Genomic DNA, 144,179 nt, shown 5'->3' on the forward strand with positions numbered 1-144,179 from the left:
GGGGAGGGCTGGGAGGGGGAGCAGGGCAGGAGGGAGACTGGACAGGTGCAGCTCCACTCCACCACAGCCAGAACCTCTGTGTCGGGCTGCAGGCCTGACAGGAAGGCTCTTGATTCTACGGCAGCCAAAGGATTGCCACAGAATCAAGTAACCCTATTGTGGGGCTACTTGTCTGACCCGGGAGAAGGGGATGAAAGTCCCCTTTTCCTGAGCAGCAGCCCTGTTGCACATAGGATGCCACGGCAGCCATTTCGGCACTGCAGCAGTCCCGATGCAACGGGCAGCTCAGGACTGGGCCGTCAATCTCTCTCACAGTGGCCATCTATTTTTAACAAAGGTGCCCCTATGTGGCTAACTCAAAATGTGAGCTAATGCCACTCAGCAGATAGATCCCCACAGGGCTTGGGTTGGTTTCCCAGTTAATCTATTGAGCTCAGAGCGTCACTGCATTGGAGAATCAGATCAAAAATAGGCCCAGCTGCATGGTATCAGGTCTCTCCTATTCCCCCTCACAAAATCCTGCCATATTTGCTACGTGCAACACTAATGTTGCAAGTTGACGACCCATGCTTTTTCCTCCTAGAATTATTAAAACCTTTTAAAAGGAGCTTGTAGAAAGAGGTTTTGATGTTATATTTGGAATGGCCCACAGCACACACAAATAATGCTTTAAAGGCTCAGAGGTTGATTATTACCTTTCTGAGTGTCACATGACTTCACATGGCATACTGTCTGCGTGCCGGACAGTTAAACCCAAACCGTATGCCCATTGACTGTAGAGTTAGGAATGCACAAAATCCAAAATTCTGATCTTCCTCAATTCTGCTACCTACTCTTCAGTCCTGAAGAACAAAAGCCCTTTACTCAAGCACTATAATGAGCTACCATCAGCACTGCCTGTTTTGCCTTTGAGCTGGTGCCTTCGGTTGGTTCTGGATTCTGTAGATTACCAGTTGCTTCCTGGTCTTCTGAGGAGGACTGTCCTGCAGAAGCAGCAGCAAGTGTGATGTTGTTGCCCTGAGTTCTTTGGACAGTGTGACACATTCGAGTAGATCTTGAGGAACCCTTGTTGCTGAAGCTGCCTGACGTCCGGTCACATTTCAGAAGAGCACAAAAACACCTGTAAAACTGACACACAAATATAGAGGTTAAATACAAATGTGTCATGTGACTAGTAGTTTATTTCCCCCTTGCTTTGAGTCATGGTCCTCTGAGATATTCAGGCAGAGTAGAATAAGGGAAGGCAGGGATGGCAATGCAGCCCCGAGGTAAGGTAACAAATGTGCCCTTACCTTGAAGAGACTGCCTCACCACTGCAGGATGCAGTGCACGCTGCATTGGCAGAGCTATGACAGTGCTGGAAAGTTGGTTAGGATTGCACCCTTAGTTTTTACACCCCTCTGGAAGCCATATAAGGAGAGGGCTGTTGTCAGATGTTTCAGTAGCTAGTTCCACGCAAGTGGTGCCACAACCAAAAAGGCCCTTCACCTTGCCACCATCCCCCTGGCTTCAGATTGCAGTGGTATCCTAAGCAGGACACTATCTGATGATCATAGGGGGAGTGCAGAATTATATGGAGGAAGGCAGCCCTTGAAGTACCCTGATCCTATGCCTTTTATGGTGCAATCCTGACTCTTACTTGGGCCGACATAAGTCCCTTGTGCCAGCCTGGGAGTGTTGCAAAAGTAGCGTCAAGCACTTTTGCGCCACTCTGAGGGGAGATAGGCTCGTGCACAGATATGCACCAGCCTCCCCGCGCAGATGCGTGTCCTGGGGAGAAGGTGAATTGCGCTGGCCAAGCTTGGTCAATGCGGGGGTCAGGAGGTATGGGGAGAGCAGGGAGGAGACAGGAGGTGATTCGGGGTAGGGGAGGGTGGGCTGCGAGCGGGACTGTGGGCAGGCGGGCAGAGAGCAGGAGGCAGAGCCAGGATCCAGCAGTTATGCCGGATCCTGACCCTGTACCTGGGTGGCCCAGGGCAGTCCCAGGCTGCTCAGATTTGCGCCACCTCATCAGGTGGTGTGACACAAGGTAAGGAGAAAGATTTCCCCTTGCCTTGGGCTGCACTGCTTTTCCCCTTGCCCGCAGGAGGGCCACATCATCTCTCTGGCACTGTGTTGGGGGCCAGGGAAAAAAAGAATTCATTTACATTTCAAATTTGAATAATTTTACATAAATGAATATATTAAGGATGGAACTTATATGAATGCATGAAGGTCTTGCAATAGCTCAAGGCCTATAAAAAGCCTTGCACAAAGCAAGGCCAGCCTTTCCTTTGCTGCTGCTGCTGCAACACAGACATGAAACAGCAAGCAGTGGAAGGAGCGGTCATCCCACAGCTCACGCGAGAGGTCAAACAGTCGCCCTCACGGTGAGAGCAGTTGTGTCAAGCCAGCATGGACTCCAGCAAATCTCTGGAGGGCCAGAGGCTCATTGGAGACTAGGGGACCCCCAGTCCAGCCCGTGTCCAGCCCAGTCCAGCCCGTGGACTGGAGACTAGGGGACTCCCAGTCCAGCCGTGTCCAGCCCAGCCCAGCCCGTGTCAAGCCAGCATGGACTCCAGCATGGACTCCAGCAAATCTCTGGAGGGCCAGAGGCTCATTGGAGACTAGGGGACCCCCAGTCCAGCCCGTGGGGAGCCCCTAGTCTCCAATGAGCCTCTGGCCCTCCAGAGATTTGCTGGAGTCCATGCTGGCTTGACGCAACTGCTCTCACTGTGAGGGTGACTGTTTGACCTCTCGTGTGAGCTGTGGGATGACAGCTCCTTCCACTGCTTGCTGTTTCATGTCTGTGTTGCAGCAGCAGCAGCGAAGGAAAGACCAGCCTTGCTTTGTGCAAGGCTTTTTATAGGCCTTGAGCTATTGCAAGACCTTCATGCATTCGTATAAGTTCCATCTTTAATATATTCATTTATGTAAAATTATTCAAATTTGAAATGTAAATGAATTCTTTTTTTCCCTGGCCCCCAACACAGTGCCAGAGAGATGATGTGGCCCTCCTGCGGGCAAGGGGAAAAGCAGTGCAGCCCAAGGCAAGGGGAAATCTTTCTCCTTACCTTGTGTCACACCACCTGACGAGGTGGCGCAAATCTGAGCAGCCTGGGACTGCCCTGGGCCACCCAGGTACAGGGTCAGGATCCGGCATAACTGCTGGATCCTGGCTCTGCCTCCTGCTCTCTGCCCGCCTGCCAAGGGCTGCAACTGGCCCCCGGGCCAAGGTTTGGGCACCCCTGCACTAGAGCATGAACCAACATAACCAGTGGACTCAGATACAGTCTCAGCTGATGCACCAGCAAAAGCTGGGCAAAGGCGCCACTGGTCACAAATACTGTCTGACCATCCATGGACAGCTGTGGATCCAGAAGGACTCTCAGGTTGTGAACCTTCTCTTTCATAGGGACTGCCCCCATTCTAGAGCAAGTTGTAGATCTCGATCCCATTCTGTGATCTTCCAGATCAAAAGGACAACCGATACTACATACAACATTACTACAAAGAAAAGGTAAGCTGAAAACCATTCTTCTTTTTTATTTTTTAAATGTCTTGGGGCACAATCCTAACCAAGTCTACTCAGAAATAAGTCCTATTTTGTTCAATGGGGCTTACTCTCAGGAAAGTGTGGTTAGGATTGCAGCCTGAATGTGGTTCCTAAATACCTTCAAAAGGCAGAACCAATGTTCTGTAAGTCTGTAGCCATCACAGAAAAGGCCCCACTACTGACAGCAGCATATGGTATTTCTCTGAGTATTCAAAGAAGGTTCTCCCCAATGTGTATAGAGCAAAGATAATTCTACATAAATGAAGTGTACAGGTGGTGGAAAAACCCAGAAAAGGTGCATTACAGTCAGTACTACTCATATTGGAGAATCAGAGCTAGCATCCTTTCCTGACTGTATGGAGTGCTATTTGATAGAAAACTTCTGGGGAAATGGCTCCAGAAGTTCTGATCTATGCTTTAACATCTCTCTGTCATCTTTTTGTGCTTTGTTCTTGCTTAAAAAAATATCTTAACCTGATCAAACAGTTAACCTGAGTGCCTTCCCACAGAGATCTTCAAATTTGACTAGCCAAAATGGTACGCACTATCTTATCTCATAATTAGGACAAATACATGCAAGACAAGGGGATGTCATCTCACGGGGCACATTAACACCATTCTGAAGGCATTAAATAACCATGGAGTGGATTTCACTACTAGAGCAAGGTCACCATATTTTACAGGCAGTTCAGCTGTGTGTAGTGCGAGTTGAAAGAACTGGTGGCTTTGTTCTCTCTCTTTTAAGAAAAGCAGATTTAACCTTGGCCTAGGGAGCTTAGGTGCATACTAATGATTCCTAATTATTGTTATTAATGACTTTTGTTTCTCCTCAACCTGCCACCACAAAATACTGCAAGGTCAGACTGAAGTTGCTCTGCCTGCCTGCCTCGCTGGTTTGGCTCACTAGAGAGGCAGTGGTGGCAATCAGCCAGTTGGCAACAGCACTAGCATAGCTAGAGTGGGGGCAAAACAATAAGTACTGCGGGTGCCACAGCGTGCCATGCGAGTGACCCCCTCCCCCTTGCTATTGGAACCATTCTGGGCAGCATAGCCCTATGCAAGAGACGCTGCTTGATTTGGTCAGTACTTGCGCATTGCCGTCACTGCCTAGAATGTACCAGTACCAGTGGCCGTCGTAGCACAGATCAGCTGAAACACTTTCACCACTGCTGTACCCAGGCCCCCCCCACCTGCCAATTGAGGCACCCTCCAAAGGCACTTGCATCACTAGGAGGTCACTAGGGATGCTCCCCAGGACCAGTGGGGAAGGAGAAGGTGCCACCGCCACCAAAGGTTCTTACCTTTTGCTGTTGGGAAATGTGGGAGGAGCCATCCCTTTTCTCATCCCCTCTGCCTGCCCCTGCTGTCACTAAGCATGGAATATTGTGGGGGCCTGTCACCTAGGCCCAGCCCAGGAGGCCAGGAATCAACCCGGAGCAGGGGCCTCCTCAGGGGTAAGGGCCTCCTCGGGAGTAGAACCTGAGCACTGTCAGGACTGGGGTCCCAGGCAAGACACTTCCCTGGGAGTAAGCCCTAGTGCCTCCTGGGAGCAGTCAGCAGCCTCGTGGGCAGAAGGGGTGGGGCTGGACCAGAACAAGGCCAGCCTCATAAGGAGGCTGGACAGCCTAGGGAGAGGTCGCTCCTCTCCAGTTGGGAGGGGGATCGCAGAGGAGGCCAGAGGGGGTAGCCACCCCGGCCTTATTCAGCCAACAGAGGCTTCAAGGGGAACTTTGCTCGCCTCAGCCCTGGAGAGAAGGGCCAGGGGCTGGGAACCACCCGATCCTAGACCCACCTGGGGCCTGGGAGTGAAACCCGGAGAGGTGAGGCTGCTGCCCCAAGGACCCCATCTCATCTACCCCCATTGGAGGCCAGCTTATCAAGGGGCAAGACCGGAGGTACAGGGGGCCCTCCTGAGGACAGCTAAGCTAACCCCCGACAACGCTACGGCAGCCATTGGGAACCCCTATCCCTTTCCGACTGGCACCAGCCGGGGAGCCCTGCCGGAACCCACAAGGGGTTGGGAAGGAGGAGGGAACGCGCATATTGTTCGCCGACGCCGCGTGTCTGTGTAAAGCAAAGGGGCCTGAGACGTAACAGGCCCCATGAATGTCAAGAGTTTAACCAGAGTAAACCGGCTGTGCAAATCTGCTATATCTGCCTCACGTCCTTCTTTCTGCCGACGACCAGCACGCATCGTCCAGGTAAGCCCCCCGTGCTTGGGCACACCCAAAGGGGCGGGGTCTCTGCCCGCCATGGATATCACAGGGCCCAATGTACTCTTGGCTTGGCCCCAGGATCCATAATAGCCTAGTGCCAGCTCTGTGCATCAGAAAGTTTCTGAAAAAGCACTCGTTCAGCAACAAGAGCCAATGTAGGAAAAATTGCTTCGCCTCTGAGTGTTGATGACTTATATGATAAAATGATTAAAAATGGTTATAAAACAACCACAGATATAGATCAGGTCTCTGAAGAGGAAAAGAAGCTGTCTCTGAGCCTTGCTTCACACCTGCCTTGCTTCTGATTTTTTTTCTTAAGCAGACTGATAGAAACATGTGCTTGTTAGCAGCATGTTTTCTTGTTGATATGCTAAAGTAGGTACTCCTGGAGCACCACACACTACACTGGATAAAGTTAAGGACATATTTATATTCAAAGCAAGACAATGAATAAGATTAGAAAAAAAGACATTTGTGACCACAATTCAAACAGCTCACTGTGTGTCTCGAAAGTGATCTGTTTGTGTGCCCGTGCAGGAATTTCAATGAATCTGTATGGACATGGTTCACAGAACTATAAAACTCATGCTTGAACAGTAAAAGATTGTATGGAGGAGTGGACCTCGTTCTACAGAACATTGCATGTGGAAGTCTGGTTTTCTTGCCTGTTTTATCACCCGTATGCCACTGACATCAATGCCAAACCTCTCGACGATTTGAATGGTGACAGGATGGCTCCTCTTATTTTTCAATACAGCCTTCAGTAAACAAACTATGTTCAGATACTGACATCCAAGGACTGGTTTCAGTGCAAGTGAGATCTCAGGAGCACTTTGCAAATAGGAACAACAATAATGGTTATTGAGTAGAGCCGGGAGAGCAAGATAGGGCAAGATGACAAGGCGTTATATACCCAAATCCTCCACTGACACTCTGTCTTTCCAGCCCTGAGGATGAGCAAGGGTGTAGATGTGTGTGTGTGGAAAAGTGCTTGACTGGAAGGGAAGCTGTTGGTCTATCTGTCACATATTATCTGGTTGCATGAGCTAAATACCATGCTGTATCTAGCAACAAAATTCTTTAATCAAACAAATATTTAAGATAGGAGATACTTCAGGCTGTGTGAACACCACTTCATAAGCCATAATGTGACACACTGGCACTGCAGGTATATCCCGCTGGTTCAAAAAACCTTTGGCATAATGCTTGTCATGTTAAATTAATCTCTACTTCTATTCATAAGACATAAAAGATGCATCCACACTTTGCTCCTACCACAAGATGACCCCTGCATTCTTCAGTTGACAGCAATCACAACACACCACTGCTGCACCATCAAATAATGTATTATAAATTTTAAACACACTCTCTTTCTATTCTGTGATAGCCAGGGGAATTCCAAACCCTCACAGCCCCATGCAGTGAGCCAGGCTGAAAGCAGGGGAACACACCCAATTCCAACTCAAATACAACCCTGGAACTGACTTGGAAAAGGTTCTGGTCACAGCATCTCAAAACAGACATAGTGGAAATGGAAAAGGTGCAAAAGAGAGCAACTAAGATGATTACTGGGCTGGGGCACCTTCCTTATGAGGAAAGGCTATGGCCTTTGGGCCTCTTCAGCCTAGAAAAGAGGCGCCTCAGGGGGGACATGATTGAGACATACAAAATTATGCAGGGGATGGACATAGTGGATAGAGAGATGCTCTTTACACTCTCCCATAACAGCAGAACCAGGGGACATCCACTAAAATTGAGTGTTAGGAGAGTTAGAACAGACAAAAGAAAATATTTCTTTACTCAGCATGTGATTGGTCTGTGGAACTCCTTGCCACAGGATGTGGTGATGGCGTCTACCCTGGACACCTTTAAAAGTGGATTGGACAAGTTTCTGGAGGAAAAATCCAATACCGGTTACAAGCCATGATGTGCATGTACAACCTTCTGATTTTAGAAATGGGCTAAGTCAGAATGCCAGATGCAAGGGAGGGCACCAGGATGAGGTCTCTTGTTATCTGGTGTGCTTCCTGGGGCATTTGGTGGGCTGCTGTGAGATACAGGAAGCTGGACTAGATGGGCCTATGGCCTGATCCAGTGGGGCTGTTCTTATGTTCTTACATACATCTTATTTTGGACTGACGATTAGCCTGAAGAAAACACAGGTCATGGTTCAGGATGTGGACTCACCTCCCTGCATTACAATCTCTGCACATGAACTGGAAGTTGTCCATGATTTTGTGTACCTTGGCTCAACGATCTCCGACACTCTTTCTCTCAATACCGAGCTAAACAAATGCATCGGTAAAGCAGCTACCACGTTTTCCAGACTCACAAAGAGAGTCTGGTCCAACAAGAAGCTGACGGAACATACCAAGATCCAGGTCTACAGAGCTTGCGTCCTGAGTACACTTCTGTACTGCAGCGAGTCATGGACTCTTCGCTCACAACAGGAGAGGAAACTGAACGCTTTCCACATGCGCTGCCTCCGACGCATTCTCGGCATCACCTGGCAGGACAAAGTTCCAAACAACACAGTCCTGGAACGTGCTGGAATCCCTAGCATGTATGCACTGCTGAAACAGAGACGCCTGCGTTGGCTCGGTCATGTCGTGAGAATGGATGATGGCCGGATCCCAAAGGATCTCCTCTATGGAGAACTCGTGCAAGGAAAGCGCCCTACAGGTAGACCACAGCTGCGATACAAGGACATCTGCAAGAGGGATCTGAAGGCCTTAGGAGTGGACCTCAACAAGTGGGAAACCCTGGCCTCTGAGCAGCCCGCTTGGAGGCAGGCTGTGCAGCATGGCCTTTCCCAGTTTGAAGAGATACTTGGCCAGCAGTCTGAGGCTAAGAGGCAAAGAAAGAAGGCCCATAGCCAGGGAGACAGACCAGGGACAGACTGCACTTGCTCCCAGTGTGGAAGGGATTGTCACTCCTGAATTGGCCTTTTCAGCCACACTAGAACCACCTTTCATGCTGTTCCAGAACCACCTTTCAGAGCGCGATACCATAGTCTTTCGAGACTGAAGGTTGCCAACAACAACATGTTCTTACAAAGTCACGTCAAATGGACCTGCAAAGCCATGAGGGAAGAACACCACAGACTAGAGAGACACTATCAAGAGGGAAGGAAAATCAGTACTTTCAAACACAAACATCAGAGCCAACAGTCTGGTTTCCGTGAATGAGCAACTCAAGGAATGCTCTGTAAATTACCCCAGATATTTACTCAGCTGCCTTTGCCTGAGATGCCAGGGGATCCACAAGGAAGTAACAAGGGCTGAAGGAATCCAACTGCCCAGTCCACTGTACGTCTCCATGCAGTGATGTAGAGACACCAGCATGGCACCTAGTGCATCCCACTGGGATGTTTTGACCTCTGGAAGCCTTCTTGGTACAAGGAAACATTTGTTCCAAGAACACTTGTTCTGACAGTGCTAGGCACCTTCAGGATTGAGGCCTGAAGCTCCAAGTGAAAGCACACTTTGAACAAGGATCCTCAACAAGGAAAAATGGAGCTGGCTCAAACATCAGAACCTGCTCCAACATTTAAAGGTGCCCATTTGACTCAAGCTTTTACTGGTGTAAGTTGTTAACTTTGGAGCTGACAGCTTAGCAAGTCTGGCTGTTCCACCCACCCACCTTCTACATGCTTGGTCCTACAACTCTCTATCCACTGCCTATCCTGACCAGCTTCCTGCACCCACCTGCTGTCATACTACCTGCTACCATCTTACTGTACCATATGGATTTAGCCTACACTCCCAGCAGACACCATCTTATCCCATACCATCCCATTCATTCTCTGTGGCCATGAGAGGACACCTAACAATGAGGTCAGAGTTTTTATGGATCATTGCAGGGCATGCAGAGAATAAACAAAGACATCCATACATAACAGCAGTTCGCACTGGGATGATCCCACCAACTATCCTATAAAAGGTGTGGATAGTTTTTAAAGGCAGCAAGATAACTAAAAGGATAGCAAGTTTGGTGTCAGTAAAAAGAGATGTGAATTGTTCTCCAGCTACACACACCAAATTCTATCCACCTTTCCGCACCCTGAACTTCCCCCTGAGTCTCCTTGGACTCACACCAGCTAAATAGCTGGTGTAGGTCCAAGGAGACCCATTGAAGGCCAGTTGGCCTACAGGAAGGAATGTAACAAAGATTTTTATTTATCTCTCCTGGGTCATCTGGTTGCCTCCCCCTATAGTAGGGCTGCCCAAACCCCGGCCTTGGGGCCACTTGCGGCCTTCGAGGACTCCCAGTCCGGCCCTCAAGGAGCCCCCAGTCTCCAATGAGCCTCTGGCTCACTGGAGACTTGCTGGAGCCCGTGCTGATCTGATGCAACCACTCTCAGCGTGACGGCCAATTGTTCGACCTCGTGTGTGCTGTGGGACAAGGGCTCCCTCCACTACTTGCTGTTTCACAGCTGATTCAGCAGCAGCAGCAAAGAAAAAGCTGACCTTGCTTTGTGCAAGGCCTTTTATAGGCCTTGAGCTATTCCAAGACCTTCATTCATATAAGTTCCCTCTCTAATATATTCATTTGTGTAAATTTATTCAAATTTGAAATGTAAATTCTTTTTTTTTAGGCCCCCGACACAATGTCAGAGAGATGATGTGGCCCTGCTGCCAAAAGGTTTGGACACCCCTGTCCTACAGCATGCAGTATGTGCTCAAACAGTGCTTCTGTGGGATACAGGACTGAGCCCTTGGTATCCTAATACAGAGGGAATGAAAGAAACAATCAATAGGGCTTGTGTGAGTTAAAATCAGTGCAAGCTGACTAAAAATCATACAGTATTACTGTCAAGCAAAGCAACAAAAAAATAGCCATGTGAATGAGCCCTCCAATCCTAATTTAAACAGTGACTTGATGTTGGTTCTAAAAATATGCATTTGTTAGCTAGAGATAGTTCTGTTTTCAAATGATATGGCATTAGCAAAATGCTTACCTTCCACCTTTATTCATTAATTCATCAGCTCTTGTCTAGTTCCAAGAGCTGACAATATTTCACCCCCATCTTAGAAGCATTTTGGTGTAGAGCCAGCTATGTCCAGCCATACGTAGCCAATATTTAGTAGCATCCCTTTTGAATGGAGCTGCAATTGCCACACAATTCTTCCTTCAAGAGAGGGGCATGCAGAAAAGATGGTACCCTAGAAAGACACTTATAGGTGTCCTTAGGTGAAATGGTTGGCAACCTTCAGTCTCGAAAGACTATGGTAGAAGCCTACAGCACCCGGTATTTCTAGGTGGTCTCCCATCCAAGTACTAACCAGCCCTGAGCCTGCTTAGCTTCTGAGATCAGGCATGTGCAGGGTAACAGTTGCTGCTAGAATCACAATTGCATGAAAATACAGTTCTTATGCTTAAAAGTTTCTCTGCAGACAAAAGAAATGGTGAAAGGGTGATTTTTGCATTTAAAATTATGCATTGTAGTGAGGAATTGCATAGCCAATGAACCATATCCCCTGTGTATCATGTACTTCTTTCCTAGCACATCCGCTCATTTAAATTTCAATATTTGCTTTACACCTTTGCTTTGTTCTTCCCAAAATATCTATCTATAGCCTGTTCAGCCCCCTCCCCTTCTTTTGTTAAAGAATTCTGTGTCAAGGACACCAGAGACCAGTCTTTTTAGCATAAGGCTATAAGCAGTGGTTCTCAAACTTTTTAGCACCAGGACCCACTTTTTAGAATGACAATCTGTCAGGACCCACCAGGCATTATGTCATTAACCTGGAAGTTATGTCATGGCCAGAAGTGACAATATCAAGCAGGAAAATGTTTTAACGCCCCCATATAACAAAATCAAATCAAATTAAGGGTACAATCCTAACCCCTTATGTCAGTGCTTTCCAGCACTGGCATAGCGATGCCAATGGGACATGTGCTGCATCTTGCAGTTGGGTGTCACTCACAGAGGCCTCCTCAAAGTAAGGGAATGTTTGTTCCCTTACCTCAGAGCTGCATTGCCCTTATGTCAGTCCTGGAATGCACTGACATAAAGGGTTAGGATTGCACCCTAAGTAAGTCAAAAGGATAAGGGTGCAATCCTATCCTGTGCTGGAACAGGCAAACCAAGAGGCTTGTGCTGTATCCAGTGCAGGATAGGGGCCAGAATTGGCTCAGCCAGAGGCAAGGGGAAACTTTTTCCCCTTACCCCTGGGTAAGGCGCCCTGGCCCCTATGGGTCTCCTCAAATTTGCACCACCTCCTAAAGTGGCACAAGTCCAGGGAGAGCAGAGCGACTTCAAGCCACTCTGAACTCCCTGGGAACGGGGGTTGGGATCCAGCATAACTACTGGATCCCAGCCCTGCCTCCTGCTCCCCACCCACACCCCCAGGGCCACCCATTGCTGGCCTTCCCCCTGCCCTGGAATGCCTCCCTCCCTCCCTCCTCCTCCCTGCCTTCTCCCTGCCAGAGCCTTGTGTCAGCCCAGGTGGTGTGGAGGCTTGTGTTACAGGCTTGCGCTGTAAGTTAAGTTAAAAGTAAAAGTTAATAAGTTTAAAAATTTATTAAAATAAAGATGAATGCTCCTAACCCTCCCACGCAGTTGCTCTGTTTTTTAAATCTGTTTTTTAAAAAACAGATCTGTTTTTTAAAAAATTCCCCAAACATCCCAAAGGCTGCAATCCTATCCACACTTACCCAGGAGCAAGCCCTATTGACTGTATAAGCTTATATACAAAGTAGTCTGTTAAAAGTACAGATCTGTCACATTTCCCTAAATGTACTCACATACCATGGTTGCATCAAGTCTAAAACATTAAAATAAAATGCACATTGAAATGAATGGGGACCCACCTGAAACTGGCTTGTGACCCACCTAGTGGGCCCAGATCCACAGTTTGAGAAACTCTGCTATAAGGAGACAGACAAGGCAATGTCTCAGCTGTCTGGAATGTTGAATCCAATCGACTTCCACCCTTCCGAGCCTGAAAGCCACAGGGTTTGAGAATGGCAACCTGAGAGGTGCATTCAAAGCTCTAAGGGGGGCAGAGCAGGAATAAAGGACACTTGAACTGAATCTGAGAGTTGGTGTTGGTGAATGAGAATGTTGGTCATTGAAACTCTCTCTAACCAGTTCAGAAATTTACATTTTGAATGGTTAGCTTTCTCTGACTCCCAACAGGCCAGTTGTAACCTCTTAAGCGAGGGGTGGGCAAACTTTCAACTTTAGTGATCCTGTACCTTTAACAATTGCATAGAAAACGGAATTTCAGCAGGTGCAGTGTCATCTCACAGATGACAAGCTGTACCTGCTGAAATTATCTCTCCTACACAATTGTTAAAGGTCCAGGATCCCTAAAGTTGAAAGTTTGCCCACCCCTGTCTTAAGCCAAAGTTAAGCCTAAGCCACAGAAAAGTTAAGCAATGAGAAGCAGCAAAGAATAAAGGGAGACATTTTATCTATAATCTCTGCAGAGGCACTGAATGGTCTGCAAACTGGATCACAGGTGACACCTGGCCAAACCTAATCCCTATGAAATGTTGTCTGGACCCCATTCTGTACCAACCAGTCTTAATCACTGGTTTTCATATCTGAGACTCTTTGTTTTTAACAGCTGCATGACAGATAGGAAATTGAATTTGTGCAGGTTATTCTGGCAGTGTGATGACTTATTGCATTCATATCTTGCCATCTTTCTTCCATAGTATTCATGGCAGCACACAGAGGCTTTCTTGGATGCAACACCAACCAGATCTAGACCTGCTTAGCTGGAGCAAACTGGCTACATAATACACCTTCAAAACACTTCCTAGGGCCATGGTGTTCTGTGAACAGTGACACACCTGTTTAGTTTGACAGCTTGAATGTACTGCTAAAGATGCACTGTTTGAAAATATGATGGTCAGTGTGTGGTCTCTTCCTCTGTAGTTTCTCAAATGACTTCAAATAGTTCCCCATCAGCCTTGGGAAGAGAAGACTAAGAGGGAACAGTAAAGCACTATTCAAATATTGGAAGGGCTATCATATGGGACAAGGCAAAAATTTAGGATGCAATCCTATTCATGAAGAACGCTGATGCAGCAACTGCTGCGCTAGCCTAGGTTGTCTCATGTCGTAAAGCAACACCATTGAGTAAGCGGTGGGAAAACCTGCACTGTTCTGCTGCCGCTGCATCTACAAGGAGTGCCCGACGGAGCAGGTAAAGCCCTGCTAGGTGGCGCAGGGGTAGGGGACGTTGGGCAGTGAGGCACACACCAAATCCTAGACTTGGAAGCTAGACAAGTCTCAAATTCTCCCTCCTAGACTTGGAAGCTAGACAAAGGGGCTGCCTGAACTTGCACCAGTGATTTTGCTGACACAGATCCAAATAGCTCCATTATACAAGCTGGGGCTTTAGCAGGAGCATGGGGATGAATGTCCAGTTATCTCGAGGAGACTTCCAACCTGCTCCTTCCTAGTGCTGAATACAATGTGGGACAAATGGCCCTGCTGTGCCAGCCCTGGTAAACACTGGGCTATTTTTCTATGTTGCTGTAGAGCAGCGGTTCTCACACATTTAGCCCCGAGACCCACTTTCTGGAATGAGAATCTGTCAGGGCCCAAAGGAAATGATGTCATGACCGGAAGTGACATCATCAAGCAGGAAAAATTTTCGCAATCCTAGGCTGCAATCCTACCCACGCCCAGGAGGAAGTCCCATTGACTATCATTGTTAAAAGAATATACATAGTAGCTTGTTAAAAGTGCAGGTCTGTCGCATTTCCCCAAATGCAGTCACATACCAGGGTAGCATCAAGTCTATTATATTAAAAATAAAATATTGAAATGAATGGGGACCCACCTGAAATGGGCTCGCGACCCACCTAGTGGGTCCCGACCCACAGTTTGAGAAACACTGCTCTAGAGAACAGGACGAGATCTGCTGGGCTTAAGTTACAGGAGCAGAGATTTCAGTTTAACATTAGGAGAAATGCATTTATTTATTTAAAAGATTTCTACACTTCTTTTTAGTGCCACTAAAAGGGTTGCCAAAGTGACTTACCACCGTTTAAAACACAATTCAGTAAACCATATTAAAACAATATTCCAAATCAATTTGGAATTTTACAACAACCTGTCAAAACACGACAGGCAGCCAGCCAAAAAAAAACTCAAGAAAATGCCAAACCAAACAGAAATTTTCCTGTTCAGTAAGGAGCAGGGAACCCTGGGGCCAGTCAGGCCTACTAGGGGACAGATTTTCATAGAATGTAATAACAGAGGTTCAACAGTGGAACCAGTTCCTGGGGCAGGGGTTCTCCCTCACCGAAGGTCTTCAAGCAATGGTTAGAGATGCTCCAACTCTGAACTTCCTGCCTCATGCAGGAAGCTGAAATAGAGGGCCTACAACACCTCCTCAAAGCAATAGTGGCATGAGTCTATAAAAGGGAAATAGGAGGATGTATGCAGGAGAAGAGTCTCTCCTTTCTTTAGGAAAGTTCTTTAGGAGAGCCTGTTCTTTACCTTCCTTGGATGATCTTATGCTGTCTTCTAGCTTGTGGATATGAGAATGGAGGAATACATACCCACCTGTCAGGACCCACCAGGGTCTCTTTTATGTGTAGTGTTACTTGCTCCCTCTTCCTCATTTGAAATTATCATAGCATGAACAGACAGTAGAAGCAACAGTTGGGTGGCCAATAGGCCACGAGTCTGGAGTAGGAAAGGGTTTTGTTCTTCCACTCAACCTGTGACTGTTGGCCCACTATTAGACTAACTCTCGGTCAAAAGTTCAGGGCATCCATGGTGTGTAAGAAACAGTACTGAGATATTTTATCCAGAAAAAGCTTCTGTTACTTACTTCTGTTAAGTAAGATCTCACTTTAAAGACACATTCTAATAGCTTTTTCTTTTTACTGCATAGAGGGACTAACAGAAGCAAGTGTCTATCACTGTGTCTATCACTGCTTTGTGACTGAAGATGATGATTAAAGTTCAGGCAGGTTTGAGCGAAAACACTTTTGATGAAAAGCGTCACGCTGTTGGGTGTCCGTTCTGCAGTTGTTAAAACTTAAAAAAATAGAAAACTGCTTCCTTGAGCCAGCGTGCTGCCTTCAAACACTTGACAGGCAAGGGTGGTCAGCTTCAAAGTCTTTTGTCTCAAAGTTTCTTTATCAAGGAAGTGACTCACTAGCAATAAAGCAAGCTAAAAAAAATGATGATCTCAATATCTGTCTCAATAACACAAGCTAAGGTATAGCTATGCTAGGGGAATCACTCTTCTGAAATTGAACCTCATCTGTGCTCCAATGGGAAATACAACATGAAGTTTATGGGAGACATCTCCAGCATTCTGAATCTGGCTTTAAATACTTGAAAATTGACTTTGCCAGTAGCAGATAGTGTTCACTGAGGCTACTGGAAAAGAATTTAGTAGGGAATTTGGGGAAGTGGCTTGTCAGTCAGCAGATGCTTAGCTCAATATTGCATGAACTGGAAGAAAGACACTAAAGAAATTCTTTCTTGTGAGTTAGTGAATGTACCCACAATTAAGAACAAGCAAAAGTTAATGAGAGAGAAAATCCAAAGAGCTGAACAAAAGGGCATTTTGGCTAGTTCATGGTGAAGACCATGAATTCATAAGTTTTGTCTCCAAAGAAACAGTTTCTACAGTATTGGTACAAAGTTTAGATCAATAGAATTGTTTTTTTTAAATTGCTGACCATTAATATTTTGTGCTCTGCAATATCAAAGAGGTTGTAGAAATGAATTGAACAATTTGTTGAAATTCGACAGGAGGCAGAAAGCCGATTTTTGTCTGTTGCAACCTGATCTGAAACATTGACTTATAAGTAAGTTCTACACAGTCATTAAGGGCCCAATCCTGAGTTGGGCCAGCACAGACACTGACCTTCAGTGCTGGTGCTGGGTGTCACAAACGTGCCGTAAGGAACGCCCACGACATCCTATGTCGAGTCAACTCCAGTGCTGGCCCAGGGCCAGTTGGTGCTGAGCTGAGCACTGACTGGATGCTGCCCAGAGCTAGGTAAGAGCTTCTGGTGGTACCGAGGGCTTTGGGGGTGGGAACAGGTGTTCTGTGAGGGGGGGGAGGACAGACAGTGGGAGGAACCGGGGTGGGAGGGGGCAGGACTGGTGGAGCTGTGCTCCACCGGATCCAGAACTCTGTGCTGGGCCTTTCAGCCCAACACAGAGTCTCTCAGCTCTGCACCAGCAAAATAACTGGCACAGACTTGAGAAGCCCCATTGCGGGGCTTGGGGCTTGCACCGAGGAGACCTTTGGTAGCTGCTGCTCTGTTGCAGGATGTAGAGATAGCCACTTTGGTGCCACTCACCTGGTGGCAGTGCCACATTTAGGACTGGGCTGCAAGTTCCACTATCTTCAGTGTTTTACTTGATTCTTCCAGCAGTACGTATTACACATGAAACCAGCCATCCCATAAACAGTATAAAATCAAAGGTAATATTCATTCTAGATTAGCAAAAGATTTTTATAAATCCTTGCCACTGGAGGCATCACAGCACAAAGCATTTGTGTTTTCTGTAAACATTTATGAATGGTAAAAAAATAAGTTTTGAAGAAATTCACTGTTGAACAGTCTTTTCCATACCTGTTGTTTTCTCCGCAAGGTGTTCGGTACGGTGCTGCTGGCTTCCTCCAGAGTAGGCAAATCTTCAGTAGTGGCCATGTGACCTTGAATCTGTACAGCATTTTTAGTCTTCAACTCGCCTCAACTCACATTTTCCAGTTAATGGGCTGGGAGGAATTGAAGACTGAAAATGACATACAGGGCAATCAAATTCCACTTTTCCTGTGATGAAATAGTCCTGAGATTGGTGTCTGCTGTGTGTGATTACCTGAAATTTTCATGGGAAGAAAACTACAATAAAGGAGTGAGATTGGTTTACGGTGAAGAAAATGTTTCAGGTTGCTGTACAAAGACCAACAACGTGACAGTGATTGGAAGTTGCGGTATATGTCTGGTTTTACATTCTAGTTTTTTAAAGAATAATTTAATGCCTAAAGAAAGCTTAGCATCATCAGTGCCCACTAATGACATTTCACACAAACAAGACTTGATGCATGGCCCATATTGGCATTGCACCAGTTATTCCCAGTTGTTAACCTTCATGCCACAAAATTACTCTTTGACCTGCATTTTTAATGTTTAAAGGAAACAATATGAGCAATAAGCGTAAAACTTCTCACCAATGATAAAATGGAGGGGGATGGAAAAATTGAATGGTATATTCAGACTCAGCCCCCCATATGAGGCTAGGTGATGGGGGCTGCATCAGTGGCAGATTGCAAGGAGCTGAGAGGACATGGGTTCAGTATACCCTTCATTAGCTTTATTTTGTTTCTGGGCCCAGTGAAGAGTCTGGGGTCATGGCATTTGTTGAATTTAAGTGGCAGTGGCCAAAGATAATTTGGCTAAATTATTAGCCCTGTGTAAGACTGAAACGTAAGTACAATAAAAAATTAAAAAACCTAATTTTATCTGCAAACTTTTCTTTGACTTTGTCTTTTTTTTGAGACAAAGGGGTCCAAAACTTTTGTTCAGATATCAATTAAGGATGTCCTTGGTCTCCTTTTTAGAAAAGGGTGGTGTTAATTATCGCTTTAGTTCATGTCCCTTTTTGAGTTTCATTTCTGTTCCTGTCAGCAGTTAACAGCACCAAGAGCAAAGAAGAACTGCTGACAGCTTTGCTGATTGTGGAGGATGAGAGGATGCTCAGAGCCACAGAGTGAATTTGGAAGCACTCAAATAAATCACATTCTCTGGTGCTTTATTTTCTAAAATCACCCTAGAAAAATAAGTCACCAATATTACTACAGCCTCCCTTGCAGGGCCTAGTGGTATGTATGACCCTTTAATACATCTGGCCTTTGGATTCCTTTGGTCTCCTTGATGCAAAATGAAGGCATACCATGTCAACACTGTGAACTGATTGCGTATAATTCAGATCTAGCTGCTATGTATTATTAGGCTGAAGGAGGCTATTAAAATCAGACTTCCAAAACTTGATTTCAGTAGGGAAATATAAATTAAATTACATCATGAGAATGAGAGATCACTCGGTAATGGAAACAGAGTGTTATAAGGTTTGTCTCCGTTTATCAATGGTTCCCAGACATTGTATTTAGGGCAATGGTTCTCACACATTTAGCACTGGGACCCACTTTTTACAATGAGAATCTTGTCAGGACCCACCGGAAGTGATGTCATGACCGGAAGTGACATCATCAAGCAGGAAAATTTTCAACAATCTTAGGCTGCAATCCTACCCACACTTACCCAGGAGTAAGTCCCATTTACTATCATTGCTAAAAGAATACATAGTAGCTTGTTAAAAGTACAGGTCTGTAAGATTTCCAAATGCAGTCATATACCATGGTAGCATCAAGTCTAACATATCAAAAATAAAATATTAAAATGAATGGGGACCCACCTGAAATTGGCTTGTGACCCACCTAATGGGTCCCAAGCCACAGCTTGAGAACACACTGATTTAGGGAATGTTGATAGGTTTCACCCATAAGTTCTATTCCGTAAACTGGTGCAACACTGATGTCAAAAGCCATCACTATGTCATCTTCTATGGACAGTGCTTGTAACATGGTTAGGGAAAGGGGGTTTTCAGAGAGGAATCAGTTAGCTCTCAGTAGGAGAGGTCATGGGCATGAGATTGTTCATATAGGCTGAAACTAGGACCCAGGACTAAGAACAGCAGGCAAAGAAACTGGACACTTTGGGCCCAATCCTATCCAATTTTCCAGTGCCAGTGCAGCCGTGCCAATGGGGTGTGTGCTGCATCCTGTGGTGGTGGGGCAGTCACAGAGGCCTCCTAAAGGTATAGAAACATTTGTTCCCTTACCTCAAGGTTGCATTGAGGCTGCACAGGTGCTGGAAAGTTAGATAGGATTGGGTCCTGTGTCCTTTCTCTGTCCCAATCACGGAACCACCCCAATTACAAAGATTCAAATCTTGCTTCTCACACACAGCTCTAGTTTTCCATGCCTATTTCTGCAGGTTTGGTTGAGAAGGCAGAGACTATTCATCTTTAGTACTGAACAGAAGTAATTTTTCACTTTGATGGCAAGAAAAATGGTCTTGCCCATAAAGAAGAAAGTTGCATTGTCCATGCAGCAAGAAAGTGTTGAGATATTCTCTGATGTGAATGTTTCCATGGCATCTGTCTAAAGGAAAAGGGTTTGCAATTAAATTGTGCTTGTCAGTCACAAAATTCTTCAGCATATGTGTCAGATAGATGGGGAATGGAGTTAGCAACAGATGCCAGAGCAGATGCTTATATTGAACAGTACCTTTTAATCAGCTGGGAAAACACATATGTTGCACTTTGCAGGAGGAGGACAGAGCTTGCTGTTCTATAAAGCAGAGGTTCTCTAACGTGTCATGATGAATGTCACGGTTCTTACATTAAGGGAAAAACAAACCAGCTGCTCAAGCTTCACCAGGGCAATTGGAACAAGACAAGAAGTCACACTGCTTATAATACAAAGAGGACTGAAAAATCAGAACCCCAGGTAAGCACTGGCCTAAATCCAAAAAGGATTAGTCCCAATGAAATGATAATTTCATCACATCTAATACCTCCAGTTGACTTTAGTGGGACTTAAGCACTGCTTTCTCAGAAACTAAGGAGATGGAGCATTAACAAAAGGATGTTCATGGTTGTCATGTAGCCCCCAAGAGTACCTTTCTTCAGGCTCTTGCTGTTTTAGGTTGCCAGACTATTGAGGCCTCAGAAAGAATTTGGGGTTGATATTAAAGACTGAAATACTAAAATGGATGGACTCTCTAAAGTGTAGGAATGCAGGAAGCAGCCTTACACTGAGTCAAATCATTGGCCTGTTCGGTTCATTATCCAGAACGGAAGGGCCTTCTCCAGTGTTTCAGACACTTCTCCAAAGGTCCATTACGCCACTTAGAGCACTGCTTTGTCCCACTTAAACTGGGGAAACGAGTACTCTTTGTAATATTAACAGGACAGCTTCCATTTAAAACAAGATAATTTTTTTTTAATAACAGGAACAATTGTAGTTTGTTTTTTTTTTAAAAAATATGTGGCAGCTGGTTCTCCTCCCCCACTTAAATGCACAGCTGTGCTCTGCATGCCATCCACTGGGCCTATTCCACAGCTCTGCTCCCTGGAGATTTCCTCCAGCTGTGGCTGAATTTTTCATGACCATAATCAACCTGATGATGCTTCATTAGGTGATCCTGAAAAAAGCACCCTTTCTTGGCTGTTGTGATAGTGATTAAAACCTCTACCCTAAGTTATCCATTTGAGAAACCTCTACCCTAAGCCAGTTCAAGTCCCCTCCCACCCCACCAGTTGTGCTGTACCTTCTCATTTGCACTGCCATCTTTTCATATTGAGGAGGCTAATGGAATCCCAGGTCCAGTGTATTAAAATGTCATCCATACTGTTTCATCGAGAAATGTTTTACATTTGTACAAGTAAATTCTTCTGCAGCTTCAAATGCAAACTAAATACACCCATGATACAAGCCTATGCATGTCTACTCAGAAGAATATACCACTGAGTTCAATGGGAGTGAGTTATTACTCCCAATAGCATTGAGAGTAAGAAAATGCATATAGGATTGCATTCTCACTGCCCAATCCTATTCCTAGCATTGACGCTGATGCAGCTGCATTGGTGGACCACACTCTGCAACCAATGGCAGGGAGAAGTAATCAGGAGATCTGTCAGAGGTGAGTACGCATATTACTACTTACCACTGGGTAACCTCCCACCCATGGGTCTCCTTTGACCCATGCCAGCTATATAGCTTGTGTAAATTGGAAAGAAAGGGTGTGGGTGAACTTGGCAAAAATGGGGAATAAGCTTTGCCTTGGTCATTGGCCGTTGAGTTCCTCCTCTTCTGGCCCACTCCCCACTTTCCCCTGCCTCAGAAACCATTGAATTTTGCTCTTTCCACCCCTGCCACCAACATACCAGCACCTGCAAAGCCTCCCAGATATGCTGCTGAACGCACTACACCTCTTGCCATTTATGGCAGCAGCCCAGCAGCACACAACAGCAGCTCGGCTCTCATGCTGCCATAAAAAAAGATCTTGCTATGCTGGAACACTAGTTTCAGCAGCACAAGTCCCCACTAGGACCGGCACCTCAGTTTACTTATTTGTTTTCATATGAGGAGGTTGTCATGCATTCAAGTGCAACTGATCTTGATGCATCCCACATAGGTGAAAATGATAGAAACAAAAACATAAGGCTTCAGATATAACATCATGCTAGAAATAAATAAATCTGACTCTAGGCATTCAACTATACTTCATAGAACATTTTACAATACTGCAGAGGAAAGCGGAAAGAGCAGTAGAGACTAGAGCAGGGGTGCTCAAACCCTGGCCCGGGGGCCACTTGTGGCCCTCGGGGGCTCCCAATCTGGCCCTCGGGGAGCTCCCAGTTTCCAATGAGCCTCTGGAGTCAGGCCCTCTGGAGACTTGCTGGAGCCCATGCTGGCCTTTCTCAGCATGATGATGACTGTTCAACCTCTCACCTGAGCTGTGGGACAAGGGCTCCCTCCACTGCTTGCTGTTTTACACCTGTGATGCAGCAGCGGCAGTGAAGGAAAGGCCAACCTTGCTTTGTGCAAGGCTTTTTATAGGCCTTGAGGTACTGCAAGACCTTCATTCATTCATATAAATTTCATCGTTAATAAATTCATTTATGTTAACTTTTATGTTAACTATGTCAAATTTTAAATGTAAATTAATTCTTTTTTTCCTTGTCCCCGACTTAGTGTCAGAGAGATGATGCGGCCCTCCTGCCAAAATGTTTGGACGCCCCTGGACTAGATTGATGGGCCAGAGCATCCACCCAGTGTAGCCTGCTCTTCCCATTTCCTTCTTCCATCCTCAGACCAGCCCACTGAAATTTCAAAAGAGAGGGAGACAGGATGGAGCAGGAGCATTTAGTTCAGTCATGGAACCCCAGAAGCTCCCTGTGGAATCCTGGGGTTCTGCACAAGCTTGGTTGAAAAATACTGGTCTGACACCTGAGCTAACCTTTATTCAGTATCATTGCATGATTTCCTTAAACTCTGACAGACACAAGAGAAGAAAACAGATCCAATACATCAATTATCTATTTATACTATTCATCTGCATGACTCATGGTATTATCTAATATAGCTGCATATCTCATGCTTGGACCCTGGACTGACAAACCTTTGCTGACAGCTGACCTAGATTTCCTCAAAATACTGTAGGATAAAAACTAGATCTGTGTGACCCTGGCCTAAAGCACAGAGTGGTTCAGGAATGCCCAGCTGAACAGGATATTGATCCTCGGTGTGTATTAAGTGCAGTACTCAATATTACATAAGAAGCTTCAGGAAGAAAAAAAAGAAACCCCTACACAGACCCTTTGCTTTACACTCATAACCACTTGCGCATGTCTGTGGGATTCTGAATAGTCAGTCATTGATTGTGATCTGTCAGTCAACACAGAGGCTTCTTTCTAACACACAAAATCCTGAAACAATTTCATTATTGTTCAAGGCTCTCTGCTAATACTCCTCACAGCAGCAGCAACTATTAGCAAATCAGCAGTATTAGGAATATTTTTTAAATATTCACCGTTGACAGGCAATTTAAAACACATGCATGCAGTGCACATCAAGAATTTGTCACAGAAGGTGTTAATACTGATTTTGTAATGCATGCTTATTAATCAGAAATTTTAGTTAAAAACAACTTTGGAATATTTCTTTATTCGTGGATTTATTTGAGAATTGGAAAAGAAAAATCTGTTCTGCAATGCTAGTTTCCTGGGGAGGGAGGTTAAAAATACACGGCATTAAAGTGTGTGCACCCACAGAATTGAAAGGAAATACTAGATAAGATCAAGACAATGATATTTCATGGTTTCTTCAGTCTCAGTGTATGATTCAGTGTATCATTTCTGTCCAGATGCTGTCTATGATTTCTGTCCAAACTTGTGAGTTCATAAGCCTCGAAAATGTTGAGACAGATTTATGGCCCAATCCTAAATAGGCCAGGCATAATCAGAATGCCTCTTCTGCTGGTGCTGACCAAAGGTACTCCAGTAGTGTGTTTAGTGAGCTGCCAGAATGCTAGCAGGCAGGCGGATGTTTTCCTGCTTGCGCTAGCAGATTTGCAGCTGCCTGCCAAGGAAGGTAAGGTGGTGGGGGAGGTGGGAGGGGAAAGGCAGAACAGGGATGGGGGAAGGTGAAATGAAGTGGGCAGGGGATGGATGGATTGGGTCTGGAAGGGGAGAAGGTTTGGTGGAAGTGGTGGCTGAATGGGTCCATGCAGACCTGCACCACCTATTTAGCTAGCACAGGTCTGAGTAGACACCCCATGCCACAGAGGCTTACCCCTGGGTAAGGGAATGATTGTTTTGGCACCACTGCATCAGAGAGTGTGTGGAAGGGGGAAATAGGACTGGGCTGTTACTATCTTTATAAACTTTGGATTGCAGCCAGGTGAGCTAGGCTCAAAATGGTCTCTTTTCACCAACGGAATGGAGGTCAGCTCCTCAGTATGTCTCCTATCTTAGACGAGGCACCTGTGGCAGGATTGATTTCAAAACATAACGAAAATCAAGCATGTTCCCGATCACTCACCACCAAGTGGCTGCAAAGAGTTAGTTTTTGATTAATGGCGTAGTATTCTGCAAATGGGAGTGTGTTCCAGGGAAGGTGGTTGAGCATTCACAGCTACATGCAAGGGTGACATTCATGCTTAAAAACTCCTCAAGTATAAAACTGGATATATGTGCATTATAAATTCTCTTCCCTCTTAAAGAGTTTCTGTGTGTCATAGTTCTGCTGCTCAGAAGTGTTGCCTTAAAACCTTTCCATCTGAAAAGCTTTTTTAAAAAAAATTTTAAGTGGTATTTTAAACGTTAACTGTTCTAAAACGTGAGCCTGTAAGATTTTTCTCAGACAGAAAGCTGTTTCTGGATTATTGTGCCATTTCATTTAGCTCAACTGAATGAAAACCTAAGAATAAATGAACAACAATGATTAAAAGTCACTGACTAGGTCTCTCTCTCTCCCCCCCCCCCCCCCCGTCTGTAAGGCTTCCCTGGATAAGCTATTAACATGCCTAGTCCTCTCAACTGACCCTTCCAATTTCACACTGAGGCCACTTTTTGCATCCACATGCAATTTAATAATATAGTATTTAAAATGAGTTTGAGAGGCAGTACAGATGCCCCATTTCCCCCCATGAGTATGCACAGTGGAATCAGATCAGGGATTTGGAATCGTCAGGCAGGCAGTATCAACTGAATTGTCCCATGACCCTGCAACATAAGCACCAAGTATTGTTGAAATAGCCTCTTATGACATGCCGTCACTTCCCATGGAGAGCAAATGACAAGAAGAAAAATGGATTCTCAGAGAGTTGTGGCAAAAGAATAAAACCAGCCAACCAGCAGACTAGCCATTATGTATTATATAAATTACTAATTTGTTATACCCAGTTGAAGAGAGATACACACTCAAAAAAGTGGGAGATTACAAGCAATCAGTGCTGCATAAAGGACTAACAGTCCAATCCTAACAGGACTGACCAGCAGTAGAACACAATTTCCAAAGCCTTCCCAGAACCTTCCCAAGGCTAGAGTCTTCCTGCATGTGTTGTTGGTTCTCCCGCCACCTGCTGAAGCAGGTAAGTCAGCAGGAGAGGAAGGAGGGGTGGTAGGAGGGCGGAATGCAGGAAAGGAGCTCAGCTGGGTGGAGAGGGGGCGTAATGGGAAGCAGGGAGGCTGCTGGAGGGGGTGGATCAAGTCATGATGGCATGTGCCAGATCCTATCCCTCTTTCCTGCCCCCTGCCCCCTCTTGGAATTGCACCAGTGACATCTCTAACACAGGTTCGAAGAGACCCCATTGCAGAGCAGGTGGTTTGCAGAGATGTAAGGGGATTTAAATCTCCTTTCACCTCTGAAGCCTCCCAATCTGGCCCCCACGCTGGATACAGTGCACCTGTTTTTGGCACAGCTGCATCAGCAGGGGGATGGTGGATAGGACTGGGTTGTAACTATAACTCTTAACAAATTTTTGTTGCCAATTATAATTGACTGGGGGAAGAAAAACTCTTGCCAGCCAGCAGCTGCTTTCTTCGCAGTATTCAGAATTATTGAATTTCTTCAACTGTTGCTGCTCATGTTCAGAAAACTGTGTGCCCCTACATTTTAAAATGTAGTCTTGGCATCCTCTTGGCATCCTTTTCATTTTGCTAGAAGCGTCTGTACTTCCTTGACTACGTATTCCTCTTTTTACCTGTCAGGTTTTCATACTGAGCTGGAAGAGTAAGCAGGTTAGATAAGCATCAGGACGACGTGATATATTCTTGAATTTTCAGCTCGGTTTTCTGGGATAAATCCAGCAGCTTGTATAAGTGAGTGCATCTAATTTACAGCACTCCCCATTTGTTGTTGTTGTTGTAAATGGTTCTTTATTCAGTGGGCTCCATTGCAATTAATTCTATGAATCCCTTCCTGCCTTATGCCATAGCAAGTTTTATTTACCTGTTTGTTCAAAAAGATGTAGATGATCGGATTGTAGACTGTGCTGCTCTTTGCGAGGATGGATGGAATGATACTGGCAGCTGGGGTAATCAGGCCAGGTCTCCCAAAAGTTGCTATCAGGGCCACGGTACCGTAAGGCAGCCAGCAGAGCAGAAAGCAGATGACCATCACAATCACCATGATCAGCACCCGCTGCTCCCTTGTTTGTGCCACCCCTTTCGTGACTCCAGTCACCTGAAACACAAGGGCCACAGTTGTAAAAGGAAAATTCAACCAAAGGTGAGGAACAGCAGAAGTGTTCATTTAAACCCTCTTCCAATGAAAATCGTGCAAGCAGTGAAGACATATAAGGGATATCAGCCTGGTAGTTGCAGGCTACACACATAACCTCTATGGGATTGTTGAGACATTCAGCCAGATCCAGACAAAGGGAATCAGGAGTCTTTTTGCTCCTGCTAACTGGGAAAAGAGGCACCTTTTAAAGTGGTGTCATCCTCTTATACTTAACAGGAGGAGGGCAACTGTCCTCTTTATCCTTGCACGTTGTCTTTTCCAGTGCCTGTTGCTAGTGTCAGTGTTTTTTTTTTAATTGTGAGCTCTCTGGGAACAGGGAACCATTTATTGATTTATTTTACTATTTAAATCACATTATGAAATTGTTGAAAAGTGGTATATTATTGAATTACTGTATATTGACAAGCCAGGTCCCTCCTGTCTAGTTGACCAGGATGGCTCCCCCATCTCCATCCATGTTCAGTACTCTTCTGCAATGCTTCTCCCATTATGTTCCAGAAACCTGACTGGCTGGATTCTAGGAGAATGTGGGGAGAACGTCCCTCTAGGGCAGGGGTCTCCAAACCCCAGCCCGGGGCCAGATGTGGCCCAAGGAGAGCCTCTATTCAGTCCGCGGCCAGCCTCTGATCCCCTGAGAGCCTCTGGCCCAGTTGACCAAACAGAACCAGAGTTGTGCTTGTGTGTGCTTTATTTCCTTGGCTGTGTTCATGCTTGGAGAAATCCTAGACATCTGAGCCCATTCATTCATTCATTCATTCATTCATTCAAGTTCCATCTCTAATGTATTTATTTAAATTTTATATTTAATTTTTTTTTCAGTCCTCGACTCTGTGCCAGATATTTGATGTGGCCCTTTGAAAAAGTTTAGAGACCCCTGCCCTAGGGGATAGCTCTTGACTTTGCATGGAAGGGCAGATCTGGAGAGATGGAAAGCAGGAATAATCCCACTTCTGCTTGCTCCAAATACTGAAATGAGAAAAGCCTTTCCATCTACAAGGCACAGAGGGAACATCTACAAGAGGGAACAGAGTTATAAGGATTTATATTGCACAGAACAGTAAATCGTTTTGGAGGTATAATAAAATTCATAAAAATGCTACTTTGCACCTGCATTTCAATGTGTTACCAGCAGGGGGAGCTTGTACAGGGAGAAGATACCAAGCAAACACTTCTTATATTTGCAATTCACCCCTTGGACAAGTACAATTAAATGTTCATATGTGGCTGAATCAATGCCCAGCAGAATGTTTGAAATTCAGGAACACTGAACTGACATGTAGACTGTAAACTGATTTTTAAAATTAAAAATTCAACCTAATTTCATGGCATGTTTTCCATCACTACTAATCCAATAGCTCAACTGACCTTTGAACCGGAAATTAGTTTAATATCCTTTCTAAGTTAAATAACTTAGTTCCCATTTAATGGCAAGGATGTCTTGCTCTAGCAGCTTTAATCTTGTGAGTAATTATTAACTCAATTAGGTTGGCCTTTCCTGTCTGGCAGGCCAGACTATATAATTTGTAGATGCCATTATTTAGAAGTGATAGTAATTTGTGCCAAGGTTCTCTGAATATATTATTCAGCACTGCCTAAAAAGAGTTACTGCTTCTTTAAGGTCACTGCATTAAACTGCATGGTCAACTGCATTAAAAAGGTCACAGATCTCTCAGCTTATCAGTTACACAAGATCTGGAACAGCTGAGATTAATCTGTTTTAGGGTTGAGTCATATGGCCACTTAAGTCATATGACATATGACTTGACATATTAAGTCAATGACATAATTAAGTCACTATGACATATGTCTATGTCATATGACATCACTATGACTATGACAATGACACTATGTCAATGACATAATTACGTCACTTGACATATTAAGTCAAATTTAGGGTTGAGTCATATGGCCACATATGGCCACTTAGGTCTAAGACCTTCTGATGCCTGATGCAGCATGCCAAATGCTGCCCTCCTTGCCCAATGATGTGCCAGCCTCTGCTCCCCCCACTCTCCAATATCTTAGCTAAGCACTCTATTCTCCTCTTCTGCTCTCTTCTCCTTTTCCAATCCATGGAGCAGAAATAGAAGGAGCAGCAGTGGAAGCAAGACAGTGACAGCAATGAGTGCCCCCACCAGCTGCCTGATGCCATTGTTTTAGTTGACCTCATGCATGGGCTGGCTCTGCAACCATTTATGTTCACTCTCTTTGTTTTAAAACAAAATCACACACAAAGTATTTGCTATGGAATTTAGATACGTAAACAAAGTAAACCAAAAATAAAGATATGAAAAAGGTAAAAGAGGAGACTGATAGTCTTCCACTAGACAAGGCAGTAGAAGATCAAATTATAGAACATACGATACCTAGATCCAATCATGTGTGATGCCTGTATGTTATTTCTTGCAGGACAAGATTACAATGTTGAGGTACAATGTAGTTAGGAAAACAGAGGTTAACTCCAGTTTCCTGCAGTGTCATATGCTCACCCTTAATCCTGCTCCCCCAGCCATGGCTGCATGATGTTCTGCCTCTTACTTCCTTCAAATGCATCCTTAAAAACCACCTTCAAGCACAATCTCAGTCCCCACACCCTCTGTAGATTATAAACTCCATGCAGCATTGACCGCTCCTCTCATCCCAAAGTGTTATGCTCATGTATGGCTTGATGATGATGACACTTTTTCCCATCATTCCCATCATGAATTTCTAGTGGCCCTGAGGAAAATATGAATGTTTAACACAGACTAGTCATATGCATCTAAATATACTGCCACATACTGGCTTCTTTTTTCTTCCCAAAGTGTATTAATTGTAAATAAATGAAATGTAAATGAAATACAATGCAGCCCCAAGGTAAGGGAATAAATGTTCCTTTACCTTGTAGAGGCCTCCATGCCTGTCTCCCCTCCACCACCACAGAATGCAACACATACCCTGTTGGCACAGCTACATTGGCACAGGAAAGTTGGTTATGTCTCTGCTGTTAACTCTTTTAACATAAGCTTAGATCTCAGTTTCCCCATGACTACAAATGCTCCAGAAGAATTATCTGAAGTGATTAATTGGAATTTGGTTGTTTAGCCAGAACCACAGATGGAAAAAAAGCCTTATTGTAAATTCTTCAGGATAAGCAATTCTTGATTACATGGAAATCACTGGGAATGTTGATTAACAGCACAATTCTATATAGGTCTACTTAGAAGAAAGTCCTATTGTGTTCATTGGGGCTTACTCGCATGAAAGTGTGTTTAGGGTTCCAGCCTAAATCCCACTGTTAACAGAGGTGTAGCGTCTTCACAGGGTTAGCTCTAAAGTTGCCAGTAGAAACCCCTGCTAGATATAATTTTTCTCCAAGGATGCTATGAATCTGAAGAGCAAAATCAACATCAGAGCCAAAAGCATTTTTACCTACCTAGCTCAAATCATTTTTCCCTGCATAATAATAATAATAATAATAATAATAATAATAATAATAATAATAATGAAAGAATCACAAAATGCAAAACCACTTTTCCTCTTCAGAAATCAAACCCATTTTGATCTTCCTGGATAAAGATGTGGAAATCCTCCAGTAAATTCATAATCTATTAATTTCTCCCAGCCATATTTTTCTTGCTGTCCCTAATCTGATATGCATTGTTAGTTGACATAAGCCAAGCATGAAACAATGGATGCAGATCTCTCAAAGCCAGCTAGACATTATAGGGTTGACCACAGCCACATCCTTTTTTCGCATAATCCTTGATGACATGCTAGGTTGGTAATAAAAGTGCCTCAGAAACACATAAGCACATGAACTGGGTCCAGAATCCCAAATGTGCACAGGTATGTGTGCATAGTGTTCCTTCATGTGATGATATCTACGGTCAGTTCTGGGGGCAAAATACTTTGTATTGTATGTAGTACGATCATGTACATTGTAACTGTCTTTTCCTGGAACAAAAAACTCCTATAGGCGGGGGAGAATTCAGTTATGCCTTACACAGCCTACGCACAGACCAGAGATAATTTGATTGTGGAACTAGGATGAGGAGGAATCATGGAATTTAACCTCTGCTCGAAAGAAGTAAACCATAGATCTGTTTACATAGTTTACACTATGCTTATCCTGCAGAGATTCTCAACAACATCTTCCATGTAATAAATATCTGCTGTTGTAAAAATGTGTATATCTGGTCTCAGTTTCCTGTTTGTTTATGGCCTGTAGGTTTGGTTGAGAGAGTCCTTTGAAAAAAAAGGCCATATACAATCTGCACTCATGGAATTCACTCAACCCATGAATTCATCTGAAAGAATTATTTGACTGCAAGGGATGCTGAACCTACTTGGATGTGGACCTGATCAATGTCTGTATGGTAAGCCCCACAGAAGCCACTTTGAACTTTTAAAGAGAAGAAAAGCATGAAATATTTATATGTGTTCAGACTTACGAACAATTATGTATATTTTCTGTATACTGTATACACTTACATAATACAATTCTATATTTACATATAGGATTATGTGTATCCAAAGGAAAATCATACAGATCACCTCAGGTTCAAAATAACTTTCTACGTAAAAATCCATGTATTTTAGATATTATCAGGGATCCCGCCCACTTCCCATTTTTTGCAGCTTCCCTGACCCCAGAACTAATGAAAAAGGCAAATAGGACACTTCCAACCCAGACTGCATTCTTTGTAATTGAGATCAAGCATAAAAAATTGGCTGAGCGATTCTGAAGGGTGAAAGGTTGGTGGCATTTAGAAATGTCTGGTCAGATATTTAGAACTGTCTGACCAGGTAATTTTCAACATAGTACAAGTTAACATGGCAGTGTGCTCAGTGGTCTGCCTCTGAACATTGCGCATATGCTATGACAGTGCGACACTGGGCTAAAGGAGGGGAAAGGCTGCTATTTCATGGTAGACTGAACACAGCCAGGGATGGAAGATAATGTTGCAGAGAGCTGTTGGGATCTCAAAACACAGCTAATGGAAATTCATATGTCTCCTATCCCCTCCTCTCCTTCTCTTTTTATCTGTCTGAGCAGGTTGTTTTCTGACGCTAATGGTCGCAGTTGAGAAATCATCAGAAAAATACAAACAAGCCAAATAATCTAGAGCAATGTTCTTCAACCTATCGGTTGTGACCCGAATGGGGCTGCAAAACCTCACGTGGGGAATTGAAGCAATCTTTCAAAGACTGTGCAGGAGAGGGCTTGGAACCCATCCAAATAAAGGTGCTGCCGTATCAAAACTGAGTTCTTGATACAGTCCTGCACAGCCTCTTCTTGCTGTCTTGCCCCGTAAGTCCTAAGGTTGGCCCTGCTCAGGCTGCTACCTTACAGGGTTATTGTGAAGACATTAGAGAGGCAGGGAAAATTGGGTGGGCAGGGGCAGGGGATGAGCAGATCAGGTCCCAGGAGGGGGGAGGGATCAGTGGTGGGTTCCCAGCCGATTGATTGATTGATTGATTGATTGATTGATTGATTGATTGATTGATTGATTGGGTTTGTGGCATGAAAAAGTCACTGATCTCGAGCCTGCTACTCACTCTGCATCTGAAAATGGATCTGGATCTCATCAAGGGTTTCAGCTTGGAGTAGTATCCTCCTAACTTCCTTTAGAAAGTCCTCTTTCCTATGTGGGAATAAAACTGAATGGGGGGGGGAAGAAGACAGGGAGCAAAGAGGCATGTTAAGGTGGCTGTAGAGGTGACAGATGGGTACAGAGTACCCTTCAGCCATCCTCCACCTGAAACAACAGCTTCACCGTGCCTTGTGGGCAGGCTGACCCTGGTTATGGCAGCAAGAGATTCAGGCTTCGGAGACCAGGATTTCCAAAGAAGGGACTGTAATTCTAAAAAATCATCCAATTATTTACCTGTAGACCTCTTTTTGTCATGTGCATGTCATGAAAAGTTATCTTAAAAGCTGGGACCAGGGACAATAAATCTACGTAAACCCCCAGCGCACGTGGCAATGTCCCACCACAGCAGTTTAATAACAGTGTTTTGTATTATCTGTTTCTAGACAAAGATTGAATTTGAAGAAATTGATATAAGAGAAACAAATGGGGGAGGGGTGGGGGAGAGATACACCTGCAAGGCTAGGGCATAGCAATGCATGCAACTGAAAAATTTAATGACGCCATACTCCACAATGAAGCATTTTCGCTGCAATTTCTCAAGATGTTTCATTGTAAACAGCTGGTCACTATTGCTGAGCAGAGTTGATGACTCCTGAGAACTCTGAAGTAAAGAAGCTCCGACAGCATCTTTGCCCAGCTAGAATATGTCTCTGTTGTATAAATGTTGCTATTAGGGCACAAAGAATCCCTGTCATCTTGGAAATGAAATGTTCAGCTTCAAGGATCAGTCCAGAAATTGAGTTTCCTGAACAAGATTTTTCAAAGCTGAAGCATAGGAAGAGTTGGATGAAGATGCATGTTGTCCAAGTACAACGCCCCCCCCCCATAAGCACATGAGATATATATTGGATTGAAATACTGTGTATACCCATCTCTATGTAGATTACAGAATGCCATCCCTGAGGTGATCCACCAAGCACCTTCTTTATGTGTGTTTAGAAATATAGCTAAGGGCGCAATCCTAACCCCTTATGTCACTGCTTTCCAGCACTGGCATAGCGGTGCCAATGGGACTTGTGCTGCATCTTGCAGTTGGGTGTCACTTACGGAGGCCTCCTCAACGTAAGGGAATGATTGTTCCTTTACCTCAGAGCTGCATTGCCCTTATGTCAGTGCTGGAAAGCACTGACATAAGAGGTTAGGATTGTGCCCTAAGGCATTTTTGTCCTAGCAGGCTTTTAATTTGCACTTTTGCTAATGGATGTATCACATTGCTTTGGATTTATGCTCTGTTTCATAGTGAGATTTTTAATAGTCTTTAATTCAAGAGGTGTGAACTGATGGTTGAGCTGGCAGTACTTCCTGCAGAGCTAAGCAGGAGATTGTGGTTAATCTAATAATCTGTGGTTATGTCTAATAATAATGTGGTTGTGTTTTTGGATGGGAGACAGAATGCCAGGTAGTACCCGTTGTGGCAGAACGGAGTTGCTGTTGAGCTGATTAGCCAAACAGTGAGAGAAGCATGGGAGTGTGCAAGAAGGCCAGCAGGCAAAGAATGGAGAACAACCTTGATTTACAATCATCAGCCAGAGGAGATTACCACATTGTGAAGGCAGCACCTGGTGACTGAGGATCCGGTGATTCACATAATATATTTGTAAAAACCATATTGAAAAATGATGGCTTAGACTAGCCCTACCATGTAAACTGCCTTGAATGCTGTCTAAACAAGGCATTATATGGGTATATGGTGGTAAATGAGAAAACCACCTTGGGTCCCTTCAGGGAGAAAGGTGATGCAGAAATGCGGTAAATAAATAATAAATGTATAAATACTGAAATAAATAATAAATAAATAAAACTCTTGGAATTTGATAGATGCTTTTTCTTTCTGTTAGCCACTTTGGAAAAAATGGGTGATATAAATATAGTATATAAACTAAATGAAATCCTGATGTTTCCAAAGACCTCAAGTGATTTTACTTTTCCTGCCTAGGAAAAAGCTGTACTATGTAATAATTAATGGTAAGTGCTGCTACTTTTATACTGAAAAAAAGCTCACAGCTTGCCAAAGATAGTGCTATCGAAAGCATTCTGACTCATCTGATGTAGCCATTAAGCCAAGACCCATGAAGTTGACACTGTACAACAGGGATTCATTTTAGAGAGGTCTTGCTGTCTAGATAAACTTAGCACACCTTGATCTGCTGCCTAGTTCTTTTTCTAAAATATGCTTTGTTCCTTGCTCCTTCTTTCCAATGGACACACAGGAAAAGCGCCTTCTTAATTAGTGCTGCAATCACAAGTTCTACAAAACTGTTTCCTGTTATCAGTTCTCTTTGTCCTGCTATTGATCTAATTCTGTATAAGAAATTTTCCTTAAAATACTTGGTAGATTTGCTGAACAAAACCCCCAACCTCACTGAGAACTAAATGTTAAAGCACCCCCATTGTGGTTTCACCCCATTTTGCAGGCCCTCCCACTTTATATTTATAAATAAATCAAGACCCTGATTGGGGCTAGTTGCTCAATTAAACACACATCTATGGCTGCAATCTTTCACATGCTTGCTTGTGAGTAAGCGTCATTGAGCACCATGAATGTGCACTGAACTGAAAGCTCAGTCCTGTCCCATACCATCTGCTGCCACATAGCTGCACTGACACAGCATGTGCTTTGATGGTATAAGTCCAAGGAGAGGCAGGGGGCATATCCAACCAGGAAAATGGGGATAGCATTCCAGTGTACACTGCCACTGCTGGGATACACCCCTCCCACCCTTGAAACCTCCCCTGTCTACCCCACTCCCCAACCTGATCCTCCCCTCCTGCCCTCAAACCGCCCCCTCTGCCAACTTACCTGCTCCAATTCAGCATCTTGGAGCCTCTGCCTCATACATGGGGCCTGCAGCCATTTGCACCAGTGGCACTGAAGTGCAAATCAGCAGTGCATCTTTCATTATGCCACTGCAGCACTCACAGCAGCAGACCAGGAGTTCTACTGTCATAGGTGCCAATAGAATTGGGCAGTAATTTACATGGCTGCAATTCTGTACCTGCTTAAGTGGGCATAAGAGCCCAATCTTATGGGCAAGTAGCAGCAGTGCTGGCGCTAGGTTTGTAAACGTGCCATAAAGCATATTTATAGCACTGGGGGAGTAGGGAGTGCTGCTGTTGGACCAGCACCAGTTGACACTGGGCCTCAGCACTGGCAGGAGGACAACATGTGGCTGCCAGGGATAAGTAACACTGTTGGGCAGCAGTGCAATTTTTCAGGGCAAGGAGAGAGGTTCCAAGGAGATGGAGGACGGGACGGGACAGGACCAGCCCAGGAGCGGGGTGGGAACGGCAGAGGCCTCCTCCACCAGATCCTATACGCGTTGGGCTCAAAAGCCCAACACCAAGCTTCTCCAGTTGCACCAACAAAACAGCCAGCGCAAACTCTAATAGCCCCATTGTGGAGCCTGCACCCTTATTCAGGTGAAAGGGATAAAAATTTCCTTCCCCCAAGGAGACTTCCAGTGGTCTTTCTGGGGCCACCGGATGCAGCATCAGCCCGTTGGATGCCACTGCACCTGGCAGATTAGAATTGGGCTGTAAGTCTTATTGAATTCAATCAGATTACTTAGAGTAAGCCCATTTAGCACTGCATAGACATGTCCAACTACCAGAGGTGCCTGTACAATAAAGAATAATATTTTTTAAAATGAGCCAAAGGGCTTCGAAAACAAAACTGGACCTCATGCTGTAAAACAAAGTAGAAAAAAGACACCATGGCATTAATCCGCTTTACTTGAAGAAGCATCATTCTGGTTCAAAACATGACAATCAGCAGGCAGGTTCCTCTCATGTATTTACAAGCACTTGGCTTTAGAGCCAAGCTGGTGGGTTTTTAGTGATTTTTAATTGTAATCTTTCAGATTTAATAATAAGTAATTCTTACACACTGGAAACTACTGCTTCTGCTTCTTCTACTGTTCTCTGTTCCTTTGGTCACTTATTTTTAAACATTTGCTTTCTGCTTATGTCCCCCAACTTAAATAGATACCTTTTCATTCTCTGCAATATGGTGTGCATCAAACGTTTGCATCCTGCTATTACTCACACAGGACTCAAGAAGTGTCATTTTCAAAGGAGATTATTATTAGCTTGCAGGGAGACAGTAATGCTGAACTCCCTGTAAGTGTGGATGGCTGTCTCAGGAAACAGTCGCCTAATGACTCCTGCAGTCATTTTCCACTGCTGAGACCTTCTGCATGGTTATTGAATGTCATTCTCCTGTAGATCAACCTACATGGTTAGGAACACAGAAAGCTGCCTTATACTGAATGAGATCAGTGTTTCATCTCAGGATTGTCAATGCAGCCTGGCAACAGCTCTCCAAGGAAACTGTCAGACAAGAATCTTCCATTGTACTATTTGAAGAGACAGGTATGGAATCCAGGAAGTTCTCTCTGCAAAGCATATTTTCTTCACTGAGCAATGCCGCTTTCCTGAGCAGTGCAATCCTACGCATGTCTACTCAGGACTAAGTCCAACTATGTTCAATGGGGCTTGCTCAATGGGACGCCCTCAGAGGCAGAGGAAGGGTGCCCAGGAGCACTGTGGAGAGGCAATGAAAAGCTGTCTCTCTGTTAGAGCCTCAGCGCCTGACTGGGCCAACCCCTCACCCCATCTCCTTTATAGGAGGCTAGGAGATGGGTGCCCTAGAGCATCAGCATGACAGGAGTCGCATCTCCCGTCACGCTGTCTTTCTAGGGAGTCCTCCCCCTCCTCTGGAGGATAGGAGACGGGCACCCTAGAGCGTCAGTGCGATGGGAGTCGCATCTCCTGATGCGCTGCCTCTCTAGAGCGCCCATCTCCTATCCTTCTGTAGAGGAGAAGGAGAGAGGGGGCGGCCCAGTCCTGTGCTGAGGCGCTGCCAGACAGGCAGTATCTCACAGTGCTCCTTGGTGTTCCTCCTCCAGTGGGGGGGCTCATGGAGAAGCCCCCAGAGGGTTGGCACGTGGGGCTTTTGCCCCATTTGCCTCCCTCCAGGTATGCCAGTGACTTGACCCCATGTTGAGCCCCAGAAACCACTACTTGGATCTGTGCTAGCTCAATCACTGGTAGGGCTTTCAGGCCCAGGACAGGGGATAGGATCCAGTGGCAACCATCCCCACCCTCCCTGCCCTCCTTCCACCTAGTTTCATCCCCTCCCTGCCTTCCCCTGCTGTACTCCCACCCTGAAATGCCCCATTGTGCTCAGCAGTAGACTCACCACTGACAGCTCCCAGAGTGAAAGTCCAGCACCCACCCGCTCTGGCCCCTCCTTCCTTCTGCCTACCACGCAGTGCTTTACGGCACTTTCATGATGGCTCTCTTTCTGGCAGCATGCGCAAGAGCTGTGCTGCTGCAAGGTATAATTGGGCCCTAAGTGAATAAAGTAATCTATGATAATCATTATGAAGTTACTTTGCTTGGCAATGATTTAGTGCAGCAACTTTTACCCTGCACATGCCTGATCTCACCTGATCTCAGAAGCTAAGCAGGGTCAGGCCTGGTTAATATTTGGATGGGAGACCACCTGGGAATACCAGGTGCTGTAGGCTTATACCATAGTCTTTCGAGACTGAAGGTTGCCAACCATGACACCAGAGACCATGCTCTGCTAAATCTATACAACAAAAAAAGCAACTGAAAATTTCTACATTAATTTTCTTCTCCTGTCACATATTTCTACTGTGAAATTATTACACTTTATTTAAAGATGTAGCTCATTTCATCTCAAACTCTTGGAATGGGTTGCAGTAGTTCAAAATAAATATATAAATATTGAAACATGGAATTAAATATATCCCAGTTAAATATCAAAGGTATATTGAAGCTTATTCCAAAGTAAATTCCATTGTGTTCAGAAAGACTTGTTCCCAGGTAAGTGTGTACAGCAACCATTTTCAACCACTGTACCATGAATATGTGCCACAAGTGGTCCACAGGTGTGTTTGGAGGAAGGTAATTTGGGGGAATTTGGGGGAAGGTAATTTATTAATAGGGCAAATGGGAGATGTGAGCCCCCACTGGCAGCATGGTGTGCCTTGTCAATTGTCAAAAACCTGGTGGTGTGCCTTGACCATTTTAGTGCCTTGTCAGTGTGCTGTGAGATGAAAAAGGTTGAAAATCACTGGTGTATAGGATTGTAGTCTTGTAGGATTGTAATTTGAGCTATGTACTGTCTCTAAGGCAACCCTTGGGAAAGGTGAATATTAACATGCCCCCAGGCAAATTTCTCAGTTTGCCTCATGCTTCTTGACTAAGGACTTTGAAAAATGTTTTAAAGGCAGCACCTGAGCACTCTTGTTGATGACATCACCCCTCCTGCTGTAGGAGATGCCCCAGAACTTTGCTCCTCCTCGACTGTACTCTAACCGAGGATACTTAATTGCATGTTATTATTTGTTTACTGAAATCTGGGGACACATTAAAATAGCTTAACTATCTAGTTTTCCCCACAGCATGCAGATGTACCAAAATGGAGCATGTTGCATGCTGTGGGGGGGGGGGGGGAGAAGGGAAAAATATTTCCTTTACCTCTCCATATGCCTCCATGCCTGCCATGGGTCTCCTCAGACCTGTGGCAGTTCTTTAGCTGGAGTAAGTTTAAGGAGACAAAGGGAGCATGTCAGCTCACTCCAGAAGGGATAGTATCTATCACAAGTTGCTTGTCCCAAGTGCCATTCCCTCGCACCTCCAACATGCCCCAGGCCTCTCCTTGTTCCACCCCATTCCGCCCACCCCTCTTCTCATTCTGCCCATCCCACCGACTCACCACCATTGGCAAGACTTATTTTTCCCCGCTGCTGTGCATAAGATCTCTGCAATACCTCCTGTGGTGGTCCAGAAGCGCATAACTACATGCACTTCCAAACTGCCATTTGCAAGAGCCAGAGAGTAGTCTATTCAGAAGTAAATTCTATTGTTTTCAGAATGACACTGCATTTGCAACAGCCAGAGGAACAGGTATAGGATTGGCCCATCAATATCCGATTAGCTGAACTTAACTGAAATGAGCATGTGTGGTTCCTGTTAACTTCTCAAGTGGCAACTTCAAACTTTTCCATTTTCAAAGACATCAAAGGTGACAACTGGAAGCTTTCAAAAGAAATTGATTTGAGATAACAACTTGCTCAGTTTAACCAATAGTGGGTTGGAACAAAACTGACCTAGATACATGTGAAAATCTGTTTAAAGAAACATAATCATTCTAATTTAGATTAAAACAATTTCTTCTTATAAATATGCTAGTGTCTCTCGAGCAGTATTATGTTCAACAGAAAATAAGCTTTTATTTCATGTTGTAACTTTTCCACTGGTTTCCTGTATCTGGATGTAAGCTACAGTTATTTGGCATTTGTTCAGGCTGTGGTTGCTTTAGCAGCTCATCTGAGAGAAGGAAAACTCTGATCCCAAACCTCCACTGCCTTGTGGCTACATCCAGTTATGGAAAAGGCTTCAGGAGTCAACCTCGAGGCAAAATCCGGAGCCGGAGTCCCTGAGGCAGTTCATGGCTGAACACAGTCACGTTCTGGCAACTCCTGCGACGCCGCTGGAACCAACCGTATTGGCCTCTGCCTTTCCATTGGACCATTTCAGCGACGTGGAGAGGGGGGATTTGCTGCATGGGTAACAGCCTATCCTTCATACCTACTTTACCCAGGCTTCACGCACTGGAGAGGACACTCTGTTCCAGAGCCACCATTCAGAGTGTGACACCATGGTCTTCTGAGACTGAAGGATGCCAACAACAGGTTGCTTTAAGTGGTGGGCATCCAAAGGGACTGACATGTTTTCTTGATTATTAAAATACGGAGCAATGCTGCACATAACAAAAATTACATTTATCTCCAAAACTGTCAGCCTGGCATCACATTTCATGAAAAACCTGTAGTTAGCAAGGAGCTATTTTCTAAGTTAGGATTATACCATATCACTGAATGCATTTTGACATTTTTGTGATTTATGGACCTCCAGGTTATTTCTTGCCAAAATTCATGCATTGCTTCAAAACAAATGAAAATGGTCCAGTATTGTGCGCATTGTTGCAGACCCAAGTGTCTGCTTTTTCTCATTACTCTCATTTAAAAATGCATATTTTTTTTCAAATGACTACTCATAAGTTTCAAAGCTACAGAAATTATGAGTGATCACGAATCGGGTTAAAAGCACAGGCAGAATGAATTGATATTTTGTTTGTTTTAGAGACACAATTCATTACATAAATTTTCATTAATGTTCTGTTTATAGGTCAGGGGAAATAATGAGAAAAAGCATTTGATTACTGCTTTACTTTTGTTTAACTTTTCTAAGTTTGGGTGCTCTGTAAATGTTTAATGATGATGATAATTCTGGAATGAAAAATGTTTTGCCTCCAAAACCAAAGGAAGACATGTTTTCTTCAAGATGCCAAAAGAAGACCAGGTAGTAGAATTCTGGACTAGGCTACTTCAGCCTGAAGGTGTGATATAATATACAATATTTCTGAATATTCCCCCGTGTACATTGATCTCAGGGAAGGAAGGGAGTGCAGGAAAATAGCAAGAGCAATGAGGTCCAGGAGAGCAGGCAACGTTTTCTGTGTGGTTTATGCCAGGAAATGGCAGTTGTGTTTGAGCTGAGGACTGAACAGTTACAGACATTTTAGACAGCCACCTTGGATTCCTGATGTAACTTTAATTCTGAGCATTACTGTAAATAGTCTCAACGGGCTAGAATTCCACTTAGTGACTAGTACTAATTAAAAAAACAACTTTTTTTGTTTGTCATTTCTTTCAAATGTGATTGACCCATGCACTGTTTCTTTCTTTTCTTTCAGGGGGCTGTATGCTTTGAAATGTTTCTGCCTTTGTAACACTCAGCTGAACTTAGAAACTTGTTAAAAAAGAGGAGGAGGCGGGGCCAAGCAGTGCATGAGCAGCAGATTCCAGAGCTCTTGGAATTAGTCTGTTTTTCTCCTTATTTTTTTGCAGATTCAAGGAAATCTGAGGACAAAGTCAGGAGAGGTTTTGTCATCCTGATGGTATAAAGTGTCTTGAGAAGGTTAGAGCCTGGCCAGGGGGCAGCCATTGAGGCAGATAAGAAGAAATGGGGAAATTCGCCACTAAGCTGTGAAAACCCCTGCGGTGATACTGTAATGGAAGATCAGAAGATCATCAGGTGGATGATGTGGTGTTGACAGCAATGCCATGGTTTGACAGCTGTTTGACAGCTCTGGGAAGGGCAGGGCTGGCTCCACAGCTGTAATCAATCAAGGCCAATGGAGACTCTGATGGACACCTGAGCGTCATTTGACCTTGATGGGACTTTGAATGGACATGGACTGAAGAGATGGCTCGCCTGAGCCTAATTTGGACTTAACAAGGGGCTAACAAGGTAGCTCACAGGTGAGCTGCATTTTGGATTATGAGACATCCAAGGATAAAAGGCAGCTTCAGAAGGAGACAGAGCTACCCTGACCCAGAGGGAGATGCTACCTGACCAGAGGGACCCCAGACCCAAGAGGCTACCTAAGAACATAAGAACAGCCCCACTGGATCAGGCCATAGGCCCATCTAGTCCAGCTTCCTGTATCTCACAGCGACCCACCAAATGCCCCAGGGAGCACACCAGATAACAAGAGACCTCATCCTAGTGCCCTCCCTTGCATCTGACATAGCCCATTTCTAAAATCAGGAGGTTGCACATACACATCATGGCTTGTAACCCATAATGGATTTTTCCTCCAGAAACTTGTCCAATCCCCTTTTAAAGGCATCTAGGGTAGACGCCATCACCACATCCTGTGGCAAGGAGTTCCACAGACCAACCACACGCTGAGTAAAGAAATATTTTCTTTTGTCTGTCCTAACCTGCCCAACACTCAATTTTAGTGGATGTCCCCTGGTTCTGGTATTATGTGAGAGTGTAAAGAGCATCTTCCTATCCATTCTGTCCATCCCCTGCATAATTTTGTATGTCTCAATCATGTCGCCCCTCAGGCGTCTCTTTTCTAGGCTGACCCAGACCTACGGGAGAAGGGGACTGCCAGGACTTGGCTGGAGGAGACACTCTACTGGAGAGGGCACTGCTGGAGAGGAGGGACTCTGCTTCAGAAGACTGGACTGTGCTTTGGAGATTGGATTGGACTTGGACTGGAGGCTTTGGACCTATACCCACTGAGTTAAGTGGAGTTTTGGGGAGGGAAAGCCTCTGGACAAGAGGACTTGCAGGGAGTGTGTTTGTAGCAAATGTTTGTTAATTGCTCAACTGATAAAGAACTCTGCATTTCTTTGTACACCACAGCTGTTGTTCTTGGAAAAGGAGGGTGTTAATTAGCCAAAAAGTGGGCATTAGAAGGGAGTTGGACTATTTGGACGGGACAAATTGGTGTAGTCTACGAAAGAAGGAAATTGAGAGATCAGAGTAAGTACTGACTGTATTATGCAAATCTCGGCTTCAAACGATTCTGTATGTTAGGTACTGGAAGGAGTCTAGAAGGTTGATATAGAAAGTATAAGAAGTATATATAGCATATAAGTATAATATAGGGTATGTAGAGATAATTATATATTTTCTTTTTTTTTGTTATTTAATTTTCTCCCTTATTTTTTAAGTTAATGAGGGTTAAAAGTAGAAGAATAGCAGATTAGGAATGTAGAATGATTTATTAAACAATTTGGTAGATGATGTCCTGCAACCTCTATTGTTTGTGGAGTATGTGTTTGTAGCGTATGTTTGTATGTATTAATAAAAAGTTATTTTAAAAAATTAGAAAAAAGAATAGTAACAGATGCGAGGATATCAGCAACATGTTGCCTGACCAGACTTTTCATTTATTTAATTCACTGTATGATGTGTGGCATGGGTATATACCATATACCCTCTGGTTCATGGCACCAGAGGAGAATGACCCAGGCTGATAACATGACTTTGAAGCAGTACTTATGGCACGAGGCCTCAGATCTCACAGACTTAGAAAAAGCCCATAATTTTAATTGCCAAAGCGCTCTCTCTCTCTCTCTCTCTCTCTCTTCCTAGCTGGTTGGCTGACTTGGAAAAAGCCTTGCCTGTTGTGCTTTGAAAAATTCCATGAACAACCACACCTTGTTTGCACAACACATTTCATCCAGTGAAAAAAGCCACATGCTGGGAACTTCCTGACTGAGGTAAACAGTGTTAGTGGCACAAAAATTGGGTCTCTAACCCTAGCTCTCCTTACCAATTCCATGGACAAATTCAATTGAGGAGTCCATGCTAGTGAAGCAAATGACTTCCAGAGCTTGTCACAAGTTCTCTGCTCCATCCTTTTTCCACCTTTGTAAGGTGCAAAAAACTAGGCACCTGTTTAGGACTGGGAAGGAGCAATCAAGAGACACCAAGCTACAAAAGATAGTTCCATGATGAGCTCACCCCACCAAAGATCCCATAGGATTCAATGGGAAGAAAACATATAACAGTCCAGTACACCAGACCCCTGTGTCTTTCATCCTTTGCTTGTCTGCCTGCCTTGGAGCCACTGCACTCAGCTTTCCCCAGGGCAAGGGGACAAATGTCAACTTACCCCATGGAAATGATCCACCTGCTAAATTCTCTAGTGGGATGCAGCACAAGCCATGCCACTGCATTGGCGTGGGGGAATTTGCTCTGGACTGGGCTGTTTCTACTGCACATGTAAAAATAATACTGTTGTGTGTCTGACTACCCAGTTGGTGCATGGCAGGACTGGAAACCAAATGAATCCTCACATACAAGAAAGGAATGTTCTCCAGATGAGTCCATCTGTCAATAACATATCATTATTATCTGCAGGTATTCTTCAAGCTGTGTTAACAATGTCCTCCATGGATAAAATTCAAAATGAATGTAGCAGAATTAAATACAGCTCTCCGTTGCATCAAGACACAGTGGCAGGTATGGTGGATGCTAATATGAGACTTTGTAATTGGAAATGACAACAAGGTAAGTAACTGTGTGCTATAACCGTTTTTCATGCTTATGTTGGCTTGTGATAATGGAGTGTTGATATTTTTCTAGTATTGGTTGTTTAGAGTCTTGTCAGACTGAGAGGAAGGGAGATTGCCTTCATCTGAGATCAGAGCAGATGGCATGACAGACCGTGACTCATGCGTTTGCCATAAATAGGTCTGTGCTCTACTTATTAAATTGTGGAATGGGGCAAATGGTTTCCGAATCGTTCTATGAATATGTAAACTTCACCCCATCCATTGCTGGGGTTGTCACCCCATCCAGCATTGCTAGTTGCTGGAACACAATGTATAACTTGCTTTTGGAATACAGTTTGGGGATGTTGTGGCTAACTATTATCGCCATCAAAGTGCATTATAGGCAATTATTACAAGAGAGGTGGTAGAGTTTTGAGTAACTCATTCAGACTTTGCGTATCAGTCCAATGAGGAGGTACACTGCCACACTTCCTCCAAAAGAAGCGAGTTTGTCAGTGCACTCCCATATGCTCCCTTTCTCAGAAACTTCAAGAGAACTATCCACTTATCACACACACGCACACGCACACGCACACGCACACGCACACTTTTTAAAATCACCCCAAAATTTGAATTGAATATTGCGATTCATTCTCTTCTGGGATGAACACACAACTTTTGTGACAGCCATTCCAAAAGCCTTCGTGGTTTTGACTGACAAGTAGTACTTACAGGTAAACAGTAGCTATGAGCATTATGTGCTATATGAAATCCACGTTCTTGCAATATTTCAAGTCTTGGACTAAGACTATGGACCACGAATCTCCACCTGCCTCATCCCCATGGGATACCTGTGTGAATCACTACTCCCTGAGTCTATTAGTTGTGGTGCTCCCTGAGTCCCATTAGTTATATGGGAAAGACTGAACGATGCCAAGAAGATTCCCACCCTGTCCACTTAAGCCTAATTGGGCAACCCTAGGGCAACCCATGCTGCAATAATTGTGATCACTGATGAGTGTCAAGGGGTCTGCAAATTACACCAGGGAGATGGGCGTCCAGGTTTCAATCTACAGCTTGCAGTTGATTCCCACGGTCAGCCTACTAAAGGCAAGTGTGGTTGAACAGGTACCATTCACCGCTTGTCTTCTCAACTATTGGACATGTTCAAGGCCTCCTCCCATTCCTAAGCATCCACTTTGCTGAACACACATTTGATCATTTGAACACGCAAGAAGCTTGGTGAGGAAACAGTCCTCCACCTTGCATAGGTGGGAGAGTGAAAAGGAATATGCAACCAGCATTCAGTTTGGAGTTGTGCGTCACTGAGGACCAAAGATGGAGGAAAGCATAGCTTACCCTACAATGGAAAATCTTGCAAATATGTCTGTAAGCAAGGTGAGACATCATTCCTTACACTTGCATGATATACTATAATACCTATGCCCAATGCCACAAATTTTAGTGAGAAGAGAATGAATTCTTTCTTTCTAAAATATGAATGTTTTCACCCTTCCTGGTTTCTAAATCAGCAGAGGACTTCATGGATGTATAACTGTTGAAGGAGGTGTGAGCTAGACTCAGAACTGACACTTGGTCTGAGAATGGGGGTGTTACAAGCATGTTCTTTGAATTAGTGCAGGGTATGGCATTGTGCTTGCCATTTCACATCATTCTGAGGAAGCATTTGTATTTATTGATGCATAATTGGTGCTAGCTTAATGGGGATTTTCTCCCCAAGACATGGGAAGCCAAGTTATTAGGCAGTTTTCCAAAGAATCAATCAGTGGAACATTCCTGTTGCTAATACGTTGGCTGTTCTGAAAGCATCCAATGCCAGCATCAAGGGCTGCAGATGTTGGGGCAGGGAGCTCTTTCAAGGCTAACTGAAGCTACTGGGGAGCACATAGTTCTGCCAGCCCCCTCCCAGCCCCTCCATATCCCCTTACCCAGCTCTTTCTTCCACAAGTCCTTTTGAATCAAAGCAGGAAATGTGCTGGGATTGGGCCAATCCCAGAACACACTCCATTTCCTCCTTTAAAGAGCCCATGCAGAAGACAGTATGGTTTTGCTCTTAGAGTGCCCAGTGGAGAAAGGTGTCCAGTGGAGAAAGGTGATGGAGCCAGATTGCTGCACTCCAATGATTAGAATGCAGCAATTTCACTCCTTCCTCCGTGCAGCTCTTCATACAGAGCAGGTAATGTGGGGCACACTGGGCATGAGCTCTGCCTTCTCTCCTTTGGTTAAAGAGCCACACAGAATAAAGGGTTGGTAAGGAGGTCGACTCTGTCCATGGCAACAGAGGGGGTGGTGGTGCATGTTTGCCGCCCTCAGCTCAGGCCCCAATCCACCACTCAGTGCAAATTGGGTCATTTACGTTAAGGATCGTATGGCCCTGGGCTCCTCTGAAGCAATTTTGGAATACAGGTCCAGCCTATTTATACACTGATTTTTTATACATGGATTTGACTCAACATGAATGGTCACTGCAAATGAGAAGGAACGTGCTTATCCCTGGAGAAGGGGAAAAATCCATCCCTTTAAAATTAGTTTAAAAAACTGAACAGTCCTTTAACAATAGTCTCCTTAATGAGAGAGAGAGAGAGAGGGCAGCTGGCTGACTATCCATCAATTCTTCTCTCTCCAGGCGACCCCTTCCTTCCCCCTGAGCACTGAAAGAAAGGTGAGCCCTTTGCATTGGTGAAGGGAAGGGCTGAGTGAAGCACTTGGAGGATGACTGATTGATGGATTGTCTTCTTAATGTCTGTTATCAAAAGGTCAGCAAGGCTGTTTTTAAATCACCGGAGCAAAGAAACTTGGTTTTTTAAATTGATTTGCTATAGTGCATCACATATAGTGCATCACATATTTTTTTGCCATCCACAAGAGTGCTTGGAATGGAACCCACACAAATAATTAGTCTCAACTTGTTTTGACTCTGCTCCAATGAGATTTATTTGATTGTAAATCTCAAAATTTTCTAGAACGGGGGAAAAAAATTGTGACTACCTCTAGAAGGTGGATTTCAAGCAAACCTAAACACAGCAAGTGTTCTTCAAATAATTTTGGTTTTGGACCAAATTAGGAGATTGGGGTAAAGCAGCTATGAAGTGAGATGGCTGGTGCTGAGTGAATATACAGTATATATATAAAAAAAAAATTGTGATTCTGCATTTGTTCGGAATTATGTTTCATGACATGGAAGCAGCTTTGAAAATAATTAGCAGAATAAAACAGCAAACTAAGATTCATCCGGTGTGAAAGATACAACACTTTACAGACGGTTTTTATACATGAGTACGCAACTGAAAAAGAACATATTGTCATTTGCAAAATCTTCATTACTGTTCCATACAAAACAAACTCAAGTGTTTGTTCTCTGTATTTTCAAACAAATTTTTTGTTTGATCTCATTATCATTTCCTTTGGTTTAAATTTGCACAAGTGTCAATCCAGGAGCCCCAGCAAACATATAATCGTACATCTGAAACCAACAACATGATATAGTCACAGGCATTGTGCTTCAGGATTCAATGGCAACAAACTCAACCACACCAGTGTGCAGTATCCCATGGTCATTGTTTCTAGCAAGAACTTGGTAACAGAGAATGAAAGCTTATACCAATTACAGAAACAGCAAGCGTGCTATTTGTCAATCATAGTTCTTATTGTATAGATCCCTGGAATGTCCTTGTAAGAGAAGAGTGGTTGCCTAATACATTCTTGGTGTTTCCAAATGTTAAACGGTAAAAATAACACAAATGAATACTTCCCAGTCATTCCTTTAAAGCACAGCTTGTGGTTTTTATGAACTGATTGCTTAGCTTAAGTAATGTGCCCTTTTCGATACATACTTATTGTGGGTAGAAATTTGTACTAGGAAGGAAACTGATTGCCTATTAGCATTCTGAATGTATTCACTTATGACATTTTTCCTCCACCCATTTCCCTACTTCAGGGAGCTCTGACCTGTATACCTAGTGCAGCTATTTTCAACTTTTTTCGTATCGTGGCACACTGACAAGGCATTAAAATTATCAAGGCACACCATCGGTTTTTTGACAATCGACAAGGCACACGATGCTGCTGGGGGGGGGGCTCATATCCCCATTGGCTCTACTAAGATATGACAGTCCCTCAAACTTCTGCAGCACACCTACAGACTAGTCGCAGCACACCAGTGTGCCACGGCACAATGGTTGGCTGGGTTACTGGGATTGATCCACCTTCATTGGTTCATGTAGACTTGCACCAGCAAGCTGGCAATGTGTGTTTTAATGAACAATAGAAGGGACCCATTAACCATTAATAGTGACACTGAAACTCTTAATGCACACAGACAGTTTGTCTTAGCCGAATGGTTGGCAACCTTCAGTCTCGAAAGACTATGGTATAATCCTACAGCACCCGGCATTCCCAGGCGGTCTCCCATCCAAGTACTAACCAGGCCTGACCCTGCTTAGCTTCCGAGATCAGATGAGATCAGGCATGTGCAGGGTAACAGTTGCAGCCAATTCAAAACATATTAACGTTTTAACAGTCCAATTTTATTCAAGCTGTAAGCTACTGGAATGAGCATTCCAGCAGTGTAAGGCCCTTTACAGCTGTAGCAAAACATGACATGTTGCTGCCTGTCCATGGCCACAGGTGTTGAATGGCTAGCTCCACATGCCAGCAGCAAGAGAATGCCCGCTGGTGAGTCACCGCATGGGGTGGGAAGGGGATAGAATGGGGCAGGGAGGGGGAGGAACAGGGCAGCAATGGGCAGTATTGGCAGCAGTGGTGCACACTGATATCCTAGCTGATGAATTGCTATCATCCTGTGAATGGAATGCTGCTAGTTACATACAGGAAGATATTTCACCTGTGATGTGAGAAAAGTATATTTCACAATGAAGTTCATGTTAACTGGTAACAGCTGGAAGGAATAAAATTGTTGACGCTGCTTTGCAACAATATAATCCATGCTAACACAAATCGTTTCTCCCTGCTGCCCGCAAATGCAATGAATAGCAAAATGAAACAAAATTTCACAGGTACTTGCTCTAGACAATTATTCTAAGTAATTATTCTTACCCAATTATGCATTGTAATTAGAGTTTTAATTGTTTGCAACGTGGAAGGAGATGTCTCAGGATTCTCTTCTCTTTGGTTCTGAATTGGTTAATTGTCTTAGGTTGCCCTGTGCTTGAGACATAGACACGCAGGCTGGTAAACTCTGAGATGAAACCTTCCTCTTTGTGTTTCCAGTACTCTACAAAGCACTTACGTATCCAGAAATGAAGAAATTCTATTATATGAAGTGCATTGTCGCTAAATAAAATTGTATTTTTTTTATTCATCCTTGCCGAAAGCTCATTGGAAAGTTCATTACAAGTCTAATTCTATCACTGGCAATTGTGCTCACCTGAGCCTTTGCTATATTCCTGATTCTGTAGTATCTTCTAATCCTAAAAGCAATTTTTTTACAAACATCACTCTAGTTCATGATTTATTTCTTGTACTCTTAAATGTACAGGTCATGTCTCGTAATCCACTAGGATTCTGTTCCAGAACCCCTAGTGCAGGGGTGTCCAAAGTTTTTGGCAGGAGGGTCACATCAGCTCTCTGACACTGTGTCGGGGGCCAGGGAAAAAAGGAATTAATTTACATTTCAAATTTGGATAAATTTAAATAAATGAATATTTTTGAGATGGAACTTATATGAATGAAGGAAGGTCTTGCAATAACTCAAGGCCTATAAAAGGCCTTGCACAAGGCAAGGCTGGCCTTTCCTTTGCTGCCGCTACTGCATCACAGATGTGAAACAGCAAGCAGTAGAGGTAGCCCTCATCCCACAGCTCACACGAGAGGTCAAACAGTCGTCCTCACACTGAGATCAGTTGCATCGGGCCAGAGCAGGCTCCAACAAATCTTCAGAGGGCCAGAGGCTCATTGGAGACTGGGGATTCCCTGAGGGCCACATTGAGAGGCCTCGAAGGCCGCAAGTAGCCCCAGGGCTGGCATTTGGGCAGATTAAAAAAATCTGTGGAGAAAAAAACAGTGGAAAAATAGATTTAAAGACCCACTTCCAGGTTTCTTGCCCCTCCATTGCTCCTAATAAGGTTATGTCTCAACATTCACAGGGGTTTGAATCTGGGACTCCCTGCTGATACCATAAAATGTGTTAAATAAAAGCAATTTTAAAAAAATTAAAAAGTGCATCCCTTTACAATTGTGGTTTAAAACAACTTTTCTTACTGTTATAAAGAGGCAGTCAGCAATTAGAAATGCAAAGGACCTCCCCCCACCCGCCTTTGCCTGGTTCAGCTGAAGAATGGAATGATCACTTGCATGACTGTCTCTCTACAACAGTAAGAAAAGCAGTTTTTTAAACTGTGATTTTAAAGGGATGCATTTTTCCCCTTCTCCAGGGATCAGCACATTCCTTCTCATTTGCAGTGGTCATTCGTGTTGAGTCAAATCCTTGTATAAAAAAATCCATGTATAACAAGGTTGGACCTGTACTACTTATTATAAGGCAATTCCAGGCTTGAATAACATATCAATTGCAGAGAGACAATGACTATAATTCCCAGCTAGTTTGTAAGTCATGAAAGCACTCCTGGATTTCTTACTAACTTTTTTGCAAATATTTAATGCACTTAAAGAGGAAAAATGAGGAAAAGAGTAAAGCAACCCCACTCTGAGTCTTCATATTAGAAGTGGCATTTAAAAACAAAGCTAAGCTAATTAAGCAGTCAAATAAATTGCAAAAAGGCACAACTTATGTCTCCAGTCATTCTGTCTCGCTTCTCTGTGTACACCTACTTTTAAATGATCAAGCTGTCTTTCACTGGGTTAGACCATTGGTTTATCAAGCTCAGCATTTTCAGTTCGGACAGTAGCTCCTTGGGTTGTCAGGTCAAGATTTTAGAGCAGCAGTTCCCAAAAGTTTCTGGGGCTGCAATACTCTCAGAACCAAAAGTGAGATATGGTGACACAAAATGCAATGATGTCACAGGCCACTCACTTCTGATTCAGAGGTCATTGCGAGTTTCCAAAGAGCAGTAAAGTTGGGTAGGAGGGCTTTCCACAGCAAGCACTTTGCATGTGTTTTCCACACTGCAGCTCTACCCACTGTGCTGAGACTCCTGCCACTGCTTGGAGACTTGTGCCGCAGTCTTCCTGCCGGGGACATCCTGCGTTGCCCCTGTGAGTTTGCCAGAGTACCCTCAGGCACACAGTTTGGGAACCACTGGGCTAGAAGACCGATGTGGAAATGCCATAATTAAATATCTGTGTTGTTTTAACTATGTCTGAATTATTGTCCAACAATATATTTTAGAACTCAAATGAAACTGAATTAAAATTCCTCAAAATTATTCTCTTTGAGTTTTGATCATGAATATTTTCTGACTTCTCTGTGAATTTTGATCATTAATGTTATCTGAATATGAGAATATTCTGTGATCTTCAGTAGGTATTGACTTCATCTTTGGTGATGATTTTTCAGTGGTGTCGTATACACCCGGGGTTTGGGGTGCTCAGAGTTTTGGTTCTCGAACCCTAGAGCCTTCAAGGACCCCTGTTTAGTAGTACTGCCACCACCCTGTACGTGCCAGTGTCTCGGTCCAGGGACACTGAGACCCTCTAGGCTTAATTCTAACCCTTGCAGGCACTGAGCACTTTCTTTAATTAAAGTCTCAGTCCTCAAGTTACTAGTCCTCAATGAGTATTTGGTAGCTTGCTGAACAGGATTTGCTGAATGAGTATTTGGTAGCTTGCTAGGCAGGATTCTGAACCTTTGTCCCCAACAGACAATGAAACAACTTAGTAAAAGGATTTTACTTTATTAAATACATAGGGTTACATTAAGTTACAAAGGGCAACAAATGCTAGAGGCATAAAACATCTAGGAAACATATCAGCACTAAAATAACAAAGCTAACTGGCTATCTCTATTATTCCCTAACTCTCACCTGGGTCAGCTTTCTTTTATAGATCTTTCATCTCCAGGTCACCTATGAGGCCACATGGCCCTGGTGGACCAGACTCTCCCTGCAGGATGTTGCACCCACCTTTTTCCACCAAAAAAGAGACCCGACACCCCCTTTGGGCTCTGTTCTTATACTTCTCACTCTGGAGGAGGATGGAGGTCACTCTGTACTTATTTAAACTGTCCAATCAGAAACTCTAGGGGACAGAATCTTTCCGAAGTGGGGCTGGATGCTAGCCTTCTCAGCTTTCCCCTCCCCACTAGAGGTCCACAGCTGCATTCCCTCCTTGATGGTCGCCTTTCTGTCTGCAAAGGTGTTACATTATCACCTTCCATGGAGTTGTAAACCTTAGTTTGGTTCTGGCTCTACATGCTACTAGGCCTAAACTGTACATATTCATGACATGTAGCAGTGAACATTTGACCGTATCTGACATACAGTAGTCAGGATTTAAAAATATTCAACAAAGGACATGCAGTAGCAGTAGTATTGCTATGAGTAGCAGCTGACATGAAATTGTATTTAGTACATTTTACTGATTAAAATTTCCAATTTTCATTGGAAGTTTCATTGACATTTCAGCTGTGGTACATTTCAATTATGGTATTCATATGTCAGAAGCTGGGGTCATGTTTTGACAATCAAATCCAAATCCATGTGTGTGCCACTTAACCACCTTCTGCTTAATGATGAATTGCGTGTATGATACTTATACATACATACATATGATACTTATACATGCTGTGGTCATAGCACAACAAAGAGGCTCTTAATAAGGCAGTCAGGACTCCCATAGCCTGCAGCAGAGTGTCCATTTACACAACAAAGAGGCTCTTAAAGCATAGAAGAAGCAATCAGTCTCCAGTACCCTGTGCAGCCAGCTAGTTTCTAGCAGGAAGTGTCTGTTTGCACAACAAAGGCACTAGATTGGGCAGAATGTTTGCTTAACAACCTAACTGCAGAACAATGGGGACTGGAGAATTTATCCCTGCTGATAAGTGGCACACACCTGTAGTTTAAAAAAAAAACTGAAAATGCAAACATTTCCTCTCTTTCAGCTTGGTGGTTTGTTCTGCATTTGGTGACAAATTCCCATAAGACAGCACCAGTTCATTTGATGGACCTCAGAAGGTCTTGCTCAGAGATGGTGCTGCTACACCATCACCACAATAGATGCCTATATAAACAGTTCAAGGTGACGTCCTTATAAGTTCTCAAAGTGCTGTGCTTGTCTTCATTTAGCACCCAGTTCTGTCCATTTGCACTTTCAGAATTAAACTGTCTACACTTTTGTTCCACTACAGTGGTTTTCATGACTGACTGCTCAAATACTCAACAACAAGAAGAAGGCACAAAAGTGCTTCAGGCTGGCAAAAACATCTGCAGAGGGAGAGAGGAGAAGAATCAGACTACATTCTCTGTTGTGCACAAGCCTTGGGACCAGAAACAATCTCACCAGAGGCATTGTCCTTCATGCCTGAAAACAGTGGGGCTTATCCAGATTTGTAAATAGACACCTGCTTGATTCACTGTGGTGAGCAAAAATCACATTCAGGCAACCAAGTAGGGAACCTTTTACAGAGTTTTGCTCTTTATTTCTTTTAGGCAGTAAATGACTGCCTTTTCTACAAGAACAGTAAATGACTCCTATTCTACAAGAACTCTTTACTGTGCTCCAGGACTTCCAAGCTGTAGCTGTCTGACTAGCCGAACAATTTCCATCTGCTGAAGTTTAATTCCCTTCCAACAAGTACAGGATTGCGAAGAGCTCCAGATGGATTGTAAAGGGCTCCAGAAGGATCTCTTCAAACTGAGTGAATGGGCAGTAAAATGGCCTATGCACTTCAGTGTAAGTGTATAGTGATACACAGCTCTCTGTGGTGGATCAGGAGAGAGATCTTGGGGTAATGGAGGGCAGCTTGAAGAAAGTGTTGAGCCAGTGTTGTCAGCTGAGAAGAAGGCCAATTCCATTGTCAGGGTAATTAAGCCATTTCTGCCCAATGTTGCCTATATGCAATAGGGTTCAAATGTGTACACCTGTGGGCCGGGCCGAAATGAGTTAAAAAGGGATTGAGAATAAAATGGCCAGTAATATAATGCCATTGTACAAATCAATAGTAAGGCCACATCTGGAGTATTGTGTCCAGATCTGGTCACCTCATCTCAAAAAGGATATAGTGGAACTAGAAGACTCAGAAGAGAGTGACCAAAATGGTTAGTGGGCTGGGGAACCTCCCTTATGAGGAAAGGCTACAACAGTGGGGCTCTTTATTATAGAAAGAAGGTGCCTGAGAGGGGCATGATTGAGACATAAAAATCTGAAGTTCTTTTCATGCTCACACAATACCAGAGCATCCACTAAAACTGACTGGCAGGAGAGTTGGAATAGACAAAAGGAGATATTTATTTACCCAGAGCGTAATTAATCTGTGGAGGGCAGGGGGCAAGGAATGGGTTGGAGGGAGTGAATCTCAGTGGCAAAAGTGCACGCCAGATCCTAGTCTACATTTTTCAGCCCAAACTGCCCCCTTCTTCTCCTCAGATTTACACTGAGTTGGTGTGGGTCTGAAGAGTCCAACAGGCGGCCAGGAGGTTTTGTTTTGTTTTTAAACTTTGGTTGGCCTTCTGGTTGATTCCCCCCTCCCAATTGGATGCAGGACACATTCCATCAGCATCATTGTCCATGGTGGGGTGATAGGGTTCAGCTGTAAGTTCATGAAACATAGGATTCTCAAAGGCAAAGGCACCTAAATCATATTTAAGTCTGTATCACCTTATGCAGCCTCTCAACAGTATTTTATTTACAGCCTGAACCTAGGTCCTTTTACTCAGAAATATCTCCTTCTGTGCTCTGTGGGAATTCTCTCAGGTACACAGGTATATGAGAGATGTACACTCAATAAATAGTGATTGACAAAAAAGCAAGTGCCAATTTTAGATGAAATATTTTTTCACAGTGAAGATCCTAAAAGAAAAATATTAATTCATGTCTCCTTGAATAAATTTTAAGCAAATAACAGAGACTAATCGGGGGGGGGGGGAGAAGATACTGTAATGAAATGAGCTACATTTATTCATCTAGACATTCTTCTGTGTTTGGCCGAATTATTCTTTCTAGAGCACACGAGAAATAATAGGCTTAGGTTTGTAATTTGTAATTTCATAAACTGTTTATATAGAACAATATTCAGTGTAATTCCCAGTTACCTTCCTATATCACTCCCATTTACTTTTGCAATAATTCTTAGATGATATGTTAGATCATACAGAACATAAATTGCTTATTCTAGGGGGAAAAAAGCAGTTTCCAATGGATGTTAACTCACAATGTTGACATCTACAATGAAGCAGAAGGACATGACAAAATGAGTCTCTCTAAGTGTCACACAATTCTGTGATGAATTAAATCAATCAGAAACAAGAATGGAAACTTATTAAAATAAACTATTCTCCAGGCATACCTTATTGTTTTCTAACCTTGTCAAGTCAACAGCAACATTCTCTTGAGTCACTTTCAATGCAAAATTGGTGCCAACTTAGCAGTGTGCCTTTCATCTTGTGCAAATGTGTCCCTACAAGTGTATGCCATCTTTGTGAATCAGTCACACAGAAACATCCTCAATTTCTTGGGCAGCCCAATCCAAACCTGAGCGGGCGCAGCAGGTCACATGGCCTATGCTGTGTCCAGCACAGTTTAAGAGCAGGCTGGAGGTCTCCTTGGGGTAAGGGAATATGTTTCCCCTTACTCTGAGTAATGCTTCAGCCTGCCCAATGGGGCCACTCAAATTTATACCAGCTATTTAGCCGGCACAAGTCCAAGAACCCCGTATAGGGCTTTCAGGCCCAGGGGGAAGGATATGGCAAAGGAGGCATCTGCCAATTCTGCCTCCCCACCCAGGCTGATCCTTCTCCCCAAAACACTGTTCCTGCCTTCCTTTTCACTTCCTCAGCTTTTGCACCACACAGCACTTACTTCTGCTGGCAGTCAGGGGTCGGAATACAAATCCAATGGAAGGCATTGAGACCTCCTCAAGGTAAGGGAACATTTGTTCCTTTACCTTGAGGCTGCATTGCAACTGCACCAGTGCTGGAAAGTTGGATAGGATTGGGCCCTCCCTTAATTAGGAGCAGCCAGGTAGCTTTGGGCTGTCATGAATACTGCCCAACATCCTGCAAGACTTGTCCCCCTCAAGGAAATAAATGTCCAATGACATGAACAACAAGTTCCCTCTTCACCGTGGGTGGCTGGTGAAGCAGTCCACTGGCAAGAACTGACAGTCCCAATTAGTCCTTTCGTGCTTCTACTGAGATCCGCCCTGCCTTCACTGCTTTCTCCGCACCACTTCCACATATGGCCAGACTTTTGCTTCCATTACCCTGCAATAGCGCTGGGCAGTTCATATCATCGAACCACCTTGCCAGCCAGTGCTGTCCACTCTGGTCACTCGTCTCTGTCTTCACCTATCAGAAGCAGAGGTTGGACTGAACACAAATTCCTCCTGCCCAAACCAAAGCCCACCAGTGCCTGAAGTGTAGTACAGTGCCATAGGGTGAGAAGACAAAAACTGTCCCTGAGGTGGAAGTGTAGGGGCTACCACCTGAACGACTCTGACTAACCTCCTAACCTCCTCCACTTCTCCAGTGAGGCTCGGGACACTTTTGAGGAAATCAAAAGAGAAATTTAGAAAAGAGAAATCAAAAGGAAACTTAGCCATTAGACCCTAAAGCAAACATGAAATTCCCAGCACAGTACGAACAAATGTGCCAGGGGTAGTCATTGTCCATGGCAGCAGAAGTTCCTATGAATGCCAGGAACCAGGTTCATTACCCATCAGCTTCTCTATCTCGGCTTCCTCCTGGGCTAGTTCAGTTTGACCCATGAATCATTCAGGGCATATTGTGCTGCATCTGGTCCAATCCATGCAGTTTTATCCTCTCCCCACCAGGCAGATGAGTCAATTATTTTGAAGTATAAACAGCAATGGATTTTAGGCGCCCCATCAGCTTCAACTTTTTCACGGACAGACACAATCGACTTAAGCCTGCCTTTGCTGAAATAATGTGCACTCCTGCAGAGCTCATGTAAATTAAAGCAGGATGTTTTCTGCTATGGGGAATTAAAGAGAATTGATCTTGTGGCTTTGATAAAATGGGAGGCTATTTAGCCTTTTTAAATTTAAAGCCTACCATTGCCAAAATGTGAAAAGCCAGTATGTGCCTCAAAGCGTGCAAATCATCCAATGGCAAGTTTATAAAATAGGAACTTTTATCTGATGGTATAAGCTATGTACATAAGAACATAAGAACATAAGAACAGCCCCACTGGATCAGGCCATAGGCCCATCTAGTCCAGCTTCCTGTATCTCACAGCAGCCCACAAAATGCCCCAGGGAGCACACCAGATAACAAGAGACCTCATCCTGGTCTCTTGTTTCAGAATGTATTTCAGAACATTTCAACAAAAGTGCTGCAGAGTGAATATAATCAAGGCTGGGCTTCTATCCTCAGTAAACTCCCTCCACCATTCATATATTTATTATTTCCAGGATTCATGGTGTTTGCATGGAACTTCTCAGATACTCTTTAACTAGTAGGAGTGCACTGTTTAAAAAAAAAAAAAACCCCAATTATTCAAGAAAAATCTGTCATATTGAAACCACTCACTTGAATGCCAGTGATTTAAATCAACTGCTCTACTTCTTAAGTACCAATATTATTGGTTGGTAATGTTATTTTAAGTGATTTCTCGTGCATATGCTGCAGATACCAGAAGGAGAAAAAACACAATATTGAGAAAGGTTATTGTTCATATTACAAAGGCATCACTGGGTAACAAAGGATTGGCAAGTGTATCAGAGCTAGAAAATCTCAGCGGAGCCCTACATTGGGGGGGTCCATGAACTCTTTAATTGATCTATGAATGCTCTCTGTGGAGAGCCTGGCAAGAAAGACTGTCTCGTTAATTGGCTTGCTTTGTAAAGAGTTTGAGAAAACTAAGCTTATTGCATAAAGGAGGATCAAGAAGCTTAGGAAGGGCCCTTAACTGAAGCAGGAGAATTGATACAAAGGCAAATACCCTTTTGAGCCTGTCTTGATGAGAAAGGTTGTTATAAACAGGCAGACTAGCTGTGAGTTATAAGTACTGTATTGGCTGAAGAGGCCAGTCACAAGAAGTCACAGATATTGGAACCCTGAAAAGTATATAGTATAATTGTTCAACTATATGAACATGCCCCAAAAACATAACTATCTCTACCCAGTCACACTGCATCAATGTCTCCAATTTACTTTCCTACCGAAGTGCCCCTGAACGTTTCAAGGTGATTGCCAGGCTTGAAACAGCCCTGAATGGAATTCTTTTCACTGTTAGCACTTTGTAGAAGAAAACACAGACATTTGAACAGTTCTTATAACGGTTCTTGAAGTTCAGTCTAAGCCTGTAAATTCAGCCACTCGTGGGTGGCACTCATGTTCAGTTCTATTACCAAAAGTAACAACAGCACCATTCAAGAATGCAAAACTGTCTTCGCTCAAAGCAATCAAGCCTTAAAGCTCTTGGGAAAACCAAAATTAGTTGCTTTCTCTCTCCCCTGCCTTTAAAAAATATTTATTTTATTACATAATCACATGAGAGGGCAAGGGCAAGAAGGGTGTGGCTGCCCATGGAACCAATGAGATGATTGCATCAGGCAGCACACTGATGGTGGCTGCCTATTGTTCTGCCCAGCTCTACTCCTCTTCCCACTACAACATTTGTACAGAAAGGAGGGAATGGAGCAGAACAGGAGTGTAGAGGAGAGAAGAACAGTAAGCCAGAGACACTCTAGCCCACAACTCTCTTCTGTTCCGCAGTTCCTCTTTTGCTCCATTCCCCTCTTCCTGTACAAATGCAGGGAGTGGGAAGAGGAAAAGGAGTTGTGGAGGCACTTTCTTGTGTGCTGCCAAGTATGGGGGACAGCATTTCACATAGCACTGCATTGTGCAAGGGGGTTCTGCCATATGTAGCAAACCATTTGGGGAAATCTTGGCTGACCATTTGGGGCAAAGCGGCTGTGTCTCTCTTCAGTGGATCTACCCATATGCCTTTACAAATATATGCATGCAAATTTTTGTGCCTGATCCTGGCAAAGATTAGCAATGGCTGACAATGGAACACTAAATAGCAGTGGTAGGTAAACAGCTGAAAGTCAAATAGATGCTGTTGGCTATGTAGGTAAAGGACAGCCCAATCTTGACCTGTGCTGGCACAGCTGGGTCAAGTGGTCTGCACTATAGCTTTTGCAAGTTAGGAGCAGGCTGGAGGTCTCCTCGGGGTAAGGGGTTGTGTTTCCCCTTACCCCATGTAATGCTCCAGCCTGCCCAATGGGGTTACTTGGCTCTGCACCAACTAAATCACTGGCACAAATCCAAGCAGCCCCGTGTAGGGCTTTCAGGTCCAGGACAGCGTTTGGATACATGGAGGCCTTCTCTGCCATCCCCGCCCTTCCAGGCCTGAAAAATCCCTCTCTGCCCTCCCTCACTGTAAGACACCCCTTCCCTGCCCTTGCTCCACCTTCCCACCGCTTCTCCCTGCCCCTCCACTGCTCGGTGGACTGCTCATAAGAACATAAGAACAGCCCCACTGGATCAGGCCATAGGCCCATCTAGTCCAGCTTCCTGCATCTCACAGTGGCCTCACCAAATGCCCCAGGGAGCACACCTGATAACAAGAGACCTGCATCCTGGTGCTCTCCCTTGCATCTGGCATTCTGACATAACCCATTTCTAAAATCAGGAGGTTGCACATACACATCATGGCTTGTACTCCGTAATGGATTTTTCCTCCAGAAACTTGTCCAATCCCCTTTTAAAGGCGTCCAGGCTAGACGCCATCACCACATCCTGTAGCAAGGACTTCCACAGACCAATCACATGCTCACCTCTGCTGATGGCAATCCATACAGATGCAATCGTGGTGGGCCAGTGCAGGCCTTCCTGCCAGCACTACCTGCTCTAGTCACAAACATGCTTTGCAACATTCTGGCTAGTGTAGCAGCCACTGCACCAGCAGAGGGTTAGTATAGGATTGCACTATAAGTGGATTAGTTATTTCTGTATCTGTCATTCCTTCTACTTTTCATGTTTGTTCCCTTAATAGTAACAGCTTTATAGTAACAGCTCCCCCACACTTGGAGATTAAGAAGTCACTTTGACTGCAGGATACAGGTGACTAATCTGCAATCTAATCTGTAGGACTGCAGCCTCTCTCTAAATAAAAGGTTTAGCTCAACGTAATTGCATGTGTACAGGGAAATCCAGGATTTCACAATTGGCTCTGTCAAGCTCTAAAAAGAAATGTTCTGTTAGTTGACTGTAACCTATCCCCCACAGAAAAAATGTTCTGTAAGCACTAAGAACCAATCCTGGAAAACTAAGAGCCCAAACCTGAGCATTTTAGCTCCAGTGGTATGACACAGCTGTAGGGTGTGTCTGTGGCACTTGGAGAGGAGGGGCCGCCAGCGCTGAGCCAGCGCCAGTTGGCACTGAGCCTCAGTGCTGCTTGGAGGGCTGACCAGCGCTCCAGCAGCACCAGCCAGTGGTAAGTAGTATCAGGGCGAGGGGAGGCAGGGAATGGGTGGAATGGGGTGGGGAAGGGAGGGGTGGGGAAGAACTGGTGCAGAAGGGGATGGGAATGCCGGAACTCTGCATCACCAGATCCTGAACTCTGTGCCGGGCTAGAAATAGCCAATGCAGAGTTGAGAAGCCCCATTGCAGGGTTTGGGAGCTTTCCCCAGGACTTTGTCCCCATCCCCTAAGGAGACCTTCAGTAGCTGCCACGGGACTGCAGGATGCAGCAGTAACCACTTTGGCACTACTGCACCAAGCGGCAGTGGCTACTTTAGGACTGGGCTGCCCAACGTTACTTGAAGGAACAATACATTGATCTTTTCATATGGGAATTGTCATTTTCCAGATTACTGTGATTCCTCTTGCAGTGTTTCCCAATCTGTGGGTTGGGACCCTCCAAAATGGGTGGATAAAAATAGAGACTTGAGTGTCTGTAAGGTGGTAAGGTGAAACTTTTTGTTTGTTTGTTTAGTCTTGTAAAAGCTAGGTGGGTCCTGATAGAGTGTCATTTTAAAAAGTGGGTCCCGGTTCTAGAATGTTTGGGAACTACTATTCTATAGTGCCGAAGTGAAATGATCTTCCAGTTATTCCATTCTGATCACGGAGTGTGCAGCTGGGAGGCATTTGGGTGACTTGGGGCCACACAAACAGGGCAAAGTATTCAACCCAACTACTTCTTGTGAAGCACTTTCCATGCTCAGAAAATGCAATATTAAAGTTAAGCATTATTACTGGCAACATTATATATCTGTGTGTATCATTAGATCAATCCTGGGTAAACACAGTCATGATGGAGGACACTGGAAAGTGAAAGACACTTTTTCTGCTTAATGCAGAGCTTTTAAACTTTGCCTGAAAAAATCCATCCAAGAGCAGGAAATGAAAAGAGTCCTACAAAGAGTCGACCACACCAAAGAGTTTGAGAGTCTTTCTCCAGCCTCAGCTCCCACTTGTTGTTACAAAGTGGACTCCCACTTCTCCCATCTCAGCTCCCACAAGTTCACCTTGGGCCCTGAGTTGGAGTCGACAGGCCTCAGCTGTTAAGTGTAGTGCCACTGGTTTGGGGATGTGTATAACTGGTCCATAAAAGGTCACATGAAAAAAGATGACATTTGGCAAGGCCAGAAACAACTGGATTTCCAAATTGGAGGATGATAGTGAAGCATACAATTATGAGAGAGAGAGAGAATATACAGGTTTGAAAACATCAGCTGGAGTTAAAAGTGCTTAATTAAAATAACTATCTACAAGTCAGAACCCAGCAGCAAATGCTACAGGAAATTAATAGTGAATCCATTATATGAAGTGGGATTGTGGGGGAGCTCTGCAATTCTCTTGTATGTTATGCAGTAGGCAGCGATACCTGCTGGTCTTAGTCCATCAAGTTGTAATCAGATTGTGACAAGGCTCGAGAGTGCTCTGTCAAGGCACATGGTGCTTATACAAAGTCCACCTAGAACACTGTCTTGTCCAGATGTGAGATGAATAATTGTGAAATGGTTGATACTTGTAAGAGCCCTGGAGTTGGCTGAAACGTCTGCATCACATTCCACCTGTTCTTCGCTGTTTGGATGTTATGCTTTGTTCTAACCGGCAGCCCAATCCTATCTCACATTCTGAATTCACATTCTGCCTGCAGAAAGAAGATGCAGATGGAACATCACTTCCAAGGGCAGCCCAGTACACTGACTGGTGGAACTGAATGTATCTGCCAGTGGTTGTGAGTTGGCGGGGGCGGGGGGAGAATGGGAAGGGGAGGAACAGGGGAGTTTCTGGGCAGGGAGAGAGTGGAGAGGGAGATGGAATGAGGGACGGAGTGGGTGGGTTCAGCAGCACTCATGTGTGGTCAAATCCTATCCCTCTCCTTTTCCCCCCTCCATTACACTTCTCAGTCCTGCACCAGCAAAATAGCTGGTGTAAGACCAAGGATAGCCATAGGGAAAAGCAGAGGTAAGTGAGTAAAAATTCACTTACCCTGAGGAGACTTCTCCAACTGCCCCTCCCCACCCTGGGGTGCAGCACAAGGTCCACTGGTGTGCCGGCATTGGAGGGTTAGTAGGATTGGGCTGTAATGCCATTTTCAGTTAATGGTGTCCTGACATTCTGACATTGTCAGGGGGAGGGGTCACTTTTTATCAGAATTTAATTTATCTAGCCAGTCCCTCAGCCTCAGTACTAGTCAAGGGGCAATTTTAAAATGCATACATACTTTTTATGTTGAAAAAAATGTTCATTAACTTTCTTAATAAGAATTTGCAATGTGTATGTACATATATGTACATGAGAAATGGTTGCTTACCATCTGGGAGAAGTGGCCGCTCTCCCTTCATTCTATCTTTCCACTTGGTCTTAGTATCCTTAGGATTTGGTTTCCTCCCCAACCAAGTTTTGCAGCAAACAGGCAATGTGCTTTCATACTGCATCCTTAATGATGTGCCTTCTTTCAGATCCATTTGTATCCTGACTCAGTTGCCATCCATACGGGAATGCCATTTCTCATCATGTGTGAAGCAAAGGTTCTCCCTCCACCCCACCCCAAGATAAGTATGATTCTTCCTTAGAATGGGGAAACTAGGAGCTGTCCTGGGAGCTGCAGCATTTAATCTACAAGGGAAGGCTAAAATGTTTGGCTCTTTGCTTCCTAAATACCTGTAAAGGAAGGAAGTTACAACAAAATGAAGGAATAATCCACAAATTTGTCAATTCCCCTCAACATTATGCCCATCTGATAGTACTGTGAGAATTCCATCCTTGAAGTCATATGCCTAGAATATGATATGTGCCCGTTCAGACAAATGGAAGAACATCACATTTTTCATTACCAGTCAGCCACATCTTAATATATATGAACTGCCCAGTATAGTTCCACTGCCATCCTACTGGCTAAGTGAAAACTATTGATGGCTTGCTGAAAAGAAGATGGAAAAATCCACTCACCTGCTTTATGGCACACAGCAGCTTCCCATAGCAGTAAACAATAATGAAAAAAGGAACGACAAGGCAAAAGACGAAGAGGCAAATTATATAGGATACATTGTTAGCATCCCTTGAATGCCAGTTTACTGAGCATGTCGTTCCTGGTCCTTCTGGTCCATAGCTACTCCATCCAAAAAGTGGCGGTAAGGTCCAGAATAAAGAATATATCCAGGACACAAAGATTCCCAGCCATACTTTCTTGTAGTTGGTGGCATCTGCTTCTGTTGTTCCCATCATTGTGCAGTAGCGTTCATAGGAAAGCACAGCCAGAGATATAAGTGACACCATACCTGTAAAGGAAGAGCAGATATTTTTATATTTTATTTGCATGTTTTGACAAATACATGCAGCTTATTAATAACATGTGGGATTGCTAGACTGAAAACTCTTTGATTAAAGACTCAAAGCCCAGTGCTATCCTCCCCCCTTCTGATACAGCTGGGTCAAAAAAGAGCATGCTGTATCCAGTGGGGGAGTAGATCAGGGCTTCTGAAGGGAAAGAGGAACTATTTCTTCTTACTCATCCATAAGCTTCCCACTCTGCAATGGTTCTCAGACCTGCGTCAGCTGTGTAGCAGGTGCAAGTCAAAGAAGAGGAAGCTGCTAAAAGGGGATAGGATATGGTGCACCCTTTGCTGCTGGATCCACTCTGTCCTGTGTTTCCCCAGTTTCACCCACTGCCTTATGTTTCCTGATCTGATGGGTGCAGCAGGAACCAGCAACAGATGTGGGGTGCTACCATCTTTTGTGGCAGTGCTCCCAAAATGGCTGCTGATGGAATGCACAGCATTCTGTCTCCAGCCATTTTACAACAGCAGAAGCCTCTTCCACTGTCATAAATCCCTCTCCCCATCAGCTGCCCGATAAAGCTGATACTGAGGCATTGACTGTGGCAGCTTTTCAAGGCTACTGGGGAAAATGGCAATTACATTTTTCATTATTCTTAAAAATGCATCCACAGACATTGCACGTGCCACAAGCAAGGCCTCAGTCACTGTGACAGAGCTGTAACAGAGCTCTTCATGTTGTCTTCTCTCTTCCCAGCAGAGGTGTCACTAGGGTTCTTGTCACCTAGTGCAAAAGCTCATTGTTTCACCCCCCCCCCCAACATGATGGACCTCCTCCTGTATCAGACCACACAGAATAAATTACGATATCATATGCACAATCTAAATGCAGTGACATCACTAGGGTTAGTGTCACCCCCATTAACGCTATTGTTTATTTTAATATATAACAGTACAGGCCACCCAATAAATCAACCAACAAAAAACCAGTGGCTAACTTGATGGCAATCATACAACTGAATAAGAGTTCTTAGTATTAGTTCTGATACATGGAAATGAGAGCTGATTCGTACTGACATCTTATTGGTTCCTTACTGTGTCATAATAACACCTCATTGGCTTTCAGAACAACCAGTCTCATTGGTCAGTTTTGAATTAAGAAAATCCACTTTTGTTACATAAGGCAGTTGTGTTTTCTGTTTATTTGGCCACAACATTTGTTAGAATACAGATATTTCAGTGTGGTTTGTTTCACTGCATTCTGCATGAAATTCTGCATTGAATGATATATAACATAATAGTATTAATAGAAAATACCAAGATTTCACAATTTTGGCCAGTTGTTCTGTCACATGCACAAACACACACTCTGAAGTGTGTCATCCAGTGGAGTCTGCACTTGCCCACACACCTCTTAGCAATGCCATTTCTTCCAGTAAGCTGCCAAAAGTAGGAAGGTTGCAGGGACACTATGGCAGGAACTGGGACAGTTTCAGATTGTGCCAACGTCCAAATGGATTTGGGGGAAGTGGATACTTAAAAACCTCTGCCTACTTCGCCTTCCTGCATACCCTTGTGCTCTAGCTAGTTTTGACATTTTCAATCTGGAAATGCAACTAATTGCAGAAGTATATTGGAATCTATTTACTGCCTTCTTGAATTCCGAATAAATGCTCAGGAACACAAGCTTGTCAGGCTAGTCCTTCACATTTCAGGACGCCAAGGATAAGATGACAAAGGAGAAAGAAAGTTGAATTTATGATCTCTGGATAAGAAATGTGCTCTTTAAAAAATTCTCCCCTTTGATCCCACACAGGTATAATTATAGTCTTTTGTCTTGTGTTGATCTTTTGTATTGTGGCCAGAGTAGCAATTTAAAAAGGACATTTTGAAACATCCAACTTGAGAGTTATGGAGAGAAACAAATTTGCCCCTTCGATCCCACAGTTATAATTAGTCTTTTGTCATATGTTGATCCTTTGTATCCAGCCAGAAAAAGCAGTACTTTTAAAAGGGCATTTTGAAACATCCGTGAGAGCCATGAGAACTCTCTCTCTCTCTACTCCTGGCTATTAACAAATAAAAAATCCTACCCGACTTTCCAGCACCAGTGCAGCCACAGTGCAGTCCTAAGATAAGAGATCAAACATTCCCTTACCTTGACGAGGTCTCTGCGACTGCCCTCTGCTGCAGGATGCAGTGCAGGCCCTGTTGGCCCTGTTCAGTGCTGGAAAGTTGGATAGGATTGGGCCCAGAGAGTGTTAAGACAGAGAGTTAAGGCAGCTATGATCTTCTAATTTGCTGAATATGACATGTATCATGACCGCTGTTCCAATGAGGTATCCATATAGGCTGAATTACCACAAAGACCCAGCTTGTTGGTTTTCCTAGGAGCTACCAGAGCCTTTCTTTAGAGCCTGGTTACTTTGGAATGTACACACACACTAACTGTAGAGAAATGGTTAGTGCGGTAAGATGTGACATAAGAACATAAGAACAGCCCCACTGGATCAGGCTATAGGCCCATCTAGTCCAGCTTCCTGTATCTCACAGTGGCCCACCAAATGCCCCAGGGAGCACACCAGATCACAAGAGACCTGCATCCTGGTGCCCTCCCTTGCATCTGACATAGCCCATTTCTAAAATCAGGAGGTTGCACATACACATCATGGCTTGTACCCCGTAATGGATTTTTTACCCCGTAAAGGTGACAATAACAGAAATGCAACAGATTCTGATGGAAAGAATATGATGCATAAGAACGACATAAATTTGTATTAACTGGACATTAGAGCATGAATGCTCAATGGTAGTAGCTATGGGAATGGGATCATCATAGTCATTATACAATGGACCCTCTATATCTGTAGTGGATCAGCTCCATGGGGATGTCAATTTTATAATCATATGCATAAGGACTGTAACTGGAGTTAGTATTGGCAACCTTCAGTCTCGAAAGACTATGGTATCGCGCTCTGAAAGGTGGTTCTGGCACAGCGTCTAGTGTGGCTGAAAAGGCCAATCCGGGAGTGACAATCCCTTCCACACCGGGAGCAAGTGCAGTCTGTCCCTGGTCTGTCTCCCTGGCTATGGGCCTTCCTTCTTTGCCTCTTAGCCTCAGACTGTTGGCCAAGTGTCTCTTCAAACTGGGAAAGGCCATGCTGCACAGCCTGCCTCCAAGCGGGCCGCTCAGAGGCCAGGGTTTCCCACTTGTTGAGGTCCATCCCTAAGGCCTTCAGATCCCTCTTGCAGATGTCCTTGTATCGCAGCTGTGGTCTACCTGTAGGGCGCTTTCCTTGCACGAGTTCTCCATAGAGGAGATCCTTTGGGATCCGGCCATCATCCATTCTCACGACATGACCAAGCCAACGCAGGCGTCTCTGTTTCAGCAGTGAATACATGCTAGGGATTCCAGCACGTTCCAGGACTGTGTTGTTTGGAACTTTGTCCTGCCAGGTGATGCCGAGGATGCGTCGGAGGCAGCGCATGTGGAAAGCGCTCAGTTTCCTCTCCTGTTGTGAGCGAAGAGTCCACGACTCGCTGCAGTACAGAAGTGTACTCAGGACGCAAGCTCTGTAGACCTGGATCTTGGTTTGTTCCATCAGCTTCTTGTTGGACCAGACTCTCTTTGTGAGTCTGGAAAACGTGGTAGCTGCTTTACCGATGCGCTTGTTTAGCTCGGTATCGAGAGAAAGAGTGTCGGAGATCGTTGAGCCAAGGTACACAAAGTCATGGACAACCTCCAGTTCATGCTCAGAGATTGTAATGCAGGGAGGTGAGTCCACATCCTGAACCATGACCTGTGTTTTCTTCAGGCTGATTGTCAGTCCAAAATCTTGGCAGGCCTTGCTAAAACGATCCATGAGCTGCTGGAGATCTTTGGCAGAGTGGGTAGTGACAGCTGCATCGTCGGCAAAGAGGAAGTCACGCAGACATTTCAGCTGGACTTTGGATTTTGCTCTCAGTCTGGAGAGGTTGAAGAGCTTTCCGTCTGATCTGGTCCGGAGATAGATGCCTTCTGTTGCAGTTCCAAAGGCCTGCTTCAGCAGGACAGCGAAGAAAATCCCAAACAAGGTTGGTGCAAGAACACAGCCCTGCTTCACTCCGCTTCGGATGTCAAAAGGGTCTGTTGTGGAGCCATCGAAGACAACAGTGCCCTTCATGTCCTTGTGGAAAGATCTGATGATGCTGAGGAGCCTGGGTGGACATCCAATCTTGGGGAGAATCTTGAAGAGGCCGTCTCTGCTGACCAGGTCGAAAGCCTTTGTGAGATCTATGAAGGCTATAAAGAGTGGCTGTCGTTGTTCCCTGCATTTCTCCTGCAGTTGTCTAAGGGAGAATACCATATCAGTGGTGGACCTGTTGGCTCGGAATCCACACTGCGATTCTGGATAGACGCTCTCTGCAAGTACCTGGAGCCTCTTTAGTACAGCTCGGGCAAACAGCTTTCCTACAACGCTAAGGAGAGAGATGCCGCGGTAGTTGTTGCAGTCACCCCTGTCACCTTTGTTCTTGTACAGCGTGATGATGTTTGCATCCCTCATGTCTTGAGGTACTCCACCTTCTCTCCAGCAGAGACAGAGGATTTCATGCAGCTCAGTGACGATGATCTCTTTGCAGCATTTTAGGACTTCAGCAGGGATGCTGTCTTTTCCAGGTGCCTTGCCAAAGGCAAGGGAGTCCAGGGCCACGTGAAGTTCTTCTAGGGTTGGTTCACTGTCAAGCTCTTCCAGCACAGGCAGGCACTCAATGTTGTTCAGTGCTTCTTCGGTGACTACATTTTCTCTGGAATATAGCTCAGAGTAGTGCTGCACCCAGCGTTCCATCTGCTGCGCCCGATCCTGGATGACCTCGCCTGTGGCAGACTTCAGAGGGGCAATTTTCCTCTGTGTTGGACCTAGGGCCTGCTTGATACCATCATACATCCCCTTGATGTTGCCCGTGTCAGCTGCTATCTGTATCTCGGAACAGATACAGTTCAGATACAGTACAGATACAGATACAGTTTATAACTCCATTCAACTGGAGTTATAAAGAGAATTTTGCCCAATGTAGGTAGTTATGGGGCAACCAGGACCTGTGCTAACTCAATTACTGGTGTAAGTCTACATTGCATCATGCAGGTGGATCAAGCCCAGGAAGCAACTCAGGATTCAGTGTGTGCTACCACTGTCAATCCCACACCTCCTGAATCCGATTTGCCCTCCTCCCCACCCTGTCACTGCCCTGTTCCACCCACACTCCCCCATTCCTCCTACCCTCTGCCCCCAACTCAACCCCTCCCTGCCTCCCTCCAACTCCCTGCGTAGGCTTACCTGCTCCACTGGGTGTTGATCAGCCTCCCAGCTCGTAGGAGGCCACTGTGACTTCCCGGCTAGTGGGCCCACTGTACTTGTTGGCAGAGACTGCTTTATGACTGCTGTAAAGTAGCCTGGGCCAGCGCAGTGCTAGTTAGGTTGGTGGGGGAGGGGGATAGGATTGGGACATTTGTTTTCTATATCTACGAAAAAAGGAAAGCATCAAACAGCCAAAGAATCAAGGTAATGACTCCTGGCTTCCCTTCTAGGCAGAGAGATGACAGTACTATATTTTATGAAGAACTAGCAAACTGTCTGATGATTAATGATACTGTCTCCAAGACTAATCTCTGACACTAAACTTATTATCTGCAAAGAAACAAACAGAAAAAAACCCACAAAACGTATGTTAAAACCAACCAGATGAGACTGGAGTGTCGTGTACTGCATCTAATGAGAGAATCAGTAGGAAAAGAATTAAATACTGGGAGAGATGATATGGCAGGGTACATTTAGAAAGGATTTGTTGGAGTAATTGGTTAGTACAAGTGTAACGCTATTAGATGCTGGTGGTGTAGTGGCTTAAATGACCATAATTAGCCATTTCCCTTGGCATGCAGAAATACAATGCTGTCGATCTTAGTTACACTCCAAATGCTAAGTTTGGTTGCCGATGTGCAAAAAGTGGAATATGAAAATATGCCGGACTACTGGTCCACATGCTGGAGCAGGGATTAGACAAGTGGTTCAGGCAGCAGTTGGGAGAAGGTGGTTATTCTGCCGCTCCAGTTATGATGAGGTGCTGGTGACATTTGCTGCCACCTCTGCCATGCATCTGCTCCATCCCAGGAAGAAAAAAGAAATGGAGAGAACTCCCTATTTCCTTTTTCTGGTGCTGGTTATGCAGGTTGCCTTTTGAAAAGGCAAAGCAGCAGGAGTGGCTGTGTGGAGTGGCCTACAACAGGGGTGCCCAAACCCCAGCCCAGGGGCCACTTGTGGCCCTCGGGGGCTCCCAATCCAGCCCTCGGGGAGCCCATGCTGGCCTGATGCAACTGCTCTCAGCACGAGAACAACTGTTTGACCTCTCGCCTGAGCTGTGGGACAAGGGCTCCCTCCACTACTTGCTGTTTCATGTCTGTGATGCAGCAGTGGCAGCGAAGGAAAGGCTGGCCTTGCTTTGTGCAAGACCTTTTATAGGCCTTGAGTTATTGAAAGACCTTCATTCATTCATATAAGTTCCATCTCTAATAAATTCATTTATGTAAATTTATTCAAATTTTAAATGTAAATTAATTCTTTTTTTTTTCTGGCCCCCAACACAGTGTCAGAAAGATGATGTGGCCCTCCTGCCAAAATGTTTGGACACCCCTGGCATAGAAGGATCATAAAGGCAACGATGAGCAGAAAGGCAGCGAACGGCTTTACCAGGACAGCTGGTGAATGTGGGTGGAATCTGGAACAAAGACGGCACGTGTGATGGAGAAGAGGGAGAGGAGCAGCCATTGTCACAAGAAGGAGGTCTTGTGGGCCCTGGATCCATGACACATGGCACAGAGTGAGGGATGGTGGCAGGGAAGGAAGGAAACAGCTGCTGCTGTAGCTGCTGCTACAACTGAATGCAAATCTCAAAGAAGATATTCTGCTAGGTGCTTATTGTTACTGTTGCTCACTACGCAGGCTGAACATCGAGGTTGACTTTATTCAACTGTCCTATCATTGGAAATTAATTGATTTGGTTCTCTCTATCATCGTTTTTGGGGGGAAAGGCAGCAAGTTTGTAGCAGTAAGATACTGAAAGAATTTTGTGATCATGAGAAGTCAATTAATTTTCACCATTTCTCCTGTCTGTCTGCTTGTTTAGCGAGGCCAGGAGCAGCTGCTTTCCCACAAATGTTGTTTCTTATCAGTGTGGCGCTGTGCCTAGCATAATTTATCACCGCATAGTTTAGATAAGGCAAGGCCCAGAATGCAGAGACCCAGCTACATGAGAAAGACAGTATTGGTTTTGGTGTTCGACACAACGCTATGATGGACTGGGCTGTCATGTGGAACTCATTACAACCACGGAGGTGGCTTCTGCTGCTTTAAAATGGGCGTAGATGGAGTGCGCAATGCGCCATCGCTGGCCATTTTCTGTTCACTGTTGCAAGAGGCGGCAGCACCATGAACTCTGCTGCCAGACTTTGCAGTGCCCACTGGACCAGGTAAAGCAGCAGGTGGGGGCAGGGGTTGGGTGGGGAAGGGGATGCCTGCAGTATGCTATTGAGTGGGCACAGAATCGAGGAGATCCATGTTGTGGTTTGCAGGCTGGAAGGAGGGTTATGATATGGTGGTAGAGCTTGTCGCAGTCTCCACCCTGGTCCTACCCCCTGCCTCACCTTCCACCCTGCCCTCCCCTACCTCAGAATGCCTCCCCCACTCCAACTTACTGCTCTGCTGCCTGGTGCCCGCCCAGAGCTCCAGTTAGCATGCAACTGGCCTTTGCCTGGCACTGGTTCGACACGGGCTCATGCTGAGCCAGTGCTGGCCCAGCAGTGAGTGTCACAGGTGTGCCTTACAGCATGCTTGCGACACTCAGCGCCAGTGGAGGGCTAGTACTGGCCTGATAGGATCAGGCCCCCAATTCCTATTCCATAGAAATGCTTTCTTCCACCTACTGCATTTTTGTATATAAACTTTCTCTTTATAAAAATATATCTTTTAAACAAGTGCTGCGCTGGCAGAATGTGTGTGCTTTTTCTAACATCCACTGTGGTCCAGCTGTCGTTGGCTACACTCCAAATTTGGGGAAAGTAGAGTCTGGTTGGACCAGCCTCTGAAAACTGGGGTATTGTCTCCAAAAATGGCTGGCGGTAATTGAACAATGAGCAATCCTCTCCATGTCCTGGTCTGTTCTTTTTTCTCTGGTTTCAAAAAACTGAAACTGAAATTAAATCAATTTCATTTTTAGCTCTGATTCACTTAGTAGAATGGCATATCGTCTTGCTAAAACGTGTAGAGTAGCTACAGTAGATGTGCTTGTAGGGAATAACAAAGTTTAAAATAACCCCAGCACTGTCTGTTCTAGTGGCTGTCTGCTGGTATTCCTTTGCATCTTTTTAGATTGTGAGCCCTTTTGGGACAGGGAGCCATTTAGTTATTTGATTTTTCTCTGTAAACCGCTTTGTGAACTTTTAGTTGAAAAGTGGTATATAAATACTGTTAATAATAATAATAATAATAATAATAATAATAATAATAATAATAATAATAATAACCTGCAATGTTCCGCCATATTTTTTTTTAAACTTTCTGTCCTTCACATTTATTTGTAAAGCTGTTTCATCACTATATTCTACATGTGTCTAGCTGGCTATAGCAGCTGTTCAACACCATTCTGAAGGATTTCATGGTATGTCATCAACTCAGTCGTTAGAGCAGGGCAAGCCCACTGGATCCACTTCCTGACAAGACCCCTGATTCTCTGCTGCAGCCTTGGCAGGAGATATGCTTGTGCAGCCCCCCTCCAGAAATAAACCTCCTCACCTCCTCACCACATCCCTTTAAATATTAAGCACCAAGCCAGGATAGAGCACGGGGAGGGAAGCAGATGACCTGATTCTCATTCGCTTTTGGTGAGTGGGGAGCAGATTCATGAGGCTCGTGTTCGCTGAGGGATGGAGAGCAGTGGTAGTGGCAGACTCAGGGTGAACTTTACCCTTTTGCCATCTGCTCAGGATGCTAGTTGAATCATGGCTGGGCCGCCCTGCGTCTCCTGGCAGGTCAGGAGTCAAAAGCTCTGAATGTTCAGATGAACATTGTTTTGCAGTTTTGATCTTTCTGGTCCCATCTCAGTTCTCACAAGAACTGCAGAGTGGATGTCAGTAATTCAACATCAACGAGCAAACAATGAATACAAATGACTAACACTGTTATCTGCTTGCATATAATCAGCTGCTGAAAATTAGAGGTGTATAGTAACTGTGTTCATTTTGCTTCGCCTTTCATTGTTGTAAATTAAAGCCCAATATGCTTAGTGACAGTTCCATTTATACTCATTTGCATTCTGTTCATTTTACTTGTCCTCATATATCTTTAATTTTGTTTGCTTTATTTCCTCCCCCCCCCCCCATTGTGTCTACTTTTGCTTCCACCTGGTGCAATAGTGGCATAGCTCTATCCTGGAGGCCACTTATTTTAATTTTCTCACAATGCCCCATAAGGTGGCTCCAGAGCACATGGGGAAAAAGTGTTGGCCACATCACACCACCCAGTGGTAGTCTCCATTTTTCTCCCCAGTGCCCCAGAGTAACACACCCTTTCTAGATGTTGCAAAACCATGTACAGTAACCTGTGGAAGGACCCTGGGATTGCACTATGCTAACTCCTCCCGTGCCAATTGTGCACATGTTCAGCCTTTGCTCAACAATTTGGGGCAGGGCTTTGAAAGCACATTAGCGGCAGATGCAGGCCTAGCATGAGTCCAGAGGCCTTCCCCATCTTCCTTCTGGAGTGTCTGAAGGGGGTGTTTGGGGTATTGTGGGAAAACTGAAATAGCTGCCAACCAGCAACTGTGCAGCAGAACTCTCCGGTCACTGTATGTGAGGTGTATGTGAACCCACCTCACGTACAAACAGGAACTAATGGGATTCTGAGAACAAATCCCATTCATTTGGAGATACCTGGACCAAAAGGACACAATCCTGTTAAGTGCTTCATTTGTACTGAAAATACAGCAAACTGAAAATAGGCTTTGGCAGCTTAGAAGATAGTGGCTAATGGCTCACAAGATATACGTAGTTCCAAGGTAGAGCAGGGATGAGAACATGATCTCTTGGCTTCCTTTAGCAATACGGAGGAGAAGGCAGCAAAAACTGGCAAGGCAGAAAGGCAGAGCATTGCTCTGTTGGCCCCCAGCCCCATTAATCCACCTAACAATCAGAAATAGAGCCTGTGAAACATGGATCAGGAAATGGAAAGGAAGGAGGGCATGTGTTTGGCTGTCCAGTCAGTTGGACGACCGAAGGGATTTATATATCTCTCCCACCAATTGCCCTCATATCCTTACAGAATCTGGTCACAACTGTAGGACTAACCTGCATTAACCTTATGAATCAGCCTTCCTCTGTATTGCTCCAACATGACATTTCAACTGCCCTATTTGTTTATAATATTGATTACTCACCACTTGGCTACAAAGGAGATAATTAAAATGCCAGAAATATAAACCTGATGTGATTCCTGAGCTCCCTGGGTCAAAATCTTCCTCCCCACTCTTGCCTGATTCCTAACTCTAATCTGTATCTTTACACTGGTGAACATAGGAATTTTTAAAAATACTTGTCCAACAACTCCTCAAAAATCCCTCTTCTACAAATAGCCTGCTGTGCAACATTTTCACACCAGGCGGCTGTTTGCCACTGATGAGTGGCTTTGTCAAGCATAGAGGTTAAAGAATGTCAGAGGTGGAACCAGCGTCTAGCAACTTTGAAAAAAAAGCTCTTCGCTGGAAGAAATGCAAATATTACTAAGGAGTATTCAGTTGTGGATATATAAACGAAGATTGCAGCTCCGCTCCTGGAAGAGAGTTTGTGGAGAAGATTTCAGGTCATCTGATTCCCACTCTTCACTCTCTCCCTGTGATGCTTTGGCACTACACCTTAGTTCTCTTCCCTACTTTGGGCCCAATCCTATCCAACTTTCTAGCACCAATGCAGCCACAATGCAGCCTTGAGATAAGGGAATAAACATTCCTTTACTTTGAGGGGGTCTCTGAGAGTGCCCCACCACCACAGAAGGTAGCACACGCCCTATTGGCATGGCTACATTGGCGCTGAAAAGCTGGATACAATTGGGCCCTTTAACTAACGTACCAGAATCAATCGTACATGCTTCTTCTGTTCATCCGGCCTCCATCCCCTTCTCTCCCTCTGTTGTCTCCCTTGTGTAAGTACATAGGTTGCAAGTCTTTGGGCATGGACCTTTCTCCTCATTCTGTATAAAGTGCCATGCGCACTGACAGTTTCCTCTTTCAGTAACTGCTAATGTTTAGCATCTAGCCGTGTGTGTGCATGTGTGTATGTACTTAGAATGTGTTGTGTATTGCATTATCTTTTGAATTCCTCCCCCCCCCCCATTTTTCATTTTGTTGCACCTATATCCATGTCTTTCCCCTTATTTTATGTCATTCCATTGCTTGGTTTCACAAGACCCTGCACTCCGTCCTTGTACATGAAGTCCATTTTTCCCATGTGCACAAGTTACATTGTCTTGGAGCATGCCCAGTCATGCTTCCCCTTCTACCTTCATCTCCCTTCCTTCTCTCCATTGTGTCAATTTATTATTATTATTATTATTATTATTATTATTATTATTATTATTATTATTATTATTATGAATCTTTATATATCTTTTTAAAAAAAAGCCACAAAGTGGTTTACAGAGAAAATCAAATCACTAAATGTCTCCCTGTTCCAAAATGCTCACAATCTAAAAAGATGCAGAAGAACACAAGTAAACAGCCACTAGAAAAGACACTGTACTAGGGTGAAGACTCTCCCTATGCTAAATAGAAAAGGAGCACTACTTGAAAAAGTTCCTCTTTGCCCAGGTAACAAGGATGATGATGATGATGATGATGATGATGATATTTTGCCCTTGAAATCTGCTGCCCCAGTAGCTCTGCTGCTGGGGACACCTTTTTAATCAATCAACAGATTTTCAGTCCATTAACCACTAGAAAAGACACTGTACTGGGGTGAAGACTCTCCCTATGCTAAATAGAAAAGGAGCACTACTTGAAAAAGTGCCTCTTTGCTCAGGTAACAAGGATGATGATGATGATGATGATGATGATATTTTGCCCTTGAAATCTGCTGCCCCAGCAGCTCTGCTGCTGGGGACACCTTTTTAATCAATCAACAGATTTTCAGTCCATTAACCTGATTATTCTTTTTTTAATTGCAGGCCCAAGTTATGCACCCACACAGTTCCTCACTTTTTTTCTCCCGAACAAGACTCCAAAAGCACAAAATTGTATGCCCTATGAAATAGTTCCAGGAAACCAATCCCATCATCCACTGCCTTCATCCTTTGCACAACATGATGGGTACTGCATCGCATTCTCAGTCGATTGCCATTTTGCTCGAAAGTGCTTGACCAAGAACTTGGAAGATTTTAGCACCTTCACTCTTAATCATGGAAATGTGCTAGCACAAAAGACTAAGTACACCTATGCTAGACAACAACATTTGTAAACTGCCAAGAAAGATGTCAGTGTTTGACACTTCACCTCACTACCAAACAATGAGATTAATTGAAATCAAGTGCCTGCCTAAGCTAGAAGTCAAACACACAATGCTGATTGGGGCAGTTTGATTTTGAATGCTATTTTAATTCATCCAGGTGAACAGGTACACACACTGGAGACATTTATCTGGATATTAGCAGATCAGACTGGACCAGCCCAGACCAGGGCACCTGCTCATTCAGGTGAGCAGGTACACACACCAGAGGCGTTTAGTTGGATATTAGCAGACCAGACCAGACCAAACCAGGGCACCTGTTCACCCAGGTAAACAGGTACACAAATCAGAGACAGTTATCTGGGTGGTAGCAGAGAAAACCAGACCAAAAACAAAGAACATCCCACATTCTCCACAGTTTGTTCAGGTGATTTGACAAATGGAAACAATATTATAGTTGCTCTCAAACAGACAGAACATTGATAAAATATATTGATGGAGAAGGAATGAGGTATATTTTTAGGTTTTGAACAAGATGGACAGAAAAAACAGCTATTCACAGGAAGAGCCCAGTGAATAAAATTCTATCAATGCAGATTCTGAAGAAGCTGTCTAATGCTGGCTGACAGTGGCCCTCTGAATGATCAATCAAGAATTTTTCTCTGAATTTTTTCCCACCTGGGTAAATGTGGGGCTTTCTGTGCAAATTAATTAATTAATTAACAGTATTTATATACCGCTTTTCAGCTAAAAGTTCACATGCTTTTAGTTCACAAATCAAAAGTTCACAATCAAAAGTTGATTTTACAGAGAAAAATCAAATAACTAATGGCTCCCTGTCCCAAAAGGGCTCACAATCTAAAAGATGCAAAAAGAACACCAGCAGACAGCCACTAGAAAAGACAGTGCTGGGGTGAGGCGGGCCAATTACTCTTCCCCTGCTAAAAAGAGGAGCACCCACTTGAAAAAGTGCCTCTTACCCAATTAGCAGGGGTTACCCAATTAGCAAGGTGACCAGGTGTTGTAACTGCAGAAGAAGACAAGGCAGCCCAAAATGTAGCTCATCCAAGTAAAATGTAGGGCATGACAAGATAAAAGCTAAAAACACTCGTATATTTATTTCATGTGGTTAGTTTAAACAGTATATTACTTATTATTAAATTTAAAACTATATTACGTATAATTTATTAATTACAAGAAGGCTATTTTCTGCCTACAAGGATCCACTCAGAGGGAAAGGGAAGACATTTAAGTTCTTTTCCAGGGCATGAGGCTAAAAAAGAGGACATGTCCAGGAAAAAGAGGTCATCTGGTCACCCTGCTTCTACGTGCAAAGCAAATGCTGTACCATTGAGCTGCAGCCCCTCCAGTAGCAAGAGGATATTAGCAAGGCCAAAAGTAAACCTGTTCCCAATGCTGGTAAGTCACAAATGAACTTGTAGCATTTGCCTTCCACTCAAATAAGGCTCCAGAAATCATTTTAAAAATACGAGCTGTGGGTACAGGTACAGTCAGCTCATCTGAGCTGGGGGGTGGAGCCAGGATCTGGCACTTATGCCCGACCTTACACTGTTCCACTCGGATTTGCGCCACCTTTTTAGGTGGCATAGATCCAAGTAGCTCCATAGGGGCAGCTGCTGTGTGACATGGGGTAAGGGGAATGCCTTCCCCTTATTCCAAGTTGCACTGTAACCTGGCTCTCACATTCTTATGCACATTCTAACTTGCCTTAAAATTTGATGGTTAGTGGCTGGTGGCCCTGGAGATTTTGCTTCTTTTATACATGTGATTTCATTAATTATTCTCCAGTGCCATTTATGGACAGTGTGTGTGCATAACAATGGAATTCACCGTTCCATTGGCTGAAATTCACCTTTTTCAAAATTATTATTTGTTACATTCTATCCTACCCTTCCTCCATGGAGCTCTGGTTGATGCTCAAGGTATTTTTCCCCCCTGTTGTATCCTCACAACAGCCCTTTCAGGTAGGTTAGGCTGACAAACAGTGATAGACCCAGGACCATTAAGGGCGCAATCCAGCATTGACATAAGGGCAATGCAGCTCCCTTACTTTGAGGAGGCCTCTGTGAGTGACACCCAACTGCAGGATGCAGCACATGTCCCATTGGTACCGCTATGCCAGTGCTGGAAAGCACTGACATAAGAGGTTAGGATTGCACCCTAAGGATTGCGCCCTAATTCATATCCATGAATTATTTTATTTTCAATATATTTTCTGCAAAATCCAACCATTGGTACATCTCATCTCATCTTATCTCATCTTTCAGGCTAGTTCAGAATTGTCTCCACTGGCTGGGAACAGCTCTCCAGGGTTTTGGAAGAGGGGTCTTCCCAGACCTTGCTGGAAATGATTGATTTGCATCCCAAGAATGCCAAGCAAGCAAAGCAGCCCTCTGACACTGAGCTCCAGCCCCCCTCTCCTTTTTTCAAAATACATCTCCACACCTTCAGTGTTACAGCTCCCATGGTGGCTAACAAGCAATTTAAAACAATGAAAGAACTAACACATCAATAAAAGAATAAAAGATGCAGAATGACACAAAGCCTAAAAAGTGCACAAAAACCACTTCAGCCTCCCCCAGCCCTGGAACGCCCCATTCTGTCCTCCCCCCGCCCTCCCCAGACCCCCGTACCGGTCTGACTCAGTCGGCATAAGCTCATCTGTCTGATGGTGCCATGGCACCGGATTCAGTCTCCTGCGGTGGCACAAAAGTGCCTTATGGCACTTTTGCAACACCTCTGGGCCGCTGCAAGGGACTTGCACTGGCCTGAGAGTGCATCTGGGTTGCGCTCATAGAAACATAGCCAAGATACGGAGCTCATCCAAAGCTTTTCTCCTGGAGCAAAAATAGTTTGAAATATCAAAGCCAAGAAGTTTCTTGGCTATGAAGCCTTAGATGGCTTGCAAATAGTATATTTACTGCTGTTTTATAACCATATTTCAGCAATGGATTATCATATTTGTCAAAATAGAGGAACTTGCATACTACATGGCACTCCATTTCATTATTTCATTCCAGTATTCTTTATCTGCAGTGGGCTATTTAGCCATTAGGAACAGAGAGAGATAGGTTTGTGATGGTCATGTAGACTGCATAGTGGATGCCTGGTGGATGCAAAGGTTATAGTTGTCACTCATCCAGTCTCTAATGGTGGGCTGTCTTGCAACTTTTTTTTTTTTTTTTGCTTATATACAAATGCTTATATACAGCTTGAGTTAAGTACAGCTAGAGTGCAGAGACAGAGCACTGACCTAGGAAGTTCCCAGTTCAAATATTAGCACTATACAGCCAGTTATGAACTCACCGAATGACGTTAGGCAACTTTCAATCCCCGCCTGTACTAAAGGAAGACTCATATTGGTCTACCTTACAGGGTTGTTGTAAGAATGACTGTGATATTGTAGCACTTTGAACAATCTAAAATACAATATTTACTTTATGCATAAATTCTAGTTCATGTTCATTTTAGCTTTCCTCCCAAAGTTAGTCCTATTGCAATTAATGTCTCCAGCAAGACACATTCCATTGTTTTATAGTTTTCTGCCTGAGTTTTGCTTGCTTTTCAACTTTTAGTTGTATTTATGTAACACAGGCTCCCAGCCCATACTTTGATTCACTGCCCTGTTCCCCATCAGACACATAGCTGTTCACTTTTCCCAAACAACTTTCAAACAGTGTTTGCCACGTAGTATCAAACCCCCAAATCTTCCTATCTGTTCTACCATTGTATCCTAAAACCCCCTTTAACTTTCGATAGGCAATATCATACTGTTGTCAGTCCCCAAACCCCATTAGTCTCTCATATACAACCATGGTCTTGTGAAGTTTCATAACTGTTCCCCAGTTGCTCAATCCACCTCTACACACACAGAGGGAGTTCCTGAAGTAAATTTCCCTTATAGAGATGGTTTGTAGACCCAAAGTTATTTGTTCTGTACTGTACATATGATGTTGACAACTATATTCTTTACATACCTAAATCATCAGAGCCCTTGAGCATGCACAGAGTCTAAAAGACTCTGGTACTTCTATCTGTATGCAAGAGAAGCAGGGGAAGAAAGAGGAAACAGCATCATCTTTTCTACCAAGAAAGAGCTATATAGCTATATAACACATCCCTGTTGTGCCCCTTATATTCCTCCACGCTTGCTGCTAGCACCATATCTACCCCAACCAACCCTGAACACCTCTTTTGCAAACTCTCTGCCATGACAACAAGGAATGTTGTCAGGTGTGCATTCCTATGCTTCCCAATGTAGTTTGCTGTTAGTAACTCAGAGTGGCTGTAAGGCAGTGTCTGTTAGAGCCAAGCAGCACAGGACCACCACCACCCTTGAAAGAGTGCAAGGCTTTCTGGAGCAAATGCACAAGGCTGGGAGTTTCAGATGGGACTTGGGGAAGAGACAGGCCCCAGACAGAAGCAGGCTGGAGACATGCAGGATAGCAAATTGGTGCTGCAGTACTTACCAAAGAAGCTGTTGACAAAGCCGTACCACACGCAGCCAGACGGTCCAATGAGCCAACGTCCCTGAGTGCTGGCAGCAAAGCTGAACGGGGTTCCCACAACGCACACCATCAGGTCGCTCACTGAAATGTTCATCAGCAGCAAGTTGATCGGAGAGCGCAACACTTTGTTGCGGCAGAAAAGGATCAGAACCAGGAGATTATTCAGGAAGCCCAGGGTCCCAATGATGCCAAGACTGAGAGCTGTGATCAGGTGGCCGGTGGGGCTCAGATTGTGTTCTGGTCCGTCTCGGTGATTGCTCTTGCTGCTGCCACCGCTGCTGCTGCCGTTGTTGTTGCACCAGAAGCTGCTAACAGCACCGCAACTGGGACTGATGCTTGGCACAGTCATCTTGGTAGGGCTGTTGCCAGATCTCCTCCAGTTACCTGTCTAAGCATTGAAAGATCAGCAGGGAAAGCAAATCTCCTATGCAGACCCAGAGGCGCACACACAATGCTAACAAAGGCTTCGCTGTGTTATTTCTTTTCTTTTCTCGATCTCTCTTGTAGTGTTTTCTAATTAGGTGAACGGTAACCCCAATGAGTTAAAACGTTCCAGGGATTTCTTTCAGTGATGCTCCACCATGTGGCCAAGAGGAGATAGCTCTTTGGGCTTTCTTCACTTGTGTGCACTGAAATGTACGAAGTGTCACTGGTGCAACCTGTTGGTAAAATGTAATTCAGTGGAATGTGTATGGGGTGTGTGTGTGTGATTCGAATATATGGGGAACAATGCTAGAAAATGAGGAGGTAAAAGAATGGAGGAGGGGTCTATTTTAACCCTCCAGCGGTCTGTGTCATGCATGTGACGCTTTTCGGAAAGAAGACGTAGGGGTGTGACTGCTCTCTAGATGGCTGAAGTTTTGAGCAAGTTTCGAACGAGTCTGATCCATTTTATCAGGGAACAAAAATGCTAGAAAGAGAGTCTTCATATCCTCTTTACCATTGATGTGACAGATGAGATGTTCAGAATGGTGTTGGCTTTATTTTAGAAAGATTAATATAACAGGAAAAATGTTGGGGGTTTGCTGTGTTTTTGTTTTTACTTTGGAGAACTCTTTGGTATTGGTGTTGGAGAATGCTTTGGGACTAGATGTCTGGAATTGATCAGGAAGGCTGAAAAGGCACAAGTCTGAGGGACGAAAAGGGGGAAGATAGGTGGAGAAAGAGGGGATAGGATCCTTGTGCACATTGTCACACTACCCCCTCCCTCACCCCCTCCCCACTCAAAACTTCCCCGGCCCTCCCCCTCTCTGCCTATGATGTGCCTCTGCTACCAATGTACCAGTAGATCCGTGCCTGATCCACCCCTGACCTCCCTGCACCAAATTCCCCCAGGCCTTCCTCTTCCCATCCCACCACCAACATACCAGGAACATTGGAGCCTACAGGAGCCATTGCAGCAGCAGCCTGGAAGCAAGTGGTGGCAGCCCAGCTTTTGCACAGCCTTAAAGGGCCTTGTGCTGCAGAAACTCTGGCTCTGACTAAAGGAGGGAACTTCTAGGAAACCAGCTGCACCAGTGAAGGTATGTTTCATGCATGGGTAAGCCAGAACAGGTCACATGACACTCCTGCCAAAAAGCAGGTTCCAGCAGCACAAGACTGATAGGATTGGGCCATGATTTATGAAATTCCCTGCCAGTCAGAAGTGGTGATGGTCCCTTGCTTAGATGGCTTTAAAGAGGTATTAGGTCAATTAATGGAGGACAAGTCTGTCAATGACCACTAGTCCAGATGTCTATATGCTGCCACCAAGTTCAGAGGCAGTATGCCACTGTGGGAAATAGGATACTCTATTCAATGGAACTTTGTTCTGATCCAGCAAGACTCTTCTTAGGTTCTTCAGCTTCTATGATGGTCAAGGAGTAACATGTGACCTGTTCTGGCTTACCCTTGTATGAAACTTTCCTTAACTGGTGCAGCTGGTTTCCTAGAAACCCCTAACCCCTGCTAATTGGGTAAGAGGCACTTTTTCAAGTGGGTGCTCCTCTTTTTTTAGCAGGGGGAGAGTAACTGGCCCACCTCACCCCAGCAGTGTCTGTTCTAGTGGCTGTCTGCTGGTATTCATTTGCATCTTTTTAGATTGTGAGCCCTTTTGGGACAGGGAGCCATTAATTATTTGATTTTTCTCTGTAAACCGCTTTGTGAACTTTTAGTTGAAAAGCGGTATATAAATACTGTTAATAATAATAATAGACATTCCCTCCTTTAGCCAGAGCCAGAATGTGTGTGACACAGGCTAGATCCCTGCCTGACATCTGCCAAGTCACTTGCTCAAGACCCACCACAATCCCATATCTGGGAGTGCCACGTTTTACTTCTCTGCATTGAGATGAGGACCAACCTTTCATCCCAGTAGGACACAGTAAGGCTGAGTGTGGAGGACACAGGCACAGGGTGTGACACAGGACCTCCAGAACAACCGAACACAGATGCCTTGGAACTGGTTTTTGTAAACAGGTCGATCATGAAACACTGATTAATCACAGAATATTGTCTTTAATTAGATGTGAATTTTCAACATCCATTTATGGCAAGAGAAGAATTGTGGGTTATATCTGCATAAGCAGCATATGCTGTTCACGAATGCTTCGCAGCAAAACAGATGATAATATTTTAATTTCATTAGCAAGCTGCCAAGAACAGGCTCTTCCCTGCTGCACTCAAGGAATATGTGCACTGTTGTTGTTTTAATACTGCAAAGGTAATAGTGAAACAGGGACACAGACTATTAAATATGTAAGTGCAACTTTTTGCTGTAATGTTCTCAATATCTATTGCTATAACAAACAAAACAATCCTATCCAGTGGTGGTATGTAGGATGCAGGACTACTGGTGCATTGTCCACTGCTTCCTACACACTTCCAGGGATGAAGCCAGTTGCGGGAGTAAAAGGAGAAATACCAAACTTACCTTCTCAGTTGCCATAAGGTCCAAGATGGTAGATCTATGCCAGCTCTGTTGCCAGGATAGCTTTGAGGAGCCTGCTGGGGGCATGTCCAGCCAGGGACAGGGGTTTGGGATCTGACTGCCACCAGCTCCACCACGACCCACTCCCACCCATTATCTGTCTCCATCCCACCCCAATCCCTGCCCCTTTCCATCCCTTTCATTGGCAGAACCCCATTGGCAGCAAGTCTATGCTGTGCTGGTGGTGGTGAGCGGCTCTGTGACTGCTGCTCTGGTGGCCATGCAGCAGCCTGTGGAGGGCCTGCACAACAGTGGGGCCTTCATTGTTCTGATGGTACACCTCTGCAACCAGTCCATATGATTGGGCCTTTAGTGACCACATAAGGACGCAATCCTACCCTGCTTTGGAACGGGCAAGCCAAGAGCCTTGTGCTGTATCCAGCGCAGGATAGGGGCCCAAAGCAGCTCAGCCAGAAGCAAGGGGAATCTTTTCCCCTTACTTCTGGGTAAGGCGCCCTTGCCCCTGTGGGTAAGGCTCCTGAGGTGGCACAAGTCCAAGGAGAGCTGAGTGGCTTGAAGCTGCTCTGAACTCCTTGGGAATGGTGGTTGGGATCCAGCATACGTGCTGGATCCCAGCCCCACCTCCCACTCATCACCCAGGGCCGTCCATCGCCCTCCTTCCCCCCACCCAGGAATGCCCCCTCCCACCTCCTCCCTGCCTCCTCCCTGCCCACTCCAGAGCCTTGTGTTGGCCCAGCTGGGCCAACGCAAGGCTCAAAGAGGAAGCTAGTGCAAAGGCTTGTGTCAGCCTCCGCAGGCCAGTGCACCTCCGTGCACCGGCCTGGCTTACTCCCGAGTAGGCGCAAATATGCTTTATGGCACGTCTGCGACCCTCTGGGGCTGGTACAAGGGACTTGTGCTGGCCCAAGTAGTTCTCAGGATCTTCTTGGACTCGTGCCACCTCCTGAGGTGGCACAAGTCAAAGGAGAGCAGAGCAGGTTGAAGCCGCTCTGAACTCCCCAGGAATGGGGGTTGGGATCCAGCATAAGTACTGGATCCCAGCCCTGCCTTCCGCTCCCCACCCATGCCCCCCCGGAGCCATCCCCCCATCCAGGAACACCAGCTGGGCCGATGTAAGGCTCACCAAGGAAGCCAGTGCAGAGACTTGTATCAGCCTCCGCAGGCCAGCACACCTCTGTGCACAGGCCCAGCTTACTCCCGAGTAGGCACAAATGTGCTTACAGCTTGTTTGCGATCCTCTGGGGCTGGCGCAAGAGACTTCTCAGGATTGCACCCTAAGAGTTCAATCCTAACCTTGCATAAAGGAGGATTCAGGACTCCATCACCTGTAAGCCCCTTGATGCCAATGGATCTCCTCAGACCTGCACTAACTCTTTAGCTGGCACAAGTCCAAGGAGAGAAAGGGAGTGTGCTGGCTGCTGTTGGCGGGGATAACATTTGGCACAAGGCACCTGCTCCTGGTGCCATTCCCTGCTGCCTCTGTCATGCCTTCCCCTCCCCCATTCCACCCTGTTCAGCCCTTCCCCCACACCATTCTCTGCTCCCCATTCAATGTACCTGATTCAGTGAGCACTCCATCTCCCACTGCTACATGTGGGGCTGCTCCAGTCTCACCACAGGTGAGCTGGTAGTGCATTGCCCTGCATGCTGCCAGCAGGCCATTTGCGATGGCTGTGAAATGCATTCCATCTTTGGAATGCCAGTTCCCGTGGCGGCCCAAACTATTAGGATTGGGCCATAGATCTCCTCAGAACGTAGTCTAAGTAGACCTTTGAGTGTCAGATGCAATGCACAAATACCACTCCCCTTTTCTAATGGCACACCAGTCACTACCTCCATCACTTCCACTGCTGTTCTTCCTGTCCTCTTCATTCCAAGAGGTGAACAGAGTGGAAGAAAAAGAGAATGGTGGGATAGAGCACTCCATTATCCTCTTCCTTTTCAAGTCCAGGGAGTACAGGAAAGAGGAGGGGTAGAGATGAGCAGCAGGTCCACCACCACCACCAATCCACGACCTGAAGAAGCCTCAAGACAGAGTAGACATGGTCACAATACAAGTATAAACACAATTCATATCAATCCTCAGCCATCTTTCAGATTTAACAACAGCTATAGCTTGTTCCTTTTTCCAGTACTGGTCATTTCTGCTGTAATGCTTTTATCCCATTCATCAGGAACCACCAAGCATAAATTCTAGCCGTTAGAGAAAAGCCTTGATCTACATACTACAGGCTACAAAGGAGCTGTTCATGGTGCTGGAACAAGGGCCTACGAGTGTTAGCTCTTCACATTCTGCCCCACAATTGACTGATATCTTGTTTTTCTCGATCATGGAGTGAAGAAATTGTAGTGTCGGGGCTGCTTATGATATATTTTGCTATCTGGAATAAACTCCTGCATACAAAATACAACCAAATAGCATCGGGCATGAAGGGCACCTAGATATATGTATTGCAGCTTCTACCTTCAAAAAACACACATTGGCAGGGAGGCTGTTTTTCCCCCATCAGCCACCTACAGATATTTTGAAGAGGAAAACAATGGTTTATGCATCGGGGTGCCCTTCATAGGTTCACAAATCAAGTACACAGGAATCCACTCCAAAGTACAAAATATATTCTACAAAGCAGTTTGCAGTTGTTCTGAATTCTCAACAAAGCAACAAGTCATTAGAACATAAGAAGAGCCCTGCTGGATCAGACCAAGGGCCCATCTAGTCCAGCTTCCTGTATCTCACAGTGGCCCACCAGATGCCTGCTCGTATCCGGTTGCCACTGCCTTGCTGTGATTCATTGATTCACTCCTTGATTCATTGCCTCAAATTATTTGAGAATAAAAGTGAGACACGAGAAGTCTTAACTTTGCATCCAAAGGTTGCTCTCATTTGCTTCGGAATGGAAATCATAAGATCACTACAGTGGTTTTTCATAATGCTTAGTGCAATCTGACTTTGATACAGCTGGTAGCTGGAAGGAGCCCATGTAGCACAACAAAGGGGCACATTTTAAATGGTGGCTCTTCTATATTTAGCTGACGGGTAGCGGTGGTCCTGGCAAGTTCATCTTAGTCCAGGGTCTCTCAAGTTGCTCTTTATTGATATCTCACTTGTGTCTTCATTCTTTATATATATATATATATATATATATATCCCCCAGTCCATCCCACAATATGCCCCATTATTCCCCTTCCCCACCCCTGCCCGTGGCCCACCCCCACCTCCAATTTACCAGCACCTGTGGAACCTTCTGGAGCCCCTGTCATATGCTCTGTGCATCTCACTGTTTGCACAGCAGCAGCCTAGCAGTGCTTGACAGTCGCCTGGATTTCATACTGCCGTAATGTGCCTTGCGCTGCTAGAACACTAGTTCCGGCAATCCAAAACCTCTACATATATGATCAGGGCCTTAGTTGTGTACCCTGTGTAGAACAGCAGTTGAACAATAAAGAGACGTGAGCACTTACCTATTCCTTTATGATTCACATATTTTGGTTCAACATCTTCTGGACCCCATTCTTCTGTATCCAGATGTCTTGTTCCAGTCTTTTTTCCCTATTTGTCTCTCCTATTGGTGTTTATTTAACCCAATTTTCACATTAAGAGTGGGGTTTTGATTCTTCTCCTACCAGTTTTACATAGGTGTATATGTGGCTCACAGGCAGAGTGCAGGAGTGCCACCTGCCCAGTGCTACAGAAGAAGGGGGGGGAGATGCAGGGAGGAGAGCATGACTGACAGTCTTCCAAACCGCCCTGCTGTAAAAGCAACTGTCGCACCGAGCTGAGTTAAAATTCATCATGGATTGTGCTTCATCAGTTTTATTTGGCCTTCCCATTAGCGAGCTGCCTCAAGTGGCTTGTTTTCAAATTAACTTGATGCATTAAACGTGCACCCAGGCATGAGTGCCACAAGCAATAATGAAGAAATAAATACACGATGGCACACAGAAGCTGTGAAGAACTAGATATCTCAATCCCAGCACCCTAAAGGTTAGAGATGTTTGCCACCAGGGTGTCTTCATTCTGTAAATAAATGTGAGATGATAGGTGTCAAAATGGCTCAAGCCAAAACAAAAAATGTGCAACTTTAAAAGTTAGGATTCCAGCAAAGTACTTAATTATGTACGAACTGGTTCACACACGATGGTCAAATTAAGTGTCCGGCATTGCTTCAAAAGCTGCTTGTTTACAACTTTCAACTTAAAGGTGCCACAAGGTTTACATTGTTCCCTTTGTTTGATGGAATTCTGAGGAGGAGATGGGGCTCCTGTCTGTAATGGAAGATCAGAAGATCATCAGGTGGATGATGTCGTGTTGACAGCGATTCCATGTTTTGACAGCTGTTTGACAGCTCTGGGAAGGGCAAGGCTGGCTCCATAGCTGTAATCATTCAAGGCCAATGGAGACTCTGATGGACACCTGAGCTTCATTTGACCTTGATGGGACTTTGAATGGACATGGACTGAAGAGATGTCTTACCTGAGCCTAATTTGGACTTAACAAGGGGCTAACAAGGTAGCTCACAGGTGAGCTGCATTTTGGATTATGAGACATCCAAGGATAAAAGGCAGCTTCCAAAGGCTACCCTGACCTATAGGGAACCTGACCAAGAGGCTACCTGACCCCTGACCTATAGGACAGACATATGGGAGAAGGGGACTGCCAGGATTCTGCTGGACGACACAGAGGAGAGGACTGCCAGGACCCTGCCGGAGGAGACACTCTGCTGAAGAGGAGAGACTCTGCTGCAGAAGACTGGACTATGCTTTGGAGATCAGACCATGGACTTGAACTGGAGGCTTCAGACCTTTACCCACTGAGTTAAGTGAAGTTCTGGGGAGGGGAAAGCCTCTGGACAAGAGGAATTGCTGGAAGTGTGTTTATAGCAATAAATTCTTGTTAATTGCTCAACTGATAAGGAGTTCTGTTCATTTCTTTGCACACCACAGCTGCTGTTCTTGGAAAAGGAGGGTGTTAATTAACCAAAAAGTGGGCATTAGAAGGGAGTTGGAAAATAAGATGGGATAAATTGGCGTAGTTGGCAGGATAGGGAAAATTGGGATAGGACACTGTCCAGCAGGATTGGGTCAGGCCTGATTTAGAAGTGAAGTTGGACATGCGAAACTTACCTGTTAGTAATAGGCAGCCAGCATCACACTGAAACTGCGTCACTGGTTCCTATGCATAGAACATTATCACACCAGTAGGCCATGTACCTGGGTCATAGATATGCTAATATTGTGAGAACCAGTTCCTTTGTTTCAATGTGATACTGACCAAAAGTTCCCGTCATGTATGCCCAATTAATGTTCTGGAGATAGTAGTGGGACAGGGACAATGTGCCTTGCCCAAGGATCTCAACTTGTGGAGTAGGTTCATATACTAGTATAAAATGGGATATACTCAAATACATAATGGATGATTTCCACCATCATGGTACCTAGAAAATGCCATCACCGCTACCTACTTGTGGCTGAATCTGTGTACTGTTTGGTATACACATAGACATTTTCCTACAGAGACACAGATATACATGTGACTGAGATGGTGCCCCAGTTTCTTGGCTTTCATAGAAATTGCTTGTGAGTATATTTGAGCAACAGCACTGTATGTGTGTGTTATGATCAGCATGTGGGCATTGCAATCCTTCAGGGCTGCAGCCTAAGTCTCTATACTCAAGAAGCCTTCACATAGTACAGTATATTCCACTGTACAGAAACATTAGCACTACATTTAAAGTCGGTTCACACAGCCCCATACATATGTACACTAAATACACATACACTAAACACGTGAGTGGTAACCTACTAGGTTAGATTGTTGAAATACACTATATGGGTGGGCTACCTATGAAGTCAGATCAGATGTCCAACATTTGCAGAATGCAGCAGCAACACCATTGCTTTGAGCAAGTTGCTTGGAGCATATTATTCCTGTTCTGTTTCACCTGCACTGGTTGTCAGTATGGTTCCAGGCCCAATTCAAAGTGTTTGTATTGGCCTCTAAAACCCTGAACAGCTTGGAACTGGATTACAGAAAGGACAACCTGCTCAGTCCCTGAGATTGGCCACAGTGACCCTGGTTTTTGGACCACAGCTAAAAGATGCAAAGTTGGTGGCTATCAAGAGAAAGGTGTTTTTGGTGGAGGTCCACAACTATGAAACTTCATCTCACTGTCTGATTGTGGCTACTTCAGTGTTTGCTGCCTTGGTGAATATCTGTACTGGTGTTAAGAATGAATGAATTTATTTAACTTAAGAGAAGTAGTGAGTCTCACCTAGCAGGTCTCAATGGGGTGCTTGTGGCAGAGCTGAAATATAGCAGAAAGATAGCAGTATCATAGGAAATGCTTCGCTATGGATTCATTCCATGGCACTTCTATAGTGTTAACCTGCAGCCCAGTCCTATGTATGTCTATTCAGATGTGAGTTCCATTGAGTTCAATGGGGCTTACTGCCAGGAAAGTGTGTATAGGATTGCAGCCTCAAAGGCTCACAACCATATATTGGCCATATTGGTATGGCCAATCCCACAGGTGTTCTGAACTGAATTTTACCTCAATAGGAAAAATGGTAATGGCAAACAGAATTCCACTTGATTTTAGTGGACTCAGGTTGCAATCCTAACCACACTTTCCTGAGAGTAAGACCCACTGACCAAAATAGGACTTACTTCTGAGTAGATCTTAGGATTGTGCCCTCAGTTAATTTGTTAGTGAATGTGGTTATTTTATAGGAACAGAATATCAACATTTTACAAAGTGATTTTTCATTACAGTCAGTGTTGTAAATCACTTTGGAGAGTAGTGTCAAGATTTTCATTTTCACCCCAACAGAGGTAGTATCAGAGGCCAACTAGGTTGGGCCCTAATCAACAGCCCATAGCCCATCAGAGGACCTGTCCAACCACATCAGTCACCGAACCCCAAACTGACTAAGGGCGCAATCCGAACCTGCGCTGGAGCAGGCAAGCCAAGAGGCTTGCGCTGCATCCAACGCAGGTTTGCTGGGTGCAGCGGCTCAGCCACGGCAAGGGGAAGCTCTTCCCCTCACCCCTGGGTAAGGGCTGCTTGCCCCTATGGGTCTCCTCAGACCTGCGCCACCTACGCTCCATTCTCTCCGGGGACATAACCGCCGGGTCCCAGCCCCGCCCCCAGCTCCCCACATGCCCACCTCCGGGGCCATCCATTGCCTTCCTTCCCCCACCCAGAAACACCCCCTCCCACCCCCTCACCCCTCATGCCTACCTTTGCCGCTCCACGGAAGCCACCGCGGAGGCTTTTGCCTGCCTCTGCACGTCAACGCATCTGAATGTGCCGACGCAGCTCCCACCCACGGAGGCGCAAACGTGCTTTAAGGCACGTTTGTGACCCTCCAGGGCCTCCTATGATGGCATAACTGCTGGTTAGGATTGCGCCCTAATAGGAGTATCCCCTAGAGGCTCTGCAAAGATGCAAGCTCTTCCACTCAGATTTGTTGTAGATATAGACAAACACAAGAGTGGCACAACAGGGCACAAAGTCCCATCCAAATGCAAGCATCGCCCAATGTCACTACACTCCAGCAAAGTCATGCACAGTGAATATGGTAGATGAATGCCAGTCAGCATTTTTTAAATCCCAGGCCAGAGACATTATAGCAAAGTCACCTCAAAGTTAAAAAGCAATTGTAGCTTTCAGCCATCCCCCAGGCAAGTGATAGGAAAGGAAGGAACAGACTCCGGTTGGCCATGGGACCATGAGGTGAGAGAAAAGGCATCCTCATAAGAGATTTTCAATGCTTGGCTGCACTTTGGAGACAAATATTTATATTAGATTTATAGTCCTGGAGTTCTTTAGGAGATGACCAAAAATAGTTGCAAAACTTGTTGCAAGACTGTATGCCTCACTGACTTATTTCTCCAGGGTTAAAGTATTACTGCTGAAAGACTGGGATGTGTCAGGAAGGGTGGGTGGGAGGTCATTGTGCAATGCGCCATGAAGCTGCACATAATTAATTGACTGCTACTTCATAAAGTTCAAGCAGAAAAAAAATGTCTGAAGCAACTAAACACATACCAGTGACTAAAACTTCACAATGATAAAGCGTCTAATTATTCGCTTTGATTATGTTTGGCATCAATTAAATGTATGCAGGAAGAAGCACAAAGTTGTGGAAAGGAAGATCTTCAAAGTCCAACCACTAATCATAGAAGAGCAGAAAGGCATAGCATTAAAAATATGCTTCCTTAGACCCATGTGGAACATGGAGACAGGAAGATAACTGACTCTGCCTGTTTTTATTTTAACAAGCTGCAGAACAAAATGTCATTTTCACGTTCCACAAGAAATTAAAAAATGGCAATTCAGCAAGTGTTAGCAAAAATATCCAGAAAGTGAGAAAAGGAAAAACTTTAAGGGGCTCTTAGGGGTGTGGGAGACTATTCTGATAACTCAGTGGTTCCCAAACTGTGCACTGTAGCACCTAAGGGTGCCACATCAGCTCAAACGGATGCAGCAGAATGTCTCCAGCGTCCTCTTCTCCTGAATGCTGCCATGTAGGATCACGTGAGGTCTAAGATGGCGGCATCTGGAAAAGCCAGGAAGAAGAGACTGCCATGAAAAAAGGGCATTGTGACCATGGAACTGCTGTGATCAAGTATAAGAAATATGGGTGTTGTGTTCCAAAAGTACCACTTTAAAAAAACAACACCTTATTTCTACTTTTTTTCCAGATAAAAACAGAAGAAAAATAAAGAGAACCAAGACATTGTCAAAGTGTTCTTTATCTCTGTTGTGAGTAAGTGTGAATGTTCTCAAAGTAGATTCAAAGGCAACAGATGTTGTGTAAGGTCAAATATTGTGTTGAAATCCTTTTGTACTTTGACAAACAAAAATCCAATACTTTGCTTTGTGCCTTGACAGCTGACTTGTTTTGCCTTTAACTTCTCTGACTAGAACAAAAAAATCTCAACTATCGATGCCATCTGAACTTTATCATCATCATGTTTGCTACAAGAAACCACTGCGATATGCTATGGCATTCTACAACCCACAAAATGACCCAACTGGAACAATTACTCCCCTAAAGAGTTTCAGTTTGCTTCATATTTGGTATTCAGTACTGTCTAGGTAGAGTGCACATATGGGGGGACCCGGGAAACTATAGGCCGGTCAGCCTAACATCCATACTGGGTAAGATGGTGGAATGCCTCATCAAAGATAGGATCTCAAAACACATAGACGAACAGGCCTTGCTGAGGGAGAGTCAGCATGGCTTCTGTAAGGGTAAGTCTTGCCTCACAAACCTTATAGAATTCTTTGAAAAGGTCAACAGGCATGTGGATGCGGGAGAACCCGTGGACATTATATATCTGGACTTTCAGAAGGCGTTTGACACGGTCCCTCACCAAAGGCTACTGAAAAAACTCCACAGTCAGGGAATTAGAGGACAGGTCCTCTCGTGGATTGAGAACTGGTTGGAGGCCAGGAAGCAGCGAGTGGGTATCAATGGGCAATTTTCACAATGGAGAGAGGTGAAAAGCGGTGTGCCCCAAGGATCTGTCCTGGGACCGGTGCTTTTCAACCTCTTCATAAATGACCTGGAGACAGGGTTGAGCAGTGAAGTGGCTAAGTTTGCAGACGACACCAAACTTTTCCGAGTGGTAAAGACCAGAAGTGATTGTGAGGAGCTCCAGAAGGATCTCTCCAGACTGGCAGAATGGGCAGCAAAATGGCAGATGCGCTTCAATGTCAGTAAGTGTAAAGTCATGCACATTGGGGCAAAAAATCAAAACTTTAGATATAGGCTGATGGGTTCTGAGCTGTCTGTGACAGATCAGGAGAGAGATCTTGGGGTGGTGGTGGACAGGTCGATGAAAGTGTCGACCCAATGTGCGGCGGCAGTGAAGAAGGCCAATTCTATGCTTGGGATCATTAGGAAGGGTATTGAGAACAAAACGGCTAATATTATAATGCCGTTGTACAAATCGATGGTAAGGCCACACCTGGAGTATTGTGTCCAGTTCTGGTCACCGCATCTCAAAAAAGACATAGTGGAAATGGAAAAGGTGCAAAAGAGAGCGACTAAGCTGATTACGGGGCTGGGGCACCTTCCTTATGAGGAAAGGCTACGGCGTTTGGGCCTCTTCAGCCTAGAAAAGAGACGCTTGAGGGGGGACATGATTGAGACATACAAAATTATGCAGGGGATGGACAGAGTGGATAGGGAGATGCTCTTTACACTCTCACATAATACCAGAACCAGGGGACATCCACTAAAATTGAGTGTTGGGCGGGTTAGGACAGACAAAAGAAAATATTTCTTTACTCAGCGCGTGGTCAGTCTGTGGAACTCCTTGCCACAGGATGTGGTGCTGGCGTCTAGCCTAGACGCCTTTAAAAGGGGATTGGACGAGTTTCTGGAGGAAAAATCCATTATGGGGTACAAGCCATGATGTGTATGCGCAACCTCCTGATTTTAGGAATGGGTTAAGTCAGAATGCCAGATGTAGGGGAGAGCACCAGGACGAGGTCTCTTGTTATCTGGTGTGCTCCCTGGGGCATTTGGTGGGCCGCTGTGAGATACAGGAAGCTGGACTAGATGGGCCTATGGCCTGATCCAGTGGGGCTGTTCTTATGTTCTTATGTTCCATTAGTTGTCAAGGTCATATTTGTATTTCGACAGGTGTGAGAGTCTCTTTAATATTTGGAAATAGAGGCCAGAGTTTTCCAAAGCACTACAGTATCTACATTCAGGTATGGATCAATACAACTAAAATACTATGTACAAAAGGACAAAATACATGAATTTTACATGAACCAGTTGTGTATAATGAGCAGCAAAAGTGTTTCTTCTAAATTCAATAACTCAGGGCCAGGCCTTGATATTAGAGTTTTGAAATGAGCATGCCTTGTTTTGAAATATATTGTGGTAATGTAAGTACAGGCATGAGCCACTTAACGACCATTTGCTTAACTACGGACCAGATATATGACGGTGGTCAAAGCACAATAAAGATGCTCTTAATGAGGCAATCGCATCTCCCATAGCCTGCAGCAGAGTGTCTAAACAGAGAGGCTTTCAATGCAAAGAAGAGGCAATCTATCTCAAGCAGCCTGTGCAGCCAGCTAGTGTCTGGCAGGGAGTGTTTGTTTACACAACAAAGGCAATGGACTGGACTGAATGTTCACTTAATGACCTAATCAATGGGGATCGGAAAACGTATCCCCATTGTTAAGTGGCACACACCTGTATCAATGTTCTACACATAATATGACTATTGTTTAAAATTGATTATAGTGTACAATTCAGCTTCTATGTTTTTATGGTGCCAGATACATTATGGAAGAAAATTGTACATAGACATCCAAGAATTTCATAGACATTTCAAGAGTTTCCACTGTTTGCTTCTACTATTTGTTTTGCTGTTATTTTCATTATCACAGCAGATAATGGTGCATCAAAAATAATGATTTCAAGAGACACACAGCCTTTCTCAAATCTCCCAATATTTATTTTGTGTGTGTGTGTGTGTGTGTGTGTGTGTGTGTGTGTGTGTGTGTGTGTGTTTCAATGGCAACTAAAGACCTTTGCGTATTCTCTTTCTCATGCTCCTCTAGTATAATTTTTTCCCTTCTTCCTTCACTGCATGATCCAAGTCAACCAGGGATCACATACAATGATGTGGCAGTTCATATGTACCTACTGATGTCAGTCCACACAGTCAATCAAATTTGAAACCTCCATTCAGAGAGAGGGCCATGCAAAGTCTTCATTGCCCTCTGCAAAAATGGAGGGAGGAATAGGTAACATATGGGTATATTGTCAAGTCAATGTGGCAGGAACTTTCTCTCTTCTCATGCTACACCGGAGGTTTTTGTCTGCCAACGCAATGTAAGAAGACACTGTTCCAGTTACCTGGGCAACAGGTGCCACATTCTCCACTAATGAACATTTTTTGCCCTTATGGATGCCCCTGAAAAACAGGAGAAACTGGATCATAAAGATTATGCTCACACACCACCACCCACATTTTGCCACAGCACAAGTGTCAGGTCCACCTGAAAGTATACCTTGAAGAAAGGTCTAGAACAGACACTTGCTGGTAAGGAAAGCACAAGACCTTTGGCATTAAGTAAGAAATTAGTCTTAGAAGTAAAAACATGGTTCAATTTTCATTTTTCTACCTCCAACTTTTGTTTTTATTTTGAGTACTTTTTATTTCACGGTGTTCTATTATAACTGTTCTGTTCTGCCTTTTGTTGCCTGGCTTGGTCCAATTATTTGATTGTTACTGTACATATTTGTCAAATTGCTTTAAATTGTTTGTATCAAATATTTACATTTTTTTCAAATATTGTAAGCCACCTTGGAGATCCCTTAAATGCGATAAAAAGTGGCTTATAAGCTTTTAAAAGTAAATTTAAAAAGTTCTGCCCATCCAAACATTTAAATGGTTTCTAATTTTTTCCCCCCAAAATGATTTCAACAGAACCCATGAATGACTATAAATTTTGTAAAGAGACAAAAAAAAAGAACTGTTCAATTCAGAAGAGTCTCTTGAAGGCGACTATTGATTTTTCAATTTTGTTGTTCATTGGCATAATTAAGAAAAGTAGTGATAATTCCCAACTAGAGCCAATTGAGAGAGAATTAAGCAAAGATTAAAATGCTAAATTGCAGTTCTAGTCAATAACGAAGGACTAAGTAGTGGTATGCCAAGCTGGAGAAATCAATCCAACCCAACCAGTCATGGCTTCCGAAAGGCACAGTCTTCAGGATGCAGTGAGATACAGGGAGACAAAGACGTACTGATTTTGATTTCCGATAAACGCTCAAAACCGGAAAGTTTCATTCCGACTTACTGTCTTCATGTTTGTTCACATTGTTTAGATGCAGAGAAATAACTTTGGGGAGAGTTCTCCCTACCCATGGGGGTCTATGCAAGAGGGATTTCTGATTTTCCCAGTCCTTTCAGCCCCCCTTTTTTGCAAGTACTATACCAGCTTTTGCAGGCACCACTTTTGTGAATTCCATGACTGCCACCAGAGACAACAGCTGTGGACAAAAGTGGGCAACTTGCACTCCTGTTGGAACTTTGCTTTGTATTTTCCTTTCTCAGACTGTGGCTCTTTTGAAGGGTCAAGCAGTGGTGCAGCCACATCTTGCCCTTCCTGTGCACCATCACCCTTCCCTAGCACCAGCCTTTTTATACCTTGATGGTATCTTATCCATCCAGAAATTTGAACCATCTGAAGCTTCTGGAATATGATCTCACTGGTTGATACAATCGCCAAATACTCACACTGACCCCTCTCAACTGGAGATTTGCAGCTGGCGTTTGCTATCCCAATGAGAGCAACCTTGGTGCCAGTGCTCTGATCATGTTCCAAACTCAGCCACTGCAAGGAGCTGTTCTCAGCCTGCTAAGAGGCTCTTTTCCCACAGCTGCTTCAAAATGGCTTCTGGCCTACAAGATGGAGTTAGACCCAAGCCAGTGATTTTATCTTGTTCTTCACAGGGAGCTATGTGGGGCAGTTCTTAAGTGCCTATGATGTCCTCTCCCTCTCCCCCCCCCTCTCAGGGATGGCCCAGCTATGAGGCTGACCCACAACCCAACCCAGATGTTGCCCCATTTTTGTCTTGCATGCACTCCTTAGTTCTTTATATTCTTCTTCAGACATCTTCTCTTAACAGACAGTTTGCAAAGTGTGTTTGTGACACTTTTGATCAAAGTTACCTGAGAGTTTTAGTTCAGAGATATTAATAACTGGCAAAAGGAGATGAGGTCTTCAAGTTCTGACATATCCATCCATTCATTCAAAAGGTCACAGGAATTATTTTGATTAGCAAGGACAGTATCAGAAATCAACTGAAGTCAGGCACTATCTTGGGGCCCACAACCATAAGAAAGCCCACTTGGCCAGGCCAACCCCTCTGAACTCTCCAATATAGGTCAGCTATCACAGATTCCCCTCATATGGGAGGGTGGGAAGAGCTGCTGCTTTTGCCACTAAGTAGGGGGGCAGTGCACAGCTTTGCCACCAGACCTCCAGCAAGCTGAGCCCACACTGTTGATTAAGGACATAAGAATAGCCCTGCTGGATCAGGCCAAGGGCCCATCTAGTCCGGCTTCCTGTATCTCATAATGGCCCACCAAATGCCTGAGGGAGCTCACAAGACAACAGACACAACCTGTGGCCTGGTGCCCTCCCCTGCATCTAGCAATCAGAGGCAGCCTGCCTCTAAAACCAAGAGCTTGCACATACCTACTATGACTTGTAAGCAGTAATAAACTTCTCCTCCAATTCCCTCTTAAAGACATCCAGGCAAGATGCCATAACTACTTCTTGTGGCAAAGAGTTCCACAAACTAATGTCATGCTGGGTAAAGAAATATTTTCTTCTGTCTATTCTAACTCTCCCAACACTCAACTTTCATGGATGTCCCCTGGTTCTGGTGTTTTGTGAGAGGGAAAAGAGCGTCTATCCACTCTGTCCATCCCCTGCATGATTTTGTATGTCTCAATCATGTCCCCCCTCAGGCGCCTCTTTTCTAGACTGAACAGGCCCAAACGCTGTAACCTTTCCTCATAGGGAAGGTACCCAACCCGGTAATCATTTGGATTGCTCTCTTCTGCACCTTTTCCATCTCCACTATATCCTTTTTGAGATGTGGCGACCGAAACGGGACACAATATTCCAGGTGTGGAATATTATGGAATATTATGGAATATTCCACAATATTCCAATGGCCTTACCATTGATTTGTACAGCGGCATTACAATATTAGCTGTCTTATCCTCAATGCCTTTCCTAATGATCCCAAGCATGGAATTAGCCCTCTTCACTAATTGTGCAAGAACCTGTTCTGCAAAATACTTTTCTCTGGACTTCTCAAGAAGTTCACATTAACAGCCCGCCCATGAAAGAAAAGGCAAAGCTGTACAGCCTCAACGGAAAAGTCTGCTTAAAAAGCAAGTGTTCTGTGTCTGAAAGGAGGGACTTGGCATATATAAAAGCTCATCTGGATCCATGTGTCAGCAGACACTGGATATTTGCAACTTGCATTCAGGAGAGTCAAGTGCTGCTCCCATGTTTCGTGCCACTGTTGTCTCTTGCGTGACAGGTTCTGTTCATCATAAGAGTTCTACTGTTTCATTTTTAAGTTTTTTTAAAAAACCATTTGTGCTTAGTGTGCACAAGATGCCGCTCACAGTCAGATTCTTCATGTGAAAATATGATTCCCTTCAGTTCGGTCAAGGTCAGTTTAGATCACTGGGATATGCTGAGCAAGCAAGCACAACCTTCTGCCAGTTAAGGCCATCTCTTCTTCAGACTGGAAAGTTTTTCCATGCTTGTTTTCTCCACTTTCTTCATTATACAGGTAGATTATCCCTCATTCAGGCATCCAAAATCCAGACTTTTCCAAAATCCAGACGTTTTTCAGATAAAATCCAGACAAAAAACACACACACACGCATGCAGAAAGCAGCAATGTACAGAGCCAAGCAGACTGCAGAAAGAGCACTTGTGAAGTGTGAACAGAGGGCGTGTGAACAGTGTGAATACAAAGAGCACTTGTATAGTGTTTTCTGTAGTGTGAACACTAGAAGGTCTTGTGCTCATTCCCACCTACAGTGCAAGTACAGGCTGTTTCTGTTCTCTGCTCTGTGGTGTGCAGCCCATGGACATGGTTGAAAAATATCAAAGAAGCCGGCAGACACACGTATGGGGAGCAGTGAAAAGAGCAAGAGGGAAACATTTCTCAGTAGATTTATAGCTGCCTTGAGTGTGGTAGAAGTTTGGGGAAAGTGTGATGGAAGTTTGGGGAAAGGGCACTGTTAGCCACAATTTTATACCTACGCTCTAGATTTGTATCTACCTCAGCTTGTGACAGAACACTCCCAGATTGGAGGTCAAGGACCAAGATTAAAGGTAAATGGTTACTAAGGATTAGGTCCCCAATGGCAAAATCTTTCACATGATGCTTCATTTTAGTGGAAACTAAAATGTAATCCACAACGCTGGCGCCAGGAGAGGATACAAAAGTAAATTCATCAGTATTGGGGAACTCTTTTAGCCAAATCATGTTAGAGCTAATGGAAAACTTAGCGAGGGCCATACCATTAGCATTATAGTATGCATCTTTGGACCACCTGCTTAGTGCACAAATGGGGGGGGGGGAGGGAGCTGTCATCATCCACATCCCAGGCTCTGCGGAAGCTCATTCAAACGTGTTGATAGATCATTCCAGAGCTGAGTCCTTTGTAAGCTGTTAAGCAAAGGAGGAATATAAGTGTTGGCACAGATTAAGTCAGTGTCTGCAAAAGACACCCTCAGTGCTTGTATCTTACAACAACCTGGAATGATGTCTAAAGAGCATGACTTAAACCGCTTCAGTACAAGGCTGGCTAAACCCACCAAAGGAAGCAATAAGGTGTCATAATAAAGTGTTAGCAATAAGGTGTTCCATTCTGATTGTTCCCACTCCATGGCTTCTATTTTAGTTAAAAAAGGGAAAGGAAGTTTAAATTAATCTATTAATCATGCTTTGATCCTGAGACAGATAGGTTCACATTGGAGAATCCCATCCTTCAAATTCCCTGGGATTCATTCAATGCAGAAATAAACTGAACATGTCTGGGTTAACGCAGCCTTCCAATCCATAATTTAAAAATAAATTTAAAAATAAAAAACAGTGTCTCTCTTTTTTATTTTACTCTCAGCAGTTTTAAAATATCACATTCTTTACAAACCCTTTCAACAATTTCTTCTTTTTAAAACAGGACAATCTGGCATTCTTCCAGATGCCTTCAAGAAAAGTGGAGGACTAAAATATTTTTTTATTTTTTCAAGACTTAAGAAAGTATAATTAAGGTCATTAAATAGAAAGGAATACATTTGGCAAAGGGAGAACAAAAAAGTTTAGAAGTGCCCATCAGCATCCAAAAGATTGGTGCTAATTAGCTGAGCATGCATAGAAAGTTATATAGGAATCTGCTGTCTACTGAGTTAGACTATTGATCCATGTAGGTTAGCATTAATTTCACTGACTGGCAGTGACTCTCCAGTGTTCCAGGAAGGTTTCAGGGTGTCAGTTTCCAACCCTAAGACTTTTTGCATACAAAGCAGGTGCTCAGCCCCTGAGTTGTGGTCTCATTCCCATGCAAGAAAAATGAACAATCCAACCTTGCACATTTTCACATAGTTTTTCTATGGAAGGCAGACCATACAAATAGGCCATAATGCAGTCAAAGCTAAGTGCAGTACTTGTGAATCCTATTAATTTCAGTGTGAGAATTAGGCACATGCATACATCCCTCCTACTAAAATCAATGGAATTTAGACAAGCCTAGCTTTGGCATTAGCTGAATTATACCCACAGAGGCAATCCATCTCCCACTGAAATAAATGAAAAAGACTCCCCTGTATTTAATGGTACTGGACTACCTCCATAATGACTTTAATACATTTCATTTTCTCATGTTAAGCCTACAATTTGAGTTTTGCCCAATGTGGCTATTAATATCTTAAGCACATCAAGCTGCCTTTTAATTTTTTATGTCATGCCTGAATTCATGTTATGGGTAGAGATTATGCTGTCAACCAGAACGATCAATGTTCCTCCTGCTTGATAGGATTTAAAATGGGAGCTACCCCTAAAATAGGTGTCAGTTTATAAAGTTGCCAGCACGAAAGTTTTAAAAACCACGCAACGGATGTAAAACATCTTGTGTTGCGCACTGCACAAACAGAGCTGGTGTGCAAGCAATTTCATTCTTTTCAGCAAGAAAGGACTCTACTGTGTGGGCGCTGCTGGTACTTGAAGTGGTCTATAAACCAGGAAGTGACCTGTTGCAGTTTATGTCAGTGGTGGATGGCAGGAGTGGGTGAGAGGGTGGCAGATTTGGGGTGCCCTTCACTCTGAGTTTGCTGCTGCCACATTCTTCCCACCCACTGCAGAAGCGAGCCACATCAATCCACGTCTTACTCAGTTAAAGCAAGTCATCTGCTTCTTTATCTATGTTCCATCGTGCATTTTTCCCAAACCAGGAAGTGTGGCACTTCCAGTTTTATTTAAGAGACTGCAAAAGGAACTTTGTGCTGACCCTTTAAATAAAACTGCAAGTCCCCCACTGACAGGTTTGGGAAAACGGTGTGATGGGACATGGTTAGGAGCCTTTTTTTAAAGTACTGTGGCACAGATTGCAGCAAGAGAGTGCATTGGCTGGTATCCCTAATCATGCCTTCTTCTTTTATTGTGTGTGCACACGTGTGGAGCTATCTCTTCCATGAAAATGAATAGCATGGCACTTGTGGGCAGCAACACTTCAGCCACATATCAGAGATCCCTGTCCTAGCAATGAATTGATGGCTCAGGCTCCAGTGGGTTTCATCCCCTCAAAACAATGAGAGAAGCCCAAAGAGGGACAGGCCACATCTCAGTGGCAGTGCATGTGCTTTGCCTGCTAGAGGTCTCAGGGTCAAACCCCTGGTGCCTGTAGAGAGGACTAAACCCATCCTGTCTGGAGCACTCCCCCTTCAAGGCAGCACAGATAATATGAACTAGTGGGCTAACTCAGCATAAGGCAGCTTCAGCTTTCATTCTAAGTAATGTGTTAAATAAGAATTATTTGCATACAAACTGGACCAGCTCTTGAACAAGGATCCAAAGAGTCATGTGCAGGGCATTGCTGGAATGTCAATCCACATTACTGATGGCATCCACCAAGGCTCAGCGCTCTCTCCTCTGCTGTTCATCAAAGTGATGAACATCATCACCCATGATCTGCAAAAGCCGGCGCCATGGACACTTCTCTATGCAGATGACATTCTTCTTGTGTCCGACAACCAGGCAGACCTCGAGCAGCAAGTACAAGCTTGGAGTGACCATCTTGCATTTTTTTGGATTCCACCCCAATATCAAGAAAACAGAATACATGACAATGGACCTCGATGGGAGAATCCATGTAAATGGCATTGATCTGCCATGCGCTGAGATGTTCTAATACCTCGGCTCAATGATCGCAGCTGACAGCAGCCTGAGTCACAAGACCACTGCGCGAGTAAACGCAGCCTGGACAAAGTGGCACACGATGACCAGTGTCCTTTGTGACAAGAAGATCAGTGACTATCTCAAGTTGAAGATCTACCGGACAATCATTCAGCTGGTTGCACTTTATGGAGCTGAATGCTGGCCGGTGACAAGAGAAGCCAAACATCACCTTGGTGTCATGGAGAAAAAGATGCTGTGTTGAATCAGTGGTATCACTCGTTTTGACCACGTCCGTAGCAGTACGGCATCGCTCCAAAAGCCAACAAGTTGAGAGAAGCCTGGCTTCAATGGCACAGCCACGTTCTGTGCGCCGACAGTGATATGCTGGCACAGAAGGGCCTTCAGTTGGAGGTCAATGGCAAATGACTGAAGGGCTGACCGAAGCAGCGCTGGCTTGACACGCTGCACAGTGACATGAAAATCACCTGCCTACACCAGGACTAAGCTCGTGATCAAGAGAAATGCAACTCCAATCCAAAATAGCGGGCCCCGCCATCACATGGAACAAATGCTAAAGGAGAAGAAGAATCTGGCCTACCCCTCCAGTGTGCTGCTCCCCATTGTCATTGATCCCAATGTTCATCAGCAGTCTTCCAGTAAGCAGAGAGCTGTGGTCATAAGACAGCACGTAATGACAGCAGTGGACCTCCCCAGCCACGTGCCCCAGGAAAACCGGAAGCACAGTTTCTGACCCCCGTCGGGAGCTTCTGCGGGGTCCTAGAGGCTCATGCCTGGGGCATTTGCCCCATCAGACTTAATGGCAGGTCTGCAACTGCCTAATTTCACATACAGGGTGACCCAAAAAAAACAGAACCCATAAAAATTTTATTAAATCCTACAAAGGTCCAGTAAATTTCAAGTAACTTTTCCTTGGTTGACCAAGACATATTGGGGAAGATTATTGTTCCAATATTTCATGCAAAAAGTCGACTTTTATATCCTGAAAGAAAAAAGAAGAAAAATTAAAATTAACAGTTTTATTCAAAGATTTGTAGGTTCTGGTTTTTTTGAGTCACCCTGTACAAAGGATCTGCTGGATTTGGCTCTCAACTTCAGTGGCTTGCTTTGGGTGTTTTAGCTGGCCAGGCTGTCATTTCTAGCATTGCTCATGAATATTTGAAATTCACTTTTTGTTTTCCTTTACAGACAAGGGTAAGATGCTGAAACTCATACTGCAACTTTTAGAGTGCTACTAAAATTATAAGAACTGTAACTATTTTATTGACTAATGCTTCTTTAATTTGTTTTGGTTATATCAGTCCTGGTTCAAAGGTCAAGAATGCAACTCCTAGGTCTGAATTTGTAATGGTGCATTTATGAAAGGTATTTGTTAAGTTGAAGAAAGGTCCTTTTCTACGACCTTCATGTGCTTTCATGCCATTTTTGTTTCATAGTAGTGTAGATATGAACTCTTCAAAGGTGCAGAGAGGTCTCTGGAACCTCAAAAGACAGTTCAGAAAAAGCAATCAAATATTCGATCAAATGAACGATCAAATGTTCCTCGGTGATAGGATTTAAAAGCAGGAGCAACACCTAAAATTGGTGTCAGTTTATAAAGTTGCCAGCATAAAAGTTTGAAAAACCAGACCCCAGATATAAAGCTTCTTGTGACGGATGTAGAAAGATGACCAAACAACATGAAGACTGGTCATTTGGAAAGAAGATGCTCAAACGCCAAAAACACTCTGTGATTAAAAAAATACAAAGACTGTATGACTAAGCATGACAATTTATTTTCAACCTGCTGTGCTCTGGGTTATGGCTGCTCTGAATCGCAACAGAGCAGCTTGAAAACAACAAGACTCTGAAACTCCTTCGGGGGGGCGGGGCAAATGTCTGAGAGCTTAAAACGTTGATGAGGTTTGTGGTTACCTTGGCAGCCCCTGCCAGAACTAGGTTGGATGTAGAAGACAACACATGCCTTTGAGATATATATATATATATATATATATATATATATATATATATATTCCAAGCATAGAAGCTCCTGAGCCAATTAATTGCTCTGGAGCCATGGTATTTTTCTGTAAATTACACTCCCATTTTAGAAAGTTTTTTTTGTTAATTAACCACAGTTTCAACAGGGAGTGAAGGATTAAAGTAATCAAATAAGCACATGTCTTGATACTGGTGCTAGATCAGTGCACAAACTCAAAAAGTGTTTGATTTGAATTGCAAACAGAGTTCAAATCTTAGGACAAGGGCGTTATCCTTGAAATACATCCAGACATTACAAGTTGGGAAAATTCTCAGACTGAGCCCACTATTTTCTAAATTTGGTGGCATCAAATCATGTAAATGCAGGTAAGCAAGGAAGTGCAAAGGTCAGGGAAAGTGAGAGTGGAGAGATCGCGCTCTGATTCCGGTTTTACGGAGGCAGAGCGCAATCTCTCCACTCTCACTTTCCCTGACCCGAGGAGCCCTGCAGGCGCTTGCGCCCGGCTCCCCACACCCAGGGACGGCTGCTGCAGGTACTGGAGGGTGCACCCCAGTCCCTGCAGCCCCGTTAGAAGAGAAAGTGGAGCGATTGCGCTCCGCTTCCGGTTTAGCAGAGTGGGGTGATCTTACTTTCCCTGACCTGGGGAGCTCTGCCAAAGGTCACGCAGGGCTCCCCACACCCCTGGGAGGCTGCAAGAGGCTTGGGCAAGTGTACCCAAGCCCCTGCAGCCCCCCTGAGCGGCGCGATCCTGGGGATCACTTCGCTGCCTCCTCCCTGCCCCTGCTGCCTCCCCCCCACCCCCTGCAAAGACTTACTGCGGGTTTCAAACTACCTGAGAGTTTGAAAACCGCAGCCGTAAACCATACATTAACTAGACACCACACTTTTTTTTTTTTTTAAGGCATGCAGAATTACACTCTGTGTGTATGGCTTTCATTTACTGTCTTTGTTATTTATTTAGGCTTTTTGGTAAAATCCCTAAAAGCAATTTAAAAGAAAAATGAAATACTAATATAGAAAAAAGAACATCAGGATCAATAAAACCAGCAGGAAAACATCAGCAACAGAAGCAGCAGAGTAATAGGGCAGAAAAAGCAAGAGATATTCAGTTTCAAACAAAATTTCTGAAGACTTGGAAAAATAAAACAGTTGTTGCCTGGCATAGAAAACCCACAGGGCTTGGCACTAGAGACAAGTTTGTGAGGATGGAGCCGTGACTCAGTGGCAGAGCATGTGGTTCATTGCATAGAGACAGTCCTAAATTCAGTCTCTGACATTTCTAGGGTTTGCTGAGAAAGATGACCTCTGGAGAGTTGTTTCCAGCCAGTTAGATGAATCAATGGGCTGACTCAGTATCAGGCAGGTGATGTTCACATGCCAACAAGCAGGTCCATGTGATTCCTCCAGTGCCTGGAACCCAGGCTTGGAGCTTGGAAACAGTAGCCAATGAGGCTGTTTTGGGACTAACATGTTTTTGTCCATGTCCATATCCTTCCCTCTGTATTCTGCACTTTTCCAAGCAGGCTTCCAAGGCAGTCCACTCCCCCCCCCAGACATTACAGTTGTAATTTCAAATTTTCCAGGAGCCGAAACATCAAGTTGAAAGCTCTCAGTCAGCTCAAAAGGACCCATGTCTAATTCTCTCTCCCCAAAGAAGAGAAATATGATTGATTTCTCACCTGCAAAAGCTTTCATTTAAGTGGCTGAGCAAAACACCACCTGGTGGCTTCTCTTTAGTTTACAAGGAGTAGTCCTTATAGTCCTTATAGTCAAGGAACTATAAATTACACCAGGATTGGTTCTGAGAGGATTTGTTCTGTGGATTAAACAAGCGGCCACACACCCTTGAATTTCAGTTCTAGCCAGTTGTGAAGCTTTCTTTATCTGTCGGGAATTTCATTTACCTATTTTTATGTACTCCTTCCAATGTTTTGCCTCTCCCATGCTGAATTAACCAGAGGAAGAATAATTTTGAAAATTGCTCAGTTTTAATCTAAATCCCCAATCCTGCAACCTCTGATAGGGGACAGGCATCTTTTTTTCATCTTTTATGCCAAGAGCCATAAAGTCCACACTTACCCGAGTGTCTCATTGATTCTTCCTTTGACGAGTCAAGACCATGTTGCAAGTTTGCTTTCCAGATTAGGGTTCAAGCAGAGATAGGTCAGCAGGATGAGGCAAGAGCTGTGCTTACCCCGTTACCCTATTGCTTTTCAGCGTTGCTTCTTCCAAGCTTGACCAGACACTGTTTAAAACCTAAGCAAAAATAGAGACACAGAGGAAGAGAACGAGAGGGAAGTTTTGACTGGAAAGCCAGGGTTTGGCCATCAAAACACTGCCTTGGGCCCTGGGGGGGGGCAAAGTCAAGTCCCAACATTCCCAATACACAGGCCGTAGCTGAATGTCACTTAAGCAGAGTACCCTCCTGCAGGATGCTAGGCATGTTGTCTGCCAGCAGCCCTGAGTCCCAGGGACCCAAGCGCACCACATCATGAAGGAAGCTGAACCCACCAAACTTTTGTTTAAGGTCAGACCCTTAAGGTTGGAACCTGGATGCCTCATAAAGGACTGTGGACAAGGCTAGAAGCCCCATTGGGGGTGTAGCTAACCCCCAGTGCCACCAGCTACAGGCGTGAGGAGGCATGGGTTGCTCCTACGTAGCACTTGTTAACTTGTCTCATTCTTTCAAGAATGGACACAGCCAAAGATGAAAGCACACAGAGCTAGATAGGCATAGGGCAAGGAGTAGGAACAGGACTAGAAGACAAACAGTAGCCAGAAGAGATGGCTTTATCTGCTTACACTACTGACCACACTGCTGTAGGGTGCAGTGGTGGGACACATGCAAAAGTAACTCCCAAATGCTACAAATGATCTCAATCTAAATCAGAAAAAAAGTAAAGTTAAATGAAAATTCCACATTTTCATTTATAGTGCAATCAGAACTGGAGCAAATGATTGCTCTAGATTAGAATGTCAACTCAGAGAAATCACATGTGGGTCGGTGCATAAATCTGGAATCCCATAGGATCTTGTCCTGTTTAAATTGGTCCAAGTGGCAATTAGGATAAAAATGCATGTTTAATTTAAGATACTTTTGTCTTCAATAATCATGTCATTTCATTAGATCTCATTAATACATATAACCTTTTCGAAAATCAGGATGTTAGAATAATGTCCCATAATCCATCAAGTTATATGATACCTTGCAATCAGGAGTTTAAATCGAGTAATTATTTGGGATGCCAGAAAATCTGTTTCAGACTTACAGAGCAGATTCTCATCTGTCTCTCTGTTTTCTACCCATTATTATTTTACTATGACAGAGAAACAAATGAACAGAAGCATGTGGAATACTCCTGTTTTAAATGAAACATCCCAATGGAAGAGGCTCCCAGTTTCTCCAAAGGCATTTGGGAGTGTAAAAGCTGCATGGAGTGGGATGAATAAAATGAAAGGTAATCCAGAAGATGGAGGTTTTGTTGGTCAGGGATAGCTGCTCATCTGGGGACAGGAATATAGGTGGTCTTGGATGGGATTGTTCTCACCTTGGAGACCAGGTTTGTATCTGGGTGGCACTTCCTGAGCTGGCACTGCTCTTGAATGTGCAGATAGTGGCAGTGACGATAATTTTTTACCACTTTCAACTGGAATCCTAGCTGCATTCCTTCCTGAAGAAGATGGTTCTGGAAACAGAACAAACTAATCTGTATATAATAGACTAATTAATATTACCCTTTAGAAAACAAAAAAAAGACAACTAAGACATTGATTTCTTTTATGCCAATGGAGAAAATGACAGCAATCAACAGAACAATTTGGGGAGCAAGTATCACTTAGGACGTCAGGCCTGGTACAATTACGTCAATACATCCCTGGTTGATAGCTTGGAGGAAGTGTCAGACAAAGAAGGCTAATAATAGTACTGTCATATGGTTTGAAAATAAGATGACATATATTATGAATCTGTAGTCTAATAACTTAGATAATTGATTTTTGAGAGTTTAATACAAACTAAGGCCCCAACCCTATTCCCCACCACCAGTACCAATACAGCAGCACCATGAAAGTATGTGGTGCATCCTATAGTGGGGAGATGAACTGAAGGCAAATTGGAGGTAAGTAAAAAAAAATTGTCTGTAAGTAAGTAAGTAAGTTTTTGTCTGTTTTGTGTCACACATATTGACATTTTCCAGTGGCTATAGCTACAGAACAATACTGTAAAAACCCCATTGAAAAATGGTGGTTTAGAACCAGCCTGCCTATGAAAACAACCTTGAATACTGTGTGAAAACAGAGAAAGGTGGTACAGGTCCAGCCTATTTATACACAGATTTTTTTATACACTGATTTGACTCGACATGAATGGCCCCTGCAAATGAGAAGGAATGTGCTGATCCCCGGAGAAGGGGAAAAATGCACCCCTTTAAAATCAGTTTAAAAAACTGAACAGTCCTTTAACAGTAGCCTCCTTAATGAGAGAGAAAGAGAGGGCAGCTGGCTGACAATCCATCAATCCTTCTCTCTCCAGGAGACCCCTCCCTTCCCCCTGAGCACATGAAGGAAAGATACTTTGCATTGGTGAAGGAAGGGGTCGAGTGAAGCCTTTCTAAGCACTTTGAGAGAGACCAATTGTTGGATTGTCATCTTAATGACTCTATCTTAACATCACAAAGGTCAGCAAGGCTGTTTTTAAATCACTGGAGCAAAGAAACTTTATTTTTTAAATTGATTTGCTATAGTGCGTTTTTTGCCATCCACTGAGTGCTTGGAACGGAACCCACATGAATAATATGGCTCAACCTGTACATAAGTATTCAAATAAATGAATAAATTTACATAATGCACTTCTGAATATTGGATGGCTTGAAGTGAATTCATTAAATGTGGCTAAAAATTAGTTGCTTAATACTGCTGGAGTACGTAGTTGCAGTTGAAAGCCTCGCACACAAATTTCAAGTAACCTCCAATCATGTCACTTGGGATCCATCCAGCCTTCCACCATCCCTTTGCACTCTGACTTCTTTCACTGATGCTTTTTCCAGTTCTTCAAGTTTAATTCTTGCCTAACCATCTATCAGCTGTGGTCCTCACCAAACTCAGGTCTCCAAAATCAGTGACGGAACTAAAGGAAATTATATATGAAAAGCCTAGTGGAGATCAGCTACAGTGTAAATAATATATTTATCCTAAGGGTTTATTTGACTCCTTCTGTGAAGAGCCAAGACCAGCCAGACAGGTCACAGGTTCTGAGCACCAACTGTAATTTCTTTTAAAGTATCATTGAAGTACTCCCTTTCCTGATCTTATTGCTTCAAATTATGCTGGATTTTATTGTACTATTCTTATCACTGACCCTGTGAGTGTCTCAGAAGCCCTCAGACAGACTTGCAGTTATTAGATTTATTCTCCGGATACTTTGAAAATCAGAAGCAACAGCAAAAAAGGTAAAATACTGCAAGAAGACACAATGGCATTTTCTGAACCATTGTTCAAAAATATTTTAAAAGGTCATGGAAAAGAGCAACAAATAAATAACTTCCTTGGAGTATTACTCTTTAGACTTTGCATTTTTTTTTTACAGTGGAAAAAGGGGAAACTTTTTAGGAAGAAGAATTCTTTGGGGTTTTATAAATAAAATAATTGTTTTCAAGCAGGAAGATAAAGTGAGCAGCCCACCCAAGACTGTTTCTGTGCCACTTTATGATCAGGGAGCCCCTGCCATTTTGTGTTTACCTGACATCAGACAAAGGGCCTTGGGAGCCTGGGCTTGAGTGCTACAATTGTTCTAGCTCAGAAGATGTCAGGGAGCATTGGATGTCCACTCCTAGGCAAGTCGCAAGTCATGTGCTAAGAAAGGAGAATGGAAAGAAACTGGGAACAGAGAGTCCCAGCAGTGCAGCCACTACCAAACAGGCCCTGCCTCTTGTGCCTGCCAATCAAACCTCTGTTGATGGCAGGCCAAGAAGCAGGACTTCTGATGCTAATCTCAGAGGTTGGGCAGGCTGATATGGGAGAATGTGACATTTAGGTACCATGGTCCCAAATTGTTAAGAGCTTTAAAATTCCAAACCAAAACCACTTTGAACTGGGTGTGGCAGTGGCGAACCTCCCATAGGCTCAATGGGGCAAATGCCCCAAGCACGGAGTTTAAGGACCCATGGAAGCCTCTCCAAGGCCCCCAACAGGGTCGGAGACTGTGCTTCCGATTTATTGGAAGCACAGTTTAAAGCGCTGGGAAACCTCAGAGAGGCTTTCCCAACATGTCCTGGAGTCACGCGAGGCACCATGCACACCAGGTAAGTGAGGGGGCAGATTTGCATGTGGGGGGCAGCAGCATCCCGCGGGGGGCTCCATCTTGGACCTTTGCCCTGGGTTGCGGGGCTGGGGAGGTCTGCCACTGGGATGTGGAAGCAAATTGGAGTAGTATTCATTATCTTGTTTGCAACAGTGCACACTGGCGAATTGGGTTCATAGCCACTAGTGTCAGAGTGATAAGACAATAAACTGAAATGTTATTCAGCCACTACTTCTCACAAAGTAGCCCACATCCTGCTTATTTTTCCTCACAGTTGATATTTCTCAGAATAAAAGCCAAAGGTGGACTTCATTTGAAACAGAGCCTGATCTCTTTTATACGGGAGTAAGAACATAAGAACATAAGAACAGCCCCACTGGATCAGGCCATAGGCCCATCTAGTCCAGCTTCCTGTATCTCACAGCGGCCCACCAAATGCCCCAGGGAGCACACCAGATAACAAGAGACTTCATCCTGGTGCCCTCCCTTGCATCTGGCATTCTGACATAACCCATTTCTAAAATCAGGAGGTTGCGCATACACATCATGGCTTGTACCCCGTAATGGATTTTTCCTCCAGAAACTTGTCCAATCCCCTTTTAAAGGCGAGTCAGAGACCATATGCTGTGGTGTGCTTTCCAGACATTTTGGGTCTCTGATTTAAGACAGTCTAGTATTAAGAAGATCTATTACACCACCATTTGCAACTCATTTGTGATAGTCCCTTGCGCCAGCATGTTGAGCACTTTGGATTGCGCTCTCAGATTCCTCTCAACAAAAATCAGCATATTTTAGTTAAACTAAAATACATTTCCAGGAACTGTATATCTAATTACTCTGTAATTTGTTCAGCACTTGTAGAATCAACATCATCCACTGTGGCCAAGTCCAGAGCGATTGTGGGTTGTGGTGCTATTCATAACTCATCTTCCGATAAAATGTATAATTTTGTTTCCCACAACTCGTCGGTTCCTAATTGCACTTAGCAGATTACAACAAAACAGCACTGGCAAAATTCGTAAATGCATCTTTTTCTAATGTATAATGCATTCCATCACTGCTTAAAAGCCTTGGGACACACAACCAATCTTTCAGCATGCATTTTGTGACATATACATAGCTGCTGGATCCATCTAAAGACTTCTACAAATGCAGATTGAACACATACCACGTACAGCAGCAAGAAACCCCTGGTTCTGCAGCTTCAGGATAATGAGCAGAGTGACTGAAACATGACATCTGACTAAAGCTCCCCCCTCTTTAAAATGTGTTCTTTTTCAAATGAACCCTGTGTTGAGAAAACTTGAGATATGGGCATATCTCTTCCAACATTACCAGAGTGGGGATGCCTATTAGCTTGCAGTCAGGGCATTTTGACTCCTGTAGCACAGCTTATGAACCACCCAGAGTTGGTTATGTACTTCTAGGATATGTCCATCTGTTCAGATTTTATGTGGGGATATTGACATACCTCCATTGAAAGGAAGGCTTCCTTCCTTACACTCAACACCAAGATTCTAAACAGTTTTTGACAGTGGTAGTGTTTTATGTTGTGTTTTTAGCGCCATTGAAAACTTTATTATTTATTTCGGGGGTGCTGTAGCAATTGTTTCTGCTACTGTAACTAGGAAAGTGACTCCCATCCCTTAAGAGATGCAACATTTATGGTATAAAGACAAAACATGTTTAAAAGTTGAAATAAACCCACATGTAAATTTCCTGCCTAGAATTCTAAAATGTCTCACGGTCTTTCTGAGTCATGTTCAGACTCAAGCTTTGCTGCACCTGTGGGAAAAGATGCATTTAATATAAGCTGATCATCACTCAGAATGCTTTTCTTTCTTCCTCCTCTGTTCCTACCTAATGCAAAGAAAGCATTACAATATTTGTTCATTTAGAAATATTTCTGTACTACCTTTCCCCAGGCTATAGGCCTGGTGCTCCATACATAAGGAAAGATGATATGTAACAGATATGTATCTATATGTTATAGATATGTAACATTCTTACCTAAAATGTATAGAAAGACTGATTCAGTCATTGATAGAGGCATGTCCAAGGCTATTTAATGACATCATGGCTGAACTGAGGTACAGAAGGCAGGACTTATGAGAGGAATTTTATCAGGGGGTACAAATTTTCTTCTGGGCCCCTTCCCAAAGGGGGAGGAGCACAATGGGGGCAGCAGATTGGGGGGCAAAATAGGATAGGGGGAGGGTGCTGACAGCCGCAATAGTCTTTGAAGCCCAGGTCTACTAGCTTTCTTGATGCAGAGCCCATCAGCAAATTCAGGTCAGATTCCAGGAACTTTCTGGGTCCCCTCCTTTGGCTCCTGGGCCCCCTTTCTGACCCTGGGCCTGGGTACAAATTACCCCCTTTACCTTCCTCTCCTAGGCCCTGAAAGAAGGAGTTGTAGCTCAGTGGTACAGCATGTGATTTGCATGGAGAAGGTCTGAGGTTTAAGCCTAGCTTAAAGCCCTAGTCCTCTGCCCTATGTACCCTATGTAGGGCAGAGGAGAGAAAGATCCCTCTCTGAAACCCCAATGAGTCAGTGTAGATTATACTAAACTAGTTGGACCAATGGTCTCTCTCCATATAAGAAACTGCCAGTGTTTATATGGCGAATTCACAATTTATCATTCAGCTTTATTCTTGGTATCTCCAAAAGTAAGATTCACGTAAGCAACATAATTCAGACTCATTTATGTCAGGTCTATGTTCTGGATAAGCCAGAAACACAGCCAACAAGGTGGTTCAGGAACAGGTGCAGATTGCTGGAGTCAGCAGGATCAGCAAACACCTGTGACTGCCTCACCCTGGGTGTGGCTTAGCCTACACTGATTGGCCACTCCAACTACTTAATGTTTGGTCTGTTGAGCTTCCAGTGCAGCAGTAGGAGTGTAGTAGGAGACTACTGAACTGCTGCCAGTAACTTGGGAGGCTGGATGTGAGTATAGACATGTTGTTACTGACCATGGAATGAACTTTGACTGTGTATCTTGGAAAACTGATTTGGATTTGTTGTTTATGGACTGACTGCTCATCATGCTGACTGGGACTGTTTACTGATTACTCTACCTGTGATAACCCTTGCTCTGAAATATAACCACTGCATTCAAAGAACTCTGCTGGTGTATGCTGTTTTGTGTGCCTTCTCATCCAGGGTTCCATACAACTCTTTACCAGACAAAGGATTGCAACTATAACAATTTATATCAGAGTGAATTTATTCTGTGAAGTACTCACCTGAAAAAATGAAATCCTCCAAGAAGTAATTAGCTAATAAAACAACATCTCATTCAGTTCATTGGCTCAATCTTTGCATCCATATGGTCTGATTTAGAAATGCATGCTTGTTTCAACTGAAGCACTTGTGTAGAGCACAGGAAACTGAAGTGGAACTTCAGTTTCAATTTCAGTCTCTGTGCTTTGAGACATTTTTCAGTTGTACTTGCCACTGAAGTACTCCCTAGAAAACTCAATCTAAAAAAATAAAATCTGAATCCTTTCATGAAATAAATGAATCATGGCTTTACCAGCACTGAGAACCAGTTAGACAAAACATTCCCTCCTGTGGGAGAGATTGCCTCTTCTAAGATGGTTACAACCATTTGCAGTCTGTATAGTATAGGTGTACATATTTTAAAAAAATTCATTAATGCTCTACCCTAATCCAGAAAGGTGAAAAATCCAGCAAAAGAGCCAATATGACAAACGTTCCATCCTCTGATAAAACAACCAAATTCAGGGTGTCAATGGGCAAACCAACCTCAAATGCTTCTCATATTTCAACTCACTCCCATATATAGCCTGCTTCTCTTCCCTTCTCACAATATCTCATTCTGCCTAGCAACAGTAACCAACCAGCTCTTTAAAAGAAATGCCTCTTAAACCTACCTTGCAACAAATTCGCATCCTGCAGGCTTATTGCAGGGTGTGGGTCCCCATTTCTCAGTTCTTTCCATCTTGCACAATTGTACAGTGTGTCTGTTTGATAGGATCTGAAAGATATCATACTGCTTTTGATTGCAGTAGAACTTTCCACAAACAAATGAAAAAAAGATAAGGTTCTGAGAATCTAAAATCTATACATCTGACCTGTCAGAACCACATTCTGTATATTCAACACCCAGGCCTATTTCTCACAAACAGCAGTATGAAGTGGTGCAGTCCAGGTACAACCCACAACTATTTGTGAAAACAAGGTTTTAGTGAAATTTGTGGACAAAAGAGGCACAGAATAATAAACACAAAACTATATCCACTGGAAAATGGCAGTGTGTATGACACAAAACAGACATATACAAATTTTTAAATGTGTTTAATCCAAGTATATACAAAAAACACACCACTAAAGGTGACAAAATTAACATGGTTCCATTTCATATTAATTACATTAATTACTAATGTAAACAAACACAGTAAGATTGCTCATGTTCACCAAAGAATATTGGTTGTTCAACTTCTAAAATAATGAACACATCATAAACTCTGTCAATCTCTTAGGCGTGCCAACTTGGATGCATGCCCAAACCCTGAGATTTCTTTAGTTTAGCAACGTCATAGGGTAGGGGCCTGGTGATGTCACAAGACTGCCAACCCTTGAAAATTGGGGGGGGGGAGCAGTGGGGCAGAACTCAGCAGTGCAAAGGGGTCATCCTGTGGCAGCCTCAAAAAAGTCCCTGTCTGCCTGAGAAACAAACAATAAGTTGAAAAAAAAGAGGCATTTCTAGCAATTCAGGATTCATGCATATCCCCAAGCATGGCCTGAAAAGGCATGTGGACATGTGCATGTTCAAATCCTAGAAGCTTTGTGAGCTATTTATTGATTTGGCTCTGGCACTCTAAGTCCCAGCAGAGTTTTTATTTTTTGCATTTTTATACCACCTTTCCTCCAAGGAGCTCAATGTGGTATACATGGTTCCTTCCCTCCTTTTGTCCTCATAACAACCTGTGAGGAAGGTGAGGCTGAGAGTGAGTGACTGGCCCAAGGTCACCTAGGAAGCTTCATGGCTGAGTGGGAATTTGAACGTGGATCATGGAACTTGCAGGCGTAAGTCCAACTCCTGAACCACTACACCAGCCTGGACATTATCGTGTCGTTTCCCTGCTGGGGTTACATTGGAACTGTAAGCCCTTGGAATTCCAGTATCCCTTTCTTGCAAGGGATGCCCTGTGCACCTTTAAGAGGGACTATGACATACATAATTTGTAAGCAGAATTATGTACTTCTGTACTTCTGTACTGCAGCAAGTCATGGACTCTTCACTCACAACAGGAGAGGAAACTGAACGCTTTCCACATGCGCTGCCTCCGATGCATTCTCGGCATCACCTGGCAGGACAAAGTTCCAAACAACACAGTCCTGGAACATGCTGGAATCCCTAGCATGTACGCACTACTGAAACAGAGACGCCTGCGTTGGCTCGGTCATGTCGTGAGAATGGATGATGGCCGGATCCCAAAGGATCTCCTCTATGGAGAACTCATGCAAAGAAAGCACCCTACAGGTAGACCACAGCTGCGATACAAGGACATCTGCAAGAGGGATCTGAAGGCCTTAGGAGTGGACCTCAACAGGTGGGAAACGCTGGCCTCTGAGCAGCCCGCTTGGAGGCAGGCTGTGCAGCATGGCCTTTCCCAGTTTGAAGAGACACTTGGCCAACAGTCTGAGGCTAAGAGGCAAAGAAGGAAGGCCCATAGCCAGGGAGACAGACCAGGGACAGACTGCACTTGCTCCCGGTGTGGAAGGGATTTTCACTCCTGAATCGGCCTTTTCAGCCACACTAGATGCTGTTCCAGAACCACCTTTCAGATCGCGATACCATAGTCTTTCGAGACTGAAGGTTGGCAACAGTAAACTGTAAAGCCAAATGATGCAAGGTATAGAAAGTTGTGACCAAAACTGTGTTGTTATATTGCAAGTTTATATCAAATCCCATTCATAATTTGAAAAATAATGGTTGCAACTTACATTACTCTCTAAACTGGGGTTTGATGTACTGAATTTACCCAGCTGTGTGATGTGGCTCTTCAAGTCCTTCTAAACCTTTAGCTGATTAATTAATCTGTGTGAAGACCAGAACTGCAACCTTTAAACAATAGATTAATTTGACTGTACACTAAAAAGTCATCTCTGATTACTCTCTCTGATTACTCTTCTGATTATATCTCTGCTCTTGTATTAAAAACATATTTTTAATAGAAGAAGACATGATAACTGCAGGTGGCAGTTGTGACTGTATGTAACTGCCAACTGAATTGGGGAAGATTTGCTGCCCCTGCTAGTTTTTCCCCTTGGGGGGGGGGGGGGGAACTTGTCCATATTTTAGCATGCATCTGCCCCAAACCACCACTGTGGCTGTCCTCTTCTTCCCCTGCTCAGCTGCTTAGGGATGAGACAAGGCAGAGAACAACATGGGAGAGTCCCCACCTCTCACTTTCAGCTCAGGTACTCTTGCTCCCAAAGGCCCCATTTGAAACAAGCAGGATGGGCAGAACATGCTGGGAGCCTTCAAGTATGCTTCATTCCTCCTATTTGTTTCAAACAGGAGCAAGCAGAGTACGAAGGAGGGGCACTGGACCTATGGGGAGGTGCTTTCTGCAGGCAGGCGCAGGGTGCACGGCACCCTCACCCATTCATTTCTCGATCTCAACTTGCTGCTTGAAGTAGCTGTTTCCGTCAGCCTCCTGGTTAGACCGGCCCTGATCATTATCTTAGAAGAGGCGTTCAAACTCCACTCTCACGCTAGACAGACAAGCACTTGAAGAGCCCTGTTGGGGGTGGGGCTGAACAGTCTGGTGGAGGGAAAATATTAAAAAGCCTAATCTCACTGGGAGTCTTTGCCTGACATGCACAGCCTCTGCCCTCAGGGAAGACCCTCTGGAGGCAGGAGGAGCACAGTTCTCCTTGCCTCTGGAGGGTGGGGGTGGGTCATGGGGGGCCCTCCCACATCCACATTTAAGTGAGTCTGCTGATACAGGATCCGTGGATATGACCACCCCCATACTTCTACAGACCTCATTTGCTTCTTTTTTAAGCATATACCTATTTAGATACTTAATTGAATTCAATATTTAAATACTTCTCCAGAAGACATTTAACTACTTATGTTAGTGTTTCTCAAACAGTGGGTCAGGACCCACCGTGTCGGTCGCAAGCCAATTTCAGGTGGGTCCCCACTCATTTTAATATTTTATTTTAAACATTTTTATTTTTTATTTTATTTATTTTTATTAGACTTGATCCTGCCATGGTATGTGACTGCATCTGGGGAAATGTTACCGATCTGTACTTTGAACAGGCTACTATGTATATGCTTTTAACAATGATAATCAATGGGACTTGCTCCTGAGTAAGTGTGGGTAGGATTGCAGCCTAGGATTGTTAAAAATTTCCCTGCTTGAGATGTCACTTCCAGTAGGTCCTGACAGAGTCTGATTCTAAAAAGTGGGTCCCGGTGCTAAAAGTGTGAGAATCACTGACTTATGTAATTTACAGCCCCATCTTCTCCATCCCCCCCACTGATGCAGTAGTGTTGCATCCTGTGGTGGTGGAGGCAGTTGAGGAAGTCTCCTCTGGGTAAGGGAACAATTGTTCCATTTATCTGGGGGTAAGATTCCATTGTGTGGGGGAGGGTCTACTCAGATCTGCACTAGCTAAATAACTGAAGCAGGTCCGTGTGAACATCCACGCAGGATCAGGTTCAGGAGGTTCAAGTTCAGCGGTCACTGTTACCACTGAATCCACCCCCTTTTAGGACCTGATCTGCCCCGCCCTGTCCCCTCCCAACCCAATTTCATCTCCCTCCTTGCCACTTTTCCGCCCTCAGTCAATCCCCTTCCCACCTCTCCTGCTGACTTCCCTGCTCTGAAAAGGAGCAGGAGAAGTGACAACAAGGGTGGGAAGGCACAAGCTTTCCTGCCTGCGCTGCAAGACGCATGCTGAGTAAAGCACCTGTTGGAGCACCTTCTACAACTGGCACTGACCAATTTACGACAGTCAGTGCCAGCTAAGGGCCCAATCCTATCCAATTTCCCAGCTCCAGTGCAGCTTGGCAAATGGGGCGTGCGCTGCATCCTGTGGTGAAGAGGTAGTCACAGAGGTCTCCTTAGGGCTGCATTGTGGTTGCACTGGTGCTGGAAAGTTGGAAAGGATTGGGCCCTAAGCATCCCTACTGACGACGGCTGGTAAGTATAGGGTTCTAATATGTTTCATCATCATCAGGGAATCTGAACTTGGGAACCTTCAGGGGAAATGGCAAGATAGAAATACAATAAATAAACAAAGAAACTTACTTGAATATAGTGTGCAAAGCAGTCAAGTCACAGGAAAGCACTACGATTATTATCGTTTTTTTAATCAATTGCACAGGCCTCTTTTGGCCCCAGTGATGTGAAATGCCTATCCCAAGGCCTCCAGTGGTCAGATGTGTGATGTCAAACCACACAGCCTTGCATGACAAAGGCTGATTGTGGCTGCTTTGGGGGTTCCCCCCCCCCCCCCGCTTTTTAACAGAAGTGATGACAAAACATAGTTTCTCTTCCTTAAGGTTGACTGAAAATGCTAGACACTTTCTTACCCCTCCCTTGCAGCACTGGAGAAGACTTTTTTCTCTTTCAGTCCTGGTGTTTCGCTTCAGCTGCCTCCAGCATAGGGGTTGCAGGGCCCAGTGAAGGGACTCATGAATATAACTGCAGTAATAGTTTAATACTTATTGCAAAGGTTCTGTTTTGACTGTTTAAATCCATATATTGGCAAAAATCAATGATATTAACATCTGGTTTACTAATTATATACTAACTACACTTTTTAAAAAGCTTTTGGAGGGGTGGGAAATGTATTTATTTTCACTATAATTGTATCCTTCCTTTCCTCCATGGAACTCAACGCAGCTGCTGTGTAGCATTCTCAGGCAGTCTCCATCCAGGAGCAAAACAAAAGTGAGATCTGGTCAGCTTCAGAAATGTTACCTTCAGACCACGTTCTGCATATCTCCTAGAGCCACATAATGATGCAACAGACTTTAGGGGGGAAGGGGAACTCACATGTAGATGAAGAAGTCAAATGCAACAGTACTGTACTGGGGAGTTCAGGAGCTGCTTAGGTTCTTAGGTGGGTGTGGGCCCTCAGCCAGTACTCAACAAGACCAACAAGTACTCAACAAGACCAATTCCTGCCTCAGCCTAGGCTTACATTCGACATTGAACCTTCCATGGAAGTTGGAAAGGAGGCAGGGAGGATGGTGTTTTGGGGAGGGGGAGGGTGGACAGAGATGAGGATTGGATCCGGAAGGAGGGTGGGATTGGCCGCTGCAGCACAGGTTGACTCCCAACCACCATCCCTGGCCTGAACTGCATTAAACGGGCCATTTGGATTTATGCCCACGAAATAGTGGGTGAAGATCTGAGTAGCCCCATAGGGGTGACTGGGGGTGCAACACAGGGTAAGGGGAAAAATATTCCCTTACCCCAAGTTGCTCTCCAGCCAGCACGAACCCTGCACTGGTTACAGTGCAGGCAACTTGGCCTGCCTATTCCAACACGTTAGGATTGTGCCCTAAAACTAATAGATAACAAAAAGTTACAACAGTAATCAATAGGTATTTTGAGCAATGTATACTGTATTTGCAAGCCAAGTGCGCCTACCATAAGCACACAGAAGGCTCAATCAGGCAGACCCTGTGTAGGAATACAGTGCAAGTGATTGGTGGTGGAAAGTCAGATGAATGAAAAATGAGTTCTAAAACTGCTTACAAGTCATCCAGACAAGGCTGGAATCTTAAGGCTCAGCAGAGGAACACAGGGTGATGCAGGGGCACACGTAGGGCAAGTAGCTTCCAGACAGCTAGCTCACCCCCACCGCCAATTGCTGGACTTGTGTGGTTGCTTTTGATTGGAAGAATTCTGTAGATCAGTGGTTCTCAAACTTTTTAGAGGCCCTAGAGCAGGGCCTCTGAGAGGAATTTTATCAGGGGGTACAGAGTTTCTTTTGGGCCCCTTCCCAAAGAGGGAGGGGTGAAACAAAAGGGGGGGTGGCAATGGGGGCAAAACAGGCAGGGGGAAAGTGGCACCAGCTCGACTAGCTTTTGGAGTTCAGGTCTACTAGTCTTCCCAATGCAGAGCTCAGGTCTACCTGCCCACCTAGTGTTGGCAGATAGATATAGTAATACAGAAAACCAAACATACTCCTACGTCTCTCTAAAATCGTTCAAATATAGAAAATCATTGCAGGAGGTTAGTACCATTGTATTTATGCTCCTACTAGAATGGAAAGTGTCCAGTGTACACCAAAACTAACTTCTGCAGTAGCTACAGTCCTGCAGCTGTGTTGCTGAGCTCCAATACACTCCTTCATGATTAGCAAATCCACAAACCAAAGAGCTACTGTATCTGGTCAGTTTCCTCCCAGATGTGACACTGTTAAGGAATGTATGCAATCCTGGGCCTGGTGTGTATGGCAGTAGTCGTGGCCATGTGCCCACGGTATTGACCCCAGCATCCTATGTGGGTAGTGAAATTGGAGAATGTAAGATCCCAGGAAATTTCTGGGCCCCCTCCTTTGGCTCCTGGGCTCCCTTCCTGACCCTGGGCCCGGGTACAAATTACCCCCTTTACCCCCCTCTCCTATTCCCTGCCCTAGAGGCTTCTGCCTGAATTATAAGTGCCAAGAGGTGTGACTATAATGGTGATGGGGCAACAGAGCTCCCCCTCCAGCAGCAATGTGTCCAATGCTTGATAAACATAGCATAATCTGCCCTGTTGGTTTCATGAACCACCAAAAAGTAGGTCATGACTTACTGGTGGGTCCAGAACCCACAGTTTGAGAACCACTGCTGTAGATGATGAGGTACTGGGGAAGTATCTGGCATGATGTACATATGTTAGAAGCAGGGCAGCTAAGAGCTGGCATTGTGACCAGGGCAGATGTCTGATTGCCACCCTTTCCCTACAAACCAGATGTTACTACATTTTTCATTCAACTTTTTAATTTGCAGTTTTACCTTAGCATGAGCAAGATTGAAACTAAATGAAAACATTTATCTGAATGGAATAATTTCCTTACTTTGAGTAGTGCTGCTGCATTTCTTTTCTTCTACCCCAGCAAAGTCCTTCTCATTTGCTTTTTCTTCTCCTAATAATGCAGTTCAAGGACTGGCTTTCACTATCTCCCTCATTACTATGTGATGATTTTTAACCAAAACCCAAATGAAATAAACTTGCCTGGCTGTTTTTTTATTTTTCTTTCGTTTCTGTGCTCCAGGCTTATAATCGTACTCCATACTGTTAATTTTACCTTCAAACAGTGCCAAAATACATGCGCTCTTGATCCAAGGCCATGTGTTCCAAACACACAGTAAGTTTGAACAAGGGGTGGAGCGGACTATTGGGCCCTGGGAATTTGGTGAACGGAACTGGGTGACCTACTACTGGGGTGTAGTATTTCTGATCTATAGGTGTAAGTGTCACTTTCTTATATCGGAATTGTACTAATACATGTTGGTGCTTATGAAGAAGATCTGGGCTGCATTTCCACCACAGTGTTAATTCACTTTCAGTGCACTTCTATTTCCCCAATGCATTATGGGGTAACTGTAGTTTGTTAAGGAATCTGAGAGCTCTTAGAGCAATTCTTTACAAAAACCAGTCTTCAGAATGCATTGAGATAATAGAAGTGCATTGAACATGGATGAAAACTGTGGAAATGCAGTCTTAGAGAGGCAGAGATTGGGGTACCCAAATTTATTTTGTAATTTGTTTTGTACTGTATAGTTTGTTTTGTCACAGCCTGCGCCCCCTGGTGTCCCAGGTCCCAGGGATTCTGTCCCTGCCTCCACCACCACCACCACCACCACCACCCGGCTCTCCTCAGGCCTGATGAGAAGCTTTTCGTGATAAAAGGAACAGCTGCGTTTCCTTCTGAGCTACCACAGAGGTTGTGTGCAGAACTGTCAAATTCATGTACTGAAATGTGGAAGAAATGAGTTCCTTAAATGTGTCCTGTGGATAATCAGGTCAGCTGCACTGAATGTTGCTTTCTAAGTAGGATTGCTGAAGATCCTGAGTGACTGCAATCAAACACAGGTAAGCATTTGCTCTTTTTTCATGTTTTGCTTCAGTAGAGGCTGAGGAGCATTATGACTCAGTTTCTCACTTAAGACACTGATTCAGCATCAGATAGGAACAGCACCTGGAAACTGCCCCTTCACAACCCACTTCCTTCTTACCTGGAAAAAGCCAATTTGGTCACCATCGCCCATGTCTTGCTTGTATCCTGGCTTTTGCAATGAATTCTACATGGGCTGCACATAAAAAGCATTTAGAAACTACAACTTGTGTAAATGCAGCAGCCAGGCTTGGGTTGGTAAACTCTAGCTTGGAACATATTATTTCCCATCTTGTTCCATTTGTAGTGACTTCCAAGGTCCCAGTTGTTACTTTGTAAACCCTAAACAGCTTGGGCCCTGCATACCTTAAGGGCTTTCTGTTTGCACAGAAATATATCCACCAGTTTAGATTTTATGGCAAGGCTCTGTTCTGATGGAGGTTTGACAGAGGTTTGGTAAAGAGGGACCTTGATAGAGGTGCATGGATTTCACTGGAAGCAGAAGGACAGGGATTTCTCAGTAGTAGCCCTCAAGTTCCATAACAACCTTTCTTCAGAGACCCGTACCATTTCATTCCTCCTGATTTTCCAGCATCTGATCAAAACATGTCTCTTCTTTTGGGTGTTTGGGGATAGAGTTTTTCAGCTCCTCTTGCCTCGCTCTGATTTCACTCTTGCATTTTTTAATTCCTGTTATGGTGTTTTATTGATTGCCTTTGGTTTTACTGCTTTGGGACAGAAAGCAGCCTAAATATTTAACAGACATATAACTGTACAAGCCCATCAGAGTGAAATAGCTGTTTCAGGGACATAATTTTCAGTGAAGAAAAGTGGGGGAAATGGGACACACACCCCACCTCTATGCCACAACCCCAGTCTTGCCTGTGGCTTCATACAACTACCTCCCCCCCCCCAAAAAAAAATAAAAAAATATGACACCATAAAATGGCAGGAGTGACATGTAGCTTGTGTACAACAGAGCTAATGGCAGCAATAAAAGGAAAAATAAAATAAGGGCACAGTCCTAACCAGGTCTACTCAGAAGTAAGTCCTATTTTGTTCAATGGGGCTTACTCTCAGGAATGTGTGGTTAGGATTACAGCTATACTGGTGTAATAAAAACCTACATCAGTTTTAAAAGAAATGAAAATATATATTTGCATATACGTATGTATGACTAGGTATTCATATGTACATATGTATACATATGCATACGTGTACATATGTACATCTACATATGTATATACATATGCAGGAAGTGGAACCAGGCCTCCACCGCTTTCTGTGCTCCATGTCTGGCTCAGAAGCCCAACACAGGGCTTCAAAAGTCTACACCAGTGATTTAGGGCCCAATCCTATTCAATTTTCCAGCACCGGTGCAACTGCAATGCAACCCCAAGTTAAGGGAACAAATGTTCCCATACCTTAAAAGTGCCTCTGTGACTACCTCACCACCATAGGATGCAGTGCATGCCCTACTGGCATGGCTGCAGTGGCATTAGAAAATTGGATAGAATTGGGCCCTTAGCTGGTGCAGACTTGAGTCGCCCATTATGGGGGCTGGGGCCTTACTCAAGATAAGAGGACAAATGTCTCCTTCCACCAAGGAGACCTCTGGCAGCTTCCTTGGCCCCATAAGATACAGTGGTGGCCATTTGGGGGCCAGTGTAGCCTACAGTGCTGGGAAGTTTAAGATTGGGCTATAAAGCAGCAGAACATGTCATTACGGGGAACCGGAGATCCTCTTCTGCCTCAAATCCCCATGCAACCCTTCTTTTCTGCAGCTGAAACCAATGTTTAAGTTATCCATCCACGTGTCCATTCTTGCTACTAAATTCAAAATTCTCTTTCCAGCCCTTTATAGCACCATGGTGGACTGCAGCAACAGTACCAAGATTGATCCAAACATAAACATTTTAGAAATAATAGTTACTATTCCTGTCACCTTATTTGGAGGCCTGTTTAATGCAACAGCTTTGTGGGTCTTCTGCTGCAAGATGCGCAAATGGACGGAGGCCAGAATTTACATGATCAACTTAGCCATGGCAGACTTCACTATCGTTTTCACCTTACCATTTATAACGTATTTCCATCACCACGAGTGGCCCGAAGATTACTTTTGCAAAGTCGTGTTTATAATCCATTGCATCAACATGCCAATGAGCAATTCTCTCATCACCCTCATAGCACTAGACCGGTACATTGCGATCAAGCATCCGCTGAAAGCCAAAGCTCTCCGGTCTCCACGGAAGGCAGCCACTGCCTGTTTGTTTCTTTGGCTCTGTTGTGTTCCTTCTGCAGTCATAATTGTGACCACGTTTCCACAGTCCCAAAAGTACTGCTTTTATCAATCTAAAGGATACCCACCTTCTATTCACTTTTATACTTTCTCTTTCTTTTTCATACCACTTCTGATCTTGATATTTTGTTCCATACAAATCATCAGATGCCTCAAGGAGAAACAGAATGCTAGCCTATGGGAGGAGAAATTAACCCGCAAAGCACTCCGTGTCATCTCGGTGAACATGGGAACATTCATTGTATGCTCTCTAACTTTCAACCTCATCTTGCTGGTTAGATATGGAGCAGATGCTGCTGAGGCTAACTGCAGGGTGCTTGATGCCCTCAACAAAGCCATTGTCATATCTGCATTAATATCACATTTAAACTGCTGTTTGGATGCCATTTGCTATTACTTGGTTGCCAAGGAATTCCAGGAAGCAGCATCTTTCTTGCCTTGCTTTCATTCAGTGCAGTATAGGTCCAACTCAACTCAAGATTCTCAGCTTTAAAGTTAAAAATGTTCAGAGAGGACTATGCTCAAGCAAGGCCAATTCAGAGCATTCTTCCTATCTCCAGGTGAAACCCAACAAAACAACTATAGGTAATGAAGAAACCAGGCATCAAATACAAGTTTAAAATGACTCTGCTACAATATACAGATCCTGATGTGTGTATCTTACCTATGTGATTGGTGCACGTAATTTACATGTATGATGTAAATTATGTAAAGTCCCAAGAAAATTCTTAACTGAAGATTCCTAGTGGCCAGCCTATTATTCCTGCATGATCACTATTTTGTCAAGCACTAGACTTCCAATGAAGCTCTGCATCTTGAGGTCGCCACCTATATTTCATTTTCAGTCATGTCCTCTGAGTACTGCAAGTCCTCACTTAAAGTCATTTCATTTAAAGTTGTTTTGTTATAAAGTTGTATAGAGAAAAAAATCGATTCTTGCCTCTGTGAGGAGTTTGCACGTTCTCCCCATGTCCGCATGGGTTTTGTTTTTTTTCCAACCCAGAAAGCTCACATTTATTTCAGGGTTTTAGGTCTTTATTTAGAAGTTTAGTGATGTTTTCATGCCCAGAAATATGCTGTAGGAACATAACTCTTATTTAAATATAGCAATTAGCCTACTGTAAAATTAGTTTTGTTATAAGTCACTCCGCTTAAGTTGCAGTTTCTAAGAAGCTTTCGACAACTTTGAGGACTTGCTGTATACTGTCAGCTGATTCAAAGGATCAAGTCGTGTCTACCATTTGGGTTGCCATATTACCCAGATTAGTATGTTTTTCATGATTTAGACCAGGAGTGTCAAACATTCAGCCCACAGGCTGGATCCATCCCTCAGAAGCTATTTATCTGCCACCTTTAAAGCTGTGAGTAAGCCGCACCTTGCAATTGGAGCTGTGTGCTGAAGCCTGCTGGGCGGTGTGGGTTTATCTTTCTCCTTACCCTGTGTGGAAGGAACTTTTGGAAGGAGGAAGCCTGAGCCAAGCCTTCAAAAAGTGGCTGCCAAATATAATAATAATATAATATACAGTATTTATATACCGCCTTTCTTGGTCTTTATTCAAGACTTTATTCAAGGCGGTTTACATAGGCAGGCTTATTAAATCCATGCAGGGATTTTTACAAATTGAAAGAAGGTTCTTTCTTTCAAGAACCACTACATTCAAGGTGTTACACTCTGATCTGGTTTCACATTCTGGCCTCCATCCTCCCACGCTCAGAGCAGATGGAACAGCTCAGCTGCAGCTTGCCAGCTGCTTCAAGGTCGCACGGTGCCGGTGGCCTCGAACTGGTGACCTTGTGGATGTTAATCTTCAGGCAAATGGAGGCTCTACCCTCTAGACCAAATCCACCCAGCCCCATGAGAGCAGAGAATGAGGGAGGGTAGCATCAGAAAAATGGAAGCCAGCAGCACAACCAGAGTGGCAAGGCTTGATGTGAGCCTCCATTTAGAGCATAACCAGTCGCCATTAGCTGCTTGGACCAGAGAAAAGGCCAAGGAAGGAATCAGTGGCAAGTGTCTCTCCCACCCCCAACCCCCACCTACAAGGCTACAGTGTTCTTGGGGATGAAAGGAGGAGAAGGATGTTAATTGTGGTGACTATGAATGGGATGTTAATGACTACTGAATTCATCCCTAATAGAGATTTCCCTGGAAAGTGGGGGGAGGGAATAATCAGGGGCTTTTAAGGAATTCTGTGCAACCATTTGAGAGGAGGGCTGAGAGCCTGAAACAAGAGCAGCGTTGAGTAAGCTGCCTGAGTAAAAACAACAAAGGAACTGTCTTGCAGGGCCCTCCAAACCCCAGCCTGCAGGCTCGATCTGTTGTTTGGAGAAAGCCCCCCGCCCCTTGAGCAGAGCTTACCATTCCGTAATTGCACCGCATTTTGAAGCAGAATATGTTGCAGGGACACTCTGGGCAGTCACTTCTGTTGCCCAGCATCTCAGGAGGCTGTGTAACAAGATGTCTGGGTAGACACGACCGCTCAGAGTGTAACAAGTTCTGCTTCAAAGAAACGTGGTGCGATGGCAGAACAGTAAGCTCCACTTGGGACAGGGAGGGCTTTTTTGGGACACAGCGGTCTCCAATTTGGAGACTGCGGGTTTAGAGCAGTGTTTCTCAAACTGTGGGTAGCGACCCACAAGGTGGGTCATGAGCCAATTTCAGATGGTACCCAATCATTTCAGTGTGTAATTTGTTTTTAATATATTAGATTTGATGCCACCATGGTATGTGACTGCATTTGGGGAAATGTTACAGAACTGTACTTGTCACAGGCAACTATATATATGCCTTTAACAATGGTAGCCAATAGGGCTTACTCCTAGAGTAAGTGTGGATAAGATTGTAGCCTTTGTGTTGTTTACTCTGTTATAAATGCTTGTTGTTATCATTAAAAAGCTTCTTTTAAAGGAGCCTTACTGTAATTAATGCAAAAAGCGCATTCTGATAAACTGCAGCTTTTAAAAGGACATTATGGGTTTTTATTTTTCCATGGAGAGCTGAATGATCTGAACACTTATGTCAAAAAAGTTTAAATATTGCTTTCATCCTGCAGCTCTGTTGTCAATATCTTGACTGCAATAACATCTTTATGAAAAACCTCATCTGCAGAGAACACTAGTCTATTGTAATATGCATCTATTTCAGACTGATAAAGTTGAAGGGGACCTTCAAGGCCATCTAGACAACCTCCTGTTTGAAGCAGGGAAAGCTACTGTAGAGCATCTCCAAAAGGTGCCTGTCATGGCCTCTACTTGAAGATCCCCAGCAGGGGAGAACCCACCACTTCCCTCAGAATGATTCTTTTCACACATTATCAATTTTCACAAAGATTCGTTCCATGGAACATAATTGTTAAGAGAGAATTGCGTAAGAGAGAGAATTTCAGCAGGTACAGCTTGCCATCTGTGAGATGACAAGCTGCACCTGCTGAAATTCCCTCTTCTATGCAATTGTTAAAGGTCCGGGATCCCTAAAGTTGAATGTTTGCCCATCCCTGCTACAGTAGGAATACAATGCAAGTGGTTGGTGGAGAAAATATGGAATTGTCAGTGGATGAGTGAACAATGAGTTCTAAAACAGCATATAAGTCATCCAGACAAAGCTGGGATCTTAAAGCACGCAGGCGATGCGAGGGGCACAAGTAGGGCAAGGAGCTTCCAGACAGCTAGCTCACCCCCACCACCAGTTGCTGGAGTCTTGTGGTTGCTTGAAGGAAAGACACTCTTTTCACACACTTAAGAATGATTTGCTTCATTATCATCCATCAATGACAATAAAGAGAAGTTCCCCTTTTATCAGCTGTGCAGCAGACAAAAGTTCCGCTTGTGAAGTTTCCTCATCACTCCACCTCCACAAAAAACCTTCCTGTGTTGGTTTCCTGCCTACAAGCTTGAAACTTGCTCCCACAATGCACTCTGTGCCCCTGCATTATTTTTCTCTTGCCATCATTGCTGAGACTCCTTTCAAGAACTGCATTCAATTCAAAGAATTCTGCAGATGAGAGGATGAGATATTGGGGAAATATCTGGCATCGTATGCATAAGTGAGAAGCTTCTGGTGAAAACAGGAACAGCTGAGCTTTCTTATGAGCTAGCACAGCAGCTGTGGGCAGAATTGTCAATTCATGTACTGAAATGTGGAAGAAGTTGTGAGTTTTTTTAATGTTTCCTGGGGATAATCAAGTCCGCTGCATTGAGTGTCACTTTCGAAGTAGGATTGCTGAAGAACATGAGTGATGACGACAATCAAACAATACAGGTATTCATTTGTTCTTCTTTCATGTCTTGCTTCCATGGAGGCTGAGTAGCATTATGACTGAGCCTGCAATCCTAACCAATTTTCCAGCACTGACATAAGGGCAATGCAACTCTGAGGTAAGGGAACAAACACTGCCCTACCTTGAGGAGGCCTCCATGACTACCTTCCCCATTGCAGGATGCAGCACATGCCCCACTGGCACAGCTATGCCAGTGCTGGAAAGTTGATTAGGATTGCACCCTCAGTTTCTCACTTAAGTCCCTGATTTTGCATCAGATAGGAACAGTGCTTGTTCATAACTGCCCCTTCACAACCAGTTTCAGTCTTACCTGGAGAAAGCAAATCTGGCCACCAACACTCTAGTCTTGCTTGTATCTTGGTTTTCACAATGAACCCTACATGGCTGCACTTGAAAAACATTTAGAGACTACAACTAGTGCAACTGCAGGAGCCAGGCTTGTGTTGGTGAACTCTAGCATAGAATATATTATTCCCATCTTGTTCCATTTGCACTTGCAACTCAAGGTGCTGGTAGTTACTTTATAAACCCTAGACCAGTGGTTCCCAACCTGTGGATTGCAACCCCAAGGAGGCTGAGCCGATTTTCAGGGTGTTGTGGACAGCTGGGTGCCACCAACTTGGAAAGGTTGAAAATCTGGGTGGGGCATCTTGAAAACGTATCTTTAAGCAGGCTGCCATCTTCAAAAAGCAGAGCCTGTATTGCTGGGTGGGAATGTGAGGTAAGGAGGACATGAGGTGGGAGAGAGAGATAGAATGAAGAGAGAGAACTTATGCTTTAGCAATTATTCTTTGAGTGTTCATTAGTGGTGAGTATGTTTTCTTTACTATGGCCTCTCCATATGAGAGAAGCACAGTACTTTGCCCCTCCTGTTCCCCACACATATTTTTTTCTGGTTGGGACATGGCTGGGAGTGACTGCCCTGACCCCTTGCAGTGCAGCAGCACAATGCAGCACAAGCACAGCCCTGGTCGCCACAATGGCCCATGAAAAGACTACTTGAGCCGCCCCACTTGCTATGGCTACTGCATTTCCCAATTTGCCCCACTGTTGAGGGCTGTCCTTCCTAAGGCCTGGTTCGGGGTCTGGGCAGCAGATACCAGGGCCTTGCCAAGTGGGCAATCACATCTTCTCATATGGCCCAGCATGCGAAGACATCAATGGGCTGTGCATGCCCACATGAGTCTCAGTGTGCTGGGAAGAAGAAGGGATCGGGTGTGCATCCTCCTCGAAGCCAGAGGGAACGAAATAGTATCTCCAGTGCCTGTTGGAGCCCCTTTGCAACTGGGATAGGTGGAGGAAAACAGCCCCACCCACCCCCAAAAATGCAGGGCAAAGGAAGTGAAATGTTCCGGATTGTGCCATGCATGAGACATGGGGCGAAAACACTAGATTCTGGCTTCAGGGGAAACTCCCTTGGCTTGGGCTCATCTAGACATATGTGTGCATGCAGTAGAGTGTTTTTCAGTCTCTCCTCTTCCTCAGGCTGTGAGACTGAGTGGCAAAGCTGTTCCCTCTGAGCCTCCATTCCCCAGCTGCAGTATGGAGACATAATAATACTGGCCTCCACAGCTTTTCAGTCATTCCTCTTCCTCCACACTCCCTCCTCCAGTTTTATGGAACGTGAATAAATGATAAAAAAATTCAAGAAGAAAATTTTTTCTCAAAAATATTTGATTTTTATTTATATTTTCATAAATATGTACCATGGAGGGGAAAAAAAATATTCAGAAGACTATCTTAAATTTGGCTGTACCACCTGGATCAGCAATGACATAGAGAAGCCAAAATGCGGCCACTCTGCACATTGCCATGGACAAGAAATGCCTCAGATCAGGCTCAGGGGAGGGAGTTCCAGCACCCCTCTGCAACTGAGGTTCACAGGCAGGCTGGCTTCCTCACCAGCCAGCCGCCTCACCACCACTCAGCTTCATCACAGGACATTCCAGGGTTTGTATTGTGGGAACCTGGCTCTTCTGAGCCTGCCCTTCCCCACTGTCAGTGCACATAAGGCCCTCCTGTGGATCCTTATCTCTTTTGCTCTCTGGCACATCTGTCACCCAGGCTACTTCCTGTCCCCTGCCTGCTTCCGCCTCGCTGTCCTTGGCCCCTGAGTCTGACCACTTGGTGGAGACATCTGGCTGGGTGTTCCTGCACAGCAAGCCTCAAAGCCAGCACAGAAGGGGGGGGGGAATTGAGAACAGCAGCTGGCTCAGAAGGTCCTATGGTGCTGCTGCACCAGACTCCCAGTGGCTGCTCTCCTGGGCCAGCTGCGCAGCCGCCATGTCTCTTTCCTTGTGGCCGGCCATGCCGCTTGGCTGGCGGCTGCTGCTTCCAGTCTTCCCCAGCCAGTCATGACAATCCCTGGCTTAAGCATTGGGAGTCTCACTGGGTTGCTGCCCAGGGCACTGGCAGGGAGAGGAGACCTCACCACTCCAGAAGCCCCCAGTAAGTCTGGTGCCCTGCCGGGACACCAACAGTAATTTATTAAAACAATTACTTCACATCCTGCTTAATGACATCATTTCTGGTCCTAAATCTTAGGGGGATCCTGACAGGTTGTAATACCTAAAAAGGGGGTCCAGGTACTAAAAGTGTTGGGAACCACTGCCCTAAACAGCTTGGACCTTGCATATCTTAGGCTTTCTGTTTGCACAGGCATGTATCCACCAGCAAGCCTCTTGTAGCAAGACTCTGCCTATGATCACTGTCTCTCCCTGGGCTTTTCAAGCCAATCGTAAGGCAAGAACCCCCTTGGCTCCTCCTCCTGCCCTCCCTCAGTCAATGGAAATATGAGAAAGCCCATGCTTTGTCCAATGATCATCCATTCCTTCCTATAAGAGATGGAAAAGAGAGCCCAGTCCCACCCCCCATTCCTGCTCACATTAATCCTTTCCTACCTTGCACCTGAAACTCCCTGCTGCTTGCCGGTCAGAATTATGGCACATGGCAAAAACAGTAAGCAGGCATCCCCAGACACAGGTAGACTCGAGTCAACATGCGTGGGGTGTTGGAAGACACAGGTAGACTCGAGTCTTTTTCTGAGTCTTCTACACGTGACTCACAAGTCGTCAAGTCACCAAAAATCATGCATTTTCGTGACTTGAGTCCACATCACAGACTCAAACTCCCAACACTGTATGTTAAACATTACTTTGAGACAGAAAGCAGCCTAAATATTTTACAAACAGACAAATAATAGTACAAACCAATCAGCGTGAAATAGCTGCTTTAAGGACACTGGGAAATTAACAGCCCCATACAGCAAAAGTAAGTATAAGACACAGACACAGACCAAAAAATATAGCATAAAATGACTTGGGTAACATGCAGCTAGTGTTAACTAGCATGACAGAGTTAATGACAGCCATAAAAGTAAAAATGGAATAAAAAGCACCATCAGTTTTAAAATAAATGAAATAAACAGATATATTTACTCAGCACAGCAATGTGGGCCTATATAATGGGAACTTAGGGCCCAATCCTATGCAGTGCACACCAGCTCACCACTGGCGCGCATTGTCGCAAACATGCCATAAGCTCTTTGTAAGCTCAAGTAGCCTCATTGCTGGGTTACTTTCCTTATCCGGAGGGATGAATATCCCCTTCTCCTGCGGAGCCAACAGCAGCTGTTCCATTGCACGTTGGATACCGTAGCAGCCATTTACGGCACCGTGGCAGCCCCACACTCTGGGCAGCTCAGTATTGGGCTGTTAGTGGTCTCTAGGAAAACTTTAAAGTGAAAGGAAAGGAACACAGGAAAGCTGTGAAGCAATGCAGCCATATCATCGATTTACATTTTGCACTAGAAATAGAAAAATATCTAATTATGACTTTTTTATCCTTAACAAATGGACATAGGATTTCCATGAGGTTTAAAAGAGTGCTGTTCCCACATCTGGCCCTCCACCTATTAGTTACACACTAAAGCAGCAGAACATGCTCTTACCTGGAACTGAGTATCTGTGCGTGCCTCCCATTTCCCCTTGCAATCCTTCTCTTCTGCAACTGAAACAAATATTACGAATATTAATATTTGTACAAATATTAATATTAATATTACAAATATTAATTACCCATCTATGTTGTTCATTTTTGCTAGTGAATTCATAATTCTCTTTCCAGCATTTTTACAGCACTGGGGTGAACTGCAGCCAGAAGATCAAGATCGATGCAAACACAAACATTTTTGAAATAATAGTTACTTTTCCTGTAACCTTATTTGGAGGCCTGTTTAATGTGATTGCTTTGTGGGTCTTCTGCTGTAGGATGCGCAAATGGACGGAGACCAGAATTTACATGGTCAACTTAGCCATGGCAGACTTCACTATCGTTTTCACCTTACCATTTATCACGTATTTCCATTACAGTGCATGGCCTAAGGATTACTTTTGCAAAGTCGTATCCGCAATCTATTGCATCAACATGCCAATGAGCAACTCTCTTGTCACCCTCATAGCCCTAGACCGGTATATTGCAATCAAGCATCCACTGAAAGCCAAAGCTCTCAGGTCTCCGCAGAAGGCAATCATTATCTCTTTGTTTCTTTGGCTCCTTTATGTACTTTTTCCACTCATGGCTCAGGTCATACGTTCAAATAACGACCAAGAGTATTGCTTTTATCCAACCACAGAATACTCATTATCTTTCCTGTTTTATATTCTTGTGTTTTTCATATCACTGCTGATCTTGATATTTTGTTCCACACAAATCATCAGATGCCTCAAGGAAAAACAGAATACTAGCCTACGGGAGGAGAAATTAACCCGGAAAGCTCTCTGTATCATCTCGGTGAACATGGGAGCATTCATTGTATGCTTTCTACCTTTCAACCTCAGTTTGCTGGTTAGATATGGAGCAGATGCAGCTGGTGTTGACTGTTTTGTGCGTAATGCTGTCAACAAAGCTGTATTTATAGCTTTATGCATATCACATCTCAACTGCTGCTTGGATGCCATTTGTTATTACCTGGTTGCCAAGGAATTCCAGGAAGCAGCATCTTTCCTACCTCGTTTTCAGTTGAAGCAATCTAGATCCAACTTCACTCAAGACTCACAGCTTCAAAGTTAATGTGAATTAAAGAGGTGCATAGTCAGGTCTTCAGTGCGCTATGCCCAAGTATGGCCAATCCAGAGCATTCTTCCAGGTGAAATCTAACAGAAGGACTACAAGAACTGAAGAAACTAGACATCAAATCAAAGTTAAGAATGACTCTAATATACAGATCCTGATATGCATATCTTGTCTATATGTTAGGCATGCATAATGTACATCCTACTTTTTTTGCTGTTCCCAGGAAAATTATTACTAAATGCTTATTCCTAGCAGACAGCCTATTGTGCTTTGCCTTCAGTTTGATCTGTATTTTTGTCAAGCACAAAGCTTGCAAATGAAGTTCTGCATCTTGACGTCACCATCTATTTTGTGCTATCAATCATGTCCTCCAAGTACAGCAAGTCCTCACTTCAAGACGTTTTGTTATAAAGATGTTGAGGAGAAAAAATTGATTGCTGCCTCTGTGGGAAGTGTGCACATTGTTCCCATGTCTGCATGGGTTTTTTCAGCCCAGAAAGCTGAAATTTATTTCAGTGTTTAATTTTATTCATGTTTCATGTCTTTATTTAGAACAGGGGTCTCCAAACCCCAGCCCCAGGGCCGGATGCGGCCCATGATAAGTCTCTATTCAGCCTGCTGCAAGCCTCTAGTCCCCTGCATGCTTCTGGTCCATTCAACCAATGTGACCAGAGATGTGTTTCAGTTGCGTCTGAAGAGTGTTTGGAGGGCCGGGAAGTCCATGTGCCTCCCCTTTGAATGCCTTCTTCCTGAAAAACCAGAAGTGACATTTTTGGGTTGTCTGAAGGCCTTAGGCTTTCTGAGGCTCTCTAATGTATTTATTTAAATTTTATATTTAAAAGTTATGTGTTTTTTGCAACTTGACACACCATGCCAGATATTTGATGTGGCCCTCTGGCCTGAAAGTTTAGAGACCCCTGATATTAGAAACTTGATGAAGTTTTGTGACCAGAAATATGCTATAGGAACATAACTCCTGTTTAAATATAATAATTAACCTACATTAATTAAAATTAGTTTGTTATGTAAGTTAGGAACCCAGGCTTTTGTGGTCAGAATTGTAACCAAATGTACAACTCCTCCAAATGGCTTTATGACCAAATTCCTTAGATTTAGTTGTTCTTGATGTTTCACCCTCAACTATGAAGATCATTGTCAAAGGAATAAAAATGCTACCTAAAACTGAAACTATCAGGAGAAAGATGCATAAGCCCCAAACACAACAGAGACGTAATAGACCTGAAACAGAAATGTCCCCAGCCAAAGTCCAAAAAGACCCTAAACCTGGGCAATTCAATATAGACTCTAGCTATTAGAAAAGCCCACTCCCATCTGAGAGCCCAATCCTGGGCTTGGCCCAGCAGCTTCCTGCCGGCGCGCACTGTCACAAACGTGACTAGCACAAATGTGACTAGCGCCAGCTGGGCACACACCCTCGGCAGCTCAGCGGTTTCATGGACCGCCGAGCCATGGCATGGTAAGTGAGGGTGGGAAGGGGGACGGGGAGCAGGAGTTCCAGGGAGGCAGGCGGAGAGAGGGTAGGGAGGAGGCATGACTGGGAGGTGGAGGGCAGGTGGGTGGCGTGCCGGGGGGAGGGAGCTGGGAGGCAGAGAGGCGGGTCTGGTGGAACTCTGCTCCACCAGATCCTGTCCATTCATGTAGGGCTCGGTACCCTACACAAACACAATTTACTTTACCACCGACCTTTTGCTGGGGCTACATTGCGGAGCTACTTCCTTTAGCCAGGAGAAGGGGACAAAAGTCCCCTTCTCCCGAGGCACTGCCCGTGGCAGTCCGAGGTGTGCAGGATGCGGTGGCAGCCGTTTGAGACACCACCGAAGCTGCGCGCCCCAGACAGCTCAGGATTGGGCTGTGAATGTGGAAAAAAGAGAGGCTTCCCTTGTCAAGGAAGTCTCAGTTAATCAGCTCACTGATTGCCTCCTCATGCCTTTGATTAGGTCAGGGGTGGGCAAACTTTCAACTTTAGGGCTCCTGGACCTTTAACAAATGTATAGAAGAGGGAATTTCAGCAGCTGCAGCTTGTTATCTCACAGATGCACCTATAGCATCTCCAGCAGCTGCCTGTCAAGCCTGTGCTTGAAGATCTTCATTGAGGGAGTATCCACCACCTCCTTCTGCAATCTGTTCCATTGCTGAACTGCCCTTGCCATGAAGAATTTCTTCCTGATGTCCAACTGGAATCTCCTCTCTTGTGGTTTGCACCCATTGGATCCTCCTAACTCTCCCATTGTATTTTGACTGCGATAAAGGAAGCAGAAGAGAAGAGTTTATAATGCAAATGGCAAATGTGCATTCTGGCCAATTAGGAATTTGCATTTACATTGCAATTGGACTGAACTGGTCCATGTTAAGCGTTATGTATGAATAAGTCTTCATGTAATTCAGCAAAGTTCTAAGGGTTGAGCATGAAAATTAGTAACCACAGGGTTGTGTGGTCTTTTCTGTTGCAAAATCACTGCAAGCTGTGTTTTCTTATCTTCTTTTTTTATTATTATGTCTCAATCTTGTAAAGCCAAGAATTTTCATTTAAAAAGACAGTTGCAAAGCTTAGTTTTAATTTACTTAAATATTATTTGCTTAGACAGAATGAGGAGTGGAGAGCAAAAAGAAAAAAAAAATTACAAATGACTTACCGGTACTCAGTAAATAACAGGAAAAGAGAGCAGACTATCAGTGAAGCATCTGGATCAATATGGAGTATATCTCATACACTGATCAACTTCAGAGGAAGAGCTGGGTTTCCTTCCAAGATATCACAGCAGCTGCTGAGTTGCTGAATTCATGCACTGAACATAGGCAGGGTCCGGTGGAACAAGCCCCAAGTTTATTCAATGTTTCCAGCAGCTAAACAAGTTGGCTGTACTGCATGTAGCTTTCGAAGGAGTGTCGCTAATGATACAGAATAAGTAATACAGTCAAATAAGACAGGTAATATTCTTCATCGTCTTTGTTTATTTTTAATGTTTATATGCACTGCTTTATTGCTCTTTGTTATAAGCCTCTTTCAGTTGGCCATTTGGGGTTGGAAAAGCAGGTTGAAAATATAGTTATACAGGTTAAAAACTCTTCCATCACATTTGTTTCAGTGAAGGCTGAATAGCATTATAACTACTAGTAAGTTTCTCACTTAAGAAAATAATTGTGCATCAGACATGAAAAATGACTGCAGCTTTAAAGGCCGTTTTCTTCCTCGCTGAGAAGGCAGCTCTGACCACGTCACCCATGCCTTGCTCATATCCTGGCTTGTGCAATGAGCCCTGTATGGAGTTACCCTTGCAAAGCATTCAGCTTGCATTGAGAAATGAACATTATTTCCAGGGATGGAAACTAGAGTCAAGCAACTCGAGTCAGAGTCACAAATACACACAGTTTTCACGGATTTGTGTGAACTTGAGTTACGCGTGTCAAAGACTCGGGCAAACAGTAGAGTCTGGGGCTACCGACTCAGAAAGCGACATGGATTTGGATTACTTGAGTCACCCAGATACAGCTTGGGGTGCTGCTTGAGTACTCTGAAGTTGCGCTGCTTCCGTCTCACCTGAAACACCTTGTGTGGTGATCTGGAAGCCGTGCATTTCGATCTGCGCAAGCAGCAGCAGCAACCAACAGCAGGGTACATTATGTTCAGTCAGGAGGCAGAGACAGGGGCTGTGGGGGTGGAGGGAAACATCAGCTTTTGAGTAATTTGACCAAGCAGCAAAGGAGGGCGGATGTGAACATGGAAGATGCTCACACACCATTTCTTGAACTGTTTGCACACTGAAGGGGGTAAGGATGAGAGAACTGGGCTCTGTTAAGCTCTTTGCAGTCGCTCCACATACAAATATGCCACTGAGATGAGGAAGAATTGTGGCCCCTGTATTTTCCTTGGTAATTATAACTGATTAGAATCTGGTACTGTACTGATCGGAGGCAGAAAGGTTTATTAATGGAGAAATAGAACCAGCTACTGCTATTGAAACAAATATTGTAATAATGTTTGTGTCATTTTTTGCAACTTAATTCAAAATTCTCTTTCCAGCAACTCTACAGCACCATGGTGGACTGCAGCAATATCACGATTGATGAGAACATAATCAATTTCAGACTAATTGTTGATAGTCCAGTCGTCCTTTTTGGGGGCCTCTTTAATGGAATTGCCTTGTGGGTCTTCTGCTGCAGGATGGGCAAATGGACAGAGGCCAGGGTTTACATGATCAACTTAGCCATGGCAGATTTCACTTTGGTCTTCACCTTGCCATTTATAGCATATTTTCAATATCAAAAACAGTCTGAAAATGACTTTTGCAGAGTCATAGTGACCATCTCTTATATCAACATGCCAATGAGCATCTGTATACTCACCTTCATTGCCCTAGACCGGTACATTGCAATCAAACATCCCCTGAAAGCCAAAGTTCTCAGGTCTCCACGTAAAACAGCCATTACTTGTTTATTTCTTTGGCTTGGGTGTGTTCTTTTTGCAGTCACAAATGCAGCCATAATTCCATTTGAAAAGTATTGTATGTATAAAACCACAGAGGCAAAAGTGTATCATGTTCTGTTTTATACTGTCTTTTTCTTCTTCATACCAATGGCAATCTTGATATTTTGTTCCACTCAAGTCATCAGATGCCTCAAGGAGAAACAGAATGATAGCCTACACAGGGGGAAATTAACCCGGAAAGTACTCCGTATCATCTCAGTGAACATGGCAACATTCTTTGTATGCTTTCTGCCTTTCAACCTCAGCTTGCTGGTTAGATGTGGAGTGGATGCAACCGGAGCTGGCTGCTGGCTGCGTGATGTCAGCACCAAAGTCATACATGTAACTTTATGCATATCACATCTCAACTGCTGCTTGGATGCCATTTGCTATTACCTGGTTGCCAAGGAATTCCAAGAAGCAGCATCTTTCCTGTCTCACTTTCGTTTGAAGCAGTCTAGATGCAACAGAACTCAAGACTCAAAGCTTCAAAGCTAACATGAGTTTAAGATGTGTGCAATCCTGTCTTTGATGTCCACGCAAGTCCAATTCACAGCATTATATCAAATTAAACCCAACTGAAGGATTCAACCAAGGAACTAGGGGTCATGTTCAATATAATCTATGCCAGTGTTTCTCAAACTGTGGTTTGGGACCCACTAGGTGGGTGATGAGCCAATTTCAGGTGGGTCCCCATTCATTTCAGTATTTATTTTTAATATATTAGACTTGATGCTACCATGGTATGTGACTGCATTTGGGGAAGTGTTACAGATCGTTACTTTTAACAAGCTACTATGTGCCATTTAATTATTTGAGCCATTTAGTTATATGAGCCATTTAGTTATTTGATTTTTTTCTCTGTAAACCACTTTGTGAACTTTTAGTTGAAAAGTGCTATACAAATACTGTTAATAATAATAATATGTGTATTCTTTTAATAATAGTAAATGGGACTTACTCCTGTGTAAGTGTGGGTAAGACTGCAGCCTAGGATTGTTAAAAATTTTGATCATGTCACTTCCAGTCATGACATCATTTCCACTGGATCCTGACAGATTCTCATTCTAAAAAGTGGGTCCTGGTGCTAAATGTGTGAGAACCACTGATACCTTTTTGTTTGATGAAATTTTGTCACTGGCATAGATGAGATCTTATTCTGGTGTAATGTTGATTTTTGAAATATAAAAGTTTCCATCCATATCTAAGTGGTGTTTTTGCTATTAATTTTTAATGTTCTCTTTTGTTATTTTGAATTGTTGGTGACCTATTCTTTATAGGCAAATAATGTTTATTATATCTTTACCAACAAAATATTTGCCCTTGGCTCTTAAATTAGTGGAGAACAGTCTATTACAAGATAAATGAACTGTCAGGAAGGACTTCAACTATATCTAAGAGTTGCAGAAATGAGCCTCATAAAATTGTCTCTGGTTAAGAATGGGGGAGTAACATGCACGTACCCCTGTTTTGATTTGTGAAACAGTGAACAGTATATCAGAGTCAGAGGTTAAAGTATCACCAAAACATCTTTGTGCAAACTACAAACATTGAGGAATATAGTAAGGAATTGCCATGGATAAGAATATTTTTCTTTACACATTTTTATAGGGTACTGCAAACTATACAGTGAAATGAATGATGAATTGCAGTCCCCAAAGCAGCTGCTTCATCAGCCTCATGTTTGGGCTGGCCCTGAAAGAAAACTGCTAGTGGTAGCAGTAAAAATGCTGCCTTCTGAGCATAGCTAAGCTTATAACCTCTTTCAAGATGCAGTTACACCCTATGACAGCATAACTGAGTTTATGGTGTGAGTGACTACACCCAAATCTAGGCCCAAAGGAAGTGGAGCAGCTGAAAGTAGGTGGCTGTATTAAGACTATACTGAGAGAAAATTACTTTTATATTTCTTTTAGAGTATTTTCTTCTCTGCGCTGTTTATTTTTGCTTTGAAACTTGGTATACTTCATTTACAGACCAATCCTATCCCCCACCACTAGTACCAATAGAGCCATGCAAAATAATAATGATAATAATGATAATAATGATAATAATGATAGGTATTTATATACCGCCTTTCTTGGTCTTTATTCAAGACTTTATTCAAGGCGGTTTACATAGGCAGGCTTTATTTAAATCCCTTATTAAATAGGGATTTTTACAATTTGAAAGAAGGTTCTTTCTTTCAAGAACCACTACATTCAAGGTGTTTCGTTCCGATCTGGCTTCACATTCTGGCCTCCATCCTCCCACGCTCAGAGCAGATGGAATAGCTCGGCTTCAGCTTGTCAGCTGCTTCAAGGTCGCACGGTGCCGGTGGCCTCAAACTGGCGACCTTGTGGATGTTATCTTCAGGTAGACGGAGGCTCTACCCTCTAGACCAGACCTCCAGCCCAAAAAAGGCACAAGCACTGCATTCTGGGGGGGGGGGGCACTTGAGGGCAAACAGGAGGTAAGTAAAAATAAAAATGCCTCTGAATCTCCACGGATATACATCACCAATTTTGGTGTCATATGTCCTAGAGGAGAAAAGAGGCCAGGAGATTTATGAAATAGGAAATAAGATGACGGTAAGCAAGCTCTGGGATTTAGATGTACACTATATTGGAATGCAATAGGATGCCGGTATCTTGCTGTCTTGTATGCTCCCTGAGGTTCACTGTGGTGAGCCACTGTCAGCCCAATCCTAACTTGTGCTGGAACAGGCAGGCTGGGAGGCCCGCACTCTATCCAGTTTTGAACTGTCTGAGGCTCGACCCGTGGCAACGGGAAACTTTTCCCCTTACCCCAGGAAAAGCCACAACAGTCCTAATGGGGCTACTCAGATCTGCGCCACCTGACAAAGTCATACAAATCTGAGCACCCCAGGATTGCCCTGGGCTGCCCGGGAATGGGGTCATTATCTGGCATATCTGCTGGATCCTGGCCCTGCCTCCCAATTTCTACTTGCTCACCCCCCAGAAATGCCTGCCCCACCCTGAAATGCCTCCCTCCTGCCTCCTCTCCACACCCTCCCCAGACCCCTGTGCCAGTGACATAGCTAATGAACGTGCAGCCCAGTGCAGAGCTCAAAATGATGCTCCAGAAGTGATGTCACAACCGGAAGTGACATCACACCTGGGCTTTTAAAAAGTGCAAATTGGGGGAAACGTGCCGCCTCCCCCCAGCAGTTCACCACCCACTTGATCTGCCACCTCCCCCCCAGCCAGTGGCATAGCTTAAGGCATCTATATGCTACCTGGGATCAAAGAAGATTTTGTAGCCCTCCCATGATAAAATCAGATTCAATTAAGTAAATAAATAAACAGTGTGCCCCTTATTGGTTAGAGACAATGTGCTGGGGTGAAGAGGGACAGTTATTCTCTCCATGCTAAATATAAGAGAAGCCCCACTTGAAAAAGTGCCTCTTTACCAATTAGCAGGAGTAGCTGTATTATGATACATGGAAATCTGACTCATATTAACACCTTATTGGTTCTACTCAGTGTCATAATAACATCTCATTGGCTCTCAGAACAATCAGTCTCATAGGTCGGTTTTGAGTTAAAGAAATCCACTTTTTGTTCTATAAGGCAGTTGTGTTTGTTTTCTGATTAATTGGCCATAACTTTTGACAGAAAACAAATATTCCAATGAGGTTTGTTTCATTGCATTCTGCATTAAATTACCTTTCCAATGACATATAACATGATGGTATTATTTGTAGATACCAATTTTTTCACAATTTTGACCACTAGTGTCAAGCTCAGCTTGTTGCCTCCCTAAAGCTTGTTGCCCAGTGCGACTGCTACCCCCTGCACCCCCTTAGCTACGCCACTGCCCTGCGCTGGCCAAACTCAGCCAATGCATACTTACCAGGCCCAGGGCTTGTGTCAGCACAGGGAGGCCAGTGGACTTCCATGCACTGTCCTATCCCCCCTCAGAGTGGCGCAAAGGTGGCACAAAAGTGTTTTGTGACACTCCCAGGCTGAAGCGAGGGACTTGCATTGGCCCAACGGTGTTTCAGGGTTGCACCTTGTGAGATACAGGAAGCTAGACTAGATGGGCCATGGGCCTGATCCAGTGGGGCTCTTCTTATGTAACGCATAAAAGCATTATCTGCTTAGTCATAACCCTTACTGAAAACGATCAAAGCCCGCCCAAGGAGGTCTCTCCCCAAGCATGGTTATCTAACCCCTTTGAGAATCAAGCCTTTATCAAACTTCTCTTCAACATCTACTCTCATCTGAGTTAATCAGCCCATGGTGAGTTTCCATCTTTCCCCCCTCTGCAATGATAGCCCGTGCCCGTTTCTCCTAAAAACTAGCACCGAACTATGCTGGGACATCTGTGGAAGATATCATGGCATTTTATATTTTTATTACATACTGATGCAGAAGGTGGGAATATCAAGTTGACTAGAAGTTTGGTGTGGAGACATTTAGCCACCCATACACTGTGGGCCCTGCAGATGAAAGTAAGTCAGCAGAGGATTCCTGAACAATCCAGGGGTGGATCAGGGTAGAGGTTGGGGTCAGCTGTAGGTATTCCAAAGGCAGAAAGGGAGTAGATGGCAGTTTAAGGCATCTCCACGGATGCCCTTCCTAGCCTTGACATGCTCCTTGGGCCACTCAAATTTGCATTAAATTGCTGGTGCAGATCCAGGTAGGCTTATTAGGGAACATGGTGCAGCAGAGTAGAAAAATAAAAAATTGTTTTACTTATGTCTCTGCTGCTGCATGTTCTCCTGCCAGCCCATAACATGC

General features: G+C 44.2%; 4 protein-coding genes and 2 pseudogenes across 4 annotated transcripts; 4 read left to right on the forward strand and 2 right to left on the reverse strand.

Annotated features, from left to right (window-relative positions):
- Nucleotides 1-864: 864 nt before the first annotated feature.
- LOC136645892 (vertebrate ancient opsin-like) lies at nt 865-81,344 on the reverse strand. Its single transcript, XM_066622343.1, has 4 exons — nt 80,957-81,344; nt 63,621-63,949; nt 26,271-26,504; nt 865-1,128 (listed from the first exon to the last, which is right to left on the reverse strand). Exons 1-4 carry the CDS (start codon nt 81,342-81,344, stop codon nt 865-867), a joined length of 1,215 nt encoding a protein of 404 aa, XP_066478440.1.
- On the forward strand, nt 37,612-37,731 carry LOC136646582 (5S ribosomal RNA; annotated as a pseudogene).
- LOC136647033 (5S ribosomal RNA) lies at nt 48,493-48,609 on the reverse strand (annotated as a pseudogene).
- A 43,823-nt stretch (nt 81,345-125,167) lies between the features above and the next one.
- Nucleotides 125,168-126,091, forward strand: LOC136643720 (G-protein coupled receptor 35-like). Its single transcript, XM_066618987.1, has one exon. It carries the CDS (start codon nt 125,168-125,170, stop codon nt 126,089-126,091), a length of 924 nt encoding a protein of 307 aa, XP_066475084.1.
- A 3,685-nt stretch (nt 126,092-129,776) lies between these two features.
- LOC136645913 (G-protein coupled receptor 35-like) lies at nt 129,777-135,641 on the forward strand. Its single transcript, XM_066622366.1, has 2 exons — nt 129,777-129,856; nt 134,001-135,641. Exons 1-2 carry the CDS (start codon nt 129,827-129,829, stop codon nt 134,943-134,945), a joined length of 975 nt encoding a protein of 324 aa, XP_066478463.1. The 5' UTR covers nt 129,777-129,826; the 3' UTR covers nt 134,946-135,641.
- Nucleotides 135,642-139,005: 3,364 nt separating this feature from the next.
- LOC136645816 (G-protein coupled receptor 35-like) lies at nt 139,006-140,599 on the forward strand. The gene has a single exon (XM_066622227.1). It carries the CDS (start codon nt 139,006-139,008, stop codon nt 139,930-139,932), a length of 927 nt encoding a protein of 308 aa, XP_066478324.1. The 3' UTR covers nt 139,933-140,599.
- Nucleotides 140,600-144,179: the final 3,580 nt, after the last annotated feature.

Source organism: Tiliqua scincoides, chromosome 3, assembly GCF_035046505.1.
Source record: "Tiliqua scincoides isolate rTilSci1 chromosome 3, rTilSci1.hap2, whole genome shotgun sequence".
NCBI classification, from domain to species: Eukaryota; Metazoa; Chordata; class Lepidosauria; order Squamata; family Scincidae; genus Tiliqua; species Tiliqua scincoides.

Coding starts and splice junctions, on each gene's coding strand:
- LOC136645892 (XM_066622343.1), bottom strand. CDS start 81,344: ATGACTGTGCCAAGCATCAGTCCCAGTTGCGGTGCTGTTAGCAGCTTC. Junction 63,950..80,956: donor CTTTGTCAACAGCTTCTTTG/GTAAGTACTGCA, acceptor CTTCCTTTACAG/GTATGGTGTCACTTATATCT. Junction 26,505..63,620: donor TGCTGTGTGCCATAAAGCAG/GTGAGTGGATTT, acceptor CTTGTGTTTCAG/GTGACTGGAGTCACGAAAGG.
- LOC136643720 (XM_066618987.1), top strand. CDS start 125,168: ATGGTGGACTGCAGCAACAGTACCAAGATTGATCCAAACATAAACATT.
- LOC136645913 (XM_066622366.1), top strand. CDS start 129,827: ATGAGTGATGACGACAATCAAACAATACAG. Junction 129,857..134,000: donor ACGACAATCAAACAATACAG/GTATTCATTTGT, acceptor TTCTCTTTCCAG/CATTTTTACAGCACTGGGGT.
- LOC136645816 (XM_066622227.1), top strand. CDS start 139,006: ATGGTGGACTGCAGCAATATCACGATTGATGAGAACATAATCAATTTC.